We start from the raw sequence: 144,179 nt of genomic DNA on the forward strand, positions 1-144,179 counted from the left end.
CAAAGAGGTTATAACCACCTCAAGATAATTGGACAACAATCCAGAAGAATGAATTGCTAGAGATAACATCTACCATGCCTGATTGCAGTCCCGGTTAAGCTTAATACCAGAGGCCTTTGACCTCTTACTTAAACCCAATTCGATCACCTATGATCGACCAAATCTCCCTCACATATGATATTTCATTCCACAACCACGACACATTTATTTCTCGTACCATGATCTACAATGAGATCTTACATCAATTTATACAAACCCTAAGGCCTAAACCAATTAGGTCGGCCACCTAAAAGATATAATGAGATTATTACATATATCCATATTACAATGATACATGACATGTCGACTTTAGACCAAAACAACAATAACCAATCCATAAAACATCTCGGTAACGTGCAGAGAACACGTTATCATGATACCGGTCCATAACCTAGATAGGTATTAGACCAAATCTGGGTCCACCATGCCAAAGCGATGTCTCCAATCAGTCGAGGCATTATCAAGGATCACCTTCTACATCTTGAATTCCATCTAGAAGTCGCACCAACACCACTTATGCATCCTGTCAAAAATTCTCAGTGAAAGCTTTGTCGATTAAACCTTAAACCCTTACCGGTAACACAAGATCTTCTACCGGTAACCAAAACCTGTCTGTCAGTAACCAACCATAACAGATAGTGCTGACATCAATGACTAAACATCAATGCAACACATAATCAATTCATCCATATTGCGAACAATCTCCCCCTTTGGCATTGATGGCAACACTAGATGTGAAAAACATCAAGTACCAAGAAATGCCAAACAAGTCTCCCCCTGTGGAAGACAACCAACAATCTCCTACACATAGCTTTGAATATCAATAACTCCCCCCTTGTGAATAATATCTTTGTAAAGTTCTAAATTTTTTTTTCACATCACTAACTCTCTCACTTTGACATCAATGCCAGAAATCTGACAAAAATATCAAAGCAAGAATATAAGCCTCTGAATCGCAAAGTTGACTACCCCCCCTGAGCAGTAGCATCACTACATCAACTCGGAGCAAAAGATAAAGCTGATGATGCATATCGGACTAATGGTCTACTCCATCAATTAAGTTTATGTCGGAGGGATAGATACCCCTAACCTATCTCTCAAATACTCAAATGATTCCTTAGACAGTGGTTTAGTGAATATATCTGCAATATGATCTTTAGTATTCACATAAACCAATTTGAATTCCTTTTCTTCCACCTTTTCCTTTAGAAAGTTATATTTTATTGATATGTGTTTAGTCTTAGAGTGAAATACCGGATTCTTAGACATGTCAATAGTTGCAGAGTTATCACAATAGATAACTACTAGTTCACTACAATTTACCTTGATATCCTTCAACATTTGCTTCATCCATAAGACTTGAGTGCAATTAGTTGCTGCTGCAACATATTCAACTTCTGTAGTAGATAAATAAATGCATGATTATTTTTTGTTGATCCATGAAACCAATTTCTTTCCAAGAAAGAAAGCTCCACCAGAAGTGCTCTTTCTGTCATCAGTATCTCTTGCCCAATCTGAATCTGTATATGCACATAAAGTGAAGTTATCATCTCTAGAATACCATAAGTCATATTCTGTTGTTCCTTGCAAATATCAGAATATCCTCTTTACTGTACATTCATGATTTTCTTTAGGATTACTTTTATATCTTAAAACAATACTTATTGCATTCTGTTGGTGTAAATAATTATTCATCTTGGATATTATTACACCTTACTTAAGTTTACTTAGGAAATGCATTTTCATAGTAGTTTGGGTATGAGACACTTGGGTGTTTGTGCCACATTGGGATAGTGTGTGTAGGAGAAATTCCACCTTTTATGGTGTTGATCTTGTTGTTACACTCCACATTCGGTGGGTGATCCACCTCATGTGGACTATTATATTATTTCTCCTACCTACCCACACCTATTTCCTACCTACCCTTGTTTCTTATTGAGCCACATGTCATGCTTGTGTGCTCACATATCCCTAGCCTTGCCTATATAAGCAAGCTCATCTACATTGTATGTAACTATTGAATTGATTATTGATCATTTTCTATTGATGAGAATACGGTTTATTCTTGTCCCATATTATGTCTCTATTTTGTACATTTCATTGAGCTCTTGATCTTGGCAAAATCTCACACATTCATAATATCTGGTCTAGTCTGAGTTAGATATAACAAGCCACCAATCATAGACTTATACCTTGTTGAATTTACCAGTGCTGATGTATCTTTGATAGATAATATCTCACTTGTCACCATATGAGTACTTACCGGTTTGGAATTATCCATACCAAACTTCTTCAACAATTCCCTTACATACTTAGTTTGACAAATAAAAATGCCTTTGTCAGTTTGAGTAATCTGCAAACCTAAGAAAAATCTCATATCACCAATCATGGACATTTCAAATTCATTCTTCATATTATTAGGGAATTCCATGCACAGTTTATCTTCACCTCCAAAAATGATATCATCAACAAATACTTCAATAATTAGAATATCATCATCAGTGATCTTATGATATAAATTACTGTTAGAATTGCCTTTAGTAAAACCAAGCTTCAAAAGATATTTATCCAACATTGCATACCAAGCTCTAGGAGCTTGTTTCAATCCATATAATGCTTTCCTTAACCTGCAAACCATATCTTTATCATTTGTCAGTGAAAATCCATCAGGTTGCTCAATGTATACCTCTTCCTCAAGTTCACCATTCAAGAATGCACATTTAACATCCATTTGATAGACCTTATAGTTCTTATAAGCTGCATAGGCAAGAAATAGTCTAACAACTTCAGTTCTAGCTACAAGTGCAAATGTCTCACCATAATCAATTCCTTCCATTTGAGAATATCCTTTACAAACCAATCTAGCCTTATTTCTTACAACTTGACCATCCTCATTTAATTTATTCCTAAAAACCCATTTTGTTTCAATAAAATTCTTATTTTTAGGTCGGGGAACTAAAGTCCAAGTCTCATTCTTCTCTATATGATCTAATTCATCTTCCATAGCCTTTAACCAATGTTTATCTTTACAAGCTTCAATAACAGATATCGGTTCAATTTGAGATATAAGACATACCTCTTCATTTGCAAGTCTTCTTCTTGTCATAACTCCCTTGTTCCTATCTACAATGATTTGATCTTCAAAATGATTTAACCTTACATACCTTGGCATCTTCTAAACTTCAGGTTCACTATTCTGATCATCAGTCACAGTTGAATTTTCTGATTGTACTGGTGTGACTATCTTAGTGTCTTGTACTGGTTGAGGCATGGCCGGTACAGTTATGATCATTTCCACTGTCGGTTCCCTGTCATATGATATAGATTGATTTCTGTATTGCTCATCCACTTTCACATTAGCGCTTTCCATAATTTCCTGCAATCTTTTGTTATAACATCTATATGCTTTGCTTTGAATTGATATCCAAGAAATTTCCCTTCATCACATCTAAGATCAAACTTCCCAATTGAATCATCCCTTTTGATATAACATTGACTTCCAAAAAATCTGAAATATTTAACAATAAGTGTATGTCCAAACCATAATTCATAAGGGGTCTTACCGGTTTCACCTTTGATGTGAACTATGTTGATTGTGTAGACTATTGTGCTCATTGCTTCTCTCCAATAAATGTGAGGCAATTTGGCTTCCATCATCATAGTTCTTGCTGCATCCAAAATAGTTCTATTCTTTCTTTCCACTACTCTATTCTGCTAAGGAGTCTGAGGTGTAGATAACTGTCTCCTAATTTCATTTGTCTCACAATAATTATTAAATTCATGAGAAGTGAACTCACTGCCTTGATCTGATCTTAGACATTGGATTTTCAATCCAGTTTCTGTTTCCACTTTTGCTTTAAAGATCTTGAATTTCTCAAAAGCTTCAGACTTCTCCCTAAGAAAAGTCACCCACATCATTCTAGAATAGTCATTAATTAAAAAACATGAAATACCTATCACCTTGAAAGCTTCTTTCTAGTCCTTGTTGGACCACATAAGTCAGTATGAATCAAATCAAGCACGTCATTAGATTTATCATGTATGCTCTTAAAAGAAGTTCTAACTTGTTTTTCCAATTGACATTCCTTACATACTAGATTATGAGGCTTTATAATCTTAGGTATATCTTTAACTGCCTTTGTTGAACTAATCTTAACAATACAATCAAAATTAACATGACACAACCTCTTAGACCATAACCAACTCTCATCAATATGAGCAATCAAACATGTCTTATTACCAATGTTCGAGTGAAAGATATTACCTCCAGTTTGCATACCAGTTGCAATCTCCAAACCAATTTTGTTAATGATTTTGCATTTTCTATCTTTAAACCGAAGTTGGAATCCCTTGTCCACCAATTGACCAACACTTAAAAGATTATGCTTTAAACCTTCTACATAATAGACATTATCAGTATTATGCTTGCCATCCAGAGAAATAATACCTCTACCTTTGATCATACATGCTTTGTCATCTCCAAATCTAACTTGACTACCATTGTATTCTTGCAGGGACAATTTTTTTCTTTTATCTCCAATCATATGATGCGAGCATCGACTATCAATTACCCATTCATCCTTGTCTTCAATTTTTGCTACCAAGGCCTTTTCTTCATTCATGATAGCCAGTTCTGGTTCATCTTCTTTTAAAGCATAGAACACCCATTCCTTCCCATTGTCGGATCCACTAGTAGAGTCTGTTGCCCTTTCATCCTCAGACTCATCACTTACTCCTTCCTCATCCGCTATGTAGCATTGTTTACTTTACTTGAATCTATATCTGTTCTGATTAGGCTTAAATGATTTCTTAACTCTTTCTTCAAATCTTGCATTCCTTTCAAGACATCTAGATGCAAAATGACCAATTTTATTACATGCAAAACATTTAAAAGGTGCTTTTCCTTCATACTTACTTCCTACTGGTCCTTTAGGCACTCTTCTAGCAAATAAGGCTTCAAGTTGCTCAAATTCTTCATCCTCTTTCCTAATATATTCCAATTCCTTTGCATATAAGGCTTTCAAATCACTTTTGCCAGTAGATGATGATGCATGAAAAGCAGGTTCAAACTTTGCAACTCCAAAAGGTCCAAATTCTTCAAGCTCAAAAGCAGATAATTTCCCAATCAAAATGTCTCTATTAACTGAAGTGTTTGCCATTGTTGTCAGTTCATTAATTGCAGTTGCCTTCATCTTGTAAACCGGTGGAAGGGCTCTCGAGACTTTGGAAACTATTTCATCTTCACTTAGAGATCCTCCATAACATTGAATTCCCATGGCAATCTCATTTACTCTTTCCTTAAATGTAGCAATTCTTTCATTATCTTCCCATCTTCAAGTTCTCATACCTTACCCGGTAACCATCAAGATCAACAATTTTCACAGTAGGATCACCTTCATTCAGAGTTTTCAATTTATCCCACATAACCTTTGCAGATGATTTATCAGTCAATCCCAGGATTTGCTGATCAATAAGTGCACACAAGAGGGCTTCTCTAGCTCTGCAACCATTTTTAATATTCTTGTCCAGGTTTGTAGGAGCAGTATTTCCAGATGTCGGATCATAAGGTGTATATCCTTTCTCAGTGATCTCCCAAATATCCTTGCTAAGACATCTAAGATGAGTCTCCATTCAAATTTTCCATATCCCATAATTTGTTCCATCAACCTTAGGGATTTCTCTTCTAAAACTAGTTGCCGGTAGATTTGAAGTATTAACTGCCATAGGATCTACCTCAAGCGGTTAAGCTTCTGCAAAAGAGGACCAAAGCTTTGATACCAATTGTTAGGATAACCAGTGGACAACTGAGAGTGGGGGGTGAATCATTTGTCAATAGATTATATTAATCAAACCACTTTATAACCTTTAACTGGAGCACATAAATATTGAATATCAGAATAGCAAAAACAAATACCAGTAAGTAATAAAACTTAAGAATGAAACAACGAATTAACACAATGCAACCATACCACATAACACCATGATTTGTACGTGGAAAACCCGGTAAAGGGAAAAACCACGGTGGGAAGCCTACCCACAGTCAGATGATACTTTTGCAGAAAGTATGTGATACAATAAGGGGCCTGCACATGCAGGAAGGCACACTGCCTAGAGCGTACTGCTCATTACAAAAGAGTCTCACTGACTACAGAGAGGTTATAACAACCACATGATAATTGGACAATAATCTAGAAGAATGAACTGCCAGAGATAACATATACCATGGCTAATTACAGTCTCGGTTAAGCTCAATACCAGATGCCTTTGACCTCTTACTTAAACCCAATTCGATCACCTATGATTGACCAAATCTCCTTCGCATATGATATTTCATTCCATGACCACGACACATTTATTTCCCATACCATGATCTACAATGAGACCTTACATCAATTTATATAAACCCTAAGGCCTAAACCAATTAGGTTGGCCACCTAAAAGATATGATAAGATCATTACATATATCCATATTACAATGATACACGCCATGTCGGCTTTAGACCAAAACAACAATAACCAATCCATAAAACATTCCGGTAACGTGTAGAGAACACGTTATCATGATACTGGTCCATAACCTAGATAGGTACCATACCAAATCTGGGTCCACCACGCCAAAGCGATGTCTCCAATCAGTCGAGGCATGATCAAGGATCACCTTCTACATCCTGAATTCCATCTAGAAGCCGCACCAACACCACTTATGCATCCTATCAAAGATTCTCAGTGAAAGCTCTGCCGGTTAAACCTTAAACCCTTACCGGTAACACAAGATCTTCTACTGGTAACCAAAACCTGTCTGTCGGTAACCAACCATAACATATAATGTTGACATCAATGACAAAACATCAATGCAACACATAATCAATTCATCCATATTGCCAACAATATCAACACTTAATGAAAATTCTTTAGATACACAAAATATCAACTCTTCTCCTTAAAGTGAATCTACTCCTCTTGAATGCGAGTCTGTTGCTGAAGGAAATCAAATTTAGAAATAAAATTGATTCATTTCCTAATGTGGAGACTATCTCCGTTATATACCAAACTAAGCAAGCTCTCCTCTAAAGCTGACCTAGAAAAAATATTATTTGTTTTATAACAGAAGGGCCAACTTGCCTTTAATAAATTATTCTTAAGAAAAATACCCCCTGTCGCTACAAAACACTAACAACTAGGTCATGCATAAATGTGCCAATAAATTTGGTCGACTGTAATGACACCATAATGGGACTATAAGGAAAAAATTACAAAGACGATTCATGAGAGCTTAAAGAATTATTTATTACAGTACTTTGTGGAAAGGCACTAATGAGAGAAAAAATTAACGCCATCAAATAAATATTCTTTAGAGAAAGAAGTAAATAACTCCATGAAATCATGTAATACAAATCAAAGTGATGTAAACAAGTACAAAGTGAAAGGAACCATTATAATAATTCTTCAACCAAATTATGTTTAACTACATTATTATCCACATATACACAATGTGGAGATAAGAAATATTTGTCATGCAAACTCACATCTTCATTTATACTACATTTACCACACATGAATTCATTGGGAATACATGGATTATAATTTTGAATCATATCATGATAGTTTTGGGGAACATCCACACAATCAGAGGTAGCCACATGAGTTGATTAAGAGGTATGAACATCATACAAAGATTGACATAGAGAAGACATGAAAAAATTGTAACCATCAAAGTTTTCCTCATTAGATATCTCATGATATGAAAGAAAACTAATTAATGACAAAACACTATAACTGATAATGTAAGGATCATCAACACTAAGTATTCCACTAGCTAGAGGAAAATCATCATCATAAATACTATCCATATGAGTAGTGTAATCAAGATTAAGCCGATGGACGAGTGAAGACATCAAGGATAGAAGGGAAACCAATCACATGTTCCCTAAAAAATAAAATATCACATGTGCAATGAAAGAGTATCATCATAAAATATGTATTGTCACCCTCATTATAAAACAAGACAAGGGCATCAAGGATCAAAGAATCAAATGCAATAAATTACAAAAACACATCAAAATCTTTAATGCAATTATGAATGTAGGTTATTAAAAGGGTCAATGAGAGTCCATAATTTTAAAGAATTAAAGAATCAATTACAATCACTATAATAGGGGATGGATAGGTTAAGGAGTTTTATATTTGAAATAAAATAATAAATACTAATAAAATTAGACATCTAAAAGCTCATAATAGATATTAGTGCTAAATCTTAGAAAAATGGCATGATCCTTGGGGATGAAAACAAACCCTAACTAGGAGATAAGTATAGGCAACAAGGATACTTGCTTATCTCAAATTTGAATGGAATATAAAAACAATCACAAATATAAGAATTGATGTGAGAGAAATAGAGGAACAAATCACAAGGTGTAGGATATGTTGAGATACCTAAATGCCAACTAGAAAGTAAACCATAGGAAACAAATCTGTTTTAATTTCTCGCTAAATTTTATTTAAATCCAATATATAATATTTCAATGAATATAAATTATGCCTAAGCCAACGTAAATAACTAAGTCACTCATACATGTAAAATCAAAATCCATACCTTCCATCATAACAAGATGATTGATGTGTTGATAGACACAAACTGTGAAACTTGATTACACATTAGAAATGCACGTGGTGACTATGTCAAACTAACTTTGTTGTTATGAGTTTGTAGTCTAGATTGCTAGTTCAATCTTAACCAATTTTTGCAAGGACATACTTTTTCGTGATCACATTCCATTCATTTGTAGACTTTAGGAAGATATTTTACTTTACTTGTTACTTGATTTGGAATTGTGTATTGTTGAGGAACATTTTTGTGGACTTGCTATAAAAGGGTTGAAGTTTGATACTTCCTTGTACCTTAGACAACCCTTGCGCTTTTGCTTTTATAATGACAAAATGATAACAATAATGCATAAGTCCAACATTTATAATGTTAATGCAAGTTACGATGATTGCCTCATGCTTTTCTATCTACAAAATTGATACTTCAATGATCTTTCTCTTCTCCTAATGATTTTTTTGACAATGACTCAGGACAATGCTATTAAATATGACAACATAGACCTTCAATTTGAATAATTCAACATGCAATTCAAAAAATAACAATCATATTTTAAACTTGGATTAACTCATAATTAGTAAGAAGTAATATACAATCATACAAACACGATTACACTATTGATCTATTTTTCTAATAAAATCCTATCAACAATCATATCTAATTTTTTTAATGATAAATAAAATTTACAAATAAACAAGAATACAAAAATTAAAAAGATATTGATAATTTACAAATTATCTCGACTTTTATTATATATAAAAAATCCAAATCAAGTACAATATCAACATGACTAAAATAAAAATAAAAATAAAAATAAAAATAAAAATAAAAATAAACGATATTGATTATTTACAAGTTATATTAACTCTTATACATAAATAATCCAAATCAAATGCCATATCATCATGACTAAAATGAATAGAATACAAAATTCCAATCAACATGATTAAAACGAATAAAATACAAGAACAAAAATGAACAAACATATTGATTATTTACAAGGTATGTCAAACATTAATACATAACTAGTCCAAATCAAATGCCATATCATCATTACAAATGCACTTTTTGCTTTACAGTTGTATAACAAGTACTACTAATGAAAACAATTCAGATAATAATAAATGCAAGTATTATAGCACTTGTATTTTGTCAAGATTAAGCAGGGGGCGCGTGGCAGTTTGGGAAATTAAGAAATTAATCTCTCACAAATTTGAGGAAATTTAGAGGAAGACACAAATTTGACGAATCTCTTTGAAATGATTTGCAAAATCAGCTTTGAAGACGGGAAAAAAAAACCGTAAAAGAGGAAACAGCACGTGCTGAAGGGAAAAAACAAATATCGTAAACAGGAAAACAAACGGAAGGTAAGTAAACGGCACTTAAGGCAGCATTGCATTACATTAGGTAGTTCAAGCTTTCTCTCTGCTCTTCTTCTTAAAAGTCAAAACCGGAATGTTAGGGAGAGAGGAGAATAGGAGGCTTGGTAACAGTGGTTTATGTAATTCAGATCTCGGGGCCATGGAGGAGGACAGACGAGCGCCAACCAAGCCCTACACGTGTCGCAATAGATCTCAGTATCGAATCTCGCCCACATCCACCTTTGCCTGAACAGTATGCCTCCAACAACAGCAGCAGCAGGTCATTTTCTCTCTTAACTCTCCACCAAAGCAATGCCTTGCTAAGTAGCTATGTTTCTTCTCTTTGTTAAATTATCCATTTCGTGTAAACTTGCGCCGAAATGTCACTTCGGAGGGTTACGTTGTTGTAAGTATTGTTGCTATCATGGTTATTTTGTGGTAAATTTATCTTGTGGGGTAAGGTTGGGTTTATGGTTACAGCAGAGGGTTGTTTTGGTCGTCTTCCTCTCAGTTTGAACGCAGCCTTGCTTGTTATGTCTTGTATTGTGCCTGATTAAAAGACCAGCCTGGGACGACACCCGGGACATGAACTTGGTACTTCTTGAGGAAGGTTATAATTTTTTAACATTTGGACTTCATCCTGCCTGACTACTGTTATCATTCTTTATTGTCTGGGGACAGACTTATTTCAGACCTCGGACTTTTGTTCTTCTTTTGCTTTTTGGACTTAGAACACGGCACGAATGGGCAAGTGCCAGTGCCAGTGTTCTGTTCGGTTAAGTTTTCTACATATTTTCTGTTGGAATTCATTTCTGGACTTGTGGCTTATTTTGGCAGTTCTGAACCCTGAACTATGTTTGCTGTAACACCAAATAGGTCACAATCTGGCTCTGTTTTATTTTTTATTTTTACTTTTCTGTGGCAGTTTTCAAACTGAATTTTTGGCCCTCTGCACGGCTGTGAAAGCTGTAATTTGTGCACCAACAGAGGCAATGCACTTTTGTTGATTGGTAGACTTGTCACATCCTGGAAATTGTGAAATTAGTTACAGAGATTTTTATTTAGTCCTGACTTTTTCCTGCCTAAATTTTATGATTTCATCACAGAGATTTTATCCCTGCGCAGTCCATAGTTTTTGAAGTCAAATAAATCTCTTTTAAAAATTTTGAACAATGATTTTAAAATCGAGGAGTACCGTGCTAAAGTTAATTTTATTTCAACGCACCAATGTGGACTTTTATGTATCACCAGGGATTTGAAGCAGTTCATAATTTTTGAAGTCAGGAATTTTCTGTTAAAAATTGTGTACAATGTTTTAAAAATCAAGGAGTACCCTGCTAAAGCTAATTTTATTTCAACGCCCAATTGTGGTTTTTTACGCATTACCAGGAATATGGAGCATTAGTGCAAATTTGAGTTGACTATCGTTCACTTTGTTTTAAGCCTTTAAGGTAGATTGAATATCAAAGTCTAAGGATACAAGATAAAGTGAATAAACTGCTTGTTCCCAAAAGAAGAGTCTCAGACGCCAAGTTGGCATGCTTGATGTGTGGGGGACCATATAAATCACTGTCAATCCATTAATTTCCAACTTTGGTTTGCTTACCAAAGCAATGGTTTTCTTGTAAGTTGTGGGTACCTGTGAAAACCTGTTGAAAAATTATGAAAGACTCAAAATCTGTTGCCCAGGGATAAATGAAGGAGTGTGTTTCAATGATGAGGATCATGATAATCAAAATATAATTCCTATAACTATGATTAATAGGAAAATTGAACTGATCTGCAGAAATTTCATCCTCAGTACATTGTAATGTAGAAATGAACAAGCATATATATTTTTATGGTCGCTCAGAACAAGCCTAATTCTATCTGTAGAAATTTCATCCTCAGTACATTGTAATGTAGAAATGAACAAGCATATATATTTTTATGGTCGCTCAGAACAAGCCTAATTCTATCTGTATGGCTTCAATATCTGCTCTCCAAACACAGAAAAATGTGTGAGAAGTTGGATTAAATAATCTCAGCACATGAGAAATCGTTGCAGTCCAAATGTAAAATGAATTCAGTAGTTATTTTCGAGGTATCTTGTCTCCAAACTGCAATGAATTTGTGAAGCACTATAACTACTTATTTGCAGTCCATAATAAGTTAATGGAGTGTCAGTTCAGTGTCAAGTTGTCTTGCATGCAAGTGCTACAACTCTCTAATATTCTATTGAAAACAGGAGTAGAATGAGGTATATCCATATCCTTTGATGGTTGGAATGTTCAATTTTTAAGCTGTTGTCATGGCTAATGTTTGGATGTTTAAGATCTTCAAAAATGGATAAGATTCCGAAAATAATTTTCATTCACAAAGTTTCAGCCTTTATGGATATTTGTTTACGATTTGAAAGATTATCGTGTAAACTGTAGTATGCATTAAGATTTACACAATGAATCCATGCTATTGATTCCCTCTTGCTATTTTTGTGGTGTTCTTGAATGCCCTGATCTAGGAGGGTTCATTGTGCATCCCTTGGGACATATTACTGTCTCCAGTCTATCAGGGTAAATATGCTTTACAAAACAGCTATATGTAGGTTTGTCCTCATATTTGTTAGAACCAGCTTGTAAGCACCATAAATTAATCAGGTTTATATATATGCTCCCTGTTAATGGAGTAATTGTTATTTAGAAGAAAAGAATCGGCTATGTTTGGTAAAACCCTTTGGAGGGGTGGGGTTTTTGAAGCTCAATTCCAATGGAACCTCCTTTGGAGATCCTAGGCAGGCAGGTGCAGTGTGCCTTTTGAGTTAAATTCTTTAGGCAAATTTGTCAAATTGAGTACATTATTCTTGGGCCATAAAATGAAAAATGAGGTGGAGATGGAAGCCTTGCTGGAAGGTTTGAACTTAGCTATCTTCGAGGGCTGCAAGAAACTTATCATTGAAAGAGATTCAATGTTAGTCATTAAGGGGCTTGCAAAAGGGAGACATTTATTTGGAAGCTAGGAAGTTACCTTTCCTAGGGATTTGAGGTAGCAATTTTACTTTGCTATTACAAACTTACAAAGACTGTAATAAAACCATGGACCTTTTGCTAATGCAGGATTGGATCAGCTCTCCTTTTCAGTAGTGTTCAGTGATTGGGTGGAAACATGGAGTAATTTGGTCCCCCTCACTTTAAGTGGGCAGCCCCCATAGTTTGGATATTTAAGGATACATATCCCTTTATTTATATTAAGTCTCCCAAGGATTTAATATTGTGGATATAATAGCTATAAGGGATTGAGGAAAGTGACAAAGATTCATGTTTTTGTTCGCTTTGCATTTTGTGTGTTTGTGAAGATGGGAAGGTTGCCTAGCTGTTTAATTATCTTTGGTGTGTGATTGGTTTCAAGTGTAGTGACTAAGTTGGGTTTAATAACATTTTTTTAATCCTCTCAGTTGATTGATTTAACTAAGTTCACTCTCTATCTCATCTTCATTCACTTTGTCTTTGATGTAGCATGGAGTGTGTAGGTTGAGGGGACAGCAAAGTAGGTAAGAGTCGTGCTGTGGCAGTCTTTGGTTTGTATTTTATGGAGACACGATCTTTGATTGTTGCCTCAAAAGTACCTTGTCTTTAAAATTTTGGAAACATTGAAATTCATTAAATGTCTTCTTGGGTTGGAGGGGATATGGTGTAGAATTTGCAATCTATGTTCTAGCTTTGACAAAATCCTTTCCTTGCCTAATGGAGTGCCTCAATTTTTGCCTATAGGCTGCAAAAATGTACAGATGTCAAACAAGTATGGAAGAATTATCAGTGGCTGTTGACGATTTCACATGATAGGGACAATTGGTCCTCCTCTTGCAAATCTTGGTAGTTTCTTGGCACTATGGGTAGCTTATGTTTATTAGAATACTTAATTATTATTATTTTTAGCTGTGTGTTTATCAATGGTCATTCAGTTATATTTTTAGATTTAGTTATATTTTAGTGAGTTCTTTAGTTGGTTGTTGTATTTTTAGAGACTTCGTGTTAGAATTGGGAGTTTCTATTTTTAGAGTCAGTTTAACAGTTAGTCCCAAGTTGGACAACTGCCTTGTAATTGCCTATAAAAGGCCTGTTATTCTTTCAATAAAGTACGCTGTTTTTTTGGTTTCATGGTATCAGAGCGGGTGACGAGCCTCCAAAAAAAGTTTCTCTTGCCCTAGTTACCTGGAAACAATTTCCAAAATTTTTTTAAGTGATTTTTCTAATGAAAAAATCTGATTGCTGTTTTTTGACCATGAAGGTTTTTGTGTCAGAATTTTCGAGGGTTTGCGGGTTATGTTGGCTCGCTGGCTTTAGCGTCTGTCAAAATTGCAGAGTGTTTTTGTAGGTTGTGTTTTTTTTGGTTTGTGATTTTCCCATGTGGGTTCTATTCGATATTTTTCTCTGAGCTGCAATATTTTTGCGACCTGTTTCTGCCCTTTCCCATTGGGTTTTGTCAGTGCAACAGAGAAAAAAAAAACAAAAAACCTTGTTTTTATCGCAGTTGCAGGCACTTTTTTTTTTCGCATTTTTTCCAACGTGCATGAAAAATTTTCGGTGCTATTTTTCGTGTTTTTGTGTGTTTTGTTTCCACTATTTTTGTAGACCTGCAGAATTCTTCTCTGCCTGCGGCTAGGTTTTTTAGCCCTGCCCGACGCCTATGTTGTCTTCGGCGGCATTATTTTTGGGTTTTTTTTCCCTGCAACCTGAGAAAATCGCGCGACGGATTTTGCGATTTTTGTGTTTTTTTTTGTGACGGGGTTTCTGCTGGTTCCAAACCTGGAAAAGGGTTTTCTGCTTCCGCTCTTGTGATGTTTCTTTATGGTGCCAATCTGGTTTTCTAAGGTCCGACCTAGGGTTTCAGATTTGCAGACATTTTTATTTTTTGGGTTCTCAACAATTTTTATGGGTTTTTCAAAATTTTGTGCCTTGGGTTTCGTGCCATAATTTTGTGCCTTGGAATCCATGCTAGTGAATCAGCAAAGCTGCGTCTAAGGTTTTACTGGTTACCTCAAAAACAAAGTTTTGTATTTTGAGCAGTTTGTCTTGGGATTTGTGCCAGACTGGTTTGATTGGTTTTGACCTGAAAATCAGATTTTCGAAGTTTGTACTAGCTGTTGCTGAAGGTTTTTGACTGATTTTTGATAGAAAAATCAGATTTTTTTTGAAGTTGGAGTTTGACCTCGTTTTTCGTGCATAAGAAAACGGGAGGGATGGTGTCATTGAACAACATCATGTTGGAAGGTAGTCAATGCTTCAATGACAAGAACTACAATACCTGGAAGCAGTGGATGCTTTCGATTTTTGAGTATCGGTGCTTTGACCAGATTGTTTTGGGTAAAGAATTCCGTCTTGCAACGGCGGGCAACGACCAGACCAAGTTTGATGAGCGTAGCCGAGAAGCGGTTATGTTGCTGAAGTTATTAGTCACCTATGAGATGCTTCCAGAAGTGCCATCAGGCAAGAAAGTTAACGAGATTTGTTATCACTTGAAGAATCTTCATGGGACATTCGACAAGAGCCGAGCGTTCTTTTTGAAGAACATGTTCTCAATTATGATGGATGAGAAGATGTCACTACAGGAACATCTTACGAAGATCAAGGAAATACGTGACTAGTTGGAGGCTATTGGTTGCAAGATGGAGGAAGAGGATATGGTCGTGATCACACTGAAGAGCTTGCCCAGATACTACAAACACTTTATTGAGACGCTCAACATTACCTCCATTAGTGTTGACTTGAAGTTTGATGAGTTGTGCAATAAGCTATTGCAGCAAGCCAGGTGGAGACAGTAGTTTGGTAGCAGCGTTGACATGGCCACTGTGGAATGGGCATTTACTGCCAAGGACAAAGGCAAAGCTGAGTCCACTCAACAGAAGGGATAGCGCACACTTGAGGAGGGGTTGAAGAAGAAAATCACGTGTCACTATTGTGGTGGACTTGGACATATCCAAAGGTTTTGCAAAAAGAGGTTGGCTAATCAGAAGTCTAGCCAGGGAGGGTCTTAGGAGCAGGAGCAGACTCATGTTCTAGAGCGTTCTGAAGAGAAGGAGGAGTCTGCCTTCTATGCTCTTTGATAAGCAGATTTTGTCATCAGTTGGGTAGTTGATAGAATGACCATTAAGGGAGGGTATTAGAATATTTAATTATTGTTATTTTTGGCCGTGTGTGTTTATTAATGGTCATGCAGTTATATTTTTAGAGTTATATTTTAGCGAGTTCTTATATTTTTAGAGACTTTGTGTTAGAACTAGGAGTTTCTATTTTTAGAGTTAGTTTAACGGTTAGTTCCAATTTGGATAACCACCTTGTAATTGCCTATAACAGGCCTGTTATTCTTTCAATAAAGTATGCTGTTTTTTTGTTTTCAATGTTAGTCTGTCCTTGAGTGTACCGCCAAGGAAGGAGTTGCTGCCACTTCTGCATTTCCCATCACAAATAAACTGATATTCTGTCCACAATGGTTACTGTTTATCCAATACAAAACTTTATATTTATACTACTTGTTACTCCATTCGACATCAAATTATCAATTGGTTGCATGTCATGTCAAAGTCAGTAATTGTCGTTTCTGGTTGAGTTGCAGGTTGTCATGTTAAATTTTATTATTTATATTAATGAGTTGTTGCAGATTGATTGTGATCATGTATATTCCAAGACAATGATGAGGTTCGTGACAAAAGATAGCTGAGGCATGGATTTGGAGAAAGAATAGGCTGGCAAATGAGGAGAAGAATGTTTTTGGGTGCACATTTATCTTGATAATGATAGGGAGAAACTCTGCATGAGGATATAAGTTTCCAGAGAAAGAAGTTAGCATGCTATGATTTGATCAATGGGAATCAGTGTTTTTGCTTAGTTTCATATTGCATCCTCAATCAGATGTGAGAACTGCACCAAAAGAAGAAAGAAGAAAGACTTGCCAATTATGAGTCTATCAATTTAGTAGAAGACAAGTGTTATCCGATCAGCTAGTAAAATAATTTCAGCATAAGTGATTCAGGCTAGGAGTAAGGCACACATTTTACTTTTGTTTGAATGTGATGGTAAAGTTAGAAAAGTTCCACCTGAGAAAAAGTTAAAAGTTATCACTTTTTTTTTCAGCTTGTTTTATTTCAAGTGCTGATTAAAAAGATGAAGTCATGCATGATAATTATTCCAGGTAGTGCACTTCTATTTTTTTTTTGCCTTTTTCAAAAATAATGTTGTGGTCAGTTAGCTTAAGTTGCATCAATGGGAGAGTTATTGACTATTGAAAATTGAATTAAGGAAGAAGACAAAAAATAGTTTCTAGTCAGCAACGTAGGAAAAACAAGAGTGTAAGATGTAACCAACTAAGATAAATTGTGTCAGATGAAGGATGTGACGGTTTGGTATTATAAATTGTGCTTGTGTAAAATCTGGAATAAGGTACACTTTCTTAAAAGTTTTGTCTCCTTTCACGTCCACGCAAAGCAAATCTGTGGTCAACCAAAAGGAATCGGGCTAAGGAAGAATGTTAAAAAGCAGTTGCACCTTTAGTACTCTGACTTCTGAAAAGTGGTGACCAGGGATAAAGTCACACCTTCTTTCCAAATAAATCATGCTAATTTCTGAATGCATATGAAGGGGTGGTGCTATTTTAAGAAGAGATAACTAAACTGGTAAAAGAGCAGGATTAAAAAGGTGATGTCAAGATTAGAGTCATGTGCCTACATAAGCTTTCAAGATTCATTTTGCACGATTTATAGAGCAGGTACACAACAATTATTTGTGAAGGATAAGCAGTCTACTAAAGTCGGAAGAGTGTAGGTTTTTGAGCAAAAATAGACATAACAGCTCGTTGGAAATCTTCAATTAGAATAGCTAAAGTATATCAGTTCAAAGAGATCTAGAAATCTTCAAGGAAGCTTATTTGTAAACAAAATGTTTGAGTAAATATAGATTATCAGAGCAAGATATTCAAAGATGTAATTTTTAGTCAATGTTTGACACAAACTAATACAAGATGATTTTTGGATTCAGAAGTGTCGAGTGATTATTAGGGTCTGAAGAGCTTCACCAAGATCAGATTCTTTGGCTTCATTATCTAGAGCCACATTCCAGAAAAGTCTATTTTCTAGTCCATGCTAAAGATAGCTCGTCACCATTTTTGAAGAAAAAGAATATTCAGAGTTTGCTATTGGGGCTTTTGCTATGTTTAGCATGGAGTCAACTATTGTTAGTTCATTTATCTGATTGTGAAGGGACACGAGCTTTTAAGGGATAATTGTGACATTTTAATCATTATTTTAATTACTATTCGCATGGATTAGGTTTTAATTTTATTGGACAAGATAATTTGTAGCAAGGCTTGCACATCATGCAAGTAGTATAGCTAGAGACAAAGTTTGTAATTAATAGCTAGAGACAAAGTTGAGTTAATTTATTTCACTTATTTTTATGGAGTTGCTCCTTAAATAGCATAAATAAGTGCTATTTTGCACTTAGTTATAAGCAATGGTAATTCTCCCTCCTACATATTTCTAAAGTTGCTATTCATCAAGTGTTTGGTGTTATTGTTAAATTCATGCTAAAGATAGCTCGTCACCATTTTTGAAGAAAAAGAATATTCAGAGTTTGCTATTGGGGCTTTTGTTATTTTTAGCATGGAGTCAACTATTGTTAGTTCATTTATCTGATTGTGAAGGGACATGAGCTTTTAAGGGATAATTGTGACATTTTAATCATTATTTTAATTACTATTCGCATGGATTAGGTTTTAATTTTATTGGACAAGATAATTTATAGCAAGGCTTGCACATCATGCAAGTAGTATAGCTAGAGACAAAGTTTGTAAGTAATAGCTAGAGACAAAGTTGAGTTAATTTATTTCACTTATTTTTATGCAGTTGCTCCTTAAATAGCATAAATAAGTGCTATTTTGCACTTAGTTTTAAGCAATTGTAATTCTCCCTCCTACATATTGCTAAAGTTGCTATTCATCAAGTTTTTGGTGTTATTGTCAAATCCATAATTCATTACTCAATGAAATTTATATACCTAATTTGCTTTTATATGTGTATTGAGATATCTTGTTATGTTTGTTGAGCGTAATATTGATCTATCAAGTTTGCAAGCTTTGTATTGCAGCTTGACTCGAAGGTGGACATTGTGGCTTTGCATGAAGTCATTTATTTAATTTACCATAGCATTTGTGTCTATCCATTTTAGATTATTCAATTATATGTATTTGCATTGTCTAGTCTCTACATTTAGCTGAACAACACAAGTATGTAGCTGTATGGATTTCTTTCAGTGAAAAAACATAAAAATATCTTGTGTAGTGCTAATGTCCTAAATCACCTTGTGCGTTAGATTAAGAAAACAAAAAGCTAGGTTTTTATTTGGTTAGCTTGTATTGCATACTCAAAATCACTCCAGAATGTGGTGTAAAGATTGTGAATAGCAAGTGCATATTGTCTAGTTTTATGTTAGTTTTTATTTATTTGGAGCATCCCCTTCGATTTTGAAGAGCATTTCAACTGCACATCTGTTCCATTTTTTTTGATCAGTAATTGTATTTTGTATTAATTCAAAAAAAGATTTACATTCCATATTATCATAATGTTCCTTGTGCATGCCCCATTCAAAATTACTACAAGTATTTACATCCCATACATCAAAAAACTGATTTGTAACCCAATCCCCTAGCATTCTACAGATTTCAAATCAACAAAATACAAAATCACAAAATGTAGTGCAATATCATCCTTCCTCCTAGCCCTCGTCCATCACTGCCTTCCCTTTGTTGGCCACCGCCACCAGCATTGCCACGCTCTGACCCACTATCTTTGGTTCGCATCTACCACCAGTAGACTTGCCCTGCACGTGATGTCCCCTACTAGATTATATAAGCATAAATATGTTTGCCTGGGCAACATATGGAAAAAATAAATCAGAAATAGAATTCTTGTTCATCTTTGAAGGAAAATTTACATTAATACATACAGAAATTACTTTGTTTAGATTATACATATGTAGCGGAAACATAAATTCATTCAATTGCAACCCACATAGCTTATAAACATTATTTCTTTATCTACTAGAATAGGAGAACACAGGTAATGATCCAGTTAGCCAATCCGTCCCACTCTGGATCCAAAAGCAGTCATTATGCCCTTTTGGCTTACTGATAGTGGCGTGGGTCTTATGCCCGAACTCAATACCTTGTTCCTCCCTTAAATTTATTAATTAAGCCAAGGAAGTAGCAGATGGAGAAGGGCTTAATTGTTGTCTGCCCCAAGCCCAGTAGCAGTCACATGCTCTACTGGCCTACTGATCTTACATGGACCAGTAAGTGGCTTACTTGGAGTGACAGTATCCTCTTCTACCAATAGCTCTCTCTGCTCTTGGAATTTTGTGTAGATTAGTAAGTTCTTGCCAGATTATTATTACTGTATTTTTACTGTTATAGATTTGCAAAATATGTTTGTACAGATGTGAATAAACAACTCGTAATATTTACCAGTCATTCCTCCTAATGAATAATTGTGCCAGATAATCAGAATACATAAATGTCTGAGACTTGTTGTGTTATTTTATGATTTTTACTTCATTAGTACTGTATTTATGTCTAACCATGCTGTGTCATACTGTAGATGGTTCTTAATACATTAATACTCAGATTTATTACTGAAAAAATGTTCATTTGCAACCGATAATATTGATATGACCTTAAGTTTAATTCGTAGAGCTTCATAATGCTAACGGAAAATATAAATAGTGGCGTCTAATGTTATCATTAAGTTAAATAGTGGTTTACGGTGGAAACCAGAAATCGTACATTAGGAATAGATACAAAAATGCCGTTGAACATTATAATCATGAATCTACATACTTGCAGGTAACGAGACTATCAGAGACGTAAAATCAACCATCATATTTCTGAGTATGCGACATACCTGGGCTGTCGTCTAGCAGTTGGGTAAATCAAAATGATGCGAATTGTATAATCACATGATGATAGTTTTTTCCCTCCTTTCTTGGCCCCCCCTTGTCCATTCCCCGGACCCGACATAAGTAGTCTTGCATAGTCGTGTCATGGGCTATGACTATTCAGAAAGGTGCGAGTCTTTCTACAGTCGCGTCTTGTCCTTAGACGCCATAGTTAAGTAACCGATTACAAATCAACTTATACAATAGACATTAATTATTATTTAGCTGTTAATTAAGAATAACAATTAATTAAATTAATTTTTGCCATCATTAAATTAATTCGATAAGGGATTACTTTAAAAATTGTAATCTGGAAACAAAGAATGTATTACATAGAGTTTTGTATTCTGTACATTTGTCATGGGGACATGACACTGCAGCAGCACTCGAACCCTCCTTGTTTTCCTTGAGCCCGTAGGACGTCCTCTTTTGCACTTAGGAGGAGACTTTTTTGCTTTCAGGGCTCTATAGTTCTCGTATGGTCCCCATTTCACCTGCTCCTGTCTGATTTCCCAAGCAGTCACAGAGTCCAAGTATGCTTTCATCCCCTGCATCCCAATTTGGGCCATCGCCCTCCTCACTTCTTTGTTACAATTCGCACTTCACAGAAGAAAAGGTCTGAGAGGCAGTGCAAATTCACTAACATGAATCCACACTTTGCCTGGGCAAGCAAAACCCTCCTTATCTCTGGTCATTTCCAGGAAACTTTCCATCCCTACTAGCCATTCTTTCCTCACACACCTGTGCATTATTTCCGCCACCTTGCTCCTTGGCTCTTTGAAACACCATGCCATGAACATCGAGACAATATCCGCATTGGTGCGGTATCGGAACTCTCCGTTCAAATTTTCCTCTCCAAGCATGATTTTCACCCGCGTGATGAAAGTCTTCTCTTCAAAGTTGAAGAGATTCCATCAGAGATTTGGCCCCGGAAGGCGACCTGCTGTTTGTGGGTCTGCAACGAGAAATTTGCCTCCATCACCCCACACTTCACACTCACCTCACTCCAAGCTTCTCCAAGACACTAGAAAAATATGAATGACATTTTTGACTTGGGGGTATTTAATTCTCTTTCATTTGCCCTGCGTCTTTAATGCCTCTCCAACTTGGCATTCCTCATTTAATTTTAGCAACATATCAGTATATGGATCCAACTCTGCATGGGGAAGAAATTTTTTGGTTTTCCCACCTTGTGGCATGATATCTTTCCTTCAAGTTTTCAGTCGGCCTGCTATTATTTCTTGGAGGCGATGGCCACCGTTAACACTACTTATCAGCTCAATTGTGGGTATGAAGGAAATCTTCCTTCGTATGCCCATCTCTGTTGAAAATCTTGCCATACTACTCCCTGCCTGCTCCCATGCATCAAACATCTTGTTTCATTGCTCTGCCATTTGCTGGCAATGATGAGATTGCATCTACCGACCTCTTAATTCTGGTTTGCCCGTTTCATTCTTTCTTCACTCCACCTTATGTCACCTTGTTGGAAGTCCACAGCCTCCTTAGCTTGCCTATCAGCCTTCTGATTTCCTTCTCGTAGAGTGAGATTTTAAATTTTGGAAAATCCTTTAATTGTCTAATTATGATCTGAATTAGTTTGTCTAATTTCCAGTGAATTGTGCTCCCCTTCATTATTGCCTGAGTAATAATTTTGGAGTCACCTTCTAGCTGTAGATATCTAACCCAAAGCCTTTTTGCCATCTGAATTGCCAAGAGGGCTGCATTTGCTTCAGCTGAATTATTAGTAGTAATACCTAAGCCTTGTCCACATCTTGCAAACAGGAAGGATCCTTGTCCACATCTTGCAAATAGGAAGGATGAAATCCCTTCCAAGTCCATGAGAATTGGAAGGACGAAAACCCTTTAATGCTCTTGCCAAGTTTGGACAAAAACCCAAATTTTGGTTGAGGAGGATGAAAACCCTCCGAGGTGGGCTAAGAGTTGGAAGGATGAAAACCCTTTCATGCTTGTTGGCAAGCTAAGGACTAAAACCCTTGATATTGTCACTATTTAGTTAGGTATGAAAAGCTGCAATTTGCCGGTTTGTAAGCGTTTCCAGAAAATTCACGATTTGATTAATTGAGTACTATGCTATGATCTATTGATTGAATTATTATCATTAATTCTTAATCTTTGATAAAACCAATATCATATTTGAGTAGTCTTCGGACATGTAGTGTCGTGGTTAAAACACTTCGTTGGTGAAGCGGCCACCAAGGTTCAAACCCCTGCTGGGCCATTGTGCTCGCAGGCGTTGTGTCTTCGCTGGGTCGTTGTGCTTGTGGGTTTGAACAAGTGAAGTGTGGGATGAGGTCCCCCGGTTGTGGCCTCACCAGTTCATAGCTCCGGGTCAAAAGCGTTTCACGTGGAGCTAGAGGGCGTGTCATGCCAGCGTCCCCGGTCACGTTACAAAGTTTGCCAGGCATTATTTAAAAAAAAAAAAAAAATCATATTTGAGGAAATATTATTATTTTAAGGCATGGATCAGGAACATCCTAAAGGGACATTACAATTGCTGTGTCAGACAGTCTGCCATTCCAAAAAAAATTAGTCTCAGTTTAACATTGCATTATTTGAAATGCAATTGTGAAGCTATAATTCATAGATTATAGATAACATGTTAAAATCTGTTGTTATCATGTTCTTAAGGGAGTTCATCAGCGATTGCCTGTTCACGATTAATCTCCAATGCTTTGTGTTTAGCTTATAAACAAACCTCTTTTGAAAATCAAATGAACAAGCTTGGAACCTATTTATGTGTGCTAATTACATGCTGATTTTCAGTCTTCCTCTCCAACAATAATCAGTGTCAGTTTTGCGTTACATTATTTGGAACACAATAACATGGTAAGTTCTGTTGGTATCAAGCCCTTGAGGGAATGGATATTGTTTATTTAAAACCTACGTTCAACCAAATTTTGGGGACAGGGACGACAAGGGACACATTTCCAAGATGGATTTTTTGGGAGGCCGTTTGTTAGAGGATGGCAGGGGACAGCTTTAAAAAAAGTAAAAAATAAAAAATATAGGAAATTTCAATATTCATACGATAACATTGATAAGGCATATATTATAATTCATATACATTATAAAAACTTAATACATAACATTAGAGTTGAATTGAGGGTTTTCATGAGAGTTGACAAAAAAAGTAACAAAATTCAGCTGCTTTCATTGTCAATGTGCATATGTATTGTATAAAAATACAATAAAATGCCCAAAGGCTGCACTTTTAAACACAAAATGACAAAAACATAGAAAATGTGCTGCTGCCCTTAATCAACATTTGCTAACATTGCATCAAAATTGGAGTCTCAAGTCTAAGTTATTGCTACTATGAGGGACTGCCTCCTACTATGAGGGACTGCCTCATCCAATGGAAGCCCAACCAATCCCTCTCATTTCTGATACTTATCAACGTGTGTGTCATCATTAAGATCAACATCTCGGCATGTGGTTGGGGTCTACTAATACTCAAAACTATGTTGATTTTGAAGTTGCAATGCATTAAGCACAATCACCGACTTCTCCAATTGTTTAGTGGTAAGTCTATTCCTCTTGATTAACTATAAGAAGTTAGAAGTGGATTTTGGGGCAGTGCCCCTTGTGGGGCTCTAGGGGTAGTGCTGCCATCGGGGTCAAGGGGTATTGTACCTCAGGGGCAACACCTCCAAAGTAAAGCCTTTGGGAGCACACAAACCATCAAGTCATATGCCATTTGTTATAATTTTATCACTTCTTTCTCATTGCCATTCCCTTTTCTTCTCACAATTGTTCTTCTTTTTCTTCTTCACAATATGGAAAATGATGAAATAAGTTTACTTTTTTGTTTTTAGTTGTTGGGTTGACTTTTTTAGATTTTGGGTTGGTGGAATGGGATGCAAGGGTACTTGTGGGACCTCTCCCTCACCGCTTTTTTAGTTTTGTGTGTTTTTTTTGAAAATGCATTTTATGTCGACTAAATTGTAGCTGTCTAGGGCACGGCGAGCTGTCCCCTGCCATTCCCTAGTATATCCTGTCCAAAAAATGCTGTACCTAAAACATTTCTTATTTCTTTTGAAATCAGGGACAAGGAGAGGACATTTCCTACCTATACCCATGCCACTGAAATGTTCCCAATTGAGGACGGCAAATTTTGTAGGTGACGCATCCCTGGGGAACATAGTCTAAAACTGTCTCTCTGTAAAACTAACCTCCAAAGTTTTCTGTATGGTCTATACATGCATATCATTTGAAAATTACACAAACAACCTTGAAACTTGTTTATGTGGTGATTCTCATTGTGTGTTCAAATGGATATTTTGAAACAAAGAAATATCTGTTGCATGATCTACTGACAGTTCTATTGCCTATAATGGTGAAAATGCACTGTAACATAGGATGATGAATGGCAATATGGCACCAATTTCATTAAGTGCACGAGGTGAAGGATGCTGGTAGGCAATGAATAAAACAGTGTAGTGTTCTACTATAAATATGATGACAGCAGACACTTACTTTTTGAGAGCTCTTCAAAATTTATCTATTAGGTTGTGAATTCCAATAAAATTATAGAACTGAGAGCAAGCTACTAGATTATGTGTAAAGTGGTGTGAAACGACTAAGATGTTTGAATTGGTAGGCACAGGTACAAGTTAATCAGTTAGATTGTTCAGGTTTTTACTCAAATTGAGACAGCGCTCACTGTTTTGTATGAGCCTTAATTGGAAAAAATGGTTTGGTTAATGTTATATAATTGGTATATGCTATTCCTTGCAAGTCTAAGCTTGTTGAAAGTACATATGCATGTTTTCTTTTTAAACTTGGCTTGCACTATGGCTGATTCTTTTAATTGCATGTATATGTCTAGGGCTTCTCAAGCTTAACAGAAAGTAGCTCTCTGTAAGAAATGTTTGCTGGAACTTTATAGCAGATCAAGAATTCAAGTCTAACAAAGTAAAACAGTCTATAAAGAAGTCTTGCAGTTTCAAATTTAAAGCTGATAACAAAGTTGGCATGTATAGGAATTTTTTTTATGGTAACTTTGTGCTTAGTCCATCTCCCTCAAAATCCTCATGGATTTGTGAACAACAACTAATATGTCTACAAGCTAGGATATGGTTACTTAGAAGTCTTGACTTGCATATAGTAATACAAAATATGACCTTGTAAAATATTGTACATAGGCCTTCAAACACGTGGCCCAAGGAGTAGGAAGATTACAATTGAATGCCACATTAGTTCTATTTGAATCCCCATCAGACAGAGAAGCCTTAGATGTCAAGGTTGATTTGGCTATTCATTCCCAAGAATTATATAGTTTTTATGGGCGGTGTTGTACAACTAAGCCTGTTTGGTGTTTCATAGACTTAATGCTTCATTGATGTAAAGTTTGTCATGGTTCAATTAGCTTTGTTTATATGCACGTGGACAGTTGATATACATATCCATATGTGTACATGTGCATGCATGATTTATGCCATCATCAGGATGCTTTGTATTCAATCTGTGTGATTATTTAGAATGTCAATGAACAAGATTTTTTTTTCAAATTTGATGTATTTAGTGGATGAGCTAGAGAACTAATGTTGTGTGATGTGTGGTTTGGAAATGGGCTGAATACGCAACATAATTGCTTGTTGAAGACTGAAAAGTGGAAAGGACATTTAATTGTTTCTACTTCAACTAATTCAAAAGTTTAAGCATACTAATTTATAATTTTAATTTATTTATTGTACCTTTAATGAAACTCACAATAATTGGATTGTTCTTGTACCATTCTGAAACAAGAAACATATCAATGCTAATAAGAGTTTTGTACTGTTATTTGTGTCAATGCTGTACATCATTGTCTTTGCATCTGAACAGCTTAGTTCCCGTTTCTCCTAAGTTGAGGAGTATCATAATTGAGGTGGAATGTGAATATGGAATGATTGTGATTGTTACAACATGATCTTATAATTACACAACTTGAATTCATGTTGGGATATGAAACCCAAAACTGAACCATAATGTTTATTATTTCATTTGGAGAATATTATCAGACTTCTTATGTCAGTATCTTTTGTTGTTCTAGCTTCAGAACTTTCTGCCTTGAATTGCCCATATCCATGTGACTTGCTTTGACACAAGTGAGTTGATGCTATTGATTGTTTCATCAGGTGGTTGGGTAAATGCTGTGTCAATTTGACTTGGTGGTTACCCAGGCTGAGAAAGGTGTTGAGTTTCAAAATGCTGTGTACCTGTTCAAGGGAGCAAGTCATGGTAGATGAGGGTGACGTGGCTGAGAATGTTATGGCATTTAAAGAGGTTTCTGCCAATGGATTCTCTGCTAAGACAACAGAGGTTGAAACAAAGCTTGACGAAGGAAACATTGAGGAAGCCGAATCTTCGCTTCGTGAGGCATTATCTCTTAATTATGAGGTGAGTGGCTTATATTATGTGCTTTTATAGCAGAATGGTTTAAATGTATGTTCTGCAAGGAAGTATTCTTAGCTATATGAAAATGAGAATGTCCTACAATTTTTAGAAATCAAGAGATTTGAAGTTTGAAAACGGTAGACCATTCTCTATATGAACTCTCATGGTTTATGCTACAATAAAAAAATGGGTGCAGAATCAAGGTTGCTCATTTCTGCACAAGTGAGACAGATATAAATACTTGTTATAATACCCCAGTTGATGAACTCTTAAACTTGTTTATGAGGATTTTTTTAAACAATCTGGCATGATATTTTGCCTTGAATTGCTGCTTTCTAGCTTTTTGGGCTTGACTGTGTTTTTTCATTGGAAGCTGAATATTGTTGATATAACCATGCTTTTTTTGCATTTACTTAAGTAATGCTGCAGGATGCATGCACATTCTTCTCTTCAATTTTAATAATTGACGAGCCTCACCAGTTTACCCTGTCAAGACAGACTTGCTGTTTTTATCATCATAGTTTTTCCTATTATCTCTTGGAACATGTATGCAGGCACTGCATCTAAGTATCCGTAGATGATTAAGTATTGGATTTTCCCTGTCCAGGACCTCCTCAAGTATGGCATCCGTAACAAACTTTGTTGAACTCCTTGTACTTCAAGTATGTAGCACTTTTGATTGCTTTCCACGAAAAATATGGAGTGATGTTTGTGGCATTCATTTTCAACTTGGTCTTCTTGATACTATAATTTGCTGGAGTATGGGTGGAGTAGTTAGCTGTCTCTTGATCCCATTGTATGTCCAAAATTTTGTAATCTCCTTATAGCTGTACTCTCTTGCATAGTTTTTTCTTTGGAAATTGATCTCCTTGCCACTTTTATTTCCTGCCTCCTCTTTGAATGCCTTAATTCTTTCTGCTTGTTCCTGAGGAGCTAGATCCAACTTCTCCCAGACATGTCATCTATGAAAGTGATGAAGTGCATTTCTCCTCCTGGTGACATGGTTAGTATGGACCCACAAAAGTTAGAATCTAATAATGTATTGATTGTATTCTTTTTCCCAATTTTTTATCCTTCTCAAAAGTATCTTTGGGATGCCTCCCCATGAAGCAAGCTTTGCATAAAGGCTTAATGTTTGTGATGAATTTCTTGGGTGTATCTAAGTTTCAGTTAATTGTAAACATCAGTTTATAAAGAAGGGTCTGATGGGCTCATCGTGGAAATCTTGTGTTTTTCTCGTGGAATTCTTGTGATGAAGTTTATTTCTCCTCTTGGTGACGTGGTTAGTATGGACCCACAAAAGTGAGAATGTATTGATTCTATTCTTTTTCTCAATTTGTTATCCTTCTCAAAAATATCTCTGGGATGCCTTCCCACAAAGCAAGCTTTGCATAAAGTCTTAAATGTTAGTGACGAATTTCTTGGGTGTAACCATGTATCTAAGCTTCAGTAAATTGTAAACATCAGTTTCCAAAGAAGGGTCTGATGGGCTTTCCGTGGAACTGGTATGTTTTTCTCTGTAGGAAGATCATATGGGTTATTTCTTGCAATGGCAGTTCATGTTGTCGAGCTTTTCATTGCAAGGCAAAAGCTCTTTCACAATTACTATACTCTTGCTATATGATCTGAAATTCTTTTTGATTTATTTAGCGATAAAAGTTTTTCTATTTAAAGATTCAAATATTGTTTAATCTTATCCCCCTCTTTGTGGACTACAAGACAATATTAAACTTTTAACATTTTTCTTTTTCTTTTTCTGTTCATCAAGTATTCTTTACGTGTGTATATGACAACACAACACATTTTCACAAGCTACATATAAATAATAGCATATTTTTATACATGTTTACTTTTCAATATGCCAAGGAAGGGATGTATATATTTCATTGTCCTATTTGGTTGTATTTTGTGTTTTCCTCTGACCACTGTAACTTTGTCCTATATATTGCCAGCAATGAAGTTGATTATATTATCTATTTATTGACTATTATAATAATGGAATTGATGGGCACAATTCTTCTATCAGATTGGTAAGGCTACTGAAATGTTAAATGTGATCACTGATCAGGTTTCAGAAGTTTAATTTTTGATTGTGCATTTTGATTTATTTATGTCTTCTGACACACAATAGCTTAAATTTTATCTTTATATTTGCTTTGATTTTGTAATTTACATAGACCAAGTTTATGACCACATTGGAAATAAGAGTGAGCATCAATAATAGAAAAAAGGAGTGCAAAAACTAGCCAAAACGCAGTTTCCTTGCTGATAAAGCTAACAGTAGCTGTAATGTTCCTACCCACCCCACCTAAATAAAAACACAACCATCAAATATTTTGGGTTCAAACAAATTACAAGTCTTGGTTTTGAGGGATTTCCATTGCACTAGCATCATCATTGACATTAGATGATGTAGGAACACCACCCCACTTCGCCTGGTATGTGTACTGTCGTATCAGGTATGGGTACCGATATGGTATGGCACTGAAACAGTATGGATACCGTGCCGGAGACAACTAACTACTACACACATATTCCAGCAAATTATAGTATCAAGAAGGCCAAGTTGAAGATGAATGACAACAACATCACTCCATATTTTTTTGTGGAAAGCTATCAAAATTGCTACTTGAAATACAAGGAGTTCAATAAAGATCCACAAGCAGCACTACTACCACTTGCACTAAAAGTGTGCTCACTTTTTGAACTCAAGTGTAACAGGTTAGAAAGTGGAAGCATCCAAAAGTTAGTTTGCTCTAGGGGTCAAGAGGCAGTGCCCTAGGCATGTCCCATATCAAGATATAGGGCAGGATTGAGGGGCAGAGCTTCCATCATCAAGCTCAAATGAAGACCTTTAAAACTACATAGATCTTCATGACGCACATCGTTTTCATAGTTTTTTTAAAAACACAACGTTGAAGATGGAAAAATGTAAAAAAAAAGCAAAAAAAATTCAAAAAGGTAGAAAATGGATGGATTTGCCCTAGGTTTGCTTGGGTTCCCTTGGATCTTGGCTAGGTTCATTCTAGCAGAACCCAACTTGACTCTTCCACATACAAACTGTATTTACAAGCGGAATTGGATTGGATCATGGATTGGGTTCAAATCGAGCCCGGATCATAGATTACCAGATTTTCGTACAATGAGATTCATCTCCTTACAAAGAGATTGAGAGATGTAGCTAACAATTAAAGATATGTCACTTGCCCACAACCTTAAATGCTAAAAATAACAACACCTTACATACCGATAAGTCACTACAGTTACTATATTACAAATGTAAGCCTTATGCCTTAACACCTTGTCTTAAGGCTTATTGTACTAAAAGAAAAACATAATAATGAACTGATTGAAAACTAAAAAGATTAGAACCAAATAGAACTATACTTAGTCACCGCATTCGCCGAAATTTCGCCTTCAAGTTCGAAATTCGGCAAACTTATCAACAGTGTATGAAAATCGCAAAAATTCGTTTAAAATTCGCAGGATATCAGGCTAAGGTTTTTGTCGTCGATGCATGAACAGTTCATTGTTGCCGTCAAGAGGCATGAGGGCCGTGGAAGGGCTGGAGGTCGACACTTTGCCTTGCCGTCGGTAGGGTTTGTAGATGGCCGCATCAGGGGACAAGGGATATAAACATAAGAATAAAAAAGACTTCATAAAGTTGCACGATTTAAATATTAAACTTGATGCCCGATATAAATGCTAACTAATATTAAACATCTAATATAAATGTTAACTAATATATTAATATTTATTATAAAAGTTGTCAAATTTAACATTTAATATATTAAAAAATAAATATTTTAGAATATTTATTTAAAATTTTTAATTATTTAATTTAAAATTTGACAAATAAAAATAAAAATATATAAATTAAACAAATTTAATATTGTTTATTTTGATATTTTTTAGATATATTATTTATATTTTCTAAAAACTCAAATTTATATAGATCGAATTTAATGATGAATTTTTTTTCAAATTTTTTCCTCTTGCCGAATTTCATTCGGATTATATTGTTGGTGAATTTGAACTCGAACTGGAACGCGGTGACTTAGGAACTATATATTCTTTAGAATTTTTCACTAAAAGTTCTTGGACCCAAAGTTTAAAAACTCGGACTTGCCACAAACTCAACAAACCAAAAATTTGGACTCGGACTCGGACTCGTGAAAGACTCGGCAAAAAAAAAACCGTAGTTTTACAAAAAAACATAAAGAAATTAATGCATTTAGAGAACATAAGAGCCATAATTGAAACATTACACATGTCACATACTCATAGTTTCAAACTTTCAACTCTAAAATGTATAATACCAAGATTTCTTCAATGCTAATTATGCTGTTATATGGAGCCTAATCAGACTCGGAGGTTAAATTTTCCCTACTTCCATTGGTGCAGTTTCCCCCTATATTTTTCAACGGGGGTTTGGGGGCAGCACTCCCAAGTTGGGGTCAAGGGGCATTGCCCCTTGCGGATGTTATTTTTGTTTTATTTTTCACTCCCTCAGTTATGCCAAATGAGGGCAAAAAATTAAAAAAAACTCAATTTTAAAGCTTGCATGACTTTTCTTCTGGGTCGCGCAAGTCCATCTAAAAGACTCGTGAGTTCGTGCAAAAGACTCACGCAAGTCCTTGCAAAAGACTCGTGAGTCTTTCAGATGGAGGCGAGTCGACTCGTGGCTCCCATGGACTCGCGAGTCGCGAGTCCTGGCGAGTCCATCTCGTGGCTCCCATGGATTCGCGAGTCCGTGGCGAGTCCATGAGTTTTAAAACTATGCTTGGACTAGTAGAACTCTATCAAGCTACCTTGTAATGCTTGTAAATGTGTAGCTTGTGAGCTAAATTCTTGAGTTCTTGGATTCCACCTCCCCAAGCTCCTAAACTACAAATCTCTTAAATTATTGGACACCGCTCAACATTTATAGTGCTCCGCTAAGTTGTCTCATGACCCTCGTGATTGTATAATTCTTAAGATCCACACTAGGCAGCCGTCCATGCTGAGCTTCCTATACTCGACATCCTTTCTTGTCTTTGAAGTGTGGGATTCTTAAAATACATATTATTCATCATTCCCAATGTTTGGAGGATCGTAATCAATGGCTATATTAGCTTCATTTGGTTTGCCTTTGAGCTTTCCCTTGAGAACATCATTGGCTTGAACTCTATAATTAGGTATTGTTACCTTTTTTCTTGTAGTAGTAACATTTAGTCTACCATTTGTCTTATCTGGTCTTCTATGATTGTGTCTTGTGTATAATGCCATCTCAGTTTGAGGATCATTTTTTGTGTGTCTTACAATTGTTCTCTTTTCTTCAGCTAAGAGAGCAAAAATCATATCTTCTAGAGTTTGAGAAGGCAACTGATTGAGAGTAAAAACGACATCCTTGAATTTAGAAGGCAAATTGTTTGATGAAATGACTTTGGCTTCTCACTGCTACCAGGATCCAGAGGATCTTAAACAATGGCTATATTAGGTTCATTTGATTTGTATTTGCTTGGATGCCATTGTTCTAGGCTGTGATCTATTTTCTTGCAGTGTTAGCATTCAGTCTCCCTTTTTGTCTTTATTTGCTCATCTACGATTGTGTCTCAAGTATGATGCTGTCTTAGGTTAAAGATCATTTTCTGTATTTCTTGCAATTGTTTTGTTTTCTTCAGATAAGATTACACTTGTGGCTAGACATATTGACTTTGTTTGCCATCTTGAATCTGGAAAGCTGAAGCTTTAGCATTAACCAGTTTTACTTCAAACAATTTATTTAGATTATCCTAGATTTCCTTGGATGATTTTGCCAGATCTATATGATGTAACTTGGAATCAGAGAGTAAGATCGGTTATGGCTTGGCTCAATCATATGTACTCTATCAATACAGTAATTTATTTTTATCTCTAGGTGGTTTCTCATTCCCATGTGTTGTTCCCCACAAATTCTTGTTCAACAATTGCATTGAGATTTTTATTTTCTAGGTATGAGAATCAAGGCCAGAATAATATTCTAATAGAATTTCCATTTTTCAAAAAACCCCAGAAATTAATTTTTTTTTTTGAAACCTGTGGACACTATAATTTTTTCAAACTTCAAAATTTTTGGACTTAATAAAATTTTGTAGACTGACTAGATTGTATATGAATTGCAAAAAATGGGAGCAAAAGAATACCAAGAAATGTTAAGATCCTTGATTGGAAATTCCCCCATTTGCTGTAATAAATCATTGCTTTGTCTGCAAATTGTGGCCCTTAAAAACATTTTCTTCCCACACAGCTGGTTAAAAAAATTCCTAGCATAAGTGATGAATTTGTTGGAAAAATGCCTATGTAGAATTTAGGATTGTCAATAGAAAGATGATTTTGTAATAAGGTAATCATTGCTAAACTTAGTCAAGTAAATAATTTCAAAGAATTTAAGGCAAAATTCGAGAGTATTGCTGTAAGTTTGTGGATTACTCAAATACATCGAACCTAGAGATTCAGGTAGCTAACTACCTTTTGTTCATAATTGATCCTTGTTGATTGTAATGTATATCGATCTGCCAGTGACAGAGGATGATGATGTCAATGAAGGTTATTGTCTCAGAAGTAGATGTGGGCTAGGTATGCTATATCGTCATTATTTGTGTTTTTATATGGATGATGACTATGTGAGTGACAGAGGAACTGACAGTACCTGCTTTTTGAGTTCTATTGTTTGTTCCAGATGATGAATATCATACTAACATGCAATACTATTAGAGTAAAATGAGCTTGAGGAAGAGATATGTGAGACAAATGATCCTTTTGTGTCATATGGTTGAACAAAGTAAAACGTTTGTTATATTTTTTTTCACCATATTTTGCTTTAGAAGGAATATAGATGAAAATAATAGGTCTTATAGGCAATCAGGCACTGGTGTTTTTTTATTTTTCTTTTCTTTTCTTTTTATCTATGTGAAAGCTACACTGACAACAAAAAATGAAAACTGTCTTCACAATCATTAAAATATCGAAGTCACCTCCAAGAAAGAAAAAATATTTAGTCTACTTTTCTTTGTATGAAATCAAGGAAATCAAGGAAAGTGAGGGGTACTGAGAAAAGGAGAAAAGGGTCTTGCAGTGCAAGATAATGTCCTCAGTGATAAGAGACAAACATGGAAATGGTGAAACAACAAGGCTTGACTTATGCTAAATGAAATTATTAAAAAAATGAACTTATTTAATTCATTCTCTAACATTGGTTATCTAGGCAATGCACTTGTGGTGGCTATCGTGCAAGATTCAATGACAAACAAAATGAAAACACAAGAAGTAGGAGGGCTGTTCATAACTTGTGGGTGGGGTAAATACTCAAAATTTTCTTTTGATGTTCTTGTTCAACACTCTGCTTATGTTAACTCCAGTGCAAAGTTGTGAGGTTGGACATCTTGCTTATGGGCAGTGAGGATTCTAGGGTGTTACAAAACTTTCCTAGTGTTTTTGTATGCAAAACTGGACCCTTGATTTTGGTTGTCCCTATAACATGGACTGTGGAGTGATCAGATTCAACAAATAAAAGGAATGAATTAAAGACCAAGATTGTGATCTAGAGAAATGATTTTTAACTTTGTTGAAGTGATGAAAATTGCAACAATGACTAGTTTAACCATGAAGGAACGATGATCAGTTTTGAGCAAAATCTCATGCTGGCTGTCAAACTTAGTTGTCCAATCAGCCAATCCATGTTTGATCAAGTCCCTTTCGATTGGGGAGGCATGAGGTGCTTGGGGTTTGGGGTGGAGGAGCAGAGGGATGGGGGACATTGTGGGAATGTGAAAGGTGATATCAAGAAGTATCTCTAGTTGGGAATGATATTTAAATAAGAACATAGAACTGAGCTGGGGATACTGGACTGATGGGTGGGCATGTGTCCCTATGAAACAACAGTTCAACATCATGAGTTTACTTGGTAAGCATCATCATTTGCAAATTTACCGTGATAATTGTCTAATAGTGCGACTCTAAAGTTTTATATAGCAGCATTATTGGTTATTATACAATGAAAACAGGGACAATTTTGCAAGAAATATAAAGTTAATTGACAAACAAAACAAAGGTCTGAACTGTCTGAAAGTTCGTTTTGCTCTGACAGGGTCCTCTGGGTTGTTTTCATTGCTGAGGAGGCTCACTGGGAGACTTGCATGAGGAGTTGGATGTCTTTTTAATCAATGACAATGGGTACATGAGTAAGTGCAGATCACACTTGTCAAGATTTGCTGGGTTCCCTTGTTAAAATCTTTTTTCTCTGGTGCATGTGTACCTACTACGGATAGCTATACCCTGAGATTTGGCATTTCCTGGTCACACCTGGATCTGATCAGCATACCCATGGTATGGTCAATGTCCCCATAGAAAACAGCTAGATGTACCCTATAAAGGAACATCATCTGTCAGAAGATGAAGGCCACACAAAGACTCAAATGCATACTCTGTCCTGTACTAGCCTGCTCAAAATTAGATAACCTGTACCAGGAACTTTTTAACCATATCTGCTTGGCTCCTATAAAGTCAAAATTTTAAATTGATGCAGTCTTTGTTTTAAAAAAAATTCAACTAGACTCTTGATTACATGTCTTAATTTTTTCTTAAGTGCTGCAAATTTGGATTCGTTTCTAATGTTTTAGGTTAAATGGTTGGGTGGTGGTAATTTAATATAATTTTAAAGGATTTTATGTTTGGATAATTGTTCTTGCTTAATTTCTTAATAAAATGGAAAATGAATCAATTGTACAGTGTAAAAGCTGTCATTATGTGCAATTTGAAGAAGACGACTGACAGAGTACTATAATCCTTCAAGTTTTTAGGTCTCTAGTGGGCTCCATTAATGTCGGGCTAAATTTGTGCTTTTGCCCGAGTGGGAAAGTAAAACACGGCTTTTGTTTGTGCCTATAATGAATAGTTGTAGTTATACAGTTAGTGACCAGAGTCTCTTGGAAGGGTTGTGATGATTTATTAGTGTATTGTTTTTGTCTCCCTTTTGCAGTATAATTACTCTCTAACTCTTTGGTTAGTAAACCAAATGAAGGTTGCTAGTTTGGGGAAATCGCCATTTAAATTCATGAACTCTTTTTGTCTGCCATTATTTACCTTAATGCCTTTTGTTCTTTTTCTTAGGAAGGAAAGCTTTTTGCAAGTATCTTTTTTCTTAGTTTATACGAATGAAGTAAACAAATTCTCCACTTGGCTTGTTCTTTCATGTTGATCAGTATTCATTAAGGTTTATATGGTTAGGAAGAGTGCACCATCAGAAGATATTCTCATTTGAAATGATTGTATATTAAAGGCAGTGAATTATTGTAGAACTAAGAAAATTTTTAATATATACTTTTTATCTTAAAGGTCATATCTGTCTTCCTAAATCTAGTCGTTCATAGAGAATGAGAATTATGAATTGTTGTAGACACTAATGGATAGCGCCTTTTGGGTTCTGAATCTGGTTCACCAGGAACCCTGGATGAACCTGGACTGATCCAGGCTGGGCTCTGATCCTGGTCCAGGTCTGGGCTGGGTTCAGCCCTGGTCTGTACTGGGCCGAATGTGCAAGCCTAGGCCAGACATTGGGTAAACCTAGAGAGATACGTTAGGTTACAAAAAAAGTGAATTAATTTTTTTTTTCTAAATAACCCTAACTATGAATGATGATTATTGATTTGTATTGATTTTCCATGTGCAGTTGCAGTGATACAAATCATTTGATCAATCTTTGTCGTTTATGATTTGACAATCGACATTTTGATTTAATTATCAATTTTCAGCCATGTTCTCAACCCCAAACTTAAACTGGTGACGTAGCTTTTTGGGGAAAAAATTCTTATAGTCTATAAACCAATATCCACTGTAATGCTTTCTAGAAAATAGCTGGAGTGAAAATTTGAGATGATAATTTGTTGATTGTTTAGAGTCTAGACCTTGTTTACACACATTTTCCAGTGCAGTTAAATGTTAATCCTTGATTTTGGTTTTATAAGATTGTGAAGTATATCCATTTTGATAGGTAATGAATATCTAAATAAATATGTTCTCCTTTCAGAGGCCTTTGGTAACAATCATCAACCAACCTAAATTAATTTTCTGAAAGCATGTTGTTTATTTTAAAGAGAAAAACAACTACATACTATATTCCTTTAAAATTTTAGGACTTAAAATATTCTCCGAAGAGGCTGACTATGTTGTTTTTCCATCACTTGTCAACCAACCTATCAATTAATGTTCTAAAAGCATATTGTTTATTATAAAGAGGAGAACTCCAAAAACTTACACATATTATATTCCTTGAAATTTAGGACATAAAATATTCTCTAAAGAGATTGACTACAAGAACTTTTTTAATTTGTTGCTTAGGGATGAAAAATTTAAGTCATTCAATGATCATATTTCCTTAAGATGCTTTTGACTTTCTTGTTAAAACATCATATCACTGTTTTTACTATTAGTTGTTTTTTGACCAAAGTTACCCCGAGTTTCTAGGACGGAGACGGCGGGACGCGTTTCCGGGACGGCAATTTTTTTTGCCAAATTTGGGGATGGCAGGGGACGGCAAAGGGGACAACTATATAAAATATAGGAAAAATTTAAAATATATAGGAAAATTTCAAAATTCTAAATGTTCATATGAAAACATGGATAAAGCATGCATGCATACATTATATTCATATGAAAACGATAAAACATGGATATAGCATGTGTATGATACTATGAAAAGTTGAAAACATTTTAGAATGTAAATTCTGAACATACAACATTGTTAATACTCAATAGAAAATATGCAATTATGCATTCATAAATCTGAATTTCAATTCATTCACATTGTCAATATGCATATCAATAGACTCGGAGGTTAAATTTTCCCTACTTCTATCGACGCAGTTTCCCCCCCTATTTTTCAACGGGGGTTTGGGGGTAGCGCCCCCAAGGTGGGGTCAAGGGGCAGCGCCCCTTGTGCGCTCCCTGTCGAGATACAGGGCGGGGTCGAGGGGCCCCGCCCCGCGAGGCCAAAAAAACTTATTCTTTAATAAAGGCGTTGGGTGTTATTTTTCTATTGACTCGCTGAGTTTGGCGATTTTCTAATCTCTATGCAAAATGCCCAAAGGCTACACTGCTGCCATATAGTTTCATTGTCAAAATTATGAATTAAATTAATAAATTTAAAATTTAATTAATGTTATCTTTTAATTTTTTTTATTTTTAATAACAATTTGAATTAATAAGGGGCCTATATTAGAAAATTTAAATAAAAAATTGAAAATACAACTTTTTAAATTTTTTTAATATTTTTTAAGGGCCTTAGATATGGGGGACGTCTGGCCGTCCCCGGGACGGATTGGGGACGTCCCAGCTGTCCCCGGGACGTACGGACGTCCCCCAGAGCTAGGGCAGGCGTCCCCCCGTTTCGGGGACATCCCCTCAAAATACAGGGCAATTTGGGGACGGGGGGAAACGTCCCCTGGCCGTCCCCAAGTCCCCAAAACGTCCCTGGGACGGGGACAGGGGTTTTCAGGTCGCGGACACGTCCCCGGGTAACTCTGGAACTTTTTTCATGAGAGGACATGAACTGCAAATCCTAAGTTGGGAAATACAGGGAATTGCTATTTGTTGATTGCCATAATCAGAAGTCTTGGCAATGTTATTGGGATAAATATTAATCCTTGTATATGTATGCTTTTGCAGTTTGCTTTTACCTTTTCTATTAATAGAAGCTTTGGTAAATTCTCTGAATTAACAAAAAGCTTTATAAAAATCTTAACGTTGAACTCAGTGCTAGTTCTTATTTGCTTCCTTTGTGTTAGAATATATGTGGTTCATTGCTTAAACTTAACTTTTCCGTATATATTTTGTGGAATTCCACTGTGCAGGAGGCTAGAGCTTTGCTGGGAAGATTGGAGTATCAGAGAGGAAACATTGAAGCTGCATTGCAAGTGTTTGAGGGAATTGAATTACATGCTGTGGTACATCGTTTGCGATCTGCTGTTTCAGAAAAAAATCAATCCAAACGAGGCAGATTACGTAATGAATCAGTCAATTCAGTCTCACTACATGCAGCAAGTCTCTTACTTGAGGCCATATACTTGAAGGCCATGTCATTACAAAAACTTGGTCGTCTAACTGGTAAAGATTTCTCTGATCATCTCGTATTTTGAGTAGAAGGCTCTTTAAGTTACATTTTTCTAAAGCTTGATCGTCTAACTAGTCAAGATTTCTTTGATCATCTTGTATTTTGAGTAGAAGGCTCTTTAAGTTAAGCTATTGGCTTAGGAGTTAACAAGCATTTAGTTGACACTCTTAATGGTTATTCTACAAAAAAATGTTCTATACTGAGATATAAATGAGAATATTTCAATGATTGAGGTTGGTCAAAAAATTTGATCTATTAGATATCTTTACTTTTTGTTTGGATACAACTAGATGATGTGCCTTTACATTAATACTGATTATGCTAATAACAGTTTTTTGACTTTTAAGTTTTACAGCAAACTCTTTCTCCTTGAAATACGGCTGCTGGATCAATAATGGAAACATTTGAATCATATATTCTTTTTGGATTTATTCATATCCTTTAAATCCTCATCATAATTTTGGGTGTTGGAATGTGTATTCCATATTTACTAGCTAACCTTCGGCACGCATCACAACTTACTGCAAACTGATATGTGTTTCTAGACAATGTTGACTACCACAAATAGACTAATAATCTTTCTGCGTATTGAGTCACCTGCAGTATGCCCTACAGCTATTCCTTTATGGGCTTCTTTTAGTTTTGCATCCATCTCATGGCAAAACACTACCCTTATGAATTTGTCGTTCAGCTCCATCTTACATAGTAGCACTTGAATCAGGAGCTGCCTCTTTTCTTGTTTGTGGTATCTCCCTAAATATTTTCCCCCATCTTCCTCATAATCATTTTTTTATAGGCATTTGGATCACGGATATGCTTTTTCTTGACTCCACCATAATTTCAAAACCAAATTCTTGAGATAACATTAACCATTTGCATATTTTTCCTTGCATATTCTTTCTAGGTATTATAAGGTTCATGATTAGTATATACTTCAGAGTCAAAATCATAATTACAAGTAAGGTCTAAAATTTTGTAGTGCATAGACCATCACAAACACGTCTCTTCAGTTGTAGTGTATTTTTTTTTCGTTTTAACTAAATTTTTTCTTGCAGAAGATATTGGATGTTCTAATTTGTCTTCCGTGGGCTGAACCAATATTGTCATGCTTTACAAACAAGACAAATCAATTTGCACATGTAAGGGAAGGTCCTAGTTTATACGACCATTATAGAAACCTAAGTCACAAGGTTCATGATTGTGTTCAAGTTTAATGAAGGTAAGATTTGCAACAGATTTGTCAACAAGTTTTCATTTTTAAACTATTTTAATATGTAATCCAAGAAGTACATCCACAAGATTGTCTAAATAGATAAATATTACTAAATAGATTTGAAAATTCTATAAGGTGTTCAAACTCATCATGATAAGCTGATTAAACTTTGAAGATAAAAAACATACAAAATCAAGTTTCCAAAGTGTAGTTTGCAATCTTAGACTTGACTTGGACTTGCCAAATTCGAAATTTAAAATCTCAGGGATAACTTATGCAAAACTAGGCAAAACTTTGCAAAACACTACGATTTAAAAAATTACTTACTTTCAAAAGCTCGGGATTCACGAGTTTTGCATACAGACTTGCTTTAACTTTGGGGCTACAACTCATCAAAATTCGTCCCTTGCAGCTCATGGGTTAAAGCTATGAAAACATATATGGTAAAATGATTTTGACTTGCCAAGTACACTGCGAGTTGCGATCTGTGCTCCAAAGCATAAAAAAGGATCTATGTCATCTCTCACTTGGTTGAGCTGGCACAATATCATCATTGCTAGATGCACAATTGGATTCATCATCGAGAGAGTTAGGATTGTTTGCTTTGGCTTTTTATTTTGGAATGAGTTGAAGTTGTGAAGAAGGGGTGGAGTCATTGTTACTTTATGCATACACACCTATAAATTACTACGAATACAAACAAGATATACAGACTTTCCAAAGAACATGTTTTAAAATGAATGTGATCAAAGCAACTCTAGTTCCTCTAATAAGCCAATGAAAGTGCACCTTGGCTCAATATTCGAATAACAAAGTGCTGTAGTTCACGAGTAATTGTGTTATATAAACTGCACCATATGTTCCAAGAATGTCAGCATGTGATACTTGATAGTTGGTATTCTAAACACCTTCTTTTGACCTGTATTTTCAACATTGGTCCTTAATTGTACTTGCAACTAATGGATTTGGTTCAAATCTCTCAATGGTTTCATGTGGCATAATCATCATCACTTTATGTATCTATATGAATTAGTTTGGGCTAGAAATAGCAAGCTGTTGTAGGCAAGGAGATGTACACCATTTTTTGTCTAAAATGAATAATGTTCCACATCTTAATGTAGTTGAGTTCCTTATTATTTAGTGCTTTTTGAATGGATTTATTACAATGGTTAATGCTTTCATAAAACATGTCAAGACAAGTGGTGCACATTTTTAAAAATTGCTATCTGGAATAATGTGCTCTATTTTCTTTCCTTGAGGACCTTTAGAAAGAACATAGTTTTTCCCATGAGTGGTGTAAATAAAGAACGTTTGTTACTTTATTTTCAACCACCCTTTTTAAAGTGATAGAATAAGATAAATTCTGTTTAAAGCCTTAATAATTCCCAAGATACATGTTAGTCATAAATTTTTAATGTGAGGTGGTCATAAATTTCTTCATGCACCACCTATGGAAATTTGCCTAAGTTGTGAATCAACAAATCTTGACAATGGGTTGTATATGAGCTCCAATAAATTTTTTGCTTCCACACAATTTTTGGGTGCCATCATTAACTACTTGAACCACTTTCTTTATGCCCACTTGCTTCCACACGATTTTTGGGCGCCATCACTAACCACTTGAACCACAATCTTTATGCCCACTTGAAGGTTTTGCAAATGTGGTAGCAATCTAAGTGGCCTTGATTGTGGAGGAAACTTCATGGTTAAGTGCACTTGAGCTGGAGTTGTATTGGGATGTTTTGGTGCTTCACCCTTGTGAGTATCATCTAGATGCAATTAATTGTGAAATGGACCATTTAGTCATGAAAGATGGGATGATGAAGTTTAGCTTGAAACTATGTAGTTGAGTCTTAATAAATCATTACATAATTTGGTAAACTACCAAAACACCACTTATATGAAAATGAATGAGCTAGGTTGCTCTATATTGAATGGTTCATAATGCATAACATTTGTTGAAGGTTTTGCAATTGGGTAGTAAGCTAAGTGGGCTTGATTGTGGGGGAAAGTCCTTGGCTTCACCTTGCCATAGTAGTATTAGTATTGTGGACCTCTTGGGAAGTCTCGAGACTTCACACCTAGATGCAATGTTTTCAAGGTGGATCATTCATGGTCATGAGAGATGAGTTCTTGTGAACTGCTACTTACCAAATATGAGTAATGAAGATTGACTTGAAACTATGTAGTTGAATCTTGATAAGCCTTCACATAATTTGGTAAATTGTGAAAACACGACTTTTATGAAAATCGATGAGCTATAGGGTGCTCTATATAGAATGATTTATATTCGACAACACTTGAAGGTTTTGCAAATGGGTAGCAAGTCAAGTGGGCTTGATTGTGGGGAAGCTCCATGGTTAAGTGTTCTTGAGCTAGAGTAGTATTGTGAAGGCTGACCTCTTGTGAAGTCCTTGTGCTTCACAATGCATCATGTAGGTGCAATGAGTGTGAAGTGGACCTTCATGGTAATGATAGATGGGTTTTTGTTATCCATAATTCATGAAATATATTTGATGAAGATTGGCTTGAGACCACTTAGTTGAATTTTGATAAATATCATATAATTTGGTAAACTATGAAAACACTGCTTATATAAAAATGAACAAGCTAGGATGTTGTTTTATGAATGGTTTATACGACCTAACACATGTTTAAAGTTTTGCAAATGAGGTAGCAAGTTAAGTGGGCTTGTTGTGGAGGAAACTCTATAGTTAAGTGTGTTTGGGTTTGTAATGTCCCCTACTAGGAGGTTGCCAATTCCTGCAACTTAATAATAGTTCTGATCTGATCTGATTGATGATCATGTCACTAGATGCTTTTGACTTCTTTCCTTTATATCTCTCAATGTGAGGGAGAGGTCACACCTCTTCATTATGGATGCCCTTTGGCAAGAGATGCACCTTTCACCATTAGCAGCCTTTGAAAGAGTGCAACTCTTCATTACTTCTGTCCTTCGAAAGGGACGCAACCTTTCACAATCAGATCTGCACTTCTTATTTAAATCAGATTTGCACTTCTGATTCCCAAATTATCCCCTTCTCAAAATGAGGTTCTCTTCCTTTTATATCCCATGTTTGAGGGAGTCACAACTTTTCCTTCAATGTCTTTTGACCATTCATTAACTTAATTAAATTTTAATTATATTTAATTATATTATTTTATATTTTAATTTTAATTTTATTTCTATTCTTTTCTATTTCAATATTATTATTATTTATTATTAAATTCTATTCCAAAGTGGGGACATTATAGGGTTGGAGTAGCACTGGGGTGGTTGATCCCCAAGGAAAGCTCAATGTGTATTTGAATTTTCATAAAACATCATGTAATTTGCTAAAATGTGAAAGCATTGCTTACTTGAAGATTATAAACAACATGCAAAAAGAAGTTCAATTTATCATAAACACAATATATAAAAATAAAAATCATAATAAAATTAAAAACTTTTAAAATAATAAAATACAAAATAACTAAATAATTATTTCAAATTACACTTTTTGGATTTATAGTTAACTTGAGTTCAAGGAATCATAAACATAAATGAAAAGAAAACATTATATAAAAAAAAAGTATATACTTTAAATAGATATCTTAGAAATTTGAAGGGAAGGTGACTTCTTTTGAATTGTTGTAAATTTTATATTCTAATTTAAGATTGTTTATGGCCTCCACAATGACATGCAGTAGAAGGCACTAATTAAATGTAGCCATTTGTTAATTCTAAGAAATTCATTTTCAATAACCTAACAATTCAGTCATACGATAATAACTTGCAAATTTATGTCATATCGATGTAATTTATTTAATGGGTGAAATATAGTTAGGATCAAACACTATTTTTTTTTGGAACATGGATAAAGCTATGCTCAAAATCCTTTTTAATTAATATGCATTTGATTTATAAGCAATTAGAATTCAAAGATGAATAAGATGGTTGGCAATCGGCTAGGTCATTGTGTATGTCTTCTTATGTAATAGGATACAAACAAATGCTTTTTTAAATAAGGAGATATAAATTTTTTTACTATTGCACGCTACTTTGTATTGAAGTTGATGAACACATCCCTGGAAAGCATGGCATAGGAAATTGATGAAGAACATGACAACACATGAATGAAATTTGGGGAGAAAAGCACAATACAATAGCATTATTGGCAGAATCAAGGTCAGCTGAATCAGCAGAATTGTGCTTAAGATAAAATATTGTTAGACTCTCAATAGTGGTGCTCCTGTTGGAACACTTCCCCTGTATTGTTTTGGTATGAAGCACGAGAAAAGTCCTATGAGGAAGACCTTAACAACAAAGCCCAAACAGAAACTCCCTAAATAAAAAGCCTTAATTGTAAATTGTCCAATCAGCAAATTTAAAGACAATGTTAGTTGCGAAAAACAAATACCCAAAAAATTTGACATTTTTTAATAACATTGACAAACAAGTTTTATTTAATGAATTGAAATGAATTATTTAGGGTTTTCATATAAAACTTTGGGAGTAGAAAGGTAGGGGGTGGAGGGTCGAGCACCACACCATCATGCATCATTGCATTATAGTAACCGTGATACGTGAACTGACTTTAATAGGTCTTCTATAGGGCTAATGACTTTCACATACCTTCCTTATGAATTTCCGTAGATCCTAATAATGTTCCAATATCCTTCTGTATCTCGGAGGGAGGCAAATTCAACTTTTTAGCCATCTTCAAAGAACCCATCATTATCTTTTATTACAAATTATGTCCTAATGGTGTGCCAAAAATGTAGCAATCAAACATTCTAGTTTAGCACTATTACTAACTGTGTGCTCCTCTCAAACCTCAACCTCAACACTTGAACATAGTCCTTTAGTAATACATAGTCTCTCCAGTCATCTAAATATACCTCTTAACAATTCACTTACACTACTTAAATATTTTCACCATAATCCAATTAAAGACAGGTGGATTCTTCAATCCAAATGTCTTAGCATTATACATGAATGGTCCCCATTTAGTAGCAAATGTGGTTTGGGCCTATATACTTTTTCAATCTTGATTTGATGGTAGCTGTATACTCTGTTAAGTAGATTTTGAGCTGTGCAATTGTCTCTAATTCCTCTTCCATAAATAAATGATCTAGGGAAGCGGTTATGGGTGCAATCCATAAGATCTTTAAAGTCAACACATATCCTGTTTTCTTTTTTTTTCTTGTTTTGGACAACATTGGACTCATCTACTGTCGAAATCAGCCCTCTGCCCAACATTTTATGCAACTCTTTCTTGACTTTTACCTTCACAAGGGGTTTACTTTGTATTGGCCTTGCATGCTCCCTTGTTTGAATTTTCATTATTGTGTGTTCCTCTTTTTGTTGGAAATATTGTAGTTATATTGTTGTCATTGATGTCAAGGAAGAATTTTATATTAGTTGTCTTTGATGTCAAAGGCATGAAGAGCATTTTGTCCATGATGGAAGACAATTGTTGATGAGGTTAGAAAGAAGGCCAAAGGCCACCAAACGTTATTCAAGAATACATCATGCTAGCTGACCTCTCTATCTACTTTGGTTATTCCTTTTATCAACTACTCTGCTGGCCTGACCTTTTGCATTATGAAAAACAAAATACAATAAACCATTATTTCTGGACAACCCCATGTATTGAACATATTCTTTGGTGGCTGACCACCATATATATATATATATATATATATATATAATCGCCCAAGAGAGTTATATAAGAAATGTGAGTTCATTGTGGAGCGATTAAGACTTAAGATGATAATGATTATCATTTTAAAGGAAGAGTGATTAATATTACTAAGGCAGTGAATCACTTATGAGGGGCAGTGATGTATATAGGAGGGATTTATTACCATTCATAACAGAAGGGATCACTATTCGAGTGTGGAGTTCAATAAAATTAGAAGGCAACAATGTAATTATGAAAGGATTTGAATTTGTTAAGAATAGCAGCGATTAAATTTTATAATCACGAAGCAGCGATTATATTAATATGAAGGCAGTGATCATGTGTCTGAATAACAGTAGTTAAAAAGATTTGAATTAGGTTTAAAAGGCAGTGATTGAGGTATGATTTAAGGAAGGTTTGTTAACTAAGGGATTAACCTTTCTACATCTTCTTTGGTACCTTCCTTGATTATTATTCTCTCTTCTGGGATTCCCATGGGCTCTGGAGGGATTATCAATTGCACCTAGTGCCTGCTGAGCCTGCTCGTTGCCCACTTGTGGTTTTGATAAAATTGATAGTATCATGACACAGCAATATAATCTTGTGTTGGTTGTGGTGGCTAATATTTTTATTACTATGGTACCACTCATTGTAAACTCCAAGTCATCCATTGTATCTGCCTGTGTATCCTCTAAATCTTCTCCCATCCTTGCTAAACCCTCTTCGATCAAGTCCACTGTATCCACATCTATAACCGTCACACTTATTAGGGAAAAATAGAGTGTTGAAGGGAAAGTGTCTCATTTGAGTTCCACTGCATCATCAACTGGTGCAACTTAGAGTCACTCAAAAGAGAAATCAGAGAGTTAAAGATATACGTATTCTCTAGAAACGTGATGTAGGTGACACAAGATGCTGATTCTTTTTGTAAGAGGCCACATGTTGCCAGCTCAAATTTGTCAGAAACTTGTTTGATGTGAATGGTTGAGATGTGGTTGATTCATATTTTTACAAATAGAATGCCATTTAATGTTGCTTGTTCTCCTTACGATGAGGTGACTGTTTGCAAACTTATATGAACTTGTTGTATTTGAATTTTCAGTATGGTTAATCTTTTTCATTGACATCTATATCTGTTCTTTAAATTTTAATTTTTTAATTTTCAAGAATTTTGCATTTTTTGAAGTTGCATGGTCATGTTGTAAGTATTTTTTCTGATTTTTTTTTATAATATATATAATTCTTTAGACATTTTTGCTGTTTCCAAGTATCTGTCTCCCATGTTTTTGTACCTGTACTTGTCGGTCTTCCTCACCAGTATCAGTTGCCTTTCTTTGTAATTATGATATTTGTACATTTACAAATTGAAGATTTATGATTATTTCTGTTGTTGCTCATTTGCACACATGGCTGATTGCGTAGTTTTTTCATTGTGACAGTGATAGACCAGGCATTGCAAGGATGCATGCATTCAATTCTATACATTTGTCTTGTAAAAGGCCTCAGTGAAATAAAACCGAATAATGTTAAATGTGCAAAATGGTGTACAACTTTTAAATTTACTTGGAGCTTTGGTTCCACACTATTTATGTTATTAGTGGAAAAGAATTTTGCTTCTTGCTATACCAAACTGCTTTTGGTTGGATGGTGACCATCTGGATGAAGAAACTTTTATGACCTGCTACCAATTCGGCGAACTAAGTGGGAAAGTGTCAGCAGGACTTTCCACTGATATTTAATAGTTGATTACATTTCAACTATCAGTTTTCAGTTTTCCCAAATCAACACATTTTTTTTCCCCTCCTCTTTGCTTGGGTATTATTTATGCAAATGTAACAATCTACTGTCCTGTGTATTGAGATAATAGGATATAGGCCAGAAATCCATGCTGCATTCTATTAAATTGATGAATGCTATCGAGTAATTACACAAGTGCATGTATCACTTCTGGAAATATTTTCTTGGAATAGAAATATTGCTCTTCTAAATTCTCTGTCTATTTGTCAAAATTCTTGATTGATATTTTTGGTACTACAAGAATATTCACTGAGTTTTTCTAAGAAAAATCCTAGTTACCATTCTTAGTTCCAATTTTGTGGTTAATGCAATTTGTTCCTTAGTTATTGATGTTATTGTGCATGTGTATTTTTGTTTGCCAATATTATCTTTTGTTATTTGATTGCAGATGCCGCTCAAGAATGCAAAAGCGTTCTGGACACTGTGGAAACAGTATTTCCCCAGGGCATGGCCGATTTCTCTTGGGACCACAAATTGCATGAGACGGTTGGAAAGGCTGTTGAGCTGCTACCACAATTGTGGAAGCAAGCAGGTCTACAACAGGAAGCAATGACTGCATATAGGAGGGCCCTTCTCAGCCATTGGAATCTTGATGCTGATTGTTGTGCAAGGATACAAAAAGAATTCGCTGTTCTACTGCTTTATGGAGGGGTTGAAGCAGGTGCTCCTAGTTTAGCTGCTCAGATTGATGGCTCATTTGTGCCAAGGAACAATACAGAGGAAGCTATTCTAATTCTTATGATCCTACTAAGAAAATGTTGTCTAAACAAAATACCTTGGGATCCTGCAGTTATGGATCACCTTTGTTTTGCACTTTCTCTTTGTGGACAAACCTTTGTCTTAGCAAAACAAATTGAGGAGGTTATGCCTGGAACATATGCGAGGTCTACTCGCTGGAATGACCTTGCTCTTTGTTACAGTGGTGCAAGGCAAAATAAGGTTGCTCTCAATCTCTTGAGGAAGTCTTTGAACAAATTGGAAAGGCCAAATGATCTATCAGCTTTATTACTGGCAGCCAGGATTTGTTCTGAGGATTTTCATCTTGCTTCTGAAGGGATAGAATATGCAAGAAGAGCTTTAGAGAATGCCAAAGGAGAGTATGAACATCTGAAGGGTGTAGCTTATCGCTTATTGGGCCTTGCCTTGGAAAAGCAAGCCAAAGTTTCTTCGACAGATTTGGAAAGAACCCATCTCCGGCATGAAGCATTAAAATCCTTAGAGGAAGCTAACACTTGGGAAAGACAAAGCTCAGACTTGATTTTTGAATTGGCACTGGAGCATGCTCAAAATCGTAATCTTAATCTAGCTCTAAGCTATGTAAAAGAGTTCTTGGATATAACTGCTGGTTCATTATTGAAGGGTTGGCGGCTGCTGGCACTAATATTATCAGCTCAAAAGCGTTATTCTGAAGCAGAAGTTATCATTGATGCCGCTTTAGATGAAACAGGAAAATGGGAGCAAGGAGTGCTGTTGAGAACAAAGGCAAAGCTGCAGATTGCTCAGTCGTCCCCTATGAATGCCATTGAAACATACAGGCTTCTTCTTGCATTGGTTCAGGCTCAAAGGAAGAGCTTTGGAACTGGGAAATTTTCTCGGAAGGTATGCTTTATTAGAAAAAGTTTTACTTGTAGTAAGCTAACTGCATATTACTTTTTGTCTGTGCATGACATGGGGAATTTACTTTTTCTTCTTAAGAGTAGCCAGACAAATTAAAAAGATGCAGTTTCCAGATTTGTGAAGCATGCCCTAGAAGTAAAGATTAAAAATATGCTAGGTTTTGTATGAAGTGTAACATGTTTTTATGGATGGATCATCTAGAAGGATAGGTTACTAAATTCTATGAAATGCTATGCCATATATGATCTATTTTCTGGAAATGAGTACATTGTTAGCAGAAATCAGCTCCCAGCTGCAAGAAATCCACAAAAACAAGAAATAAATGATGAATTTCTTCAAAACTATTATCAATAGAAAACCCCATTAAATGGCATAGATAATACAAGTTTTGAGAGTAAAAAGCTATGGCTACAATTATGTTTGCCTAACTCAACGATTTAGTTGTGATTTATAACTCAACGGTTCTAGTGATTTAACAAGCTCATTTTTAAGTTGTTTATATGCTCCTACTATAGGGCTGATACAAGTCAATTTTAACACTTTCCCATGTTGACTATGAGTGAAAACTACCAGGGTTATTAAGTATTGGCGTATACAAAGAGAGTGAATATGATGTAATAGGACACCTTTATAGAGTGAATACTTAATATCCTATTCTTGTATTGTGTGTGTTCATTATCATGATGTAAAAGTGAAGTTATTGCGTTTACAAAACTATCTTTAAATTTATGCATAAATTCACAGAGTCACAGTAGATTGAGTCCTATCTTGTATCATGATGAAAAGGCCTCAGGAGTTGATTGCCAAAGCTTATTTTTAAAGTAGCTACTGGAGGATTCAAACAATAATCTATTTTTGTGTATTACTCTACTTTGAAAATTGGTTTCAACTTTTAAAGGAATTCTCATTTGTTGGATTTTTTTGTCAAATTGCAAAACTTGTATCCTTAAGGTGTTTTGAAGAAAACCTTATATCTTGAACCAGCAGAAGACTTTTTGAAATCTGATAGTGGTTGGATTCTACACAAATAAGTGATGGGTTATTACTCTAGAATTTTTTGGTTTGGGAACTTAAACCCTGAAATGTTCAAGTGTGGCTGACTTTTCAATCAGTAAGATGAAAAATTTCAATTTGCAGTCTCAAAATTTTGTGCCAAAGAAGGTTGCCTGATTGCAGCAAGATAAGTGGTGCATCATTTTTGGTTGTTAAGGCAATCATTGGTGGTGGCGTGCATTTGCAGGTTTGCATAACTTGGGAGTCATTTGTTTTTAAGGAGTGCTGCTAGCCCACCAGTTAAGATGTCCCCTAGGGAAAGGAAGGTCATGTTCAAATCCTACAAATTCAACACTCGTGTTTTTCTTGTTTGGAATTGTAATTAATATTACATATACAACCGGCACCAATTCCTCTTGTAGAACTTGTGGTAAAGTGGTAAGAGTGCTTGCTTGCTTGGAGTAAGTTGTTTCAAACTCTAATTAGCCCCACAAATTCATATTTGGGCAACAAATAAATTTGTACCAAGTTCAGATTCCACTGGTGTTATTTTAGGTTTTGGAAAGTAGTGGTGGCAGATTGGTTGAGGCACTTTGGCTGAAATCAAATGCTGCCTTTCTTCGATATTTTTTGCAGTTGATGTGATTTCTGATACTGGGTGACTGAAGACAATAGATCTGTATGAAAGGAGTTTGTGCAGGGTTTGTGAACATTTATTTCTTTCTTTGACTACATGGCATGTAGCCTGAATGGAATTGCAAGGGAGTAGGGCACTGTAGATCCGCACAAGTGTGATATACATCAAGCCCAAATCAATGAGAATTTGTTGTGGTGTTGGTTGGGAATTGAGAGATTAGGTGCTTGAGTGACGTACCCCCCAATCATAGTAGGTCAAATTTTTGAAAAGAAAGTGTGGGTCTCTAATTACTTTAAAATTTTCACTATTGAGTTTTGCTTCCAATTAATATTCGAATAAGTTCATACAAAAGTTGGTTAAGTAAGACATTTTATAATAAAGTTTTTAGTCAAGATCTTGTTGCATCCACTTCTGAACTAATTTTGGAAAAGATGCTGAATCTGTGAGTCATATTGAGGACTATGTGATAATTAGTTAGGGGTTATAACATCCCTCTCGATAGTGATAGGTCAGATTTTTATTTAAAAGAAAACATGGATCTTTAATTTATCTAAATTTTTAGTAATGAGTTTTCCCTCCAACTAATATGAGAATAAGTTCATAGTAGAGTTGGTTTAGTGGGAGTCATTGTATGATCAAGTTTTGAGTTCAAATCTTCTTGCCTCCACTTTTGAACTAATTTTTTTGGAAAAGATGCTGAATCTGAGCCATATTGAGGACTACCAATAATTAGTTGGGGTCTATAACTTCTGTCCCAATAGTAATAGGTCAAATTTTTGAAAAGAAAATGTGCGTCTCTAATTAATTAAAAATTTTCAGTAATGAGTTTTCCATCCATTTAATATTCAAATAAGTTTATAAAACGGTTGGTTATTCATTATATAGTAAAGTTTTGATTTAAAATCTTCTTGCCTCCCTTTGGAACCATTTTTGCAAAGGTTAGTGAATCCTACACATGTAGAGCACCATGTGATATTTAGTTAGGGTATACAACGTTCAATTCACTGCCTAAATTGGCAGAAAAGTACACTTCTCTTAATACTCCTGTTGTGTCCTACTTGGTCGCATGTTTTTGTGCTGGGTCTCACTTTTTATCCTTGTGTTAGTGTTCTTTTAGGACCTTGTCATTGTTTGTAGTAGTTCCTGTTGATGTGTTTTTTACGCACATGCAAACACATAATAAAATACCAAAAAGTATCTTATCCTCTCTTGAACAAAATCTCTCGGATGCTGAAGATTTTCTTAAGAATCATTCGAGAAGACTCCAAGGTTCTTGAATGTAGGGTCTCTACATGTGGATAAGTTCAGTTGGTTTGATGTAATTATGCTGGAATCACAAGGGGACTTACATTCGAATGCTTGAATGCTTGATTTGTTGGAACTAAGGTCCTATCTACTCAATTGGAAGATAAAAAAAAAGAGCAAAAGAGATAGGGTTTGAGAGAGTCTATTATAATCCTAAGAATGTAAGAACATAGATGAATGACTATATGGAATCCTACTGAGCGAGGTCTCACCATCAACTTGAACAATTTGACACAAGCTCAGTGCAATCTTCTAAGGACGTTTCAAGGATGTCCGAATCAATACCATCAAACATTAATCACCATTCAAGTTAATGCATAAGCAATGAGTGTAGGATGACTTGAAGTTAAACTCATATCATTCTAGTTGACCACACAAGGCGCACTTACAAGCAACAAGAGGCTAGTGGTATGGATAAGGTGGATTCCACATGAATACATTCAACAACTTCTTCCGTTCAATCTAATCAAGATGAAAATAAATTGAGAAGTAGAACCATGAGTCTTGTTGAAATAACAAATTTCACCATAACTTCAATGAAAAGAGTATCTCATTTACAAGTCTTACCAACAATTCTTCCTTCTCCTAATCTACTTCTATTCTAATTGCTATTCTAATTATTAGCTATTCTCTATTTATTCTCTCACTATTAGCCTTTACAAATGAAGAGCATGAGCTTTATATAGAGAGCTCATTTACAATGAATGGCTAGGATTGGATTTCCATCAATGACCAATATTTTACAATAAAAACCCTAATTAGGGTTTGTTACAACAAACTTCTCCATAGCCAATGAGAAAATTACATTCCATGAGTGTGGACCAATAGAAATCAAGGGTAGGTGCCTCGGAGTTTGTGTCGTAACTGGTGAGTCAGGTAGATTGAATCAAGACATGCAGATGTGGAACCCCTCTAATTGGTAGAGATAGTGATTGGGATGATGACTGGGACACGACCTTCAACTTGCCCTTTGTAGGTTTGATCTTCTAACTTTGATTAACTCTTCTGAAACTATCTGCTCTTGAATGTCTTAGAATGAACTTTTGATGTCATCTTTGCATCTCTCCTTCAAAATTCCTTCTCTTTTGACTTCTTTCATGTTGTTGATGTTGTAGATCTTGTCTTCGCGCAAGTGAATGCTTCTTGTTTGATCCCCTTATTTCGTTCTTCATTTCCTGCAAAACAAACAAGCAAGTATCAAATACACTTAATATGTAAGCATATAAAGAGAATTCGCCCTCATGAAGGGACACTTGAAGTTGCTTTTTTTTTTTTTTTCCGCGAAGAGGGGCTCTTGAAGTGTATTCCATCCTTAATGTTCATTAAGTTTCTCCTCACCTTAATCTTCATTTTCTTGAACTTCGCTCATACCCTTTAAATTGTGAAGTTTGCTCATGTAGGTCAGATCATGAAGAAGTCAAGATTTGCTTGTGTAGGCTTGAAGATGAAGATTGCTCTAGATGGAGTGCTTGCAACTTGTTTCAGTCGCCTTGCTTATTCATGAAATTCGCTCCAATCTTCTTGAAGTTGAAGTTGTAAAATCATTCTACTTCGCTCCTCTTGGTGAGATCATGAAGTTCATTTGGCATTGAGTCCTCTTTAGGTGATTATCCTTCTCTTATTCAATTTCGCTCATGCTTATGAAATTCGCTCTCCTTGGCGAAAACATGAAATTCGCTCTCTCTCCCCAATGCATGAAGTTATATACTTCGCTCACCTCCTTCAACTCATGAAGTAGCATTTCGCTCACCTCCTTCAATATGAAGTTCGCTCACCTCTCCTTCGACATGAAGTTCGCTCGCCTTTCCTTCAACATGAAGTTGTTTTGACAAGTTAGTCTCTCCTTCAGGATTTATATATGGAATATAACATTCAAGTTATACTTTAAGTTATATTCCATATATATTGTTAGGATGTTTGAGAGTGGTTTCGGACCTCCAAGAGTTATAATGCAAAATCTAGTTTTTGGAAGATCCTTCAAATTTCCAGACTTAGTCAAGTTTCAGGACATTTTAGGATCGGGATGACATTCCAGACTTTTAAAGCGAGTAAATTGAACCTAGGAGGACACTATGCATTCAACCAAGGTCTGATTTAGCAACTTGAAGCGTGACTAGATAGTACACAAAAACCCTAGGAATGATCTAAATAACCCCTAATCACTCAACTGACCTGACCTCCTTCACTCCACCTTGAGGAGATCCACGTGGCTTGATGACCTTTGAGAAACTCAATCCCTTCAATGCAAAGGCTAAGACAATAAAACAACCAACAACAAAACTAAAAGAGCTAACCCTAGAAAGCAAAAAGTGGGGGTCCCCATTTGCAATGGGGCGATGTGTGAATACCTCACAACAGTACCATAAAACACGAACCCTTGTTGGTCCAAAATTAAACATATCTCAGACATGGAGTCTTGTTGACCTAACTTTAAATTTAAAAGCAACAGTTATGGTTGCCAGAATAAAAATTGAACATCACTTGATTTGTTTTGGCTTATGACATTAATATGTATGATAAAAGAATTGGAAGAAAAGGGAGAAAGCACATTGGATTAAAAAGAGGATGAAACTCGTGAGGTTATTGATAGTGCCTCTAATGAGTTGTAACTTGTGACCATATATTTGGATTTTGGGAATGCCTAGAGATGTGTGGTAGGTTCTTGATGAGCTTTGCAAGAAGCCAAATGATGTCATCCAACACATTAATAATGAGTTTGAGAAGGTTGGTAGGTTGGTTCACAATATAACAATTTTGATTCTTCTAAAGTGGCGTTTTGTAACGTCCCATTTTGGGGTATACCTGTTTTTTGCCCAAATATAACAATTCCAAACTTATTTACAAATAGTATTTTTAACTAAATCACATAATAGCTATTGAACTTAAAAAGGAAATAGTCAATTAACATTAATGAAATGATAAACAAGATCACCTATTTGGATCCATTCTATAGTTTTAATTCCAACAACCTGCCATATTAGGGATTGGAGGGGAAAGCATGATAGGGCTCCTGGAAGCTGTTCGCCACAACCAAGCCCAAGGGCGCGGAACATCCAACCAAGACAATTCAACCCCTTGGCCCACGCCCACAAGTGGCAAGACCTCCGGTCCATCCAACTTGGGGTGGTCTACTTACATTGTGGGAAGCAGTCTATTGCCTCTCCCTAACATGTTTCCTTAGTAATCTCATTTATGATTGCTTGTAGGATGATAAATCAATTAATTTATTATGATAATTCAAATTAATAAATAAATCAAATATTCATAAGAGATATATTAGACAATAGCCTTAACCACATTTTCATACCAAATCCTTTGCTTAAGTCAAATGGCTGCTTTCCCTTAATGCAGATTATAAATATAAATTCTGATCTGATTCAATTTCACTTGATGATTGATGGATTGTTGTTGAATGATTGATATTTCTATGAATGATTGATTGATTGTACGATTTGAAGTATCGATGAGTGATGATTAAGTGACTGTTGATTAGATGATTGATGAGTGATGATGTAATGAATGCTGGTTTGATATATTGGTGAATGGTGATTGAATGAATGCTGATTTAATAGAATGAATTGCTGATTGATTGTTTGTTTGATTTGATAATTGATGATTGCTATTGTGGTTTCATGAGTGATGATTGATAAGTGATCCTTGAATACTTGGATTGATTTCTCCTTTACATTTTATTGGTGAAAGGGTCACCACCTTTCATAAGAATTAAGTCACCACCCTTTATTGATGCCTTTTGAGAATAATAAATTATTTTCCAAATTGATCTCCCTTGGATGTCTTCCTCAAATGAAACCCTTTTCCTTTTATATCTTCCAATGTGACATTAATATGTATGATAAAAGAACTGCAAGAAAAGGGTGAAAGCACATTGGATTAAAAAGAGTTGAAACTCGCAAGGTTATTGATGGTGCCTCTAATGAGTTGTAACTTGTGGCCGTATATTTAGATTTTGGAAATGCCTAGAGATGTGTAGTAGGTTCTTGAGGAGCTTTGCAATAAGACAAGCGATGTCATCTAACACATTGATAATGAGTTTGAGAAGGTTGGTAGGTTGCTTCACAATATAACAATGTTGATTCTTCTAAATTGGCATTTTTGCTTTGAGTTTAGCTGGTTGAGAAAGTGAGAACATATATCATGAAAGAAAGCTCATTATCGTGTGAGGGACTGCATTGGCAAATATCCTATTGCTGTAGCCTGTGGGCGAATGGTATTGTTTCGAAGAGGCGACAAAGCTCTTTAGTGGCCCTACCTAAGAACTGTTAGATTTTAGTAATCAGATTTGCAATCGCTTGACATATAGGTGCAGAAGTAGATAATGTACAGTAACAGAAATAAAGCACATAAATAGAGATGCACACAACACAAGACTACCCTGGGAAAACCTCCCCCTTGGAGGAAAAACCCAGCAACAACAGATCTTCAGATCTGATTATAATAGACAGAAATTATAGTTACAAGTCTGACCCAGCTAAGGCACAATAGCAGCAGATGACAATAGATAGAAACCGACTTATCTCAGTCCTTCGGATGCAAGGAAATCACAAGACAATGAATTCGCTTTCCTTCGATGATGGTTCACTGTGCTTCTATGATGATATGCTGCGCTGCCCATCAATGATGTTCACTGTCTTCATACAATAGATGCACAGCAGATGTAATTCGCACCATACAATGACAATTCGCTGACTCCTAACTGAGTTTGCAGACCTTCAAGGATAATTTACACAGCTGGAGATTTCGCACCTAGAGCAGATCTGAATCGCACTTTTGGAGCAGAGGTATTTTGTGAACTTGCTTGAATGGTTTCCTTCCAAAATAAATCTGTATTTATACAAGCTAGAGGGAATGCATATAGGGTCGGCCCAATACATTTTGGCGCCTAAACTCACTTTAATTCACACGCCACATAATGAGGATGGGTCCACACGTTAGCCCACACATTTGGTAAATAGGTCCATGCGTTTTGAACATTATATGTTAGGAATATAAGGGAAGTAGGGCCCAGCCCTATAATGATCCGAACAACATTGGAATAGGGCCCAGCCCTATTTGTTTTACATATTAGATTGCGATGGGGCCCAACCCTATTTAATCCTAATGGATTCGAATGTTGCCTTTGGCAATTCGAATCCATTATAAATATTTTCCAAACTAGTTACAAAACAACAAGAACATGCTTACCAATGTGCTCAAAAGTTGGAATCAAAGCAGCAGTAGAAGAAGAAGACAATTCTTTCAGTTGCTTCTCTGAAAAAAGAGTATTTATACCTATGACAACTCCTCAAACCTTGGCCAAGAATGGAAAATATTTCTAGAATAGCTCCATTAAGAGTTTTAGCAATGGGGAGAACTATTACGTTCATCATAGGCACACAAATTCTTGTACAGAAGAATGTCGTGCCCTAGAATGAAAGAAGGCCAAGGGCCTTCTAGCTTAGCAAAATAATAACTTAAGGATTGAGAGTTTCATGCATCCAATCCTGAGACTTTAATTTGTTAGTTCTAAGGCTTACAACTTTTGCCTTGTAATGAAGAAGTTTTATTCACACTAAAATACTAAATCAAGGACAAACTGATGTAGTTGATCCTTGATAATGGAAGATAGAACAATTTGATTTACAAAAAAATCTGGTTGATCCATTTTGCCAACTACAATGTATTCATGTCCCATATCAGTTGGGATATATTTGAAAAGCACACAAAAATTACTAAGAGGGGGGTGGGGGGGCGACTCAGTATTTTAAAGTTTTTAACTTTCGAACACAAGAAACCACATAAAATTTAAGGAGAACAAATATTAAGAAAAACACCAGAATTCACGTGGAAAACCCTTTCAGGTTAAAAACCATGGCACAAAAGCTTTCAATAACTATAAATGGGCACTGACCCAGATTACAACAGTGAGCATCAACTCACAAAACAAAGAGCACCAACTCTAAGGACTCTGAAGCACCGACTCCAGCTTAGGCACCAATTCATATAATAGAGACACCAACCTCTATTTGTACAATAATAAAAATGGTATAGTTCAAATCTTACATCTCCCATACAAGACAGCATAATGTGTTCATGTTTTTATCTCTTTGTCTCAGACTTAGATTTCTATATTTTTGCAGGCCCTCAATAAAACATACAGCCCCTTATCTTAACATATAACTGCCTTATATGTAAAAAACCGTCTTCCCTCTTACAGCGAAAACAACAGCAGGTTGACTCTTATATTTCTATCCTGGGTGACAAATATGTATTAAAAGGTGACGGCCGGGTTTGCTGTGCACTCCACTTCCCACGATATGACTTTTCTTTAATTAACTGCTCTCTAAACTCGTCCTGGTGGCTGATTCTGCAGTTCCCGTGTCACAAACAAGGTCCAGAAAAAATAGAAAATATTTTGTGCTACCCACACAACGAGCTGCAACAGATATTCAATATTCATGAAATCTCATAACCTTCAAAATTTGCTCCATATTCTTACAACGGTAGCAGATTGGAATTGATCAACTTAACAAGCTTAACACCCACAAATAATTTTTATAATCTCAAAGTATTGCCCACGATTTTTAAAAAGGTATGCACAGTCTCGCCAAAAATTAACGCTGAAATCCTCTCTCAAAAACGGATGTTTTTCTCACCCACAACAAAAAAACGGAAAATATAACTTTATGCAGCTCACCACACCAAGATACAACTCTCGTCTTCATTCAAAAACTGTTTTCTGATAAACACTTACGGGTTTTTTACAGCGAATATTGTCATCTAGAAGAAAAAGATGATTCTCTGTTTTTTTAGAAGGAGACTCAGAAAACAGAAGTTGTTCCATTAGACAGCTGCCAAATCTGAAAGCTTTGATATAATTTTTTAAAACATTCACTGCCATGGACATAGTGTGCCAGCCAATGCGTAAAACTTGAAACTCCTTTTTAACATGTCAGAGATTATCAAACAAATCGAATCTGCCAGCACTGGTATCTGTATACAATTTTGATTCAGCAACCAACAAGAACTTCGACACATGCCTCCTTAAAAACAACACGCCACAAAAATAATAAATGTTTTCCACAAGGAAGAAAAGTCGTTTACTGAAAGTGACATACTTTGTGCTAACAATGCACAAATAAAAACTAAAAAAAAATAAATATTCAAACCAACCCACGCAAACCAAAAACAATTCACCATCTTTGCCATGTAAATCCTTCATTGGCATCGACCCCTTAGGATAATCAAACAATGATGTGGGCATATAATCCAACTTTACACAAGCAAGCTAACAAACAGCTAGCAGAAGCATAAAAGTAACTAGCTGAAGTAGATAGGCAGCCAGGTGAAGGAGACGCACAACGAGCTCGTGATGACAACCAAGTAGCTGAAGTAGACAAGCTAGTAGGTAAAGCAACCAGTCAACTAGCTCAAACAAGCAACTAGACAGCTCAAGTAAGCACCCAAGCAGCTCAACAAGGAAGACAAAGAGCTCAAGCAGCTCAAGAACACAATCAGGCAGCTCAAACAATTCAACACATTGATCATACCAAAAACACTGATTAGAGACTTTGACCAATATCCTTTGACATCAATGACAAAATGCTCAACAATATTAAGAAGGGATAATTGATAGTTGTTGCTTACAAGTGTTTTGTAACATTTGCCATCGATCCATTCTAGGATTTGTTTAACTACAATGCTACTCCATTGGATAGCTTTGTAATATGTATGATTGCAAGGTTATCTTTAGATGGATTTCACAAGACATATCAGCTTTGAAAGGATTGTAGAAAATATAAGTTCTTGTTTAGCTAGCATTTTACTTTTTGGTATGCATACTAGTAAAAGTGTCAGCTTGCATGAAGTTTTACCTTGTTAGGTCATTTGGTAAGCTAAGGCAAACATCGCTAACAATCTCCCACCATTAGAGATCAATTCTCTTGAGAATGAGTATTGAAATGTTTTCAAGGAGCCTAGATAATTTCCTCCTTCAAGGCCCATCCAATGTTCAATTGAACTTGTGTTAGGATATAAGTTGCTTGATTTACCATTGTATTGCAATAAATCCATTGAGAGTGATAGGATGTCAAATCAACCAATTTTTCGTGAAGACAAGATTAAAAGAAACACTTGTGCTCATGGGTTGTGTGGTCTTTTAGTGCCAAAGATTACAATGAGTGGTGGATGGTAACAAAAAAACATTGTGAAGAATTTCTACACACTTTCTAGGAAGGAGGATCTTCTAGATTGCCTCTACGGAGCTAAGGACATCATTAATCTTGGCTTGACTACCATATGAATTTAGAGGCTTCTAGATTAAAATTGTGTATGAGTTTTTATTATCAATATTTCAAATCACTCAGTGATCCATCATTAGTAGGAGGAGAGAAAATAAGAAAAGATTGTAGAACAAGCCAATAAAAGGAGACGAAAAGGACAATTTTTTTGAACCCAAGTAAAGCAATGAGGACAATAGAGACCCCAACAATCAATAAAAAATAAATTAAGAGAAGAGTTAAGAATGAAGAGATGAGATTAATATTATACCATAAAAAAAAGCTAACTTTAAAATAAATAAAAATTATTTTCAAAGGGATTGTTTTCAAATTGATTATAGATCAATAGAGGTTTCTATATAAATTTAATATATAGAATGACCTATGTACTTTAGTGTACTTAGGTCTCTTAATTGTATTAGTATGCAATATTTTCTTATTTTACTCTTCTCATCCATGATGGATCATGAACTGTGATCCAAGAAGTTGATTTTAAAAACTCCTACATAGTTTTAATCTAGAAGCCTTTGAATTTTCTATCATGGGTTGTGGAAATATTATATCTTTAATTAGCTACTAGATGTCACCAATTTGCATGGAACCATGTGATATACGGGTAATGACCTTCAAGACAATGTTTGCTTTCGTGAATTCTCTTTCCACATTTGCTCACTGTTGGTGTTGGAAATAAGCCACACCCAAACTGACGATGGACTGGTCCAAGAGGGGCCAGTAGCTCAGTGGTAGAGTACTCCAGTAGTGTATGGAAGGTCCTAGGTTCGAGTCCTAGCCGGTCCATGTCTCAACATGGTATCAGAGCCAGGCCCAGGCTATAAGCCCCAAGCACACGAGAGGTGTGGCTTAAGGGGGGGTGTTGGTGTTGGAAATAAGCCACACCTGGACCAACGATGGACTGGTCTAAGAGGGGCCAGTAGCTCAGTAATAGAGCACACTAGCAGTGTATGGAAGGTCCTAGGTTCAAGTCCTAGCTGGCCCATGTCTCAACACTCACATCACATTGGTCCATTTGTGATCATTTATATAGACAACATCTTGGTATATAATGATTAAGACTTAGGATGGCCACCTATTGCATGCCCAATAATGTTGGACCTTTTTTCTCGACACCAAGTCTAAGCCAAAATTAAGAAGCCTTTATTTGGGCAAATTTGAGTCTTTTATTTGGGATTGATCATTGACAAGTGTAGCATGCTTGTAGATCTGAATAAGAGGTCCTTCATGAGATGCCTACTTTATTCAATGTTACATTTGAATATTCTTTGGGAGCTATGGACTTCTATAGGAAGTTCATTTTGTAACAACTTACATATTTCTCGCCATCTTCATCAACTTACTCATTAGAACACCTTTACTTGGAACTGATAGGTTGTTAAACATTTAGTTTTTTGAAAGATCGTATTTTCACTACTCTTTATGTTTTTTTAATTTGACCTACATCAATGATTTGTGTTTGAGATTAGTGGTTCTTAGTATGCGCTAGGCGTGATTTTTTAAGCATGGAGGACATTTGTTGGCAAAGCATTATGATGCCTTGTGATAGACCAAACTCAGTGATAGCATGTATGCCATGCAATTCAATTCTTTAGTTGAATCAGTCAAGCAATGCAACCATTATCATTTCCAAAGAGGAGGTCATTTTGCACATGATCACTAGTGCCTTTAGTTCTTGACCTTTCAATCCAAGATTGATGAACATGAACATTTAAATTGGGCATCCTATATTCTATAGTTTCAATTCTTTAGTTGAATCAGTCAAGAATTGCAACCATTATCATTTCCAAAGAGGAGGTCATTTTGCACATGATCACTAGTGCCTTTAGTTCTTGACCTTTCAATCCAAGATTGATGAACATGAACATTTAAATTGGGCATCCTATATTCTATAGTTTCATTTGATTCCTAGTACAAGATGAGCATCACTAAGAAAGTAATAGATTTTTGTAGTCATCCTTCTTCTAAGTACCTAGCATCTTGGATGTGCAATGTGTAGCTTATGATGAGTGGACAAATATCTACTCCATAGATCCTCACTTTTGCCTAATATTAATGCATTTTGGCAACCCACAATGATCAATAAATCACTTCCTTTACCACAATTTGAGAGGGGTTGATGCACATACTCAAATTTGTGTTCTTGTTGAGCGGAAGCTCATTTGTCCTATTATGGACATTTTGGCATTGTAATAGGTGGAAATAGGGTTCACAAGTTTATGCATGCAAACTAGGATCTAAATCTATTTCCAATAATATTATTTAGAAGGAGAATGAACTCAATTGGCTCAATCTCAAATCTGATTGAAAAGGATTGAGCACAAGGTGAATTCAGTACTCCTTTGGGTGGAGTTGAAAATGAGCAATTAAAATAATGTGAATTGAATGCAAGAACTAGGGTTGATGATGTATAATTGATAAAGATTAGCATGCATAGACAGTTTTAGAACAGATATGCAGACATGAAGCATGGATCTGGAAATGGGAAGCAGATAGGAACCTATGGCTGAAATCTGGACTCGGAGATCAAGGACAATGATGCTAGGCGTCCTTGTCCAAAGCTGTCAGATGTAGACAAATGAGATATTTTTGGAATCAAGATATTGTTCTAAGTATCTCCCTGAAAATTCATTGGAAAAGTTGTCCGACATTGTTCACAGATTGCTAGTGTCCAGGGTTTTTTGGCTCTTCAAAATCAGGCCGTGTGTGTCTCAATCTCCTCTTTTTAGATCTATATTTGTTGTCTTTAGATCTTGCCACGTGTAAATGCGAGGGAAAATGTTGTTAGATTGATAGGGATTTGCTCAAGTCAAATCTCGGTTTTGGAATTAATATGATGAATTGAAATGAAATTGAAAGCGTGCCTTGAAAGGGCAAAGGCTAAATCTGAAATATTAAATTGAAAATAAGATACCTTTATGAATCTTGCTTGGGAGTCTTCATGAAAAGGTTGATGTTGTCATGTAGGAATTCATGGATGTCTTTATAAGAACTTGATCATGGATGCCATCTTAAATGCTTGAAATTTGAATACTTGACCTCTCCTTCACTCTAATGATGCTTGATTGCTTGCTCACTTGAATTTGAAAAAGTGTAATTGGAAACTTGTGGAGAGTTAATTGAGAGGTGTTTCGAATGAGGGGGCAAGACTTGCTTTTATATCTCACCCCATGAAATGTGTTTGAAATTACAAAGAAGGCTGACATGGGAGATATATTCCCACCTAAAATTGTCTAACCGTGTTCCAAAATTGGGCCCTTTTGGTCTAGACAAGGGTGCTAGGCGCCTCAGTCCAGTCCATTAGGGTTGAATCAAAGACCAAAGAGCAGAGCAAAGATTGAGAATTGTAGATATGATGTTGGTGTGAGCAGAATCAAGCAAAATTAGGGCATAGAAGGTAGAAACACCAAAGTGAGGCCCAAGTGAGTATGAAATTATACAAGGATAAAATTTTCAACGGTATAGGCATGTAGAAAGAGAAGACATCACAAAATTTCTAGTGCTGACATTACTAGCATTCTATATAGAAGCAAGTTGAAGATATTATCTCTTAGCATTCGCTGTGATCCACTTGGAAGCTTGAATTAAATTAGCTATTGCTTGTACCAAATGCTACCATGGGATTCCATTTCCTTGCATTCCATTAGTGGTCTCCCAAAACTTAGTGTTGGCACAATTGTATCTTTTTTGTTGTGTGGCAATTTTCCATATTCCTTGCATCGAGATAGTTGATGGTACAAAAGTTGTTGGCTTGTTCTTTAAGCTTTCTTGGAGCAATTTTAGGCTATTAATTGCTATTATTTCCAATGGTGACTCTCACTTCTTGAATCACTTTTGGAAACCATCGTTTAGGCTTCTTCATTGTCAATTGTTCTTCTCCACTTCCTTTCATTTGCAAATTGATGACCAAAATAAGGTTGTCAATTGTAAATTAATCCATTCCCTCTACATTGATCATTGCTAGAACAAGTAGTGAGACGACTCTTTGCTTATCCTTTGAAGCGTGTAGTCACAATTGGGTTACTTATGTCCTATTCATTTGCAAATTGATGACCAAAATAAGGTTGTCAATTGTAAATTAATCCATTCCCTCTACATTGATCATTGCTAGAACAAGTAGTGAGACGACTATTTGCTTATCCTTTGAAGTGTGTAGTCACAATTGGGTTACTTATGTCCTATAAGGATTATCCCTTGAAGCGTGTTGTGGCTTCCATCCACTACCACCTTATCTTAGTTGCATTTTTAATTCCAACTTCTTCCTTTATGTGAATTCCAGACCAAATTTGACTCCATAATTGCATAAAGCATGCCATTCTTCCGATTGGTGTTTTTGTTTGGCTTCACTTGGCCAAGTAGAGGCTTCACTTGGCCAAGTAGAGGTTTCACAACCAACATCACAAATCAAGCCCATCCTTAATGGGCCTCACATGTTTTTCGAAGATGTGGGTCCTAATTCTTTTGACCTGGGCCTCCTAGCTCAACTTGGCATTTATAATGTTGTCAAGGCAAGCCATATCGAGTTGTATGAGTCATCTTAGTTGAGGAGTTTTTCATACCTCTTTTGAAGATGAAGATCGAATCCCATATTTTCAGCAACCATTGGTCGATGATAAATTGTTTTGTGTTCAAACTCAAATCAGTTGCACAAAGAAAATCATCTTTGCTTACTTGGTGAGCCACTAAGGCACGTTGCCAACATATGCCAAATGGTTCTTGTAGTTAGTGTAAAATGCCTTTGTATTTTTTTTGTTAATGTGGTTCTAAGTGACTATGCACTATGTATTTGTTGTCTTGTGGGTAGTTTGTTTATAAGTAGTTGTTGGGAGTTCTGTTTTGTTGGGCAATCATCAGGTTCTTTAAATAGGCTTCTTATAGTTAGGGAAAGGAGTCTGATCTTTGGTTATTAATCCTTGGTCTACTCTTGTGTAGGAACTTCACATGCATAAATATTATGTTTGTTATTTTATCAGGCACGTGTTATTTCTGTTACTTATTACAAGTACTAGTCTTATTAGATATAGGGGTAAACATTGGCACCATTGCTTTAAAGAAGTTGTGTCTGAATCGAGGCATTAATGCTCGTAAACCCCAATAAAGGTGGGAAGAGACCACAACGTGCTTAGAACCAAGAGATTAGAGGATCTTTGGGGTAGGTGGAACAAAGAGAACGGAGAAGAGGACTACGGGAAGTAGTTGAAGATACTCCATTAGTGCATATTCAAAGTCAAATCGTAACTCAAACTAGAAGTAGGCATCGAAGCTATAGTCGGGAGGGAAGACATCAAAATATTCAACCTGCTAGGAACAGTCCAGTGCATATTCAGACTTGGCTACTTGTTTATTTATTACTTCAACACAGTTCATTAAATTATATGGCATCTAGGTTCTTTGTTTAATGCCCAACGTTTTGGATATGTTGGCTGTGCTAGGATTAGGGCGTACTTAACAAGTTTTCTTTCCTCCTAGTTGAAGATGCTTATGTTGTTTTTCAGTCAACCATTCCCGAAGTTAATCATTTCTAGGTTGTTGATCCATATATTGTCGTGGAATGTTTATTGGTTGTGGAATGTCCAGTTATGATTAGGCTATTATTGCTGCCTGAGGGAAGCATGAGTTTGATGGTGCTTATACAGTGCCATCATGAGTTTGGAAAACTTTACTTGATATTATTTGATTTATTTTTTTGTTCTGTACTTGTTGGCTAGGAATCTATATTTTCTTTTTGGGGTACTGATATAGTTAGCATAAATTGCCTTTATCATGTATTGTTAATATGGTCATAAATGGCTATGTATTATGTACTTGTCAGCTTGTGGGTAGTCGTTAGGAGAAAGTTATTAGTAGTTGTCAGTGGCTGTGTTCTGCTTGGCAACCATCAGTTATTTAAAATTCAAATAGGCTTCTTGCTGTCAAGGGAAGGAGTGTAATCCATGGCTGATCATCCTTGGTCTACTACTTTTTAAGAACTTAACATGAATACAAATATATTTCTGTTACTCTATTTGGTATACATTTTTATTTCTGTTATTTGTCACAAGTACTAGTCTTATCAGATATAGGAGTAAACAGTTCCCCGAGTTAACTTTTGCAGAATATAGAAGTTTGGGATAACGTCCACAAAGCAGAAAGCAAATGAAGAGAATATCTTATACATAATTCCTCATAAATTTGTGTCCCTGTACAGTTGGCCTAATTTATTAAACACAAATAAGTTTAGTCTAATTGACCTGTCTGTGCATACTTGGTTCAAGGGCACTTAACCTTATCTTTGTGAATCTATCTATACCTCAGTAATGAAGAGTGCACTACAGTTTTTAGTGCCATTTCTCCTCTTTTGTCCCCCTCTTCATTCATCTGTTAAGTTTCTGCAAGGAATGGTTGTCAATCAGTAGGGCACATTCAAGCTTCTTTATCATAATTATTAGTGTCAATAATCCAACTGATTTTGTTTCTTTTCAATCTGAGGTTAAAATTATAGATCTCATTAGCTACAAGCCTACAACAATGCGATATCCTAATAACCTGAATTTTGTCCTTCTGCATTGGATTAGATATTCTTATTTGCAAACTTATTTTTTCTAAAGTTTTCATGGTAATGTTTTGGAGATGTCATATGGAGTGGTTGGGAATCCCTATATGCAAATAAAGAAAAGATATATTGTGCACCTTATTAGCTCTATATGGAAATTTTAACCATATTATTAGTTCATTTTATTAAAATAGTTTAATAGCTCGAGTGGTGTCATCTGAATAAAAAATGAATCTTTGGCAAGGGTAGTAGCTTATGACTCTCTAAAACAGTGAATTAATGAGAATTATTCATATTTTTACTTGTTCTTTTGTTATGAAAAGGGTACTGGCTATTTTTTGTAATTTTTGTTCATAGCTTACTTGCGTTTCTGACACTTCCTGAAGCTTGAAATTTCTGCATCTGAACAGTTTGTAGCTAGATTGGGATTTGAAATACATATTCCCTTGTGCTGAATGTCATTGTCTGTTTCAAACATTGAACTTTCATGTCATTGTAGACCATAGGTCCCTGCTCAAAACTTTGGAATTTTGATTGTGGAATTGAATTCATAGGTTGATGATTAGTTCTGTTGCTACTAGGTTGAAGGTGAAAGAGTTCTGGAAGTTGAAGTTTGGCAAGATTTGGCTTGTATATATTCGAGCCTTTTTCATTGGCGTGATGCTGAGATATGTTTGGACAAGGCTAAAAGCTTGAAAATTTCTTCTTCGGCAACTTTCCATGCACTAGGTAAGAGAATTATCAGCTTTTTTTCTTCGTTGGGCATAATTTTTGCTCATCAGCAATAACTTTTGCATTTATTTTACTGGCTGGATTTTGATACAAGAATTCTAGATAGTTTATTATTCTGCTTTAACTTGTAAACTTCTGCTGATTTTATAACAATTTTAATGACGAGAAATCTCTTCTGCTCTGGCACAGTCTTCTGAGATTAGCTTTATGGCATGGAGGGAAAAAATGAATAGAAACCATCTTGCCCAACATCCATCACCCAATTGGCTGCTAGATCTACTAATGTATTTCCTGTACTGATATGGTGGTACAAGAACTTGAAATTCTCTGTTTCCTCTTAATTGCCTGAACAATATTTTATTTGCCAGTCATTGCACTGCCCCTTTTTGACTTCTGCAATAATTAGCACTGATCTCCTTCCACCTGAAGTTTTCATCATCCATTTTCCTTAGCTACTATTATTCCTTCTAAAAGAGCTGTAGCTTCTGACTTATTATTTGTATTGAGTCTCAAGTGGACTGAGAATATTACTGGAGGGTGAGAATGTTACTGGAGGGTGTTTTGGTTAATACTGTATTTCCTTTTGAAGCTCCATCGAATTGAGCTTAATCAAATCTCTAGGTAAAAAGTCAAAAATTAACATTCTAAAGTATTGAAGTAGATGTCAATTGAAGCAAAGATTAAATATATTGATATCTGGTAATCATCATCAAGACATAAACAATTATATTTTAGAATATAGTCACCTAGAGATGGCAGATGGAGACTTGGAAGGAAAAGCCATTGTTTTAAAAACATGGAATGATGGTTCTCAGAGATGGCTATATTTTCAATAAATTGATAAAACTGAAGTAAATGCAAACATCTTGAGCCTTATAATTGTTTCTCTTCATACTATTACTTCGTTGTGTTTTGGTTAAAAATTTAATACCACAATTTTTTTTTTTGTTGTAAATTTTCATGCTAAAAAATAGAAAATTTCAAGTCTATGAGTGTTTTCTATAGTTCTTTTAGCTAAATTCAACATTACGTTAAAACTTGATGAAAAAATTGTGTAATTTATATTTAATGAAATTTATATACAAAGTTTTCCAATTTTCAAGGGACGCTTCCAAGAGATGTAAATAGAGATGCAAAGTTTCCTCATTTGAAATCTGCTAATGTTTGCAGATGTCCCCATATTAAGATAGGGATGCTTTTTTGATCGGGAGAGGAGTATTGATATTTGTATATGTGAAAATAATTAAATACATCAAATATATTAATAATCAGTTATTTTAAATAAATTATTTAAATTTTAAATGTTAATAAACATTTTTGCATTTAATGTTCATTTATTTGAATTAGGTCAAATAAATTATTTAAATTTTAAATGTTAATAAACATTTTTGCATTTAATGTTCATTTATTTGAATTAGGTCAAATTGTTCCTAATATTAACATTAGGTTATTGTCAATCATGTTGGCATTATGTGAACCGGTATAAGGACAATGATATTGTATGTTGTCATTGATGTCAATATGTGATATGAAGTGAACCGGCATATGTGATATGTGAGCAGAGAGAATCGGCATATATGTGAACCGGTATATATGCCAAAGTGAAGCGGTGTATTTGCTCAAGGTGAATTGGCATGTAGTTATGGGAACCGGCACATGGAAGCATTGTATGGCTACCGGTTGGTAGGTAGTTTCCACTTCAGGATTTCCGGTTGGAGTACCTCAAGCATGTGTGACTCAATTGGTGATCTTTGTGTGATGAGTTAGTAGTATAACGGAGAACAGGGCGTGTTGCCATGTAAGCCCTGTGCGCGTGAAGGATCTTGCATGAAGAAGACTATTCCTATCTACCTCGGGAATGTGCGAAGTTTGTCAAACAGTGATAACGCGTGATGGGTTATTAGCCGCCATGAAATTGGTGGATAATGGACGATGGAGAATGTCTTGAGATCAATTCAAGATTGTTGCATTTAATGCAGTATGATTCAACGGTCAGGATTGAACCGCTTGAATTGCTTAACCTAACAGGTTTAGGGTTTAGGGTTTTTGCTACCGACCTGTCTGTGTCCTATAAGGTCGATGTTGTATTTCTTTCTAAGGTTGTTGGCAAAAGATGTGTGTGTGTATCCAAGGGAAGTGATACGTGATTTTTGTCAGACCAAAGGAGAGAAGAGATACCTGCAAAGTGAATGTGTAGAAGGTGAAGAGGAGCCAAAACAGATTTGCATTAGCATTGAGTGCTGTTACCAGATCATTGTAATTCGTGTTGATCTTTAACCACTTCAATAGTTGTGAAATCCCTTAACAGGGTAGCCTTAACCGGCTTGATACAAATCCCTTAACAGGGTAGCTTTAATCGGCTTGATTCAAATCCTTTAATAGGGTAACTCGAAGTTATTGAGCTCTGGGAAGCTATAGAGCTCTGGAGATCCTTTAGCTATTGAGTTCTTGAAATCCTCTAACAAGGTAGCCCTAACCGGGTTTAACCCTTAACCGGGTATTGTAGCCATCCCTTAACCGGGTGATCCCTAACAGGATCGGTTCCTAACAGAACCTATTGTAATGTCTTTAACTGGACAAGGCTTTTAATAGAGCGGACTTCTAAAGAGTTCAAAAAGCAGCTTGTGGGTATTCATCCCCACCGCGGTTTTTCCCAGTTGGGTTTCCACGTGAAAAATATGTGTGTCATGTGAGATGCTTTTATCTTGTGATGCTTTGTTATTACCTGTTGAGCATATGATGGTTCTGTGTTTTATGTCTGTCTATAAAACATATTGAACTAACTATTGTGAAGATCTGATGATAGCTTACCTGTTCATGCATGAGGGTGTAATGGTGCTATAGTATTGAGCTAAGAGGAAAGCTTAGTGAGTAACTAGTTTATGATTGTCTTAGTTGTTCTGGGTCTTACCGGTTGCACTCTGTTTCAACCAGTATCACTGTTTGCCAGTCATTTGGAGTATTTGCTGTCAAACCGGTTTTGGACTGTATTTTTGTTTGTATTGATTCAACCCCCCCCCCCTCTCAGTACCGGTTTGGTACTATTCGTTCATCTTTGAGTTATCAAATCAATGTTCCACGGAGTTTCCTGACGGGGGGATGGGGGGACCAAGGGCCTAAATTGGGGGATGGCGGGGGGACGGTGGCAGAGTGGTGGTGGGGGAGCGGTGCTGATATAAAAATAGAGGTCAATTGAAATCTTCAAGGCAAAATCTGCAATATAACGTCTCTATGAGTGTCCCATGAAAGGCCAACTAGTTTTCACGAAGTTAAAGGTTGCAATCAGTATGTATTGGCAAGTGCAATATAGAAAGCAACCTAGCGGCATCCCCAATAGAGGTGGCAGAGGTGGTGGTGCTCTGGGGGGACGTTTCCCCCTTGTCCCCAAGTCTTGGAAACGTCCCTCTATAGGGGACACGGTTTTTTTGGGGGGGGGGGGGGCGCGTCTTTGTGGAACACTATTGTCAATCCAACTCTAAATTATATACTTATTTTGGATTTTCAAACTTCTTGCAAGCTTGCAACATCTTGTTTCAAAAGAATCCTTTATCCACGAATAAAGTCTTCATTACAGCAGCAAAGGAAATAATATGCATGGTTTCTAGAGGATAAGTGTTGGTTCATTGCAGCAATGGAGAAAAATGTTGGAAAATATGAAAAATTGATTGCTCAAATAATTGGATAATTACATTGAATGATATACACACGTATATGTAGAGCCTACAAGACGATGTTCTATAAATAGAACTAGTCATTAAAGTAAATTCAAATAAGCTAAAAAGCTTAAAAAGCTAAATAATAAAAAGCTAACTAAACAAGCTAAATAAGTCGACCAAAAAGCTAAATAGCTAAATAAGTCGACAACTAAGATGACCACTAAGAATAGAAGATGACCATTATAGAATAGATATTAATGTTATTTTAACACCATCCCTAATGTTCATCGTACTCAATACCCTATAGAAGACACTACAGGTGTTGTGATCACAAATGCACAGAACACTCTCCTGCTACGGAGACCCTCCCAAGACGTGCAAAATGTAAATGACCAAGAGTACCAAAAGCCATCCAAGCTAATGTAGCCCTCACACACGAATTAGAGATTTGGCACACACGAATTACTAAAGCCTGAAACCACAATTTTGAGGAAAAATCAGCAAACCTTTTTGCAGAAGAGTACCAACTCCAAAACAGACTGCAAGATACCACGGTTGTAGATGTTCGCCCTGGTAGGTGCAACCCAAACTGATTGCAACAAAGCACGATTTTTGAGGAGAAAAATCAATCAAAACTAGAGAACTTTCGAAATCACAAATCTCACACGAACTTCGTGTATTACAAATGATTTTTGAGGAAAAAATCGTAAAAACCAGCAAACAATTTTTGAAGAAAAAAATGTGAAAACCTTGATACAAGAACCCTTCAAAAGAGAATTCACGATACCAAGAAATCTGAGGTTACAAATCATCGTTTTTGTGGAAAAAATGGTAAAACCCAGATAACCAAAATCTTACGCGAACATTGCGGATTACAGACACGATAATTCTCAAGGGAAAATTATAAACCCTGCAGACAAATTTTCAGGAAAAAATCGTGAAAACCCGGAGACCTGTAGAACGAGAGGACTTGCCTAGAAAAACAATAATTTTTGTGGAAAAATTTAATAAAACCGAGAATAATTTTTGAAGGGGAAAAATTATAAACCTCTGAAATAATTTTTAAGGAGAAAATTATTAAAACTCGGAAATAATTTTTAAAGGGGCAAAATTAATAAAGCCTAGAATATTTTTCTTTAGGAAAAAAATATTAAAAACTCGGAATATTTTTTAGGGGGCAAAAAAATATTAAAAACTCGGAATATTTTTTAGGGGGCAAAAAAATATTAAAAACCCAAAATATTTTTTTGGGGGGCAAAAAAATATTAAAAGTCTAGAATATATATATATATTTTTTGATCGGTAAAAGGCCGAAGCCGAAAATTTTATTAATCATTAATAAAATTTACAACACTCCACTCGTGCGGGCGCCGGTAGGAAAGAGTGGAGGCGAGAAAACCTCCGGCCTTTCCCGGGACCAAAGTCCAGAAAAATCCTACAACTATAATATATAAAAATCTAGAATATTTTTGTTTAGGGGGCAAAAAATATTATAACCCAAAATATTTTTTTAAGGGGGGCAAAAAATAAATTAAAAACCCATTATATATATATATATATATATATGGGAAAAATCATAAAAACCCGAGAAATAATTTTTATGCAAAAAATTATATAACCCTAGCGGAAAAATTTCTGCATGTCTACCAAAACCAACAGTTGGTTACCTGCTGAAGGTCGCAAAATCAACCCATAGTCACAAAGAAAAATTTTGGAAACGATAAATCCTGGGTCACATAAATCCCCCAGCCAAAAATGAACTCTTGTTAGTAAGAAACTGTGACTCGGAAAGGTTGTGACAGTGTTCGCAGAACAAAGACCTTGCTGGCGTTGGGAAAAGAAAACCCAACAAAAATCGTGCCGCTGCCTTGAAAAAAACATGGAAAACATAGTCGTGGGTTGGGATAGAATAGGTCGTACGCAAAAAATGACTGTAGAGAGTATGAAATCGCAAAAAATATAATACTGTTGCCGGAAAAGTATGAAAACCTTGCAAATCGCGTTGCTAGTATCAGTCGACGGTTTTGGCAGAAAAAAACGCGGATAAAATAATCGCGTCGCCTAGCAAAGCCCACGAAACACCACGCATAGGGAACACCATGATCAGAAAAAAAACGCGAAACCCTACTACATATAGAGCAGATGCCAAAAACGCGGTGAAGAAAAAAATCGTGCTTTTCAGAAATGCGATTTTCCTTGGAAGAAAAAACACGCTAAAAAAATGAAAATTTAGCAGAAAAAATTTTCGCCCATGAAAAGAAATTCTCTGCAAAAGCCCAGAAAGGGTTTTCAATGCCAAAAAAAATGATCACGAACCCTAGCAAAACCCTTGAACCAGTTTTGCTCTACGAAATCTCTCCAATTTTTTTTTTCTGGAAATAATATCTAGTAGCAGTTTAGAAATTTTATCAAAAAATTCGCCAAACTTTAAAAAATCCCATTGACCCGCTCTGATACCATGAAAAATTGAGTGCTCAAATAACTGGATAATTACATTGAACGATATACGCAAATATATATAGAGAGCCTACAAGACGATGTTCTATAAATAGAACTAGTCGTTAAAGTGAAATCAAAAAAGCTAAATAATAAAAAGCTAACTAAACAAGCTAAATAAGTCGACTAAAAAGCTAAATAGCTAAATAAGTCGACAACTAAGATGCCCACTAAGAATAGAAGATGACCATTATAGAATATATATTTAATATTATTTTAAGAAAATATGCCCCTAGTTTGCCCAGGTTTGCTTGGGACAGACTTGCAGGCAGTGGACGAGACCCTACTTGAATCCACATGGGATTGGATCCGAACTCCGAACCTGTGCTGGACTAGGCCAGGACCTGAGCTATATGGGGATGGATCAATAACATAGATATATAGGCATTCATTATAGAATCCTATTACATAACAATAGAGCTGAATTCAAAATTCACATGAGAGTCAATGCACAATTTAACATTAATTATATTGCTTTCATTGCCATTGTTTATAATAACAAGTACACCAAAGGTTCAAAGGCTTAAAGTGTGCTACTAGGAAATGGTAAGAAGCTCAAGATTTAAATCTCCCATGGAAGACTACTCAGGATGACCACAATTTCCACTTACAAATCCCATTGTTTTTTTTTTTAAAGATAATTAATGGGGTTCAAATTCAGGGTTCGCTCCCATAAAACAACTAATCGTTAAACATGCCACTTTAACAAAACAACAATAGCAACCCTTCCATAGAGTTATGGTAAAACACATACATATAGAAAAAGCTACAAATGACCCATATCCTATATCTACTAGTTTCATATACCAACAAACCTAAAATATTTGAATGGAACTAACCAAAGCAATAATAGAATATTAAAATATGTTAATTTTAGTATTAATGCTCATTCAGTGTACATTCTATTTTAGAAAGATCGTCTTCGATCTTCTCAGCAGTTTCTTTTTAGAAACTTGCTATTCTTGTAAATAACTTGTATTATTTATGAGCGTTTTGCTCATTCTGTTAATTCAATCAATTCTTTGAAATCCATTGCGTGTTTTCGCACTGTATTATGGTATCAGAGCCACAGGAATTTTTTCGAAATTTTTTTTTATCCTAGTGGAAATTTTCGAAATTATTTGTTTGAAAAATTTATCATTGTTTTTCTTGGCTGGGGCGGAATCGTCGATTTTTTTTCGTCGATTTGTTTGGCGTTCGCATTGTGATTAGCGGCGGAATCGTCGAATTTTGGTGTTCGCGGCTCTATGCAACACCTGGGCGAGTTTTTGACTTCGGCTCCCGCGACCTCCGCCTGCAACGCCACCTGTTCGCGCGCTCTGTTCGCGTCATGCCTGTTCGGCTCCCGTGACCTCCGCCTGCAACCTCCACTGTTCGTGACCTCCGGCGTCGCGACCTGCGTTGCTTCAGCACCTGCAACTTTTGATCGCGACCTGCACCTCTCTGCACACAGCGTCGCGACTTCAGCTCTGGGCTCGGTTCTGGTGACGCGACGGTGCCTTCTTTCTCCGGGCCAAGGTTTCTTCAGTCACCTGCAACTGCCCACGGATTCTGCATTTTTCGACTGAGGTGTTTACCTCCAATTTTTTATCGAAAATATTTTTTTCTTACAGATTCTTGGTGGGTTCTTCGAAACCTAATCTGGGTTGTTGTCCAATTTTTCTAGGTGCCTCAATTTTCGTGCCTCGATTTTCGAGCCCGCGAATCCAGATTCTGACAGGAGAATCCTTCTGGGTTTTTTGCACACTTTTCTGGGTGGTTGTTTTTTTCTGGGTCAGCTAGGAATTTTTCTTGGGAAACGTGCAAATGGCTTCTCTCACCAATCTGATGTTAGAAGGCAGTCAACGCTTTAATGGTCACAACTACAACATCTGGAAACAGCGTATGTTGACCATTTTTGAATATAGGCGTCTTGACCAGCTTGTTTTGGGCAAAGAACTCAGTCCTGGTACACCTGGTGCAGATCAAGATAAGTTTGATGAACGCAATCGGGAGGCAGTCATGCTTCTCAAACTCTCAGTAACTGATGATCAGTTACCGCAGATTCCTTCCGGCAAGACAGCTTCTGACATCTGGAAGCATCTGAAGGAATTGCATGAGACATCCGACAAGAGCCGAGCATTCTTTCTGAAGAATCAGTTGTTCTCCATTATGATGGACGAACGTATGCCCTTATAGGAGCACCTCACGAGGATTAAGGACATTCGAGATCAACTCGAAGCTATTGGTCGGACTATGGAGGAAGAAGACATGGTTGTAATCACTTTGAAAAGTCTTTCGAAATTGTATGAACACTTCATTGAAACCCTCAATATTACTTCCACTAATGTTGATCTGAAGTTTTCAGAACTGTGCACCAAACTTCTACAGCAGGATCGCTGGAAACAGCAATTTGGTAGTAGTACTACATCAGCCTCCTCGGAAAATGCCTTCACAGCTCAATCCTTTCAGAAGGATAAAGGCAAATTTCAGTCCTCTCAGTCTTCTCAGTAGAAAGGCTCTTCTCAGACACAGGATGGAGCTAAGAAGAAAAATGTGCAGTGCAATTACTGTCACAAGTACGGCCATATGAAGAAAGATTGCCGTCAGAGGCTCGCTTCTGAACAAAAGAAGCAGGGAGGGTCACACCAGAAGGCGCATGTTGCGGAACATTCCGAGCAGAAGGAGTCTGCCTTTTATGCTTTTATGGCTAAGAGGTCTTCAGATCATGCCAGGTCTTCTGCTTGGTACATCGATTCTGGTGCATCACGTCACTTTTCTCATCGGCGTGACTGGTTTACAGACTTCTCACCTTTCAGTGATTCCGTTGTATTTGGCGGAGGTGACGAGTATACAGTTGTTGGCAGAGGCACTGTTCAGATACAGTCTGGTGGCAAGACTCTCCTTTTTCTGAATGTGTATTATGTTCCTGGAATGGAACTTAATCTGCTCTCTGTCAGCCAGATTATGAGGAATTCTCCTCAACTAGATGTGGTGTTCAGTGCTCACAAGTGCTCCATCATTGATCGGGAGACTCGTCTTACTGTTGCTGTTGGTCTAGAGGATCATGGCTTATATAGGCTCCTTGACACTGGTGATTCTCCTGAAGTGGCTCTGGCAGCTCGTGTTTCTCCTCTTAGCACTTTGTGGCATCAGAGATATGGACATCTCAACATTCAGTATCTCTCTCAGCTGTCTCGGGAGGGACTTGTTTCAGGGTTACCTGATATTCAGACTCAGCATCTTGGAGTATGCGGCGCCTGTCAAGCTGGCAAACAGCATCGGACTTCATTCCCACATGGAAAGTCTTGGCGCGCATCTAAGGTACTTCAATTACTTCATGCTGATATTTGTGGTCCTATGAATACATCTTCTGTTACTGGTTGCAAATATTTTTTGCTTATTGTAGATGATTTTAGTAGAAAGATGTGGGTGTACTTTCTTAAACATAAATCAGATGTATTTAGTATCTTTCAGAAGTTTAAGTCCTTTGTTGAAAAAGAGTCTGGACAAAGTATCATTACTCTTAGGACAGATAACGGGGGGGAATTTTGTTCTTCTGCATTCTCCAACTTCTGTGATACCCATGGCATCAAACGCCAGTTGACTACACCCTACACTCCTCAGCAAAACAGTGTTGTCGAGCGTCGCAATCGTACGGTTGTTGAGATGGCCCGTTCTATGTTACAACACAGGAGTGTTCCGAATAAGTATTGGGCTGAAGCAGTATTTACTGCTGTCTACCTTCTTAACCGCTCTCCTACTCAGGTTGTTAAGGGGAAGACTCCAGAAGAGGTTTGGTCTGGTCGGAAGCCTCAGATCAGCCACCTGAAGGTTTTTGGCTCTATTGCCTATGTTTGGATTCCAGATGCTAAGCGCTCCAAGTTGGATTCCAAAAGTCAGAAACTCATGATGACAGGATACAGTGATCGCCATAAGGCCTACAGACTGATAGATATAGACACTGAACGTCTTATCTTCAGTCGTGATGTTGTATTTGATGAAGACAGAGGATTCTTTCAGTCCCCTTCTTCTGAGCAGAATTCTGAGGGTCAGCCTCACAGTGTTCTTATTCCATTAGGTTCGCCTGATGGGAGGGATGATGCAGAATCTATTTTCGATGATGCACTACCTGAGTTCCCTCCGGAGAATAATCCTCCTCTTGCTGCTCCTGTTCCTGATCCTGAGCCTCTTCCAGCTCCTCCAGATGTTAGCACTTCTACTCTCCGGCCTAAATGGTGGGCCAAAACCATTGGTGATCTCAGGGATACTGAGCTCATTGAGGGTAGAACCTCCCGTAATAAGAGCAAACAGCAGCATACAGTCAATTTTGCTCTCATGGCTAACATACACAGTGTTTTTGAACCTCAGACATATTCAGAGGCTAAAGGTATACCTGAGTGGGAACAGGCTATGGAAGCTGAGTTCCAGAGTCTTCAGAAGAATCACACTTGGGCCCTTTCTGATCTTCCTTCAGGGAAGAAGCCCATTAGCTGCAAATGGGTGTACAAAGTAAAATACAAAGCTGATGGAACCCTAGACAAGTATAAGGCTCGTCTTGTTGCTCGTGGGTTTTCACAGAAAGAAGGCATTGACTACGAGGAGACTTTTGCTCCTACAGCCAAAATGAGTACCATACGGCTCGTTCTTGCCTTGGCAGCCCAGTTCAGTTGGAAAGTCCATCAGATGGACGTAAAGAGTGCCTTTTTGAATGGTGACTTACAGGAAGAAGTCTACATGACGCAACCCCCAGGATTCAAGGTTGCTGGTCAAGAACAGAAGGTCTGTAGACTAGTCAAAGCACTCTATGGTCTGAAACAAGCTCCTCGAGCTTGGTACATGAAAATTGATAAGTACCTGACAGATCATGGCTTTCAGCGGAGTCCATCTGATGCAAACCTGTATATCAAGCATACTAGTAATGATATTCTGTTTGTGGTTGTCTATGTGGATGACTTAATCATTACTGGCAGTTCAGCACATTTGATCACTGGGATCAAACAGGATTTGTGCCGCACTTTTGATATGACAGATTTGGGACTTCTACATTACTGCTTAGGAGTTGAAGTTTGGCAGACTGAGACCAGTATCTTTCTCTCTCAGTCCAAGTATGCCAGAAGTCTTGTGGACAGGTTCAGAATGCAGGATTGCAAACCTGCCTCTACTCCTATGGAACCCGGGCTCAAACTCTCAGCTCAGTCATCCTCACCAGTTGTGGATGAATCTCTGTTCAGGCAACTAGTGGGCAGTCTCATCTATCTTACTGCTACTAGACCTGACATCAGTTTTGCAGTGAGCTACATTTCACGCTTCATGACAGCTCCCAAGGCTGATCATTGGTTAGCAACGAAGCGTGTGCTGCGTTATGTGAGTGGCACTTTTGATTATGGACTTCTGTACACTCGGAGTTCTGATCCTATACTCAGTGGTTACACAGATTCTGACTGGGCAGGTTCGGTTGATGACCGTAAGTCTACAGCAGGGTATGTGTTTAGTTTGGGATCTGGTGCTGTCACATGGACTAGTAAGAAGCAGCAGGCAGTGGCTCTCTCCTCGACGGAAGCAGAGTATCGGGGAGCAGTTAAGGCATCTTGTGAGGCGGTTTGGCTTCGGCGAATGCTTGCGGATATGCATGTCTCCCAGGCAGGTCCTACTCCCTTGTTCTGTGATAATCAGGGAGTGCTCAAACTCGCCAAAAATCCAGTCTTCCATGAAAGAACCAAGCATGTGGAAACGCATTGTCACTATATTCGACAGCTGGTTGAAGATGGATCCGTCCAGTTGCTGTATGTTCCTACCTCGGAGCAGCCAGCAGACATATTCACCAAGCCCCTTGGTCCTGATAAATTTGTAAAATTCAGGGGGACTATAGGTGTAGTTAATAGATTGAGCATTAAGGGAGGGTAATAGAATATTAAAATATGTTAATTTTAGTATTAATGCTCATTTAGTGTACATTCTATTTTAGAAAGATCGTCTTCGATCTTCTCAGCAGTTTCTTTTTAGAAACTTGCTATTCTTGTAAATACTTGTATTATTTATGAGCGTTTTGCTCATTCTATTAATTCAATCAATTCTTTGAAATCCATTGCGTGTTTTCGCACTGTATTAAGCAAAACAACACAAGCCCACTAGCATAACATAGGGCAAGTGAGATTCAAACCAACACACCATTCCATTCTTAGGATGAGTCGTAACTAATGGTCATGGACTGTGTGATAAACACCATTGCTGACATAGTAACCAGCTCTATAGACGACACAATAGCATTCATTGTTGCCTCCAAGCCATAGAATTTGAAACCCTAATTCAACTCCACTCGCCTCACATCTTGCATTAAATGACCATAAGAGGGGCATGGTATACCCACTCATTAACTCCATGACACCTTTATGCTATGGAACCATCATGTGTTTTAATACTAGTCGAAGATCTTGACAAAACTTCTCAATGTTTTGCATATCCACCATAAAATCATGCATGGTGGCATCGATGGCTCTAATATCTACCTCATCCGTTTCCATAAGCTCTCCACACAGTTGAATATCTTTTCGAGTGGTGATCCTTCACCTTCCCATTGTGCTATTGATCCTAGCACCACCTTGACCTGCCTTTAGAAGTGTGCCTACATTGAAATCAATTGAACCATTTGAGAATGTTGACAACTCCACCCATGCCCGTAGCAGTATGTAGGTCAATGCTAACTTAAAACCATGGCACCACTTATAGAAATAACACGCTTCAAGCCAAAGGAGAAAGCTTGCTCAAATCGATGTAACTAATTAGTAATTATACAAAACCATGGGACAATCATCATATACTCTGTTGTAAGTATGTCTTAATGCGCTAATGTAGAGATTTTCATAAGCCAAAAGAAAATGCCACCAGCAAAAATCAATTGCTAAAGGGGTTGAACATTGTCTAACAATGTAGTGGTGATGCAGAGTACATAAAAAATTAGCTATAAAAATATGTGCAAGGAATAATTATAAGAACTATAAATGAAACTTTGCCACACTATGTAAAGTAATAAACAATAAAAACATGAAAATGATTGCATTAAAATTTGAACATTAACTATGGTGGGTACAAGAATTGCAAATGAAACTTTGGCATACTAAGTGAAGTTTAAAGTAATAAACATAAAAAACATGGCAGTGATTGCATTAACAATTAGAATGGTGGGTGGAGGTTTGGGGTCAAGGGACAGTGCCCCTTGTGGGGCTTTGGGGCAGAGCCCCCAATGGGGTCAAGGGGCGGGTCAATGGGCAGCGCCCCTTGCAAGGGTCTAGGGGCAAAGCCCCCAGCGGAGTCGAGGGGCAGCAAGCACAAATAAGGCTTCCAAGACCTCACAAACCTTCATTATGAATGTCATTTTTACAAAACTTTTGTCATTTTTTCTTTAGGGTTGGAGTTTCTAACTAGGGGTGATGGGAGACTCTTGGGAGACCCTGAGTTGGTCAGGGGAGAGACATCCTGCTGTCCTCGACGTCTCGGTGGGGGGACGCTTCCCCCATGTAATGTCTCCTTTTCTCCAAGTTGGATTTATTTAAGGGAATAAATTAATTAATTAAATGTTAAATAGTCTTGAGTCCAATGGGATTATTTAAATTTAATTAATTAGCAGTTGGACGTACTTTATTTTATAAAGTGATTTTATAATAATGTCAATGACAAATTATAAAGTGAAGTCACTTTTGAGGGGAAAAGTAATTTAAAAGAGATATAAAATAAAGTATTACTTTTGAAAAGGAAAAGTATTATAAAAGGAGGAAAAAGTGCAATGAGGATTCATTCTTGAGTTGTTATTTTCAAAAAAAACTTTTCCTTGAGAGCTTGAGAGTGTTAGCTTGCAGGTTCAGTAAACCTTAGGACGGAAACCCTAGAGGATTGGCTATTTGGACGGAAACCCTAGAGGATTGGCTATTTGGACGGAAACCCAGATCAGCCCACTTGGTGAATTCATCTCAGGATTCACAGTTGCACATCATTGATCAGATTTCATGGAGTTTTGATGATCTATCTAGCAGATTTTCAAGGGGTTTGTTAATTAATGCATGAAGGCATTCCAGAGTATGTCTTACCTACATTTTCTGATTTGTAACAGCAGCATGTGTTTGTAAACAGCCATACATTTCTATATCAAAAGAATTTCATTGGCTTATTTAGATTCTCTGTATTTCACTGATTGATTTCCTTGAAAATCTATATTGTTCAATCTGCATGTTTGCATGCCGCGATATTACATTATGATGAAACAAAACATGAGTAAAAAATGAAAACCCAAATCAGAGCATTGTCCGAGACTGGGATATTACAGTTGTATTAGAGCTGGTGATCTTGCCAGCCTGTTGGTGTTTTAGTATTGCATGTCAGTTTTGCCGACTACCCAGATCCTGCATGTCAGTTTGGCTACCACCCAGATAGTTGCATGTTGGTTCTGAGTGTTGCATGTTGCTTCTAATCAGTTGCATGTCAAAATTGATGGCTGCATGTTGCTTCTAATCAGCTACATGTCAGAATCTATGGTTGCATGTTACCAATAATCTGTTGTGTTAGTTTGATTTGGTTCTATGCACTCTAGGGAGTCAAGATCACATAGATATAACACAAGGAGTAGGTCAGGGCAACAACAAAAAGCTGAAATTAACCCAGTTGAAGCAGAGATGGGTGAAAGAAGAAATGAAAGCCCACCAAGGGACTTGAATAATCAATTGAATAACTTTCTGACAGTTCTTGCACAACATCAACAGCAAATGATGCAACAGTTTGAGGATCGTATGATCACAGTTATGGGATAGATGAGAATGGATCGTTCCTGATCAAGAAGATCTACTAGTGTACATAGTAGAGTCAATGCTGGACATGAAAATCAAGACAGGACAACTTCTAATGCTGTCAGGATAGCAGTCACACAGTCTGTCAGACCTCTTCACCCTACTTTTCTACCTAGACGAACTGAAGAAGATGCACATAAGACTTGTGGCAGCTATGGTAATGATGCTGAAAGGGAGGAAGTTAATTCTGATTTGGCTATGCATAATAACAGCGGTGCATTAATTTTGCATAAATCGTTACTTGAGCATGCATCTACATATGTTGAGGATATTAACATGGAGGTGGAAACAATGGATCCCATTGGAGAATGTGTGGTGAAAAACATAACTGATTCAGATTCAAGGAAGCATTTTATCAATCAAGGAGAATTGAAAGAGTCTACTTATGTTTTGACATCAAACCATCATGATTCTTTGACTAGGCATAAAGTTGTCCAAGAGATTAAAGAAGCCACAGGTTCACTTCAGCCATATGAGGTTTTAGGCAAAGAGGAATTACATATTGTTCACAGGGCTGTCTCGGGGTTTGCCAACCAGCAATAACTGATCAGCTATGTGGAGGCAATTCAGAATTTTCAGTATGTAGTGAACCAGCATTTGTTGATGACCATCAACTCATGAAAGGAGAGGTGATTAAGATATATGTAGACATCACACAAATGCATGAAGAAAGGACAGATTCCCCGATTCAGAAGAGTCCCTTACCTATGCAGAATCATGAGTTGGCAGCACTTACACATGAAGATGACGGTATTGTTGAGTCTTCCAGTGTTGGCACTCATGTTGAAGGTGTCAAATGAAGTATATATTGTGGATTCAAGCCACAAAGGCTCTAATTTTGTACATCATACCATGGAAGATGTTAAAAGGACACAAGATATGTGTGATGGGTGGTTACAAAGAGCTGAGAAGGCAAAGGAAGCTAATTTGATAGCCCAACAAGGCAAATTTCTCCTGCAACAGATTCGAGATACACACCACTCCATAGTTGATGATGAGCGAGAGCCTTCTAATACTAAATTTTTTGTTGATGTTGACAATATTATTGGTGGACATAATGATTCTATGGATGTTACTGTTAATGGACCAGCCACTCATGAGTTGACTTTGGGTGTTGGTGATGGCATCTACATTGCAAATTTGATGTTGGCACCTAATTCTTGTGACGGTACAGCTGCTTATTGGTTGGCATTTGAGCCAAATGACATGGGTTGTTTAGTGACAAATGACTGTCCTACATGGCTGCTCACTACATTTTCAGAATTGTTTGGGTCTACATCAGCTATGGGTATGCATTGGAGTGTGTGGGAACAAGATTACTTGATGGGAAGTCCTCATGAGCTGAGTCTTCCGCTTTTGCCTTGGTATGATGACACCATTGCCATCCTATTTGTTGCTGGTTTGAGATATAACAATGGTATTGATCGGTTGGATGTATTGTTTCACATGGATTCCATTGCGTTGCTTCACGGTTTGTGGTGTATTGGCATTGATATCAGAGTAGCACAGCGTTTTGGTGGAGCAGTGTTCCTGAGATTGATATGGGATCCAGGCATTTGGTTTCAGCATGCAGGTGTAGATTGCTTGAGGGCAAGCAATCTCCGGGAAGGGAGGACTGTAATGTTCCCTTTTCTCCAAGTTGGATTTATTTAAGGGAATAAATTAATTAATTAAATGTTAAATAGTCTTGAGTCCTATGGGATTATTTAAATTTACTTAATTAGCAGTTGGACGTACTTTATTTTATAAAGTGACTTTATAATAATGTCAATGACAAATTATAAAGTAAAGTCACTTTTGAGGGGAAAAGTAATTTAAAAGAGAAATAAGATAAGTATTACTTTTGAAAAAGAAAAGTATTATAAAAGGAGGAGAAAGTGCAATGAGGATTCATTCTTGAGTTGTTATTTTCAAAAAAAACTTTTCCTTGAGAGCTTGAGAGCTTTAGCTTGCAGGTTCAATAAACCCTAGTCAGCCCACTTGGTGAATTCATCTCAGTATTCACAGTTGCACATCATTTGATCAGATTTCGTGGAATTTTGATGATCGATCTAGCAGATTTTCAAGAGGTTTGTCAATTTATGCATGGAGGCATTCCAGAGTATGTCTTACCTACATTTTCTGATTTGTAACAGCTGCATGTGTTTGTAAACAGCCATACATTTCTATATCAAAATAATTTCATTGGCTTATTTAGATTCTCTGTATTTCACTGATTGATTTCCTTGAAAATCTATATTGTTCATCTTGCATGTTTTCATGTCGCAATATTACATTATGATGAAACAAAACATGAGTAAAAATGAAAACCCAAATCAGATTTGAAGCATTGTCCGAGACTGGGATATTACACCCTAAGTCCCTGTGTTCTGGAAACGTTCCCATCCAGGAAACATGGGGATTTTGGGTGGATGGACACATCCCTGTGGTTCAATGTTGTTTATGTATTGTTGATCTTTATCAAAATAGGAAGGAATAAGACTTGTTATAAACAAAATTTTATAGTTTTTATGCAGTTGGAAAAGATTTCCAGGAGTTGAAACCAATCTGTCAGTTGATGATTGGAGGGTTTTGTCTTTTGTCTATGATTCTTTATGTTTGCAACTTATTGTTGCTTGAGTCTGAACCACTTGTTTTGAGGGAATTCCTGTCACACATGATGGATATTTTAAGAGCCAGTTATAACCAAAAAATGCTTTGAAAAGGATATAAGGTTATTAACATTTTCATTAATTTCTCTTCTTTTTGTCAGCTATTGTTCCAACGCTTGCTTGGTATATTTACTGGTAAATTCAAGTTTCTCTGTGATTGGTTAGATTCACGAAAAGAAGATTACAGAGATTTACGATACTTGGAACATTAGATTTTATTGAAGATAGTGAATGTTTTTTAGTGGGGAAAGGGGCTATTAAAGGTTCTTCTATATGGTTGAATCAAAATGAGGTTAGACAGATTTATGTTTTTGGAGTAACGTGAAATATTATTTTGGCTTAACAGGTCAATTGTGCATTAAACCCAATTGTTTTTGAGATAAGTGATAAGTTGGACAAGTACTTATTTGTTTCAACTTTTTAATTTTGTTTAAGTGATGAAAACCTTTTTTATTTTGCTTACTATTGTCATGCATTGTAGTGTCAGTGTTCTAAAAGAGCCATAATAATGACAAATATTACACCTTTGAGGTTTGCTTTTTGTATTTAACTAGCATTTTTTTTCAATGAACAACTAGACCTAAGATTGAAGCATTTATACCTGCCTTTATTTTTGTTGTAAATTTTAACTATTAAAGATTTAAGATAAGTTATTGGATGCTCCAGGTCTCCAGGATATCCCTAACATATCTGTATACAGTGTATTGATTCATGTCTGGATGTGGATAAGGTACTTGGATTCATATCAGATGCTCCAAATATCATTTCACATTTGGATTCAATGGATAGAGGTACCCAGTTCCTATCTGGGTAGGGGTAACCATATCCTGGTCATATCTGGTTTATATCCATGATCCCCATAAATTTTATGATTTTAATTTCCCCTCACTTCCTGAACGCACTAGCTTTGTTCAGCCTGCAACCGAATCAGTATCATTCTAAGCATTTACTACAAATTAATATTCTCAATCTACTTGGATACACGGTCTTGTTGGGAAGAAGAATCAATGCAAGATGCAATCACCATGGTGGACATGTTAGTCACTGTGTTTGCCGAATTTTCAGCTTCAGGTTCGAAATTCGGCAAACCTATGAAAAATTAATAAAATTTGCCTAAAATTCGTATGGCTGAAGGTTAGCAAATTTTTAGGGTATATTCGCTGAGGTTTTGATGCATTTTGCAGAGGTTTGAAGGTCGCCATCTCTGCTCATTGCCAACTACTTCCTGCACGGCCACGTCTGTCCATTTTGAATATTTTCTGCTCTTTTCGTCTGTTTGTGCCACTGCCCACCATTGTTCATGCCACTGCCCACCATTGAAGCTCTTTGTTCGTGCTTCGTGGGTGTGAGCCCTAACCCACTGCCGTTGTTTCCCCTGGAGTGCCGCCATCGAAACTCTCTATCTGTCGCAACATATTAAATTAGTTTTGTTTTTAAGGTTTTTCGTTTTGTCCTTAAAGTTAAGATTTCATATTAAATGTATGTTATTTTACTTATTAATATTAAATAGATTAAAGATTTCATATTAAATTTATGTTATTTTAAATTTACTTATTAATATTAAATAGACTTAGATTTATTTATTAATATTAAATAAAAATATTATATACATTTAAAAATAATAATAATTTATTTTTTATTTATATTAAATAAAAAATTTACGCATATTTAAAAATAATAATAATTTATATAAGGCGGATTAATGTTGAATTTTTTTTGCGAATTTTTTGCTCTTGCCACATTTTATCTGAATTATATAGTTGTCAAACTCAAACTCGATTTTGAATGGGGTAACATAGGTGGACATTAGTGAAGACACCATCCATAGTGATATTATGACTAGAATGGAGTTTTACGTATATTTTTTATTATTTTAATAGCTCTAGCTACCAGTTGCATTTGGCCAAATAAATGTTTCTGGCACATGAGCGATTGCAATATCCAACTGCTTAATATTCTTTGCACAAGATGACTGTTAACAAGGTGGTTACTGGTAACTTAAGATGTAAGGATATTTTTGACCTATATCATTTTGGAGATTGGATGATTATGTAATTGGAAATTTATTATTACACTTAAATGCCATATAAATTTCTAATTGGAAGGTATATTGATTACTAGTTATATTATAAGGCCCTTCATCTCAACCTCATTTGGAAGCAGGAATAAATATGAGAAATAGACTCCACAGAAATAGGGGTGAAATGACATAGGCTTCAACATGATAGCCATTTTGGGGCCTAATTAATTTACAAAGAAAGCTAATTAATTGCTATATGCTTGATGATTACGTGTATGCCTGTGGTTTTGCAGGATAGGATAAGCTAGATGCATGATAAAATTACTAAGTTGTTCGCCTTTGCTGTGCTCAAGACATTTTTTTTATAGCAAAAGAGTGATTTTAAGGGAAAAGGATGTCTTGTTAGGAAAATCAGTGACATAAATGAGATGATTGCAACAACTTGGGACTTCTTGGGAGGTTATCAATCCTAGCATTATTCCAGTTTAAGCAGGCGTACACATGGAGTTTCCCCTACAATTAGATTCGCTTGTCTTGCAAAACTTTCTCAAGTATTGTCTATTGTCCATCCATTATGGAGCTCCCTAGCTCCATTTTTCTACAAGTGGTGTTTCTGCTTTGCATCAAATTATGTGAGATGGTTTTTTTATGATTCAGCTTTTAGTTTCAAGTTGATTGATATTGACCCAGGTTTCATGAGTAATTGTTCACAAGATCCCACCTCTCATGAGCATGAATACTCACTCATTTCATGTAAGTGATGCTTCTAGGGGTGAAACACCTAGACTTCCTTGGAGGCCACCCCACATTATTAATCTAGCACAAGGCACATAATTGGGTATTACCTGCAAGATATAATTCCACTCCGTGAGCTTAGAAGACAAACTCAAACTGAACATGATTTTATTGTTCTTTTGTACAAGCGTAGTTATCAAATCCAGCCAGATCCAATTTCTTTGGACCAGCTGGATTTGTCCAATTTAGTGTACTTTTCAATCCCTATAGAAATTTTACTGATATAAGAAAGAAAAATTTTAGGTTTCCAAAATTTTTTAACCTCTGAATGAATCAAAATTTTTGAACGTAGTAACTATGTTATTAAGTGATTATTGCTTTTGTTTTTGGACTATCACATAAATAATGCTGAGAATGGATTTTTACTGTCAAATGGCTGATGTACCTGTCAGCTGAAAATCTAGTTCTCCATTAGTTCAAAGAGTATGGTTTTGGTTACCTAGCATCCTGCAATGCTTATTTTGATCAAGCTGATCTTTGTGTTGTGATTGTCAGGAGTTCATTTTGAAGCTCGTAGCCAAATGCAGGAAGCGTTGTCTGCTTACAGCAATGCACTTTCTGTGGATCCAGATCACGTGCCTTCAAAGGTGTCCATTGGAGCATTAATGGTGCGAACTGGTGGCAAGTCCTTGCCTGTTGCTCGAAGCTTTTTATCTGATGCTTTACGTCTGGAGCCAACAAACCATACTGCCTGGTATTATTTAGGGATGGTTCACAAGGCTGATGGAAGGGCTGCAGATGCTGCCGATTGTTTTAAAGCAGCAAGCATGCTTGAAGAGTCTGCTCCGATCGAACACTTTTCGTCCGCTTGGTAAGCTCTGTATTGAGAAAAGAAACTACAGGATCAAAATTTGTAAAATGTAATTCATTCAGAATATTTCTATTTGGAGCCATGCTTTGCTGCCCGAAATCTCGGGGTTACCAGTCTCAGATTGATGTGATGTTGGAGCTCTATTGGTTGTAAAAGTCTGCACTAGTCGACTGATGTAAGATTATGTAGAGTAATTATTTCTGATTTGAGTTCTAGCCACGTATCCCCCAACGATTATGTATCCCCCAACGATGTGATTGGGTTGGTTGTGTAATAGATTCATGAAACTTCCTATGACAAGTTTTAATGTATACCATTATCAAGAGTCCTTCGGATACATACATTTACTGCAAGCTTCTACATTGAAGTACTGCATATAGTTTGGCTATTCAAAGCTCAGAATTCCATTATGGGGAGTACATTTTCCATTGCAACGCTCACAAAGTTTAATGTGTAGGTTTTTGTTCTTTGTTGGAGCTAACGTTGGTTCCTGCTTAATACATGCCTATACTTTTGGTGTTTAATGTTCACGAGGTAAAACATAAAGTTCACGATTTTTTTGTTTGTATTCCTTCCTAATTAGCGCGCGCCTTGAGAAATCCCCTTGAAGGAATTTTTTCAGACTATTCATAAATTTGATGTTTATTCAATCATTTTGGTGAAATATTAATTTGGTTACTCGTGTTTAGCACATTAAATATACCTATATATTCTTGTGCTGTTTAGTTAAATAATTCTGTTGGATACAGTAAAAATATAAGTATATTACCATTAAACTATTTACTACCTGACTTATTCTTTCTTGCAAGAAAGATAATTACCGATTCTGTATTATTTTGCACTTTTAACTATTTACTTCCTGGCTTAATCATCTTGCAGCGGATAAATTATTGATTCTGTATTATTTTGCTACCCACACATCGAGTAAATAACCAAAGAGAGTTTTAAGAGCTAGACGTTACAATGAGATATCTTGAGTGATTTTTTTTGGTTTGGTTGCATATACGAAATGTACATTATTAGAAGTTCGTAGATTATAAAATAGAAAGAGAGAATAGTATTGAGGAAGCAAGATGAAAGAAGTTCACACGTGAAGTTAATTCTCATCATTGATCTCTTAGAACAAATCTTAACCTTCCATCGTCATGGTTGGAGATTTATTTAAGAAGCTCCATAAAAAACCAAATATATGGCATTATCATGCAAATTAATGTTGCCCAAATTTGGTAATCTCAAAAAATAGCAACATACATCACTAAATATCATGGGGCAAAATTAAAGAATCATGAAGGTTTAGCTTGTGTTTTGTCTTTTATATGTTGTTTTAATATTGTCATTTGCTCCAAATTAAGGTGTGTGTTGATTAGGATAGAGCTTATTATGTTTAGTGTATTAATCCATGCTTTTTATTATATCTTAGCATCCACATTTTTGGTATGAACAATGGGATCCTTGTCCCAATACTAATTTTCACCTTAGATTGTTTTTAATTATATGTTTTGTAGGTTTTTTGCATTTTTTAAGATTGTTCATGATTGTGGTGCTTGCACTTTGTCTTGGTATCTTCACTTCAACTTTAGTGTGTCTGTGTCACCTTTTAGCAACTACAACCCTTGTAGGTTTGATGTCTATCCTTTGGTTTGTGGCATTAAGTTTTGACGTCTTCGCCTCCTATTTCTATGTGTGTGTTTTTCGTTTGTTATGTCACTTGGTTTCTATGCAGGGCTTTAGAGTTTTGGGAGTGCTTTCATAGCTCTCTTTTTTAATTGGTTCTTTTACAAGGGTTCACTAGTCATTTACTGCATATTTATTTCCCTTATTAACTAGGGTTTCCAAGTTTACTTTCTAACCTTAGTTTTAACTCAACCTATGTATTAATACAGATTTGGAGGATATATTATCTTCATTTATGTAGCAAGACCATAACTTAAATAAAAACTTTCTTTTGTAGCTTTTGACATCTATGCAAAGGCATGTATGTACTTTCACTTTGATGTCTGCACACAATTCACTGTTTATACTTTTTTGCAAGCTTCAGGCCTTCTAAACTCATTCCTTGCGAGCCCCATCTCTTGCAAGCATCATTGGTAACATAAATCAACCCCAACTCTTTGTTTTGTAAGGTTTAGTGTGTTTTGCTTTCATTTAATCACATTTTAGGTGAATCATTATCCTTAATACTTAAATCCTTTAGCACAATTCAAATTCAAAATCCTTAAACATATCAACATCAATGAAAGATAAATCAATGAATGCCAATGCACAAGAGAACACCAAATTTATGTGGAAAACCCAATAAGGAAAAAACCATAGCGAGAGTTATCTCACAATATATGTACAAGATTTAAATTTTGTTTTAAGGTTCACTACCTAAGTACACTACTTGAAAGACTTGCTGAGCAAGATACAAGGCCCCGTTGAAGAGGGTTTTTGTCTCAAAGTAGGATACAACAAAATTCAAATTACCATGAACAAGCCTTAAGCTCACAACCTCCAACAATGTCCTTAGAATGTAGCTACTCGACTCATTGCTTCAAGCAACTGTTATGTGATTTAGCTCTAAAACTTCCACCACACACCTTTATTGCCTAATGCTTCACATCTCACACAATCCACACACTTCACACACTTGCAATTGATTTGATCTTCTATATATATATCCTTCACAAGCAAATGAAACATCAAATTAGGCTGGCTAGAACATGAGACAAGCAATGACCCAACAAGTTGACCTTAAAAAATATATTGCGGTGAAAGCGACCCAACTTGAGATAGAGTGGACCTAAAATGACTTATTATATCTTTCTATGTAGCCCCAAACATGTGCACATCTTGCCAAGTCAGAAATAGGGTAATGTGTAGTCTTCTACCAGTCGACCCAAAAGCACACTATACAAATGAATTAACATAATGCGGTTCATGTTGAGACATGGTAGGCCCCAAAAACATCTCAACACAACTTTCAATACTGGTGCATACACCTAAATGCATGACATAAGAAAAAGAATAAGATCTGTCTATCAGACAACCACAATCACACCCTAAAAAACCTATACTAGACAAACTGCCACACAAAAAAGATCAATCATTGTCATGTAGACCACATAGAGACATTCCATGATCATTCACCAACATTCCCATACACTTCTTTGATACTATCATGCCAAAACAAGCTAAAGCAATCAAATAGATTCAAAATTCTTTATACTTAGAAAGCCAGAAAACACATTCATGAGATGACACATTGTCAAACATACTTGCAGTTTACTTCATCACATGAAATCTAAAGTGAGACATTGCACAAACAATGTAAGGACATTCACTGGGCCATATGAACTAAAACATCAATGCAAAGCATTTTCTTGACTAGTCTTGACAAGCAACCAAACTGTAAACATACTGCATTTACTAGAAACCATATGTGGGAACGCTAGGAACCTGAAAAAGATAGGAGTGCAATGTTCACAACACATATAGGCTAAATCCCAAACTACAAGAGCATATCTTCAACTGTGGAGTAATGCTGAGCATTCTTTGAAACAGTCTTCTAAGCACCTTCCTGAATTTTCACACTTCATTATGTTGGATATTGTTGAGAAGTTTGCTGGAACAATGTTTTGTCATTGATGTTAACATATTCCTCTGTGTGTTCCAATGTTGCAGTCAGATTAAATGAGTTGGTTTGGTCAGTGTGTTGCAGATGAGCTGTTGCGATCTACTGGGTTTTGAGATAAGTATCTCTAGTTGATTCAACAAAAGTTTCAGTGGCCTGCATGATGATTTGATCGAGTTATGAGGTCCGATATTGTGGTTGGTTGTTCAACTGTTTGTGGTGCTTAGTGTTCTGGATTTCGCTCCGCATTGCTCTGGAATTGCAATATCTTGGTTTGTGGTTTTGGCAGAGTGTTTGGGACGTTCTGGTGTGTCCTCAATTTAGATGGTTTGTGATTTGGAGATCCGCAAGTGAATCTTTCAGTTTAACAGTCAGTTCAACGTATGTTCTTGAGGTTTGGTATAATGATGATGAATATTCTAGTAGTGGTGATGCTGTAGTTGTTGTTGTGGTAATTCACATTTCTTGTCGATGTTTCTAGATCGTGTTCTATCCGTGTTGATGGTCCACATTGATCGTTGTGCATGTTATTGATCATTTTCTTGATCTAGTGGTGTTCTTCGTGTTATGCGACATTCATGTTGATTGTAGCGTGTTGCGGATGTTCGAGGCATAATTCTTGGAGGTATTTCGTGTTCGAGGAGTTGATTTGGGTCTAGACTATGTCTTAGCCGACATTGTTTTGGTTTGCATATATTGATGTAGCGTGTGAGGTTATATTCTTGTAATTTGTGTTGAGGGTTGAGCCGACCTTGAAATGTAGGTTGAGGATTTGTATAAATATATGTATTATACATTTGTGAGATGTATCTGCGTGGTATCTGCGAGTGTGTGATTGAATACGTGTGCGAGCAAGTGTTTTGATCTTTCGGAAGTGTGAAGAGAGTGTGGCAGAGCATATCAGACTATGCCTAACCGGAATTGTAACGAGGCATGAGTAGATGCTAATTCATTAGTTCAGAATTCTCAAGATGTAATCCGAATCCTTTTTGTAAGTGTTAATATTATTTTGGGATTGCTCGTAGGTGACATTTTGATCAAGTGGCAACGATTTCTTTTGATTTTTGACCATTTTCCTGTTCGTTAGCGTGCATGCCAAGTGGCGTCTCGACGTTGCCTCGAGTCGCTCGCTTTTCTCGATCAAAGTTGAGAGAACACAGAGCTACCATGTGGCTCAGGTTTTTATATCGGTGTATGCTTCTCGGTCCCACCATCCATCGTGTAAAGATGAAGACACTTGGTGTCCCCGCGTTGCACGATCTTGTTCTCTTTCTGCACTCGACTTTGGGTATCCCTTGAGTCGATGCATGTCTTCCATGGTAGTTTGTGACCCAGGATGCGGTTTGCATCACAATTTTATTGTTGGGCAGATGCAGGGATTTCCATGACGTGGTTGAGATAACAACTTCGAAGGTTGTTTTGCTGGGTAGAATCTCGCGGTGTGCCACGCCAGGTTTTCCTATCATAAGCAGTTGCTAGGATTTTGCTGATGCTGCGAGTTGTTAGTTAGTAGCCGAGGGCTCTATTTATGCTTTCTTTTCCTTGCTTTGAAGGGTTTAGACTTTTAGAAAGATTTTTAGACTTTGGCTCATTAAAGAGGCCTTTATGTTGATTAAATTTGGTGAATGATAGACATGTCAGATTGTGCCTATGGCCTTTGTGATTGTTTTATTTGAAGCTTAATATACTGACTTTTGTGTTGTTTTCGAATTCAATAACTTCTATGGTATTTGTGGTGAGACTCAGTGGATTAAACTATGTTCTGAGACTTGTTATCTATTGGATGAATGGTTAATGCTATTTTATGTTAAAAGAGTTTTGTTGAGTTACTCTCTTGAATTGTTTTGAGCATGTAGATTGTTGAATGAGCTTTAAAGCCGCATGTCTCTGGGTTTTATATGCTATTAATGCTTTTCCAAAATATTTTGGCCTATTGCCTAAGTAGTGTAGATCATTTGTTTTAAGCTTTTTCCTTCCCCTTTTCTCCCCCAATTGTATGAAGAGCCGACTTCTCAAACCCGAAGGTCATTTAGTGAGTTTCGCGCAAAAGGTCCCCCATCACTAAATTTCCCATAAGGCTATTAGTGTTTAAGGTAAAATTAAGAGTCAACAGTTCTTTTTCTAGCACGCCCGGTGGGACCGTAATTTTGAACAAACCTAAGATAGTTTCTGAGCCACAGACTCGTTACCAGGAGCCAGACAACTTTAAATCCTAGTTTTCTCCTTCCACCCTTCGTAAGCGTCCATTCGCTCGTAGCCACTTCTTCCCGGAGCCCACACATCTTCCCTGCGGTTGTTCCCATAATAATGGCTCAGATTCCCCCTAGAAACTTCGTGACTTGGAACAACGGAAGCCCTCTCATTCCTCCCGTTCCACCTGCAGTATGGGGGCCGATTCCCTCTTCTGTGCTAAAAGCTGTCCCTAAATTCATCGGAGAATGTCCCAAGACCCTTGGGGAGCACCTACAAGATGTGGCCGATGTCTGCACTGTCCATAATATCACAAAGCAAAATATAGCTTTGAGATTGCTCGTGGCTTCATTCAAAGGGAAAGCTCTGTTGGTACAAATCCCTTGGTTCAAATTCTATAGCCAATTGGGATCAGTTGGGTGACCGCTTCTTTCAGATATTCTCCGATAAGGCTGATAGGTCATCCTTGATGCATCAATTGATTACCATAAAGAGAGTCCCTCAAGAAGCAGTGACAAAATTCAATTTGAGGTTTCAGAGGACCTAGCAAAGAATACCATTGTCCTCCCGTCCACCTGCGGATATGGCATTCATTTTTTATATGAAAGCCTTCAACTCCGATATATCTGTGATGATTCAATCTCTCAGAGGCAATACCCTCCCGGATGCGTTTGATTTGGCAGTCCAAGCAGAAAATAATCTAATCGATGTTGGGAAGCTTGCACCACAACTGCTCATGCCGGTCTTTCCTGAGCTATCAAATCAGGTCCTTGAACTAGCCGTGCCAAGCATATCTGCTCCCCAATCTATGTATGTGTACCCTAGACCGCAACAAGCAAATCTACCTTCTCCCTCATCTCTGGCTGTGGAGGTCAGTGATATGAAAAATTTGTTGAGATCTTTCTCGAATGAAATCGTTAATCTGAAAAGGTCCCAAATCCCACTTGCTAGATCCCCTTTCCAACAAAATTTTCAAGGGAATAGACCTGCATATCAACAAAACCAATATGCAAATAACCAAACTCCCCCAAGTCAGCCGAATGACTAGATAGTTCCGGTACCCAATCCTTTGCTGATTATCTATCCTGACACGGGTAAAGAGTTGACTGTGGGACATAATAATCTAGCGGATGATACCAATTCTTGGTGTTTTCCATGTAACAACGCCCACACCCCAAGAAAATTGCCCAAGAGGCAATTTACAACAAAAAATTGCAGATCAACAGAACCTAGGCGTGGCTTGAGATGATTCAGTTTACGCATCCCCTGGCATGGACAATGCATCTCTCATTGCACAGATGCAAGGTATGTCAATAGAGCAGGAAATAGAGATAGCTCGAGACCATGGACTATTCTCTTGGATGGAGGACGAAGATGTCATGCTCACAAATGGCACAACCACATCAAGATCGGGGGCTCCTCAAGTGCAACCAGATTACAACCTTCGGTCAAAAGGCGCTTCACACGAGAGAATGTAGCCACGTAGGGGAGATTCACCACAGATAAAGCTCCTGAACAACCCGTAGTCGCTACCACATACCTGAGAAAGGAATTTATCCCCTATAGGCTGAGAGAAGAAAATACGTCGGTGCCGTCGGTGTTGGACATGGTGGAGCAGCTAAAGAAAGCCCCGACCAACATCTCCTTATGGGATCTCCTTAGTATCCCAAAGCAGAAGAATCAGTTGAAAGAAGCTCTGTTGGAGGTGGGGAAACCTGCAAGCGGAAATGCTGCTAATTCTCCGCGGGTCAGCAAAGAAAGATTTTAGCCCCCCACAGAAAGATCGCACTCACCGACAGTGTTGACAAATGAGGCCATACCTCCTAAATCCCAAGTAGAAGGTAAGCATAACCAAATCCTTTCTATTTGATCCTCATAGTAGGAGATAAGCTTTTACACAATTCTATGATAGATTCCGGTGCCAACACTACCGTCATGCCTAAGCAAATTGCTGAGGTTTTGAATATCAAATATGAGCCTTTAAATTGGGGTGTTATGCAGCTAGACGGAAATAAGGTCCAGACCTTGGGTCTTATCAAAAGCCTTTCGCTGACGTTGTTCGCGTGTCGTAGTGTCACTGTGCTTCAAGAAGTAGTAGTTATCGACATTCCGCCTATTTTTGGCCTCTGCCTTTCTCGAGACTTCACCGCCAAAATAGGAGGTATCTTTAGACTGGTCTCACCTTATCCTTCGAACCCAACGTGGTGCTAAACTCAAAATTCTTTTAGAACCCCTTCACACCGAGCATGTTGCGGATCAAGCTATGCTCAACTTTGAGCCAACTCATACCTCCATCTCTAATAAAGAGAGAAAAACGGTAGAGCTTCTTGAAGATGAAGAGGTGATTGGGGATATCCCACTAGAGCAGGAGGTTTTTCTCAATGAATTCATAAATTCCGATCCATACTCCAACTATCATGCCACAGGTCTTGATACTTACAACATTTTTGATGAAGATCAAGTCATCCCAAAATGAACTAAAGATCCGTTGACCTTACACTTTGATGGCGCAAGATGCAAAGTAGGTTCAGGGGTTGGGATTTGCCTTACTTCACCTTCAGGTGAATAGATTCTGAAGTCTTTTCACCTCTAGTTTGCTTGCTCCAACAATGAAGAAGAATATGAAGGGTTGATCCAAGGCTTAAGCTTGGCAGAAAGGATGGGTATAAGGCAGTTGAAAGTTTTGGGCGACTCTGAGCTGATTGTACACCAGGTCTGAGGAATCTCTAGTGCCAAACACGTCCGTATGAGATCCTACCACCATATGACATGGGATTTGATGAAAAGCTTTGATGCTTTCAACATCCAGAGGATTCCTCAAAAGACAAATGCATATGCTGATCGGATGGCTACTATTGGATCGTAATTCGACCCTGCTATGGACCCGCTCGCCAATCCCCAAATGGTCTATGTTATCGTTCGACTAGATATTCCTGACAATGACACCCACTGGAAAGTTTTGAGAGCGACGAGAAAATCGCTTTGTTCATTCAAAACTCAAGAGAGTTTGTTGACCAATTGTAGCCTAATGTAAAGGAAGCTTATGGGGATCAGACCATTCAACTGAAATCCAACAAACTCCCAAATTGATTGATCACCCTAGAAAATTTGTTTGACCATGATGATACCAAAAATGACAAACGAAAACTTATGGCTGATAAGGGTGACTATGCCAAAATGTCAGTAGGGAACAAGAGAATACTCAAGGTCAGAAAGGAAGTTCCCTCAAAAGATCGAGAGAGACTGGCTCGATATTGTGATGTATATGTGGGCGTGCTAGCATGGTCATATGAAGATTTGAAAGGATACAATTCTAGCATCATTTAGCACACCATTGAGATCACTGATGGGGCCAAGCCATTTTGACAGAAGAAGAGACCTGTCAATTCAAAGATTGAGTTCCTTATGGCTCAGGAATTGAAGAAGCTAATAGAATCAAAGATCGTCTATCCCATCAAGCATAGTACATGAATATCCAATTTGGTGCCAGTCAGGAAGAAGAATGGAGATATCCAACTTTGTGTAGATTTCCGGGACCTAAACCAAGCATCTCTAAAAGACCATTATCCTTTGCCACTAATGGAACAATTGTTAAGCACGATAGCGGGGTCAGAGATGTTCTCGATGTTGGATGGTTTCTCAGGTTATAACTAGGTATTGGTAAAGCGAGAAGATCAACATAAGACAACCTTTATAACCAAATGGGGAACATTTGCTTATCAGAAAATGCCGTTTGGGTTGTCAAACGTCGGTGCAACTTTTCAGAGAGCTATGGATCTGGCTTTCAAGGAGCTCATTAACAAAATCATCCTCATATATTTGGATGACTTGATCGTGTTTTCAAAGCACAAAGAACATCACTTCGATCATCTTGAGCTAGTGTTCCAGAAGTGCTTGGAGTTTGGCATCTCATTAAACCCAAAGAAATGCATCTTTAGGGTCCCACAAGGAAAATTACTAGGGCACGTAGTGTCAAAAGGAGGAGTCTCCATCGATCCAAATCGAGTGAAGGCAATAAAGGAGCTGTCTCTTCCTATCAACAAAAAGGGTGTTTAGTCCTTCATAGGTAAAGTTAACTTTGTTAGCCATTTTATCTTAGACTTTGTTGGGATTGTGAGGCCCATCACTGTAATGCTTAAAAAGGAAACACATTTTAAATGGACTCCTGAAGCTAAAGAGGCTTTCGATAAGATCAAAGATGCCATCTCTTCAGCTCCCGTGCTCTCTAGCCCTGATATGTCTAAAGATTTTATAATGTATGTTATCTCTAGCAATTATAGCATTGCTGTGGTTCTAACCCAGAAAGATGCAGACAAAAGAAGTGAGCACCCCATAGCTTTCCATTCCAAAACTCTGAAAGAATATGAGGCTAAATACAATTTTGTTGAAAAGCAAGATTTGGCCATCATCAAAGGCCTAAAAAAGTTTAGGCATTTTATCGCCTATAATAAGACTACTGTGTATGTCGCCCACCCTTCCGTCAGGGAATATATAATGGAAGGCAACATTACAGAGAAGAGAGCGAACCAGATTACGAAAATTCTAGAATATGACATTGATGTCTAACCCACCAAGGTGATTCGTGACAAAGGTTTGTGTGAATATATAGCTGAAGAGTTTGACCCCCAAGAAGCTGAGGTTACTATCGAGGAAGTTGTAATGGTCACCTCCAAACCAACAGAAGCATGTTGGATGGAGACTTAGAAACATTTTATGAAGACTGGGATTTTTCTTGCAAGCCTCCCTCCGGAAAAGAGGAGATTCTACAAGATGCAGAACAATGGCTTCCACCTAGTGGAATGAGTGCTTTTTAAGAGAAATTTTGATGGAATCTTGCTCCGCTGTGTGGACCAAGGCCAAGCTAGTAAGATTCTACATGAATTTAATTATGGTTTATCAGGAGGGCACTTTTCAACAAAACCACCATCATTAAGATCACCCGTGTTGGGTAATTCTGGTCCTCTATGTTTAAATATGTGCACACTATGGTAAGAGAATGCAAAACATGCTAGTACTATAGTGGTAGGTGCAAAAAGGCGACAATGCCGCTCAGACCCATAATGGTGGAAGAACCCTTTGCTCAGTGGGGTCTTGATTTCATAGGGATGATCAACCCCCCAAGATCAGCTAGACACAAGTGGATCTTAACTGCTCTTGACTACTTCACCAGATAGTCCGAGGCTTCCCCCCTGAGGAATTCATCAAAGGTCAAAATATTAGCATTTCTGGAAGATTTAGTGTGCCAATATTGTCCACCAAAGACCATAATATCGGACAATGCATGAGAATTCATAGGCTCACAAGTCACCCAGTTCGCTCTCAGTAGAGGTATCTACCTGAAGACCTCCTCAAACTACTATCCACAAGGAAATGACCTAGCTAAGTCCACTAACAAGAATCTCATAAGACTCATTAAAAGGATGGGCTCTGAACACAAAAGGGAGTGCATCACCACTTGAGAAGCACATTATGGGCATATCGGATAACGCCCAAACAGATTCTAAAGAACTCCCCATACAAGCTGGTCTACAACAAGGACACATTATTCCTCGTGTCTTTGGAGATTCTCGCCTTACAATTACTCAAATCTATTGAGGTGGCAGAAAATGGTCCCATGGAGGTGAGATTGGCTGAGATTATGGAACTAGAGGAAGCAAGGGAAGTGACATTTTCGTCCCTTCAAAACTGCCAGCAAACCGTCAAGAGGTGGTGTGATAATAAGAAAAGTTTTGACCCAGGATTCAAGCAAGGTGACCTTGTTTTGAAATACAATGAGAGGGAAGCCAATCCCGATCAGCATGCTAAATTTGATGGTTTATGGGAGGGACCCTTCAGCATTATAAATTGCAAGGGTTTCAATGCTTTTGATCTTGAGGATATGCAGGGAGATTCTCTCAGAATCCCAGTCAACGAGTTTCATCTTAAACCCTTTCACTAGCAACAATTTTCCTAATGTACAATAATGTAAATAGTGTTTTTCGGTGTGCCTTATTTAATTATGTTTCTTCATGCATTCCCAAAGTGAAAAGTGAATCACAAGATACACCTTGATCAAACAAAAGGAAACCATTATATTATAGGCATGTTGGTACAATATATACAGAAGGCTTGCGACCTAGTTTTGAGAAGTGAAAAGACAAAAATTTCTGAAGACAAGGTGGCATTATCTCAATGATCTTCTTCATCATCATCCTCATCCATATGGAATTCAGAGTCATCATCTTCATCTTTGACATCATCTCCCTCCTACTACTCGTGGCCAGAGTCGTCACTAGGCTCCTGAGCTATTGACACAAGCACCAAGTTAGGTAGGACATGCGACGTTAAGATCCGCGAGAATATGTTGTCCCTTAACTCAATATACCACTCAGTGCTAGCCGGAATGGGCACTATCAGATGGACCCGGAGGAGGCACTCCACAGCGAGCTCCGCTCAGAAGCGATGAGATGACAACGACATGGTCTTCAAATGGCCTATAAGTGGATGCCAGGTCACTTTCTCACCAAAGCTAATGAAATGCCACAAATCCGAGGCCAGAGGTAAGCCTTTGAAAGGGACGTAGTATGCCATGACATCTTCTAGGCCACCTAGATACTCCAGGGAGAAGAGCACTTTGGCTAGCTCCGAGGTCAAATAACCAGTCATCTCGGTATCTAGTAATGAAGCCACAAAACATGAGCAGATATCCGTGTTTACACGGTATTTGTCCACGTCATCAATGAAATTTTCCCCAAGCACCCATTTGATGGCAACAATGATTAGAGGATTTCTGCATCGTGTCATCCCTTGTAACCTCCGGTCTGAAATATTACCTAAGAAAGTGACTTGAGCCTTACTGCTGGTGATCCTGACGGGAGTATCCATTTCTTCAAGAAACTCTGTTGTTGAGCTGGATATTGTGCAAAAGAATGTCTGAAAAGACATATTTATAGTGGATTTTTCAGCTCTAGATGATGAATGAAGTAAAAATCCAATGCTCCCGATTTTTGACGCAGCTATCTTTCCTCATTCAACTCACACAAGTAGATGTATTCTAGTTTGAAGGTTGCGTACGTCCTGCCCTGTACCTTGAAAAGAGAAGCGGTGTCCTCAGACGCCACACACACACACACACACACACACACACACACACACACACACACACACACACACACACACACACACACACACACATATATATATATATAGGTACATCATGTTTAAGCCATAACACCCGTAGGTCTGTTATAACACATGTGAGACCCACTAGCTATTGATACTCTCCTTAATGGGGAGATTTGTTTGGACAACCAAATTGTCTGAAGTGGCTCTAAGTAACGATGAACTGAATAGGCATTTTCTTGGGAATTGCCCTTTTTTAGAATTAATTACAACTAGAAAATGAACTGACATACGTGCAGACAGGCACTCGTCATTCAACGCCTTGTTTCATGAAAAATCTAGGCATGCAACACATTTAAGGAAGAAGGTCTCCAAAATTTCCCATCATATTGTTCATTCTACAACCCCAAGCGCCGAAAAGCTTTAGAAGTGTCAGAAAGAGAAGCTCTCTTGCAGAAGATGGAGATGGAAGCAACTCCCTCAGGTCCTTTCCAAGGAAGAATGTGGGTAGATGTATTTGGGGAGCTCTCATATTCCTCTCACGCCATGCCCCCAAAGCCGGAATATCAAAGAACCAAAGATAAATCAAAGACGGTCACCCGCAACTCGGCGACGGTGATAGATTCTCTAGAGAATGTCATTGAGCTTGAACTTCACAAGAAGCCTAAGAACCTCAGAGAGGCTGCTTGTGGTAGGATGGTAAATCACATAAATGAGTTGCAATCTACAACAATCAATTTTTGGAATAGTGGTGCTCCTCAGTTTGTGGTCCCCATGGTCCTGCATTGTCTAGAGTTTGTGGCTGCGTGCACCAACAGGTTTGACCCTATTTCTTTTTCAATTTAGGGCTCTTTTCTGAGAGTAGTTATAACCTGAGAGGCTGTTAGAGATATGATGTGTTGTCCCATTTTCGATGGAACAAAGGTGTTCACTGAAAGTGCCATGGAGGAATATTGGAGCACTAGAAGAGATATTGTCTCTCTCTGTCACGACGCGCTAAATCAGAGTCCATCAGCTGGACCTCCAAGACTCCCTCTATCCTACAATGACTTGAGGCATGATGACCTCAAGGATATTTCCTCGACCCTTGTGTGGCTATGTGGTCGCGATAACGACCGAGAGATCACTGCTCCTATGATGGGCTTCTTATTCAAATGCTGGAAGCAGAAAGTGCCATTTCATTTTGACTTCTCTGTTTTTATAGCCAGAGATATGGTAAAACAACTAGCTGAATTCCAACATTTTTCGGCAATTCAGGTTCGCCTCATTCCTAGTTCACCTTTTCTTGCACCCAAATGATTCTTTTTTCAGCCAATTCATGCAACTGGCTACCCATGATGAGTCAGGAAACAAGATGCCTGTGTCAGCTTGGACACCCATCCTGCTAGCTTCTTACGATGCCTACCAGTTTTTCAGATTGTTTCCTAACTCCCATTCTTCGAGATCTCAGTTTGATCCCCGAGGAGCCTCTTGCCCGCTTTTCCCAGATACAAATGAATTGGATGTACAATGAGCACCCCCTTTGTGACTGGTTTCTAGGTAGTGACTTTTCCTTTATTCGGGTGCATGGCTTCTCTGAAGAGCCTTTCCACCTACCTACCTATGTCACATAAATAACCCTTGCCCTTGAAATTTCATGATAGTTGGTGAAGATCGACAAACTTACAGGGGCAGGAAAACATGATACCTCTATAATAGAGGACGACAAAACTATTGGCCCCATTACTCTCGTTCGGAGAAGCATTGTTGAAAAATGTCCTGACATCCAAGCTGGTGCAACTTGGCTTAGTAGTAATTGATGATATGTGGAGTTACGACCCAGATGGGTGCTTGTCTAAGAGAAAAAATGCAGTTAAGCATGAACCACAAAGTTCGTGGGAAGGATGCAGTAACCTGCCAGTGAATGACCCAAATCTCTATGTGGGTCTCAATGATTTTCCCATTTTAAAATGACCCTCGTGGTTGAATTTTTACTCTATCATGCAAAAGTACAATCCACCGAAACCCATTCCCCGGAGTATGCTAGAAGCCACGAGGTTGGATTTGTGGCCTAAGAAAAAGAGGGAGGATTTCCGGATCTACCGTTAGGAAGTGAATCAACCTAGGGCTAACATTGAGAACACTCCTTTTGACGAGAGTTTTGAGATTGAATGGCGACATCACAACAAGTCAGATGTAGAGACAGGCGATGAGTCCCCACGTGGTGACTCATCTCCCTAGGCAAACCAACAATAGGAGTTAGAAGTTATAAATATAGAAGAGAAAGAGACCGAGCCTAATATTCCTCTTCCTCTCGACGGTTCAATTCAAAGACGCCGTTCCCAAACTGCCAAGAGATTGGCTGAGAAGCAGACGCCTGATACCCCTTCTAGTAAAAAGCAATATCTGGGTTTTGCAAAGAAAGGTTTGTCTTCTTGGGTCTCAGAGGCTCCCTCAGTCTCTCAATGACCAGTGACTTCTATGGTTCAGGTACGCCCTTCTTTTCCCTTTCTCCCTGCTCAATCTGTATCTTCCATAGCTCCCTATATCGCATCTACGCCTACCCAAATCCCCACTTCTCTCACATTAGCACTTGCTAGGGCTCCGATCGACCCTCAAGTTCCGTCATCACAAGTCTCCATTTCGCTCCCTGCCCCTGATTTTATCCTTGTAGCGTTTTCCCCATAGATGCCTGATGCAACCACTATCTCGTGTAGGCTTGGTTTTGGAGAGTCCACTCCTCCCCCAAATGTTGGAGCAACGCCCATTGATCCATTTTCTTCAAGAGCCTCTTCTTTCGTCCCGTTGTTTTCTCCAACCACGCTTGTACATCCCATTCAGTCATCTTTTGGTGGCCCTATTTCCCAATTCCCCTTTGTAATCCCTCCTGGTGCAGCATTTGTAGGCCAAGCTATTGTAAACCCGGATGCTTATTAACAACAAGTTACCTATTCTAAGGCTACACGTATTGGCAGGACCGATAAGAGAAAGGAGAAAGATGGTGCCAGGCCAGCTCGTCTGCACGTACATACACATTTCAACGAGGAAAAGGATAGTCTTTTCTTTGCGACCATGTTCCCCAAGGTCGACAAGCCAAAGGCCCAAATGAGACCCAACGATTACACCTTGCATGCCGTCGCGGTCAATCTTCTAAATACTACGACATCTGACAAAGTTGAAATGATGGAAGAAACTTTGGAGGCTGTGTCTTTAGATTTCATCAAAAAGAGCCATCACCTTAAGAAATGCAAGGAGAGAATGCAAGTATCCGAGAATATTTGGACCAACAGAGAAAGGAAGACAGAGCTAGTAATGCTAAAATCAACCGCTTGCAGGGATTGTTGACACAGGCTAACTTTGAAAAAAGAAAGTTGCAGTCTGGCCTAAACAATGTGAGTTCTTAGTTGAAAGGACAGGAGAAAATGAGGAATGTGGCCTTGAATGAATTGCAGGAGAGGGAGCAATAAATACAACAGCTAAAAGTAGCTTCCAGAGATGCTACCCAAATTCATACACAGTTGTGTGAGGAGATCTGGCTAAAAGAAGAATATGCTCGGCAATTGAGTGATGCACTGGTCACGCTTTCGAAGGAAAGAGAAAGGTTTGAAACAAATGTGCGTGAAAAAAGGAGTAGCATGGAGCAAGCTGAAAAGAAGTTCCTGGATAGGGAAGGTTTGTTGCAGCAAGAGCGAGATCACATGTCGCGAATTCAACAAGTTGTACAAGATGGAAAAACAAAAATCCTCGCTCTAGAAACTCAGGTGGTCCATGAACAAGACTAGTGCAGGGAGCTGCAATATGATATAAGAGAAAAAGATGAGGAAGTCTCGCGGTTATCAAATCTTCCTCTCCCCCTGAAGGTTCCTCAAAATTTTTCTCCAATTTTGGTAGAATTGTACGTTTCCCATTGCAAAAGAATTAAGCAGTTTTGCGCTTCACTGCAACCCATGCTGAGATTTCAAGGAGATGCACAGTCTCTCTGTGCTGAAGCGGGCGCTCTCATTAACAACTCTATGCTTTTTATTGGTCCTAAGCTCCCCTTAGCCGAGAGCTTAATTCAGATGATGTATGCTGGTCAAGGTGAAGAGTTGAGAGAAAAAGGAATTACAGATTGCAAACAATTAATCAGGAAGACTAATGTCTTCATTAACCAGCACAGGGTAATCATGCATGTATCAACAGTTCTTGAACCTTTAAAGATTTAGGTTCTAGATACCAAGCAACACATAGAGAGGTTTGTTTCCCTGGGTCTACCTTCTCCTTTTACTGTGGATGGTTCTGTGCTAGGGATTGAAGAAGATAGAGAAATTACAACAAGATAGACTATAGCGCCTGAGCAATCATATTTCGGTAGAGGAGGTCGAGTGTCTCCTGCACCCCTTAGCCCAACTCTACGTTCTCTTGAAACTAGTCCATGATGAACCAGCGAACTTGCCATTCGATGAAGTAGTTTGCTTAGATCAACACTACTAGAATCTGGAAGCGTAGGTGTTACCCTCCGAAGACGAATGGTTTCCATTGCAGTAGGTCTTCGATCTGCTTTGCCCCGTTCTAACATGAAGTTTGGTCTCCGAACCAACAATTTAGGGTTATAGAATTCTGCAGGCATAATTCCCCATTTAGTCGCTAAGAAATGTTAATATTATTTTGGGATTGCTCATAGGCGGCATTTTGATCAAGTGGCAGCAATTTCTTTTGATTTTCAGCCATTTTCCCATTCGTCAACATGCGTGCCAAGTGGCGTCTCGACATTTCCTCGAGTCACTCACTTTTCTCGCTGAAAGTTGAGAGAACACGGGACTACCGCATGGCTCAGGTTTTTATATCGGTATATGCTTCTCGACCCCACTATCCATCATGTAAAGATGAAGACACTTGGTGTCCCCATGTTGCACAATCTGGTTTTCTTTTTGTGCTTGACTTCAGATATCCCTTGAGTCGCTGCGTGTCTTCCATGGTAGTTCATGAACTAGGATGCAGTTTGAATCATGATTTTCTTAGTGGGCAGGTGCAGGGATCACCATGCTGCAGTTGAGATAACAACTTCAAAGGTTGTTTTGCTGGGTAGCATCTCACAGTGTGCAATGCCAGGTTTTCCTATCAGAAGTGGTTGCTAGGATGTTGCTGATGCTGTGAGCTGTTAGTTAGGAGCCGAGGGCTCTATTTATGGTTTCTTTTTCTTGCTTTGAAGGTGTGTAGGGGAAAAAGCGAGACTAGGCTAACATGTCCTAATCCTACCTTTTGACACACATTGTGGAATACGAAAGAGCCTAGAGGTATCACACAATTGGCTACTTCTTTTTGTGAAAGAGAGAGCCACGGGCTACCTATTAGGGTTTCTATTCCTTTGTTGTAATTGAAAGATAAAATGATGCAAGTTCAATTCCAAAGTGCAAGTATGAACTAATAACAAGATTACAGAATTGAAGTTAAACAATGGAAAGCTATAAACACAAGGACAAGACAAGAATGCAGATGCGTACCCGGAGTTAAAATCTGAGTGAAAATGTTCGAGACGGGGGCGCAGGCGTCACTGTCCTGATTCTGCTCCTGAAACTGCTCCTGAAACTGCTGTTTGGTAACTTGAAAAGCTGTCTGAAACTTGCTGTCTGACAGAAGGACCAGGGCACCTAACACCCCTGTCCCAGGGACTAGGGTGCCTAGCGCCCATGTCCTGGCAGGACCAGGGCGCCCCACGCCCCTGTCCTGGTCTTTTGCCCTGAAATTTGGTGTGAAGTTCTATCTCGGTCCGCTTTCGTCGGATCTGCAACTTGCGGCGTCGTTCGAATCCCGAAACCTACACTTATATCTGAAAAGGTATGGTGGGCGGCTATATAGGGTTTTGCCTTAGTCAAACCCCCACTTTGGTGATTTCCACCTCCACGAATAGCCAAGTTGTATTGTAAAAGTAGTGTGTGTGCAGACCTTGTGTGTGTGCAAGATCCTAGAATGCAAGTAAGCAAACTAGAGCAACCTAGAAAGTAAACCCTAATTGCTTGTAAATGATAATGTAAATGCTCCAAATCAAGATGCAAAGTGATCTAAAGCATGAATACAAATGATATAATGAAGCTTATGCAAAGACATGAAAACAACATGAAATCATACCCAACCCCAAGGGAGGGGTACAAGCCAATCTTCAGTCGGTGATCCCCTATTGCTCTTCAATGTCTTCAAAGCCCTAAATGGATGAATGAAATTGATGAATGCTTGATGGGTGGATGTTGAATGTTGTTGAAGTCCTCAAAGATCTGCTCTTTTGCTGTATAGAAGGTCCCTGAAACCAAAATTCGGATCCTTTCAAATGAAGAAAGAGAGCTCTTATATATGAAACCCTAGGTCTTAATTTCAACTTTTGGCCGACCTAGAGATTGAATCTCCCGCCAATTTCTTGGTGTTAAGCTTTATTTTATGATTGGATTGCGCTCCTAAAATTTTAGGAAAAATGTCTGGAACCGTGTGCACTCCATGCGCCATGGTCCCGACAACTTTTCACCAAATTTTCAGGGCCGTCGGATATGATGATTTTAGAGAGAATCCCGAAGTTACAGGTGATTTCGAGATGTTTTGACCCCCGAAATCAAGCCCCCAAGTTCAAAATAGGACCTAATTAAGGTTTTTGATTAAATGATGTATTAGAGGAATAAAATGAAAGGGGCACACTTTAATGAAAGGGCCCAACTGGAAGATGATGAAATAGGACCTTAGACCTAATTAATTTGATTAATTAAGTGCTAAAGGGGAAATCTAGTGTAAAATGCAAAATGCGCCAAGGCGGGTGCTAAACTAGGTGTGAAATTGTACTGCTTTAGCAAGTGCATACAATTTACGACACTACAGAAGGGTTCAGACTTTTAAAAATATTTTTAAAGTTTGGCTCATTAAAGAGGCCTCAGACTTTTTAAAATATTTTAAAACTTTGGCTCATTAAAGAGGCCTTTATGTTGATTAAATTTGGTGAATGATAGACATATCAGATTGTGCCTATGACCTTTGTGATTGTTTTATTTGAAGCTTAATATATTGACTTCTGTGTTGTTTTCGAGTTCAATAATTTCTATGGTATTTGCTGTGAGACTCCATGGATTAAACTATGTTCTGAGACTTATTATCTGTTGGATGAATGGTTAATGTCAATTAACGTTGAATGAGTTTTGTTGAGTTACTTTCTCGAATGGTTCTGAGCATGTAGACTATTGAATGAGCTTTAAGGCCGCATGTCTCTAGGTTTTATATGCTGTTAATGCTTTTCCAAAATATTTTGGCATATCACCTAAGTAGTGTAGATAATTTGTTTTAAGTTTTGTCCTTCCCCTTTTCTCCCCCAATTGTATGAAGAGCCGACTTCTCAAACCTGGAGGTCATTAAGTGAGTTTCACGCAAAAGGTCCCCCATCACTGAATTTCCCATAAGGCTGTTAGCATTTAAGGTAAAATTAAGTCAACAATAAGATAGTGAGTCTTTCTCAGGGTTGTAGCCCTTCTTGTTTTGTGATTTGAGCAGTGAGCTCTAGGAAGTGTGCTTGAATGCATGTGCATTCCCCATTGTAATATTTCATTTACTCCTAACAGGGTATTATCTTATTGTGGGTAGGTTCCCACTATGGTTTTTCCCTTAACTGGGTTTTCCATGTCAGAAATCTTGGTGTTATGTGTGTTATTGATGTGGTTTTGATTTGTGCTTTAACTCTTAATTATTAGATCTGAATTTAAGTTTAAGTTGTATATAGTTTTTGAGCAAACTGATTCACCCCCGCCCCCTGTCAGTTTGCTACCTTGTTGCCAACATTTGGTATCAGAGCTATTTGTGATGTGCCAACTGCTACATACTGTGATAATTCAAGTGTTATCAACATTTCTAAGAATCCGGTGTTGCATTCCAAGACTAAGCATATATTAATCAAGTTTCAGTTTTTGAGAGAGGGTGAATGAGAAGGCAGTTAGATTGGAGTATGTGTCTACAAAGGAACAATGAGGTCCGGTATTGAGGTTGGTTGTTCAACTATTTGTGGTGTTTAGTGTTCTGGATTTTGCTCCGCATTGCTCCGGAATTGCAATATCTTGGTTTGCAGTTTTGGTAGAGTGTTTGGGACATTCTGATGATGTCTTATATGTTGAAGGTATAAAGAATAATATTTTGAGTGTTGGACAGATAGTTGACAAAGGACATGGTTTGCGGATTGAAGAAAGCATTGTATGGACTCAAGCAAGCCCCTAGAGCTTGGTATGCCTAATTGGACAGGTATTTGATGAAGCTTGAATTCAATAAAGGTGATGCTGATAGTAATTTGTACTTCAAGATTGATTATGATAACATTTTAATTATTGAGGTATTTGTTGATGACATTATCTTTGGCCAAAATGATGGTTTGTGCAAGAAGTTTGCTGATGATATGTACAATGAGTTTGAAATGTCTATGATTGGTGAGATGAAATTATTTTTGGGATTGCAAATTTCTCAGTCAGGTAAAGGTATTTTTATATCTCAATCTAAGTATGTGAAGGAATTATTGAAGAAGTTTGGTTTGGATTATTCTAAGACAATTGGTACTCCTATGGTGACCGGATGTAATTTGACTAAAGATGATGATTCTCCGAAAGCAAATCAGACTAGAAACATGTCTATGATTTGTGGTTTGTTGTATTTGACTTAGACTTAGTTGGATATAATGAATGTTGTATGTCTTGTTGGTAGATTTCAAGCTGATCCTAAACAATCTCATGTTGGAGCTGTGAGGAGGATTTTTAGTTATTTGAAAGGGACAATACTTTTTGGTTTATGGTATCCTAAAGACGATGACTTTACTTTGAACGCTTTTATAGATGTTGATTGGGTAGGTGATGTTGATGACATAAAGAGCACTAGTGGTGGTACTTTTTTGTTGGGTAAGAGATTGGTTTCATAGATGAGAAAGAAGCAGAATGCCATTTCCTTATCTACTGCAAAAGCTGAATACATTGCTGCTGCTAGCAATTGTACTTAGGTAATTTGGATGAAGCAGATGTTGAAGGATATCAGAGTTATTTATGATGTGCCTACTGCTATTTACTGTGAAAACTCTAGTGCTATCAACATTTCTAAGAATATGGGGTTGCATTCTAAGACTAAGCATATATAAATCAAGTTTGATTTCTTGAGAGAGAAGGTAAATGAGAAGGAAGTCAGATTGGAGTATGTGTCTATAAAGGAACAAATTGTAGATATCTTCATGAAGTCTTTGCCTAAAGATACATTTGAGTATATCAGAGAGAAGCTAGGGGTGATTGCCCCTCCTAATGAGAACTAAGATGCATGGATTTGCATCAGTTCGGTGAACTTCATAGAGATATCTTGTGATCCAGAGTGATGAGTGAGGCTGCTACTCAGGGGGAGTAGTTAGTTATGTGTTTCAGATGTTCAATCTTGTTTTGGGAGAGTTTGGTTTAAGGGGGAGAGAATCATGTTTTGCATATGTGCCTTTAGCATTGATGTGAAAGGGGGAGAGAGTCATGTGAAAACCCCTATGGGGGAGAGAGCTATGTTGAGCTGTGTGCATAATCTCAGGGGGAGATTGTTGGTTGTTGATTTCTTTCTTTACATTGATTTATTTTCACATTCATATGTTGCCGTCAATGCCAAAGGTGGAGATTGTCGGATATTGTTGAGAAGTTTGCTGGAACAATGTTTTGTCATTGATGTTAACATATTCCTCTGTGTGTTCCAGTGTTGTAGTCAGATTAAATTAGTTGTTTGGTCAACATGTTGCAGATGAGTTGTTCTAGTTTAATGGGTTTTGAGATAAGTATCTCTAGTTGATTCAACAAAATTTTCAGTGGTCCGCATGATGATTTGTTCGAGTTATGAGGTCCGGCATTGAGGTTGGTTGTTCAGCTATTTGTGGTGTTAAGTGTTCTGGATTTTGCTCCACATTGCTCTAGAATTGCAATATATTGGTTTGCAATTTTGGAAGAGTGTTTGGGACATTCTGGTGTGTCCTCAATTCAGATGGTTCATGATTTGGAGATCCGCAAGTGAATCTTTCAGTTTGACAACTAGTTTAGTGTATTTTTTTGAGGTTTGGTATAATGATGATGGAGATTCTACTAGTGGTGATGTTAGTCCATGTTAGTCCATGTAGGTCTAAGGACTAATTTTCTTATTTGATTCTTCTCAATTTGATTTACCTCTTCTTCCATTTCTTGCAACTTCCCTTCATCCTTAGTAGCATCAATAAAGGTCTTGAGATCTACATTTGATAGAAGAGGAAGATTCACTTGTTTCTTCTCCTATTCCGCACACCCTCATTCTTGCAAGCAATGATATGAACTTTTGAATGATTTCTTTGGACATACTTGGTTGGAGTTTTAGGATCTTCTTCTACTTCTCTAGCAATTATTCACACTCTCTCTCGAGCTTAGTTCACACTATCCTTGGATGATTTATTTGGACATACTTGGTTGGAGTTTTAGGATCTTTGAATGATTTGATTTTAGTCCCTATCTCAAGCTCAGTTCACACTATCCTTGGATTGTTCACCCTGTTTTGGGTGGAGAAGGGCACTTTGTAGTACCCCTCCCTCAATCAAACTTTTTAGATACATGTTTTGACTATAATTGACTTTTTCAGTGGATATTAGTGGATACATTATATTTCAATATTTTACTCAGATATTATGCTATGATGTGTTATACTTTGATTTGAGTTTCAATGTATGCTGTTTACGCATTATTTCTCTTATTGATGGTTGAATGTTATTTTATTGGATTACTGACATGGACTAACACATTTATTTTATACGTGAGATAATATTAGTGGATACATTATATTTCAATATTTTACTCAGATATTATGCTATGATGTGTTATACTTTGATTTGAGTTTCAATGTATGCTGTTTACGCATTATTTCTCTTAATGATGGTTGAATGTTATTTTATTGGATTACTGACATGGACTAGCACATTTATTTTATACGTGAGATGCGTTATGTACATGTTATCATGTTTTTAAGTGTATGGGGTGTGAGGAGATTTTCCTTCACTCACTTCGGTGAGACAAGGAATGTCACGATTCTCCTTCACCGGTGTGTCTACTGTGTTTGAATATATATGTATGCGTGAACTGGTGATGAAAGATTTGCAGGTACAAGGTATTGACTTCACTTGGTCCCATAGGTTTGAGCGTACCTAAATAATTTGATGGAAGTGGAGGAGATAGTCTTAAGGCTCTGTGTTTACCTTTAGCCTTGCTCATCACTGAGCAGTGTCAGTCATCGATCAACTGTCCTTCTTGTTGGTATGCGGGTCATGTTTCCGTTGTGACTTCTTGATTGTGTGTTATGCGTTCTTAAAATTAGTTTTGAAATAAATGATTAAGTGAATTTTAATATTTTAATAGATTTATAAATTGCTTTATTTGAATGGTTAAAAAGTGAAATTGTTGAGTTAAATAGTGAAATGATATAGTATGTATTTTTAATTGATTAAAAAAAAGGAAATAAAGTTTTTTTAGTTTTATGTATATTTAATGATTAATTATTTTTCATATTTAAGAAAAGGGAAATAATTTTTAATTTGAAAAGTTAAATAAAAATGCATCCCTTTGAATTTTTTTTTGAAAATTTGAATTTTATTTTAAAAAGTTTTTAAACTTGACCTAAAAGATATTTTGAAAAGAAAAGAAATTATATATATGAAATATTGACCAAAACATTTCATATTATGCATTTTGGAAAAAAAATATTTGCTTGGAGAAAAACATCTCTTGTTTGATTTTTGAGTTGGAGTTGTTGGTGGAGGAATTTGCCCGAAGTCTTGTGGTTTTCTCTCCTTCAACCCTATCTGTTTGGATAGCTAAACATGTTGGTGAAATGATTTGTTTTGTTTGGGTGAAAATTTGGTGTTAAATCATTCTCTTTTGATTTTTTTGTTGAGTTGAATTGGCAAGTAGTTTAAATTAGTTTATTTTATTTTCCCTGTTAGTTTTCTTTTTTGAGAATTTCCCATTGTTGATTTTTAAGGGGTTATGCAGCCAAAATTTTCAATTTTGGGGCAAACCTGGGAAAATGGAAAAATTACTAGTTGTGAATGAAAATTTGAAAAACCAAAACAATTATTTACCCTGTTAACCCTATTGTTTTAAAAATTTGATTATAATATATGGCTGGGGTTTGATTTTTTGAAATTTCTAGTTAAAAAATGTATTCAGTTTTCTCAATTTGCTAGAAAAATGGGTTTTCTGGGTTTTAATATACTTGCTGTGAAAATCTTTACCAGTTCACATTTAGAGTGACTAGATTTTTGTTTTAAAAAAAATATATTATAAAAAAATTGAATTGAAAAAATTATTAAAAAAAATAAAAAAAATATTATATGTGGTGTCGTGGTGGGCCATGCCACCACGAACCCCATAGCTAGGGAGCCGTGGCTTCCCCAACCCATGGGGAGGGGGCGCCATGGCTGGCAACCACAACGTGGCCACCCACCACAACCTTGGCTGTGGGTGGGGAACCACGTCCTGGTCCCCAACCACCGCCTCCCTCATGGGGCTGTGTGGCAGCACCTTTCAAAGGTGTGAAGGGGTTTTTAATAGATTATTTTTAAAAAAATATTTTTTTTAATAATATTTAATTTATATATATATATATTATTTAGATATGTGAAAAAAACTATATTGGGAGATAGGAAAAGTAAAAAGAAAAAGAGCTATTTTATTTTGGGAAATGAGTAATTTATTTTGGAAAAAGATAAATGTTAGAATTAGTATATATATATACACACGTATATATGTGTGTAATTATATATACACACGTATATATGTGTAATTATATATATGTGTGTGTGTGTGTGTGTGTGTGTGTGTGTGTGTGTGTGTGTGTGTGTTTCTTAATTTATAGTGAAATGGTAATTTTTAAATGGTGTATTTTGAATCTGAGAGGAGCTAGAGAATCTTGGTAAATTTGTGTTTTAAATGAAATGGAAAAGTATTGTATTTTAGTTTAGCGAAGGTGCTCGTTTTAATTGACTGTATTTGCATTTAATTTGGAAACTGTAAGTCCTTGGTTTAATGTATTAGACATTTTTCATGTGGTCGTTTTTGTTGACTGGTCATGTCACTTGATTGAGTTTTGTCTGTTAGTTTAACAATGTGCAAGGGCTTGTTTGGCCAAGTGTTTTTTTATTGTTTTGAACTTTGTGTGTAATTTCAGTTTGGTACTTTGGTTTTGGAGTTTGTTGGAACATTTTTGTTTAGTGTCATAAGGGAGAATGTCTTTCGAGTGGGGACCGCGCCCAAAGAGGTTAGTAGGATAACCCCTCAAATTTTGTATAAGTAAATGATAATCTAATAATACATTAGGGGGTTGGGTAGATGAAACATTAAGTAAGATAATTATACCTCGCTCATGGTTGAGTGCTAGTACAAACCCAAGATGCAGTGAGAAGGCCTGGAATGGGAAGCCAACAACCTTGTCCTCACGAAAGGCTTGTTTAGGTCCACATGAAACTTGGATGGGGCTAGGAGTTCGGGAGAGGTTACCAGGATAACCCAAGATGGGGGTCGGGACCTATGAAGGCCTGCCAGGATAACCATACCAAGCAATGTGATGACACTATTCCCTTATGGTCACTAGTGTGTAGTCTTGTTAGTATCGGCTGAGTTTTGTTGTGGAGTCATGTTCTGTGAGTTTATACTTCTTGTGAGTTTCCGATGTTGTGTTTCGACCATGTGTGTTCATACCTTGTAGGTTGCTAGTGGGTCTTATTTCTATCTCCTAGCACAGTGGGGTGGTTCTTTTTGAGCCACATGGTCGGGTGGTAGTGCCACTTTCCATCAGGTGTGTTTGTTCCTTCTTGTGGGAGTTGGCTTCACAGGTGTTCCCGTTGCACTTGGGTTCAAGCGTCTTGTTATTCAGTTGGATCCTATTTGTATATCATGGACCTTATATGGCCAGTTGTAATTATTTGATATGTATGGCTTAATGGCAAGATGTAAATTGTAATGTAAACATTATCTGATCTTTTGAGACTTAGTGGTTTAGTGAAATGTAATGTATTTTTATCTTATGATGCAAACAAAGTATGAATGTAAATTAAATGTTTAATGCATATGTTTTATTTGAATATTAGATGCAATGTAATGGATGGAATCCTAATGAATGAAACTTAAAAAATGTTATTACTATCTTATACTATTGGATAAATTAACCTTTGGTTAAATGTAATTATGTTTTATATTTAATCAAGTAAATTGGATTAATTAATGCTAGATAATTTTAGTTTAAACCATGTTAACCAAGTCGGGAAACCCTTTAGGTGTTAAGTTAAGTCTTCCATTGTGTAATCTAAACGTTATATTAACTCAATGTATCATTAAACTTATTAAAGTTAAAAAAAAAAAAATTTACTCTTTTCTAGTGTTTTAGTTTAATCCCTTTGGGGTTTCTTGGAGGGGCATTACACACTTGTACAGGGGCACTCTAGGTGCCCTTGTCACCCCAAAATTGGGCCCAGTTTGAACATGTCAGTGCTCACTTCCCGCTAGTTGATTTCAGATCATGATGTCTTTATTTGATTGTTGGAGATCAGCCTAATCAGGGGAACACCTTGAGAACCCTATATAAGAACATTCTTTTAATTCATTTTCATATCATATCACAACTACATCTTTCATCATCAAGCACTAGTATTTTCAATCATCAAGGAAACACTAGTATTTTCAAGCACCAAGACGACATTTTATCCTGCTGTATTCTTCAAGATCTACACACCATGGAACATCAAATTACATCAATCATCATGGAAGAATATGTTTGTGATTTGGTCATCTATGTTCTGTCATGTCATGCTATGTTATTGCGTCAACACTTGTGATTAATTCCAAACCTGAGGTTTGAAGTAGGCAAACTCCTATTCCCAACATCTTTCTCTCATTTGTAGGTGCAGGTTACAGGTTCAAAATATGTAATTATAGAATTAGGTAGAGTAGACAAAGATGATCAGATCCATCTTTTGGAGGATAGGGTTTTTCCACACATCTATGTCCAATGAATACTCGACAAATCTTCTAGGGTATATTTTGAGTATCATTCTAGTTCTGGAAAAGATACTTTCGTCTACATTTGACATTCTGAGGACATGGTCATTCAAAGCTTCCTTGTCCCACATTTTCAGGCTTAGATTCGAGTCATAGGTTCTTTTCATCTTCCTCATTCTATATTTGTGTTTATGTCCGCATATCAAGTCTATAACTATTTGTTTATGTTAATTTACATCAATATTTCATCTTTAGCCCTAGATCTAGCATTCGATTTATATTTTTGTAGTATCCATTTCAACTTAAACAAAGAGAGGTAGAATCTACTTGACATTCAACCCTTTGCGAACATTTGGTATTTAATCAATTGACCCATCTCTCCTTAATGTTATTGTGGCTTGGAAATTGGTCAATTCGTTGTTTACATAGCTAAGCTAGTGAATCCTATTTCCACCCCATTAAATTTTGGTGAACTTGACGCTTCCAACATTTTGCATATTTCTAATTGGGTGTTTTCAGATCTAATTTTTCATAATTTCATTGTACACATTGAGTGAACATTTCTTTGGTTATTGATAAAATATATCATAAATAGATTTGATAAATGGAGTTGTTATCTTCTTTGCCACCTCAATTTCAAATTTTATCCAAGATCTTTAGGATGTTACCTTTTATGGATATGATTATAGCTCATGTTTTCCTTTAATCCATAACCATGATTTACCCTCTCCCACAATTGGTCCTACCCATGAGGATGATTTAGTGCAAGAGGATGATATTGTGGCTACCTTTCCTAGTGATACCATACCTACTTTTTATTTCAATTACCTTCTCTCTAAAGTGAAGCATTGATGAGTTTTTGTACTTCTCCTACGGTATCTTTTATTCATGAGGAAATAATCAATACTCCTATTGATGATCTCTCTAATGGAGATGCAACATTGAAGAGTAAAATTGAACCATCCTCTTCTCACAAAGATACTTTGGTGCAAGAGGGACAAGGCAAAAATGTTAATCTTAGTACATTAATCACTGATACTCCTTATTCTCCTAGAGATTATCTTAATCACCAATATATTTAAGGCAAGATGATATTGATGTTATGCATTTAATTCATGACCTATCTCCTAACATAACATTAAACAAGGATGAAGCTTTAGATGATGATAATACTTCTTCCCAATCTCACAAAGTGGATATGAATAAGGGTGATAGAAATGAGAATCTTCCTACAAGGATATTCCTTCCTCATCTATTTATCCCTTTGGCCATTCATCATGTCCTTACACAAAAAATTTCAATGAAGTTCATAATAAAACTCCCCCCCCCTCCTTTATCATTTCTTTCGCCCACTCCTAATAAAAGAATTCTTTCTATAGAAGAAGTCTTTTGGAAACTTTTAAATTGTAAAATTTCCTTTCCTAATGTCAAAAATAGGAAACTTTCTCAATCAAGATATTGCAATAAATATTCTTTTTAATTATGTAAATAGTTATACCATTGTTGTTTGCATACAATATAAATAATATGTTAGAGAACTTGATATAACATTTATAACAAATGAAATACAAATATTTCTATCAAAACATAAAGTAGTAAATTAGCATTCCCTTCGTCTATATGTTGCTCCTCACTGTGTGACATTAATAGCTTACCTTTTGGGGGATCTTTGTCATCGTGGTGGTACAAATTCATGTGGAATCATACTTGGTTAGCAACATAATAGTCTTTCTTATTCTCGTCTCCATGCTTGAGGGGAAAAAATAATGTTTCAATTTTTTTTCTTTTCAAGGATTTCCTTTTTCTTTGTTGACTCACATATTTTATAACTTGATGTCCTTTCTTGCATAGAATTATCCTCCATGTGAGTACATGTGTGTCCCTTGATTTGGACATATTCCTTTCTTGAAATGGTACATCCTTTATGAATAATCTCTCCTTAATGATAGTGTGCAATCATTCACTAAGAATTTGCTTTTCCTAGCAATGAGGAAGGTGTGTATTCTTAGCTTTCTTCCCTTTTCAAAGATTTAATCTTTATTAAAGATCTCCTCTATTTAGGGGGGGTAGATATCTTTAGGAAAATATCTCTTGATCCTTTCACTATGCATCACTCAAAAGGATCCCTTTACACTTGTGGCAAGTACTTCTTTTACAACTATCTCTTCCTTGTTTCAAGAGTTTTTCTTCTTTAGCTTGGAGTGATGTACATTTTTATTAAAGTATATCTCCTTGGTGATTAATATGTTTATCCTTGTCTCTCATTTCTACCTTTAGATGCCAATATAGGGCTATGCCAACATCTAAAGGGGGGAGCATACATGTGGCCTCCTTTTTTATTATGTTCAATTCAACTTTGCAGATTTCCTTGCACACAATACTTTGCTTGGTCATCCTTGTTCAATTAATGTGGTGGAATTTCTTGCATAGAATGCTTTTCTTGGTTATCCCTTTTTAATTTATGTTGCAGATTGCCTTACAAGAGTTCTTTGCTTGGTTATCCTTGTTTAATTTATGTTGTGGATTTCCTTGTGTATACATATAAACATGGCTATGAGCGATTAAATAAATATTTTATATTTATTTAATTATTCTTCTTCTATTAAATAGTTAATTTGAAAAGATTAATTTATTTAATTCATTTCATGTTCTTCTATTAATTAATTTAATTGAAATATTTTATTAATTAATTCATTTATCCTTTGTCGTGCCCAAAATTTAGGGCAAGAACGGGATACATTTTTTTTTTAAAACATAACTTCTAAAAGTATTAATTCGACAATTGTAAAATGTTACAACATGTTTGTCTTAACTATGTTTTAGATTAACTTTATCTACTAGCTCAAATATTCAAAATTAAATAAAATTAAATGCGGAATTCTAAATGAATGATTTTATTGTCTACTCGAATCTTAATAAGTCAACTAATTCGGTTAATTAGCTGGCGTGGGCAAAATTAACCTTAGATAGCCATTAGTTGATCTCAGAAAGCTAAATTATAATTATTCTCCTAGCATCCATTTTAAAATGTGCTTAAATTAAATTAAAACTCAACCCCTTTTTTTATATTTAAATTTTTTTTAATATACCCCTAGGTTAAATAAAAACAATATAATGTTTACCCCCTTGTTTTTATATACTCTTAAAATCTACAACACTAAATAAATATTAAAATCTAAAGTTATAGTTTGTCCTTTAAATTCTACAACTATCTATTTTTATTCTCATACATGTGTAAATAAATATTTATATTTACATGCAAGAACATATATAAATATATAAATTTATTTTCTTTAAAAACTTCCCAAGCTTTATGGAAACAAAGCCCATTCAACCCTAGTTAGGGATTTGCAATTATAAAATTCCCCTAAATTAAAATATATCATTTCTAATATTATTACCCTAGCCCTACCCGGGCTAGGGTTTTATACTTATCTTTTTGATTAAAGAAATATTTGCAGGGCCGAATTTGAAACCCCGGGCGGCGGCCATGGTGGATGGCAGAGGCTGTATGTTGGAGGAGGGGAGCGACATGGCCGAAACCTCCCACTGTGCAACACACAGTGGGCTCGGCCCTGCCGACCACTGTGCATTGCACAGTGGGGAGGCGCCGCCGTCCACTGTGCTTTGCATAGTGGGGAGGCGCCGCTGACCTCTGTGCAAAGCACAGTGGGCTCGGTCGCCGCCAACCCCTGTCTGATGCACGGTGGGGCTTGGCCCGAAGGGCATAAGAATTTTATTATTATTATTTTTTATAAAATATTTTTAAATTATATATATATATATATATATATATATATATATATATATATATATATATATATATATATATATATATATATATATATATATATATATATATATATATATATATATATATATGCATGTAGGTATATATCTGTCTGCTTTCCCAGGTATTTATATAAATTTATTATATATTTATATATGTAAGTATATACATGAAAATATGCATGTATATAATTATATATTTATATATAAATATATTGTTTATAACAAAGATTGTATAATGGGTAAACCATAGTATTTTGATTTCAGGTATGTATAAGTTTTTTTTTTTTTTAAATGCAAAAATCCAATAGATGGATTAATAAATTTCTGAATCATATACAACAAAAGTTTGGTAATTTTATTATTCCATTTAAACTGTTTACTGTAGGTGTTATTTTCTGCATATAATTAATGCCAGTAATTATTAAATTTCAACTGCAACTATATAATGGATAGGATTTAATAATTTTACCAGCAACCCAATAAATCTCGATTTTATTTATTTTAAATTCTATAAATAAAAAAAAACTATATGACTATAGATGTAATTTCTGTAGTAAAATATTGCCAGAGTTTAATAAAATTTAAACTGCAACTAGATAAATAGAATATTACTTAAACTAATTAGACTATTTACTCTAGATGTACTTTCTGCAATAAAAGTAAATAACATAATTATCTAATCCTAAAACAACAACTATATTCGATAAAGAAATTATTAACTTAAACTATAGAGATGGTTATGATGACGTTAGATTTTATTTTCTGCATTTAAAATAAAATCACAGATTTAAATAAAATACTTTAACATTTCCATGTATAGTCCTAAATGCTTTTATTTTCAGCGTTTGCATGCGTGCAAAATCAAATCTATTTCTTTTCAATTAAATTGTTTCAAATGTGTGCAAAATGATATTAGAAAACTAATATCAGAAATATAATCATTTTCTTTTCTGCAATATAACTTAAATGACTATTACAAATATTTAAAAATCTTATCTCCAAGATACTCTGGTCACTTTACAAATAGGTCTCTCATCTCTAAAAAAAAAGAAGAGGAAAATAATAGATACATATCCAAATATTTTTCTGCAACAACTCCTTCCAGCCACATCTACTTGTCCTGCTATTTTCTTCTAACAACCTGCAATTAAATAAAAAACTATGACTATGGAGTGCTCACCTCCCAGCCTAGGCTAACTAGTAGCCACCCTCGAGCTCGGAGAACCAAGCCCTAGATAGGTAACACACATGCAAACTCAAATAAACAAGGGGAAAACAACCACAATCACATTCCCAACCCAGGCTACACTGCACCACACAATGTGATGTCTTTTCAAGGGTGGTAGTGGACCAAGTACCTTGAGGAGACTGCAAGTATGGTAAAACATATAGCCACCTCATGGCAAACCAAAACATATAGCCACCTCATGGAAAACCAAATACATCAAGTATAACAACTCCATATTCCTTATGCCCCCCAAGGCATTCATGCATTATTTCCCTCCTTATGACCCCCAATGCATAAACAAGCCATGCAACAAGGGTCACACAAATCCCTTGTGATCAGTCTCATAACGAGAGCCTCTCACTCGAGGGCTGTCACTTCTACCACCCACAAGATCCTCCTCTCTCCCAAGAGTAGGAGGTCTTGATTACTCCCAAAACACATACATTGTATAAACACAAAATACCAAATACATTTCCAAGAAACATGCACGAAAACTAGTATTTTACACAAACATCACTTTCAAAACACATGCAATAAGAAATCGTTATAAGGAAAATACAACCAACCTTAAACTACCCAAAGGTATGCTAGTTTTGTTGAGGATGAGCAGCGCAATTCCATGGATTCTTCTCTTCCTACCCTTAGCAAAATTCTCAATCCAAAAATCTATATTTTTCTTTTCAAAATTCCTTTGTCTCAAAAAATGGAGAGTGGGTGATTACCCCCAAAATCTCTCTTTCTTGCTTAAGAAGACACTAGTGTGAGTTCTCTCAAGTTTCTAAAACTGAAAAGGAAAGTAAGGTAAGATGGGAAAGGGAACACTCATTCGAAAGGAAGGTTCACAACTTAGTTCAAGTCTTCAAATTTCAATTTTCGCACAACTTAGACAAGTCACTTTTTAGGGTGTCTAAAAGGTCACATGGGAGTAGAAACTTGCCTAAAATTACTCCTAACCCTTAGGTATACCTTATGGGCTTTAGGAAACCCTAATAAAGTACCCCTAGGAGTCCATTTAACCCTTTTTAAACCCCTCTGAAGTTTATTTTCGGGTCAAACCTAAGTTGACCATCCCAAAGATTCTTTATCTAAGGCAATTATGGAATCACATTAAATTTAATTGAAAAAGCTATAGGTAAACAATTCCCTCCAAGAGTCAAATTTAAAAACTCAAACATAAATCAACACGTGTCAAGTGACACAAGAAAATACTTTTACAAAATTGTACATGAAATCTTGTCTCTTGTTGGATTTAAGTAAGTCAAGTAAATAACATTTAACACACATGCATCATTTACTATTACGAATAAAATACGACACAAACGGGGTGTTGTCTCTCCAAATAGACAAACCCTGGTTTTACGAACATACGTAGGTCTAGGTTTGGTTCTCCGTAATATTTCCATGGTCACATGGATATCTTTTCCTGCGCCACTCAAATACACATTAGTAATTTCCAATAACCTCGTATAATATTAAACACCTGAATTAGAATACACATCAACACTTCGCATACAATTTTCATTTGAACAATTCAATATATCTCATATCCAATTAAATCCACATAAGCAATTGTCATAATTCTCGTAATTTTGTTCCACACATAAGACATACATCTTAATTCTATTATCATAATAAAGTCTTGCAAATCCAATAATGACATACATCATCTCCAATTTATCCTATTCTAGAATCATATAGAGTTCTTTATCATAAAGCATATAAATGAAGCATCGACATTCATCAATGTTATCCTATCACGGAATTATATAAGTTCTACATCCAGACATAGCTGACATACGTTAAATCAAGATTATCCAATCAATGGATCTTTTAGGATTTCAAATTCATAACACATCAAAATGTACACCACAAGGTGCAATAACTCTATAACTTGGTTCAATTACTTTTCTCACCAATCTATCTATCTAACACAGTCCATTCTATTGAATTATAAAGCATTTATTAATAGGGTCAAACATGGTCAACTAAGTTAATCAAAGCTGGGTTTGGGGAAGGCCTTAGATCCTCCTCCCCTAGAGTTTGACTTGCTCCTGGAAGTCGCATGAGTAGAATTACGAAGTAGGGACATAACATTTCCCACATTTTCTATGAGTCACTCAAAATCTTAACTTGCCTACTAGAAGGATGAAATACCAAAATCAACTTATTATTGTAATTAACTTACCATCTTCACAAGGTTAAATTCTTAGTATTTTTATTACATTTCCCTTCGATCTCAGGTAGGTGTTTGCAAAGTTCTATCTTCCAACAACTTACATCAATGTGCCATCCAAACACACATCAACTTCCAAAACGAAGGTTACACATATTGAATTTCTAGGAGTTCTACTTTGTTTAGGATTTGTCTAAAATTATGTTTATCCTACTATATTCTCGTCCATGCATGTTACTTAAGAAAATTGACATCACACTTAGCCACAATGAATCTACTTATTCTACATTCGAGGCACCTCATTAGGGTGTTAATACACTATTTGCTAAACCGTCCTAGGTGCATAATTTCTTCCAACTCTATTAGGTGACAAGGCAAATTCCAATTTTAGGTTCTTCAATACCGCCCTTATATAGGGTAGTTTTCGTACCACTAGGGATTAAAATATATATTTTTTATATTTCTAGGCTCCAAGGTTTAAGTTTTATAGGGAGCATCATCCGACATTTGCAAACATTAAGGTGCACAACAATCCCATTCCAAGGGAGTGATGGAAGTTATTAGTACTTATTTTAGATATCATCCACGCAATCATCTTCATACCCATGCCAAATTTACCAGTCGACAATCATTACTTTTGCAATTCATTAGGTCTAGGTCACACTATTGTTATAAATTTTTCTCTTTCAGATTACTCGCAATTAATTTTACTTAGGTGGATATTCCTTCCTTTATCTTAATTTGATAAAACACATTCTTTGTTAATTCTTGTGCCTAATTTCACTCCTTGCGGTATTGTTCCTTGACACGCTATCAGTGGTCCCACGAACATGATAGATATTACACAATTCACATCACTAGGGCTAGTTATATCAACCATCAAAATGACCACTTGACACTTTACAAAAATACAAGTTACTTTTGCCAAGTCCAATAAAAAGAAGAAAAATGCCGGCAATTGAAAAAATATTAAAACTAGAAACATGGCAAGTGCCATAGTTCCTATAAAAAGAAACATAAATTTACTGGTCCTCTCTTCATAAACAAAATAAATAAAAAGAAAGTTCTAGCCCCAGTGTCACAATATACTTTTCAAATAAAATCAAAATTAATGTTGAATCAAACTCGAAACAAGATGACCATTCTAGCCATGCTATAGGGAGTAACCGCAACACATCACCCAAGATCACGCGTCCTGAGTGTGTTAGGAAGTGATTGTTAGACTCTTGAGATTTTAGATTCTTTAAAATCCTTTATTGATTTATGAAATAAATTCTTATACATGAGATCGCATTCATTTTTATTTTATTTTATAAATCATGCTCCATTTTAACCTTCACGTGTTTACTATTTCAAGCAACACTTTCCAATATAATCCACTATCTATACAGGGTTATTAACATCCTTAATTATATTCTAACAGGCGCTTGCACCAACTCTACTATTCTCCGTCCATTCCTCTTGCGCTAATCTTTTGAACACTTAATTATACTCAATCTATGCTTAATTAGAGGTTAAAGCTTAACAAGCTGATCCAACGAAACCTTAGGTCTCGATAAAACTCCTAGGCGATAGGATTAAGAAAATTACTAACATAACAAATATGATAACTCCTATTATCAAGAGGATCGAATAAATTTAATAAGGGCAATACTAACTTCACTCAAAAGTTCCTTTCATTACAGTTGCGTTTAATAGTACCTAATTAGATCATCTTCCACTAAATAGACATTTATATAGTTACTTGGTTCAATATCAATTATTTAATAAATATCCAGTTTCCTCCATCTTGTTAATACATCCTTCTTTAATAACTTAATTTAATATGGCATCTATTAATTGTTTTAATATGCTAATCCTTGATTCAATGTTACATGGTAGCTCAAGTATCGACACTTTCATGTCTTACACACACGATTGATAGTTCGGTACAAAATTGACACTTGTTTACTTAGAACCACTTAGGATTTGTATAATGTAATCATATAATTTTACTAGGGACATCATCTGTTTTCTTAGCACCTATAGCTAGCTCCTTATACTTTTACCTCTAACATTCACTTTCCTTCATTAGGTAGGAGCTTGTTGCCAAATTACTAACACTTAAGGTTACGAGCCATTTGGGGTGGAATTATTGTCAAGTAAGTTCGGTAACGGTTGACAACAATTTTCTATCCACACATTTCATGACATATTTTAGACAAATCGGAGAGTGGACTTATTCTCTCCTACTTTACTTATGCAACTATGAAATCAAGGGGGTGTGCACTCGAAAGTGACCAACACCCCTCCTTTTTATTAAAATTTAGTAAAAAGGAAAGTTATCTCATTCCTTATTACTTATTTATATTTACTTACTAGCCCATTTATGGCCTACCACATCCTTCGATCTCTTTGATCTAAACAAATCATCTTACCATCCTAATATCCAGTTACCCTATTATGGTATAACATAAGGATGTCCAACAATTACCAATGTCTTAAGACTCCCATAATTTCCAAATTCTTAGCTAACCACATAATTCGGCTCCTTATCAATGTTCTCATAAAATATTTTATACTTCCAACTAATCCTCATTTAAGCTTTGGTATTATATTACTATCATTTCCTAAGCCATTTCCATCTGCACGTTGTTTCATCCATACTTAATGTTTTCACATACTTTCACACTTGATTGCCAAAATTTGCAAAGCTTCTTTGATTGTGCCTAGTAGATAAATGGTGTTACATATTGTCTTGTACCTAGCGGCTAACCATGATTGGGTTGCACTTGTCTTCTTAGTTTCTGAATGAAAACTAGTTACACATTTCTAGATTATGGGATCCTAATACTTTTACACTCCTTGCATTTCAATGGGGATTTTTGTATGATTACTAAATCAACTCTACTCTCTCTTCCATTGTTTACCTTCTCCAAGATTATCTTCCCATAAAGGAACTAGTTGAGGTTTTACTTGCTTGTTTCCCCAATTATATAACCACGGATGAACTTAGGTTTTATTGTAAATACGTGTTTTTACCCAAGAAGTTCATGCCTCGTTTGTCCTTATTTAACTCACCTATAGTATTACTAGGGTTTTCTGACCAAGGGAGTTTCCATTCATCAATTTGAGTTCTTATCTGCAGGGTTATCCAACTCTAGCTCCACTATATTGCTACAAACATTGTCTAACAAACACTCTTAATAAGAAATCTAACATGAACACATTCTTAAGGTACCTAGTCATTAGGATAGGTCAATGCTTGTATCAGAGATTCACAAGAGTTCCTTTTAATTATCCTTCATTTATGTCTTCTATGGCGGCCTTGATCTTTTTGACCATCATAATTTCTGTATGCGGGAAAAGTGGGCTGATAAAACTTAATATGTGAAAATATCGTTAATAGTAGTCCACACACACACACAGGACGTCTACAATTTCATATAGCTTAAAATTTTAATTAGATTTGTCTCGATTCTTATTTATCTTGTTTATGGTGACTTCATTTAAGGTCTAACTATCTTGCTTGACTTGCCATGTCAAGAACATATCTCGATGGATGGCACTCCTTTAGTTACCATCAGAGGTTTTTTAATTGAAAGATTCATCTCCTCCTACTTGGTTTGATTAGGGAAATTATTGCATTTTAGGTTCCAATTGAATGGTAACCTCATAAGCACAAAAGTACTATCTTTTCATTTTTAAACACTGAAATATTTTATATAAATAAATAATTGAACATTTCACAATCCTTGGGATTTTATTATGCTATAAGCCTTATGACTAATAGCTTCAAATTTAAGGGCTTTTAGTGTCCCTTGGAACCCCTTGAATTGATATTTGTTGATCTGTTGATCTAAAAGAATTTTCATTTATGATTCACTTTGTTATATCACATGTTTCCACCTAGGTGTTATACTTCAAGCCATAGTTCGGTTTCAACTAAGTTATGAATGTAGCCCATGTTCACCAGTGTATGAACCTAGGGCTCTGATACCAAAATATCGTGCCCAAAATTTAGGGCAAGAACAGGATAATTTTTAAAAAAAAACATAACTTCTAAAAGTATTAATTCGACAATTGTAAAATGTTACAACATGTTTGTCTTAACTATGTTTTAGATTAACTTTATCTACTAGCTCAAATATTCAAAATTAAATAAAATTAAATGTGGAATTCTAAATGAATGATTTTATTGTCTACTCGAATCTTAATAAGTCAACTAATTCGGTTAATTAGCTGGCGCAGGCAAAATTAACCTCAGATAGCCATTAGTTGATCTCAGAAAGCTAAATTATAATTATTCTCCTAGCATCCATTTTAAAATGTGCTTAAATTAAATTAAAACTCAACCCCTTTTTTTTTATTTAAAAAAAAATTAATATACCCCTAGGTTAAATAAAAAAAATATAATGTTTACCCCCTTGATTTTATATACTCTTAAAATCTACAACACTAAATAAATATTAAAATGTAAAGTTATACTTTGTTCTTTAAATTCTACAACTATCTATTTTTATTCTCATACATGTGTAAATAAATATTTATATTTACATGCAAGAACATATATAAATATATAAATTTATTTTCTTTAAAAACTTCCCAACCTTTATGGAAACAAAGCCCATGCAACCCTAGTTAGGGATTTGCAATTATAAAATTCCCTTAAATTAAAATATACCATTTCTAATATTATTACCCTAGCCCTACCCGGGCTAGGGTTTTATACTTATCTTTTTGATTAAAGAAATATTTGCAGGGCCGAATTTGAAACCCCGGGCGGCGACCATGGTGGATGGTGGAGGCTGTATGTTGGAGGAGGGGAGCAGCGTGGCTGAAACCTCCCACTGTGCAACGCACAGTGGGCTTGGCCCCGCCGACCACTGTGCTTTGCATAGTGGGGAGGCGCCGCTGACCCCTGTGCAAAGCATAGTGGGCTCGACCGTCGCCGACCCCTGTGCGATGCACGGTGGGGCGCGACCCGAAGGGCATAAGAATTTTATTATTATTATTATTATTTTTAAATTATATATATATATATATATATATATATATATATATATATATATATATATATATATATATATGCATTTTTATATGCATGTGGGTATATATCTGTCTGCTTTCTCAGGTATTTATATAAATTTATTTTATATTTATATATATAAGTATATACATGAAAATATGCACGTATATAATTATATATTTATATATAAATATATTGTTTATAACAGAGATTGTATAATGGGTAAACCATAGTATTTTGATTTCAGGTATGTAAAAGTTTTTTTTTTTTTTAATGCAAAAATCCAATTGATGGATTAATAAATTTCTGAATCAAATACAACAAAAGTTTGGTAATTTTATTATTCCATTTAAACTGTTTACTGTAGGTGTTATTTTCTGCATATAATTAATGTGAGTAATTATTAAATTTCAACTGCAACTATATAATGGATACGATTTAATAATTTTACTAGCAACCCAATAAATCTCGATTTTATTTATTTTAAATTCTATAAATAAAAAATAACTATATGACTATAGATGTAATTTCTGTGGTAAAATATTGCCAAAGTTTAATAAAATTTAAACTGCAACTAGATAAATAGAATATTACTTAAACTAATTAGACTATTTACTCTAGATGTACTTTCTGCAATAAAAGTAAATAATCAAATTATCTAATCCTAAAACAACAACTATATTAAATAAAGAATTTATTAAATTAAACTATAGAGATGGTTATGATGACGTTAGATTTTATTTTCTGCATTTAAAATAAAATCACAGATGAAATAAAATCATAGATTTAAATAAAATACTTTTACATTTCTATGTATAGTCCTAAATGCTTTTATTTTTAGTATTTGCATGCGTGCAAAATCAAATCTATTTCTTTTCAATTAAATTGTTTCAAATGTGTGGAAAATGATATTAGAAAACTAATATCAGAAATATAATCATTTTCTTTTCTACAATATAACTTAAATGACTATTACAAATATTTAAAAATCTTATCTCCAAGATACTCTGGTCACTTTACAAATAGGTCTCTCATCTCTAAAAAGAAGAAGAGGAAAATAATAGATACATATCCAAATATATTTCTGCAACAACTACTTCCAGCCACATCTACTTGTCCTGCTATTTTCTTCTCACAACCTGCAATTAAATCAAAAACTATGACCATGGAGTGCTCACCTCCCAGCCTAGGTTAACTAGTAGCCACCCCCGAGCTCGGAGAACCAAGCCCTAGACAGGTAACACACATGCAAACTCAAATAAACAAGGGGAAAACAACCACAATCACATTCCCAACCCAGGCTACACTGCACCACACAATGTGATGTCTTTTCAAGGGTGGTAGTGGACCAAGTACCTTGAGGAGACTGCAAGTATGGTAAAACATATAGCCACCTCATGGCAAACCAAAACATATAGCCACCTCATGGAAAATCAAATACATCAAGTATAACAACCCCATATTCCTTATGCCCCCCAAGGCATTCATGCCTTATTTCCCTCCTTATGACCCCCAATGCATAAACAGGCCATGCAGCAAGGGTCACACAAATCCCTTGTGATCACTCTCATAATGAGAGCCTCTCACTCGAGGGCTGTCACTTCTACCACCCACAAGATCCTCCTCTCTTGCAAGCGTAGGAGGTCTTGATTACTCCCAAAACACATACAGTTTATAAACACAAAATACCAATTAAATTTCCAAGAAACATGCACGAAAACTAGTCTTTTACACAAACATCTCTTTCAAAACACATGCAATAAGAAATCATTATAAGGAAAATACAACGAACCTTAAACTGCCCAAAGATATGCTAGTTTTGTTGAGGATGAGCAGCCCAATTCCATGTATTCTTCTCTTCCTACCCTTAGCAAAATTCTCAATCCAAAAATCTATATTTTTCTTTTCAAAATTCCTTTGTCTCCAAAAATGAAGAGTGGGTGTTTACCCCCAAAATCTCTCTTTCTTGCTTAAGAAGACACTAGTGTGAGTTCTCTCAAGTTTCTAAAACTAAAAAGGAAAGTAAGGTAAGATGGGAAAGGGAACTCTCATTCGAAAGGAAGGTTCACAACTTAGTTCAAGTCTTCAAATTTCAATTTTTGCACAACTTAGAAAATCACTTTTTAGGGTGTCTAAAAGGTCACATGGGAGTAGAAACTTGCCTAAAATTACTCCTAACGCTTAGGTATACCTTATGGGCTTTAGGAAACCCTAATAAAGTACCCCTAGGAGTCCATTTAACCCTTTTTAAACCCCTCTGAAGTTTATTTTCGGGTCAAACCTAAGTTGACCATCCCAAAGATTCTTTACCTAAGGCAATTATGGAATCACATTAAATTTAATTGAAAAAGCTATAGTTAAACAATTTCCTCCTAGGGACAAATTTAAAAACTCAAACATAAATCAACACGTGTCAAGTGACACAAGAAAATACTTTTACAAAATTGTACATGAAATCTTGTCTCTTATTGGATTTAAGTAAGTCAAGTAAATAACATTTAACACACATGCATCATTTACTATTACGAATAAAATATGACACAAATGAGGTGTTATCTCTCGAAATAGACAAACCCTGGTTTTACTGACATACGTAGGTCTAGGTTTGGTTCTCTGTAATATTTCCATGGTCACATGGATATCTTTTCCTGCGCCACTCAAATACACATTAGTAATTTCCAATAACCTCGTATAATATTAAACACCTGAATTAGAATACATATCAACACTTCGCATACAATTTTCATTTGAACAATTCAATATATCTCATATCCAATTTAATCCACATAAGCAATTGTCATAATTCTCATAATTTTGGTCCACACATAAGACATACATCTTAATTCTATTATCATAATAAAGTCCTGCAAATCCAATAATGACATACATCATCTCCAATTTATCCTAATCTAGAATCATATAGAGTTCTTTATCATAAAGCATATAAATGAAGCATCAACATTCATCAATGTTATCCTATCACGGAATTATATAAGTTCTACATCCAGACATAGTTGACATACGTTAAATCAAGATTATCCAATCAATGGATCTTTTAGGATTTCAAATTCATAACACATCAAAGTGTACACCACAAGGTGCAATAACTCTATAACTTGGTTCAATTACTTTTCTCACCAATCTATCTGTCTAACACAGTCCATTCTATTGAATTATAAAGCATTTATTAATAGGGTCAAACATGGTCAACTAAGTTAATCAAAGCTGGGTTTGGGGAAGGCCTTACATCCTTTTCTTCAAATCAATTAGTTAAATATCTAATATTTAATTATTCCTCTAATCAATCAATTAAATATCTAATATTTAATAGTTATTCTTCTATCGTATAGTCTCAAATATTAAATGATTTCTAAATTATTTATTCATTTGCAACTCACCTTCCATCTCCACTTCATCTTTCCTTTGCCAACTCATCCATCATGTGGCTAAATTAATTCAATAAAATTAAAACAAATAAACATTTATTAGCCACTTATCTTCACCTTCAAACATAAATGAAATATTGTGTACGTACACATATTTCTTAACCTTCTTCTATATTCTTGCCAACATCCCTACATCTTAGGAAGGACTTGAGTCCACTTGTCTTCTCATGCCTAAAATATTCTCCAACCATCCCTAGATTTCCTCAGTCAGCAACCCAGTCAAGGCGAGATGAGTGACACTTGTCTTATCCTTCCCCCTTTCTCTCAGCCTTCACCTTTGATCACAACCATCCAAATGTGCAGATCTGATCATGACCGTTGATCTATGCCACATCATCTTATCCTCTCAAAGTCTATAAATATGAGAGTTTGAGTTGAGAAAGAGTTAGTCTTCAGGTGAGTTTTCAAGTTAACATTTTGAGAAAACTTATGTATCCGTGAGTTTTTATCTGGAAGCAATTTAGCATAATCATTTAGCATTGCATATCATAGTATCAGTTAACTATCAGTTATCAGTCCATTCTTCATATGCCATCTTGGAAGCTATCAGTGCTTGTCTAAGAGCACATCATCTGCAACCAAAAATAGTGGAGTTAGGACACAATGAGACTTAAATCATGAAGGTAAAAATAATGTTTTTATTTTAATATTCATTTCATGTAGTTTAATTCGTTGAGTTTGGATTTCTTGTAGCATTTCCTTTGTATTTTGTGAAACTAATATGTTGCAAGTAGTATTCTGATGACAAAATTCAAGTCGACACATTTTGGCGCCCACCGTGGGGCTAGAGCCTCACATATATCTTTCTAATATCCTGTCTAGTTCTCGCAAAAACAAATTTAACACATTTTTAATCTAGATTCATGCCTATGTGAGTTCTGACAACACTTTTATTTAATAGGTTAGCGCTTTTGTCTTGCAGGTTAGCGTATTTGGCATTTAGGTTAGTGCTTTTGTCTTGCAGGTTAACATATTTGGCATTTAGGTTAGTGCTTTTGTCTTGCAGGTTAGCGTATTTGGCATTTAGGTTAGTGCTTTTGTCTGCAAATCAATGCATTTAATCCTCAGAGCAACACTTTTATCTCACAGGTTACCACATGTGTCATTTTGGTTAGCGCTTTTGTCAGCGATTTCTCGCTTCTTAGTCCGCAGAGCAACTCTTTTATATCTCAGGTTCACACTTTTGTCCTCTAGGTTAGTGCTTTTGAGGTGAAAGACAATGCGTTTGTTAGGACAACGCTTTTATTTGCAACTAACAAAACTTTCCTGCAGGTCCGAATGTCCAAGAACTTAAATTTTTGAAACTATTGACGTATCTATGTGCAGGGTTGTTTTTAAGCAAATTTCATGCATTTCCTCACGTAGTTAATTAAGAGTTTTATTTTGGAAAGTAACACATCATATCTTTCTCATTTAGCTTAACTAACAGGATAAATTGACAACATGCAAAGTTGCATTTTGAGTGACTTCTTTAAATAAGTTGCACATAGACTTTAGGAGGCTAAAATAAATTGTGTTTTTCGTGCTTGATAAAATAGTAGGTAAGTATGCTCTCACCCTCATATGGTGATCAGAAAAATAGATCTACTTTCTTTTATGTGTAACCTTTAGAGGGCCCGCCTTCCCGAGTTGCCTTGAGGGGGCCAGTGAGAGGGGAATGACCCAAAGTGGAAATGAGCTAATATCAAGTCCTTCCGATCCACTCTAAATAAATCGTGTTTGTGACGAAAGTCACAAGCAACATGTACTGATAAGCTCATACCAACACTATGTTTCCCCATAAATGCTATGGAGTGTAATCTGTATAGGATGGGAACCTTCTGTATTTATAGAGCTGAAAGTGCCACATGACCAAAATCCTTTACTAAAAACCACTTGTACTAGTTGCCAAAATCCTTCTAATTGTTGGCGTAGGAGGTCGGACCTCTGAAGCGGCTCACACACATACAATTCTTAGTAGAGATATAAAGTTTTCCATGGGGAGTTTTCATGGAAATTTGTGCTTGGCTGCCCCGGAGAAGTGACTGCCGAGGGTGGAGATAATGGGGTCAAGCATCTAAATATCCGCTTTGAATATTGTTGCCTTGGAGGAAACCCCATGTGAGATTCAACACTTATTTCTTGTGTATTACATCAGTAGAACACTTGTTGGATATGAATTGAATTATATATCAATAGAGAAGACATGCGTAACATTTGTATTTTCCACTCAGAAGCTACAACATTATATGCAGACTTATTCTGTGAAACTGATAGAAAAGATAGATCCACTAAAGTATTTGCTGAACAAGTCAACTTTGACAAGAAGATTGGCAAAGTGGGTTATGGTACTAAGTGATTTTTATATAGAGTTTGTTGATCAAAAGCTATCAAAGGAGAGGTAATTGCTGATCAATTAGCTGAAGCACCTTTACAAGATGACATACCATTGCACATTGAATTTCTTGATGCAGATGTTCTGACAATAAGTATAAATTTTGGGAGTTGTACTTTGATGGTTCTTATACACAATATGGATTAGGCGTAAGAATTTTGTTCATCACACCTTAGGGACACACAATTCCAAAATTATATAGACTACGGTTTCCATGTACAAACAATACTGCAGAATAGCATTGACTATTGGTCTCAAAATGGCTATTGAATGGAATATCAAGGAATTACATGTCTATGGTGATTCACAACTTATCATCAACCAAATAAATGATGATTATCAAACTAAGGATGACAAGCTCATGCCCTATAAACAGTTGGTAGAAGAGTTTAAAGAACACTTTGAAGAAGTATCATTCACCTAAAAAATGAGAATAAAGCAGCAGATGAAATGACTACAATAGCATCTCTCTTACAGAATCAGGAGAATCAACAATGTTACAAATTCTTGGTAGAAGATATCTTAACCCCTACCATTCAATCCCAACATACCTACATGATTTTCTATATATCGGAAATCAGTCAATCCTTATACGACTAAACTTATCAATACTTAAAAGAGAATATCCTTCCTCCTGACCTATCCCGTAATTAGAGAAGAAAATCCATTAGTCATCCCACTATACTATTATTGCTAATACCTTATATAGGCGAGGTCTAGATAACACTTTATTGAGATGTCTCGAACAAGAAGAATCTGAGAAATTTCTTAACAAAGTTCACACAAGTATTTGTGGCACACACTCAAGTGGATTAACACTGGCTAAGAAACTTCTTCGTATGGGTTACTATTGGCCTACTATGGAGAGAGATTCATTCACATATGCCAAGAAATAAAAACAATTCCAGATCCATAAGAATCTCATCCATGCACCAGCACAAGAATTGTATCCTATGGCAAGATCATGGCCATTTTCTTAATGGGTCCTTGATTTGGTAGGTAAGATAAATCCTTCATCCTCTAATGGACATAAGTTCATTCTGACTGCTACTGAATATTTCACTAAATGGATTGAAGCAGTACCTTTGACAAAAGTGACATGAAAACAAATATCATCATTCATCTTGGATTATATAATCTATCGCTATGGAGTTCCTATGACCATTATCATTGATAATGGACGACCATTTAAGAATCAAGATGTGAAGGAAATATGTGAGAAATTCCATATCCAACATAGGTTTTATACTCCATATTATCCACAAAGAAATGGTCAAGCTGAGGCATCAAACAAGACTATCTTGAAAATCTTGAAAAAAACAATCAATGGAGTTGGAAAAGATTGGCACATTCAGCTAAATCCTGCTCTTTGGGCATATCGAACAAGCATCCGCACACCAACGGGGGCAAATCCATATTGCTTAGTCTATGGATCAGAAGCTATATTACCAATAGAAGTAGAGATACCTTCTCTACGAGTTTCCTTGAAAGGTCTTATACTAGAATAACAACAACGAGTCTCTAGACTTCAAGAACTTGAGCCGATTCAGGAACGTCACCAAAATGCAACAGATCATTTGAAGGTATATCAACAAAGAATCGCAAGAAGTTATAATCATAGAGTCAAGCCACACATTTTTTAGATTGGAGATATAGTTCTAAGGGAGAATCCAAGAAATCAGCAAGACCGAGAAAAGAAGGGTAAATTTGAACCAATTTGGTTAGGTCCTTTTGTCATAGTAGCAACATATGGCTCAGGAGCATACAAGTTATCTACCCCTAAAGGTGATTGGTTTGATGAACCTATCAATTCTATCCATCTCAAGAAATTCTATGCTTGAGATATAAAAGCTTAGGAAAAAATCAATAAAAAGCATATAAAGCCCTGAAGAAATCAGTAAAAATCAGAAAAGCAGAAAATCCCTAAAAAGCATAAAACAACAACAAAAAAAGTGCAATAAATTTAGACTGTGAAAACCTAGTAAACAGGCGCTATCTAAAAGTGAGTTCTTCCATCTTTGAGATCGCTTTGCACACTTGTCCACTCCATCCTATCGCATCTACCGCTTCCATCTATCCTAGCTCATCCATTTTTCATATTTCACATCCATTGCTCTGAACCATTAGTAGGAAATATGCAACTTACCAACAATTATCAATCTTTGGCATACTTGTCGTAGTCACTATCTTAGATTTTATCAAAATCAATCAATCTGCATTTGTATCCCGCCATGGTTTGGATGTTGATCAATTCATACATCCATAGTAAAGTTTTGTTTCCGCTGGGGAAAAAATCCTAATTCCTTTTGCCAAGGTGATCTTTTGACTCTTTGAAAATCCAAAACATTTGGAAAACTTAAAAAAACCAAAAACATCTAGGATTTTGAAATAGATAACAAGCAACAAAGCAATGAAGATCAAGGCCTTTTATAGCAACTGAATTGTGAACCTCAAGATATAAAGATTCAACCAACAAGTAATAACATATTGTCAATGATCATTCATCAAGATGATTATATCAGTTAATGACCATGAGAACATGTGAATGACATACAAGATTCATTGTTTATATCTTGATTTTATTGCTAATCATGTACTCTATGTGACTCAAGGATGTCCATGACTAGAGAAGCTATGATGGGGCATGATTATTTTCTTTGATTGCTGTCTTTTGGTTTATCTTTTATTAAGGTATGTACTTATCTAAGGATATGATCGGCAAAAGATCAAGGAGGACATTACGAGTAATGCATGAAATGGGACAATCCTTGTCTGTTCTGCAAGAAATACTTAGGTCAAATTGATTCATTATATCAGGTTTCTTGTATAAACTTGCTATATCAAAATCCATGTAAGAAATACTCAGGTCAACTTGGATCTTTATGTCAAGTTGCTTGTATTTTCTTACAACATTTAAAAAAAAAACCTCAATGATGAAATCAAGCACTGTTACAAGACAAGCATATGAAGAATGGCAGTATCATTTTTAGTTAGATCATTTTAGATTAGCTCATTATTTGGTTTTATTATAAGCATTCATTGTCAGTTGCCTTATAAGCATATCATTTCATTCATAAATCAACGGTCATAAATAAAGATTGAGTATACATGGACAAACGAAAACAATTTGCATTTGATCATTGTAGGTGCATTCATTTTTAGAATCATTTAAATCATCATTCATTTCATTTAGTTGCATTCAATCATTGCATTAGTTTGCATTCTATTAAGTGCATTTCATTTAAAATCATGTAGTTTATCATCAGTATTATTTGAATTATCATTGAAGTTCATTAAGATCATTTAGTTGCATTTTTGCACTTAGATTCATAATCATTGGAAGCATTACATATGAAAATAAAAAACATATCATGTAGATCATTTGCGTTTACATCATCCTTCACATTAAAAAAGAAATAAAATCAATCATTCATTTGCATTCCCATATAGATCATTGCATTTGCATCATTTAAGTTAGTAATCATTTTCATTTGCATCCATGATCATCAAAATAAAAAAAATCAAAAGCATTCATCATTGCATCATATATAATATCATCATGAAAAGAAAAGAAAAGAACATCATCCATGTAATCGATGCATAAGAATAGATCATCATCATATAGAGCCCATGTCTACATATAGATCATCATAAAACAATAAAAAACTCCAATATACAATGATATCGGATAAAAATACAAGTGCCTCATCAATATAAATCAAGTCAAGGCTGTCCTGTACCACTACCACCTGACTCTGTCTATCTCTGTGGCTGTGGGTGAGAAGATCCTCCAGATGCCTGTCTCACATGATCACCACTCCTCTGAGGAGGTCCCATGACTCCACTACTTCTATTATTTATCCTCACAGTGGTATGATAGTTACTTGCCCTCTGGATCTCTGTGACTAAATCCTCATATAATCATTGCCAGTATGATGTCTCCTTCCCAACCCGAACTAGTTCTCTAATGGTATTAGCTGAGAGAGTGCCCATCCAACCTAATAAATGTGATCAAGGAGACCCTGAGTATCCTGCTGTCTCCTAATAGCCCTATCTCTCTCTATTATGAGTGTATGTATCTGTGCTCTAAGACTCTCCAAGGTCTCCTGCTCTGGCACATCTCGCTGAGGCACATGTCCCTAAATCCCCTCATCTCCATCTCCCTGCCCACCTGCTGGAATCTCATCCCGAGTAGCTCTCAACACTCGTCATCTAATAAGTGGAACATGATCCTATGGATCCTCATCCTCTCCACCATGAGCTGTAATAAACCTAGGGTTTGGCTGAATTTGACCAAAATCAATGCCTCTCCCGCAACCCCCATCCAGTCCAGTAATCCTGCCTCCTCCTGTAGATGGTAACCCTCTCATTGATCTCATACCTGCCCTGTTAGTATCCCTCCAAATCCATCCTAAATCTCTCCCATCCATGGGAAGTGGTCTCCCAATCTTGCCAACTAGTCCAAAAGGTCCTCCATGGACTCTCAATCAACCTCCTCTCCATCTGGATCTCCTACCGCGTCCGCCTCCATCTTCTCCCTCATCTCCATCACCTTTGGCCTTTTGAGAATCTCTAAGCTCTCATCTCTATCTCCGTCTCTGTCTCCTAATGATGCGATCATCTGAATCATCATCCTCATCCTCATCTCCTAAGCTAGGAGGAGGGTCTGCTGGATCGGTAATATGAGGAAATGGTTGTGAAAGACTATACTAAGCATAATCTACAGTAACCTCAGGACCTAGAATGTGTAATCCCAAATCATTAGCCACCCTAAGAGTCACTAGAAACTCTGCACATGCTATCTCAAAAGACAAAGATGGTCCCCAATCTTGCCTATCCTTGTACCATCGTGCATATATTGTGACACCAATAGGAATGTGCTGAATGATACCAAACTGTCTCAAAATGTGACTAATCAGTTGCTGCTCAATAATGTATGGAGTCCGACCAATGAGATATCTACTCTGCATAATATATGGTAATGTTTGTGCATCATCCATCCATGTATCACAATCGATATAAGGTCTCAAAATAATGCTATCCAATGAATCCAGAATCCAACGCCAATACTCCATCTTACCCAGCTTATGCTGAGTAAGGATACCTGCATATAAATAGATATATGGCTACCTCTCCCCATGAACTCTATGATGAATAGGATGAGTAATAGCAATGTGCTCCCAACACCAAATCTGTTGACATACTAGCACTCTCATAAAAAATAGCTTGATGAAGATCATGATATAAATGAGAAAGCATACACACACCCCATGCATATTGAGTCTGATGCTGCATCATGCTCTAAATACTCTCACCCCAACCAATAACAAAACCTTGATATCTCCCATCTGGATAGATGAATCCGTCAATCAAACCTGGAAGAATCACTGGGAGAGTCTCATAATACATGATCATATCCTCCCATTGGATCTCTCCTCTAGAAATTCTCTTATCACCAAGCACTGCTCTGCAAGCCTCCGTCCCTCCATGATCCTGAAAATCATACTGGACTAACTCACCAGTCATGGGGATGTGAAGAATCCTGTACACATCCTTGAGCAACACACTAATCTCACCAGTGGGTAGGTGGAAAGTGTTATGCTCGCTATGCCATCTCTCTGCTAAGGCAGTGAGCAATCCCCTATTATGGGTAATATGAGCCATATATAACAAGTGACATAATCCGCAGGCATCTATGTGTCTAATCCCAGCCAGTGTAAGCTCTGGCACTAAGTGGTGCATAGCCGAGAATTTCTCTCGACACTGGAGAACATCGAGTTTCTCCTGTTTAACAAGAGAATTTGATCTTTATCAATCATCACTCATCTATCTATCCAATCAAAGAGATCGCTAATCTATCACATCAACAATTGATGAATCTTTTCAAATGAAGCAAATCAGGCTATCACATCAATCTAAAACCTATCAAATCATGGTTTTCTATCAATCCAATGAGTTCAATCAAACTCTGTTACGCTCTTCATCAGACACTGAATCGGTTTGTTAGAGATAATCTATCAATTTACCAATCAAATCGAATCAAATCAATCAATCGTTTATCCTATCAAGCAACATTATCAAATTTCTATCAATCATGACTTCAATCAAATACTTATCAATCACAATTGCGCATCAAAATGCATCAATCACATCATCAAAATGAATTTTAACATGAACAACATCAAAGAAATTCATCTCAAACAAAAGCGCTAATATTTTTAGTGAAACCACTATTCTATTAAACACAGGCACTAAAACATACATATGTGTGAATCTTTTTCGGAAAAGCGCTAACCCTTGGAACAAAAGCATGAAACAGTCACATGTGCTACCCTTTTTAACATATGCGCAAGCACTCAAAGTATAAGCACAGACTTAACAAAAGCGCTAACATAAATCATAAAGGCATGAACAAAACAAATGAATGCACTAAAACAATCAAAAGTGTTAACATCCAATGCAAAAGCGCTAACATGCAAAACGAAAGCGTTAAAACATAAAGCCGAAAATAAAAAAAATTCAAAATAGCCTCACATGTACCGAATAACATGGAAAATTGAACGACAAGTTGCAAAACAACTCAGGATAAGGTACATACTAGATAACAATACTCAGGAGGTTACTGATATCGTCGAACGTGCTCAAATTGATGGTTCTCGAACGAAATCACCATTTTGCCACCTCACCAATGACAATTCTCTTCACAAGCTGACAAGGATGCAAATGAAATTAAAATTACCTTTGGTTAATTTTATTGTATATGGTGAAAATGGATAACAACAATGATGAAAGACTAAATGAATTCAACCACAAAACCCTATCCTAACAACAACAAAGATCCACCATAACATATGAAGATTACCTAAGACAATGCAAATCAAATGAAATCACAAAGATTATACCATCACATGTCCAATAGGGTTTGGATCTCCATTCTTCCTATCTCCATTGATCTTGCTTAATATATTTGCTCTTAGATTTATATGTGCACAAGAGCTCAACAAAGAACGAAAATGTGGTTGCAAGTAGGATTGCATATGAAAGATCAAATGGTAGGTTGCTTCAATAGAATGCATAGGATGTGTGTACATTGATTGGAAATGATTGATTAGGGTTGATAATGAAGGAATTATGCTCTTATATAACAGAAACTATAAGAAATGGAGGGATAAGATTGAGAGGTGTAAAAGATAAATGGTCGGCTATGATTAGAGGGTAGGTAGAGGAAATAAGAAAATAATAAGAGGGTAGGTAGTGTAGGAATTAAGAGATGAATGACATGTGTCATAAGTAGAAAAGGTTAATGAATTAATTAATTAAATAAAGATTTATTTATTTAATAGAAGAAGTGGGATCAATTAAATAAATAAGATATTTATTTAATTTAAGAAAAGGACAATTTAAATAAATAAATGTATTTATTTAAATGAGAAATAAAGCTAGAAGAGGATAAATGAATTAATTAAATAAATAAAGATTTATTTAATTAATAGAAGAATTAGGCTTAGATAATTAAATAAATAAAAATATTTATTTAATTAAACATGACAATTTTAGATGTCTACATTTTGCCCCTCTTTGAGACAATGCAGCTTGTCGTGTTGTTTCAAAGAAGATAATATGAACTGATACAAAGTTGCCCCAAGATGGGAATGATATGCCCCCTCGAGAGATTGGATGAAAATGTCTGGAAAGATTGCAGACAATCTCTCGATAAGAAAGAAAGGCTAGAATGGACTGACCAGATAGGATAGAGTGACAGAGTCACGAGATAATGAAGACTGACTCGGGAGACAAGGGCTAGGGCTAGGGCGAAGGCCAGGGTAGTCTATAAGATAGACCACGAGGGGAAAACATCCTCATTGTCATCCACACACCTAAGAGATTAGTGTGCAGAGTGAGATAGAGCAACAGTAGTCAGCAGCGATGGCATTGGTTCACAGATTCGATCGCGTTCGTCGATATCAGAGGCCAGCAGATGCAAGAGAGCCGGTAAGTACCGCAAAACCTCCTTGTACTTTGTTGTAATAAATGTTGTCATAAATGCATCATAGGTAGCACAATAAATGCATGTTTAGGAAATGTCAAAACATCGAGGCGCGTCTGTGCTGGTACCAGGGGCGTCTATGCTGGCTAGGTGCGTTTGTGTTTGTGCCAGGCACGTCTATGTTGGGAAAAGCGTTTGTGCCAAATGCGAGCGCGTCTGCATTGTTCAAGCGCATTTGTGAAATGTGGGCATGTTTGTGCAGGATAGGTGCATCTGTGCAGAGCATAGGCACGTCTGTGTATTTCAGGCGTGTCTATGCAGAGCAGGCGCGTTTATGCAGTCTTTAAGCGCATTTATGTCATGAAGGCGTGCTTATGTCTTCAAGATCAAATTGATAGTTCTGTGATGAACATACGCTGTTGATTGGATAAGCTACTGAGAGGATACACTCAAGCAAGTCCTCTAGGGAAGATTAGGATAGCAGATAGGGCTAGGATTGACAATTCTGTGATAGAACATACGTTGCCAATTAGGAAACTACTCAAGAGGATTCACTCAAGCAGAGGCCCTAGGATAGGATAGATCAAGGCACTTTGTGATGAACAACGAGTACCAAGACATAGTACTTTGTGATGAACAAGGAGTACTAAAATATGAGCAACACTTTGTGATGAACAATGAGTGCAAATGCGAGCAGCACTTTGTGATGAACAGAGAGTGCAAAACACGTAGTACTTTGTGATGAACAGTGAGTACCACTAGGATA

At 36.4% G+C, this 144,179-nt stretch overlaps 1 protein-coding gene across 6 annotated transcripts; it reads left to right on the forward strand.

Moving 5' to 3' along the window:
• Positions 1–9,864: 9,864 nt before the first annotated feature.
• LOC131066840 (protein NPG1) lies at positions 9,865–90,079 on the forward strand. Of its 6 annotated transcripts, none has more exons than XM_058001702.2 (7): positions 9,865–10,008; positions 10,152–10,282; positions 27,101–27,362; positions 39,227–39,479; positions 48,551–49,761; positions 68,116–68,263; positions 89,196–90,079. In XM_058001702.2, the coding sequence occupies exons 3-7, from the start codon at positions 27,171–27,173 to the stop codon at positions 89,513–89,515; spliced, it is 2,124 nt and encodes a 707-aa protein (XP_057857685.1). In that variant the 5' UTR covers positions 9,865–10,008; positions 10,152–10,282; positions 27,101–27,170; the 3' UTR covers positions 89,516–90,079. The 6 variants fall into 6 exon arrangements, with proteins under 6 accessions (XP_057857685.1, XP_057857687.1, XP_057857684.1 ...); XM_058001704.2 differs by lacking the exon at positions 9,865–10,008 and adding an exon at positions 13,749–13,850 and having other exon boundaries at positions 10,055–10,282; XM_058001699.2 differs by lacking the exons at positions 9,865–10,008; positions 10,152–10,282 and adding exons at positions 10,298–10,408; positions 13,749–13,850.
• Positions 90,080–144,179: the final 54,100 nt, after the last annotated feature.

The sequence above is a fragment of the Cryptomeria japonica genome, chromosome 8 (genome assembly GCF_030272615.1).
Source record: "Cryptomeria japonica chromosome 8, Sugi_1.0, whole genome shotgun sequence".
Taxonomy (NCBI): domain Eukaryota; kingdom Viridiplantae; phylum Streptophyta; class Pinopsida; order Cupressales; family Cupressaceae; genus Cryptomeria; species Cryptomeria japonica.

Excerpts from the sequence above, each read along its gene's own strand:
- LOC131066840 (XM_058001699.2), top strand. The coding sequence starts at position 10,383 with ATGTCACTTCGGAGGGTTACGTTGTT. Across the intron at positions 10,409-13,748 it reads CTTCGGAGGGTTACGTTGTT|GCTGCAAAAATGTACAGATG; the intron begins GTAAGTATTGTT and ends TTTTGCCTATAG. Across the intron at positions 68,264-89,195 it reads GGCAACTTTCCATGCACTAG|GAGTTCATTTTGAAGCTCGT; the intron begins GTAAGAGAATTA and ends TGTGATTGTCAG.